This window comes from Microtus pennsylvanicus, chromosome 6 (assembly GCF_037038515.1).
Source record: "Microtus pennsylvanicus isolate mMicPen1 chromosome 6, mMicPen1.hap1, whole genome shotgun sequence".
In the NCBI taxonomy this organism is placed as follows: domain Eukaryota; kingdom Metazoa; phylum Chordata; class Mammalia; order Rodentia; family Cricetidae; genus Microtus; species Microtus pennsylvanicus.
In genome coordinates this window covers 111,876,097-112,020,275 of record NC_134584.1, presented here as the reverse complement: position 1 = coordinate 112,020,275, position 144,179 = coordinate 111,876,097, and the positions used below count along the sequence as shown (strand labels likewise).

Sequence of the window (144,179 nt, the reverse complement as noted above, 5' to 3'; positions counted from 1 at the left end):
GAAAACATCCCCTCGCTATATAATAATCAAAACAAGCCAAAAATCCTTTTGGTGAAGATGAATGTGGGGTGCCCGTTTGTGAGGGTGTGGCTTCACCTGGGTATACACATGGATGTGTATGGGTGTGGGTACAGTATCCCTGTGTAAAGGTGTGGTTTCATGGGGGTGCCCGTCCATATGTGGGCAATCTTGAACATCCTTCATCAGGAGTCACCCACTTGTTTTCTGAGACAGGGTCTCTCACTGACCTAGAATTCGCCAATTAGGCAGCACCAGGTGTCTATCTGCTCCCACCTCCCCAGTGCCGGGATTACAGGCGCATGACACTGACTTCTTTAGCTGGGTTCTGGGCTTGAACTCAGGCCCTTTCCAAACTGAGCTGTCTCCTTAGTCTAACAGTCTCAGCGTTAACTCTCTCCCCACGTTGTTATTGTTGCTGCTGTTGTTGTTGTTGCTGCTGCTTTGCGGATAAGACCGTTAGCAAGGTCTAAAGCTATCACGGCATCGTGTCACGTCACCATAGTTTGTGTGACCTGGACACTTAGAAGGGAAAATAAGGTGAGTGGTGCCCTCTTATCAGCTTCTACCTGGCGCCTTGTTCAGAGTTTTAGTAAGTCCATCACGAAATGAAAATTTCCATGAACCTGTGCTCCATTAAAGAGAGAGAGAGAGAGAGAGAGAGAGAGAGAGAGAGAGAGAGAGAGAGAGAGAGAGAGAGAGAGACCAGGACCAGGTGCGGTGACAAGGCAGGGCAATAGTGCAAGCACAGCAAGTGTGTGTAAACTCACAATGAGTAAGCAAAACTGGCCAAAGCAACCTGTCAGCCGACCAAAAGCACAGTAACTAATGGCACACACTCCTAGCCAATCACAACACACCGGCAGCAACCGCCAGTTTCAAAAGGACTAAACAAAAACATTCCTGCAGAGGCTTAATTTTCCTAACCCCCCCCCTCCGCCCGCACACACACAAAACCTACCCTTTCACAATAAAGAACTCTACATTCGAACTTTTGGAGTCTTCTCACCTCCTGCCCCAGGGAAATGGGGATCGCACAGCAGGCAGCAGCAACAAATCTACAACACGGTGGCACACATTTAAAAATAAATAAATATATTTATTTATTTTACATCCTGGCCCACAGTTTTCCTTTCCTCCTCTCCTCCTAGTCCCTCCCCCACACACCTCCTCTGTTCCCATCTGCCAATCCACTCCTCCACTGTTTCTGTTCTGGAAGGGGCAGGTCTCCCAGGAGTATCAACAAAACATGGTAGATTAAGTTGCAGGAAGACTTAAGCACCTCCCTGTGTATTAAGGCTGGGCAAGGCAACCCAGTATGTAAAGTAGGGTCCCGAAGACCTAATAAATATATAAATAAGTCAGAGACAGTCTCTGTTCCTGCTGTTAGGAGTCCCACAAGAAGACTAAGCTACACAACTGTAACATATATGCAGGGTGCCTAGGTCAGTCCCATGAAAGCTCCCTGGTTGTTGGTTCAGTCCCTGTGAGCCCCTATGAGCTGTAGGCTTTCTTGTGGTGTCCTTGACCCTCTGGCTCCTACAATCCTTTCTCCCCTTTCTTCTACACGATTCTCTGAACTTTGCCTAATGTTTGGCTGTGGGTCGGCATCTGTTTCCATCAGTTGCTGAATGATGCCTCTCTGATGACAACTGGGCTAGGCACCAATCTGGTCACAGGAGATAACTAGTTCAGGCTACAAATACACTATTTAATCCCAGTACCCAGGAAGCAGAAGCAAACCAAGCTCTGTAAATTCGATGCCGGTACGGTCTACATAACAAGAACTAGGCTAGTTAGCACTATATAGTAAGATTCTGTCTAGAAAAAAAAAAAAAGTCAAAATCATCACACTTGTAGGTCTGGGATTAAATCAAGAGTGTTTTCAAGAAATGGTGGTAACTCTCTAGCGGAACCAGGAGCTTTGTTATGTTTGCCTGGTTTGCCTTGCTCCTACTGCCCTGTGCCAGTCTTGATACCAGCCTCACGAATCCAATGCAACTCAGTAGTGTGCCCACCAACAGAGGGAAAGCCAGAGCTCTGCCAAGGCTCGCCCAGCCTGAGAGGTCTCATTGCCTGATGGGTCTGGTAGCTTTCCTGGATGATTCTGCTCACAAAGCTGCCTTTAAGTTTGCCACTAACGAGACTTTTCCAAGGAGACAGAGAAAGGGACACATGTTTGGGAACAACTGGGGGCAGTTGTTTGACATCATGGGTGACCAAAGTACAAGGTGACAGTTGAGGAAAACAGTTACTTAATCATAAAATTTGAAAGGAGATGTTAGGGGGTTGAAGTGCAGGCCCAACAGGTAAGACTCACACTGCTCTTGCAGAGGACTTAATGCAGATAAATCCCCGCCTTCCATGTTGGGTAGTCCAAAACCACCTGTAACTCCAGGTCCAGGGGATTTGATGTCTCTGCCTTCCTGGGCACCTGCACTCACAAGCACATACCCACACACAACTTAACAACAATAAAAATAAATGACTTTTTTAACCAAAAAAAAAAAGCAAACAAGCTAGGTACTGCCAAGACCAAACAGTATTGAAAAGATCTAACATACTCCTGTACATCTAGAAGGCCATATATAAAGACCTCTGGAACGCTTCACATGCCCAGAAAGACCCAGAAATATTCTAGATCTTCAACTCTGTTTAAAGCAGAGGCTTTACACACATGGGTCATGCAGGCTAGCAAATGTTTACAAAATGTCAACCAAGTATGTGAAGCTTTAAGACAGTTCCTGATCAGCAGGAAGTGAGCTTCTTCCTAGCAGATTCAACCTCCATGTAAAGCTCAAAAGAGTCCTCCTTCTGGTGGAGATGGGAGTCCTGGACAGTGGAGCAAATCCACATGCAAAGATAAAGAAGCCTGATAAAGCCATTAACTAGTGATGCTTTAAATCCATCTGTGAATCTGCCACTGGACTTCTGCACCTCACAGTTGAGACAAAGTTATTTTTAAAAGAAATTCAAATGGACATTCTCCTTCATTTCTTTTAAAAGTTCGTTTACAATGCTTGATATAGGCACGTGGCATATTTTTGTTTGTTACAATAAAAGCTAAGAAACAAGCTATAGAAATAAATGTAGCTTTTATTTCCATTTTGAGACATGGTGTCATATAGGTCCAACTTGACTGTAACTCATATACAGTCAAGGCTAGCCTTGAACTCACTGTACAGCCAAGGCTATCCTTGAGCTCAATATACAGTCAAAACTAGCCATGAACTCACTATACAAACAAGGCTAGCCTTGAACTCACACACAGTCAAGGCCAGCCTTGAACTCACTGTACAGGTAAGGCTAACCTTGAACTCACCTACAGCCAAGGCAAGTCTTGAACTCCTAACCCTCCTGGTGCTACTTCCCAAATGGCAGGATTTTAGACCTGCGCCACTGTGCTCAGAAATGCTCCTAACTTTTGTGTATATTGCATAATGTGTTTAGCAAAATCATACATATATGCACACGCATCTATATTTAAATGGATACAAGTTTGTGTATATATGTGTTTTTAAGGATCAGATAAAATTGATGAGATGATTTTTAAATCATTGATTTTCTTTCTAATTTCCATCTGATGGCAATCAATGAATTTTCATTTTACAAAAATACACTGCGGTGCTGAAACATCTGGTACTTGAGAGCTTTCCCGTAGGAGGGGATGTGCGAGGATGCGGTCCTGTAGGGCTAGTTCATCACTTGACACTTCGGAGATAAGAAGATGAGCTCTATATAAAGCAATAGTAGAGCCTTATGTAATATTTAATTTGTACTTTGTACCTCTTCCCGGGCTTTACAAGTATCATGAGGTTTTGCTCTTTTCTCCATAGAAGGATGTGTTGCCTGTGTCACTGTTTCAGGACACATATGTCACACGCTGGTGGCCAGATACCCCATCTGCTAAAGCTCTGTCTCCATGGACTGAATCACCTTCCTTACAGACACACTAGTGGCGAGACAGTAGAATTATTACTCTGAAATTTTTATATTTGAGCTGAGGGTGAAGCCAAACAAATCATTTAAACCAGACATAGTGCCACAGGTCTTTAATCCAGCACTCAGGGGCTAGAGGCAGGTTGACCTCGTGAGTTAGACGCCAACCTGGTCTACATAGAAAGCTCTGGCCAACCAGGGATACATAAGAAGGCTTTGCCTCAAAAAGAAAATGACTTAGGTGTCACTGAGAAGCAAGACATTTTGTGTGAGAGGAAAACACAAAAGAGAGAGAGAAGTGGGGAGAAGAGAAGAGAGGAGAGAGAGGGAGAGAGGGAGGGAAGGAGGGAGAGAAAGGGAGGGATGGAGGAGGAGAGAGAAAGAGAGAGGGGAGAGAGGGAGAGACGCATAAGGTTAAATGATAACCACAGTATTAAGTTTGCATCAGAATGATCTGTGCTACTTGACTACATATTTTGTCTCTCATAATACATTTCCTAGTTCTTATGCTGTACTGAAAATTGGATAAAAACTATCACCAATGTAGCATCACTCAAGTCTGCAAACTGCATACACTGCCAAGGCCAGCAATAATTACAATTCTTAAAAAATATATCGCATAATAGGCAAAAATCATATATATGTGGATCTATATTTAAATAAGAATTTGTATATATGTTTTAAATATCATAAGTTGAAGAGATTCAGGTTGTGGAATGTTCCAGAAAAACAAGGTCTTCATAGGGAATTGGTTAATTTTAGGGTTCAAGGAGATGGCTCAGAGGGTAAAGGTGTTTGCTGCTCCAAGCCTGACGACCAGAGTTCAATCTTCCACATGTGGAAGAGAAGAACTGACTCTTGCAAGTTGTTCTCTGACCGCCACATACACCCTGTGGTGCAGGTACGCCCCCTCCCAGACCCCCCCCCCCACAATGTAAAAACTTTAAAAAAATAAAAAAAGAAATGGATAATTTCAGGTAGAAAACAGGAAATAGACAAAACGTGCCTGGAATATCATTTACTAGAAACATGAATGCTATTAACATATACTAGAATTATCTCAAAAAGACACATAAGCCAATGGGAAGTGAGATCCAGAAGTCAATATAGAGACAAGCGTCAATGCATATAATAACTGTATTTACACACTCATTTCCTGGCCTCCATGATTGCTGATGAGAAATCAACTCTAACTCCTACCAGTGGGATCATCCTCCTTTCAATTCTCTTTAAAATATTCTTTTAATGTTTGGTTAACAATAGCTTAATTCTGATAAAAAAAATAGTTGTGTAAGGTGTGGGGGTGGGGTGTGTGCATGCATTTGTAGTTTTATTTAGTCCAGGATTTTCTGTGTGTCTTACATTAGTGATTTTAGCATTTTTTTCAACCATTTTTTAAAATCCTCTACCATTATTTCTCCAATACATTTCTTCCCCCTTTGTTCCATTTTTTTTCTTGAACTCAAATTGCATATATTTTAGTTCGCTTGATGTATAAGGCTAACGCTCTCGAATGTTCCCAGCCTCTGTTCCCTTTGCGTTTCAGTGTGAGAACTTTCTGTTGATCTCTGTTAAAATTCACGTTCTTTCCTCAGTCGTGTATCAACTGATAAAAGCGTTAAAAGAATTCTTCATCCCAGCCCCGGTATGGTCATTTTTTTTTTCATTTGCACCTTTGGATCTTACCACATCTCTGTTTTTCTACTAGAACCTCCAACCCGACTGTATATGTTAAACATCCTTTTTTCCCTCATCCCTTAGCACTGATCACTTTAAAATCCCCTGTAATGATCCTAATGTCATGCTCATATGTGAGAAGTCTGGTTCTGTTGGGTGCACTGCTTCTTAAGAGCTGGTTAATATTCCTTACCCCTTTTGATGTCCTATAATTTGTCATTAAATTGGAAGACTAACCAATATTGTAGCAATAATGGGAAGTGTTTCTTCTGTCTGGATATCTGTGTGAAGGAACAGGAGAATCTTGTGCAAAGTTAAATTATGTTTGGTTTTTGTTGCTGCCTTCGGAAACCAAAAGATAGCTACCAATCCGAATAGAGAAAGTCATATGAGCAGGATATGCAGCTTGATAGTAGAAAGATTGTGCACACGGCTGTCGGTTCAATCAGCAGCATCAGAAGAAGCCAAGATGTCTTGGTGTATAACGAATCTCATTATCAAGTCTGGAGCTCTGGGTTCAATCCCTTGAACTCACATGGCTGAAGGAGACTTTCAAGTTGTCCTCTGACTGCCACGTGTGCACTATGGCACACATTTATACATACATATACACACATGATGATGATGATAGATAGATAGATAGATAGATAGATAGATAGATAGATAGATAGATAGATAGAAACATTTTAAGATGGGGGAACTCATATTTAGAGCCTGGAGCATCTTAATATTTAAAAAGCATCCCCATATAGTTAGAACCTAATAATAAATTTGAGTCTAGAGAGAAGTACAAGATCAGGCCTGAGTACCCTGTAAGCCATTGTGAAAATGTGAATTTCATTTTGCATGCAACAGATAGAATGGTTTATAACAAATTAGTTTGTAATTATATTTGGATTTTAGATTATTCGGCCTATAGTCTGCACTGCAAGTCCAAAGACAGGCTGAATGAAGAAGCATCTCCAATTAGCATTACCCCTGACATGAGGACTCGAGAAACAAAATGGATCAAATGTCAAGGCAGGGTTCTGTGCTGAAATACATTTTTCTCCTTGTCAGTGGAAAAGAGAACAGAGAGAAGTAGATACACTTTTAAGATACTTAGGAGTTAGAAAATAAAACCAAAGGTAATATATGATTGAATGCCAGGGCTGAAGTATAAAAGAAGAGCAGGTAGATCATGATATCTAGTTTTCTGTCTTGAAAAGATTGGTGGATGATATTTGCATAGCGCGGATGGAAGATTTGTGAGGAAGCCAAGACGCAGCAGGCAAAGAGCACAGTTCCTATTTTAGACACTATTCAGACTCTCTGTGGAACGTCACACTGAGATGACAAGTAAATTTGGCTTGAAACTCAAGAGCTCAGTGCTAAGACAGTGATTTGGGAACCGTGAACATGGAGATGCTCGTTACATCCCTGAAAATAATCAAATTGCTTAAGAAATAACATCAAAGGGAAACAAAGGGGTAAAACTCATCATGGAAATCTAAAAAACATGTGGAAAAGCTATACAAAGACAATTGCATCTTTTGAGAATCAGCCGAGGCACTTCAAGAACACCTAAGGTGAAACTACACAGTAAACAGAAATCTAAAACTATTGCACTGAGAAACTCATAGTCCCGGGACCAGTGTTGTCACTCAAGCTAGAAGATAACAGAACATCACTCAGTGGTGCTCAGTACTAAAGAATTTACTGGTGAGGAAGGAAAGAAAGATTTGGAGTCAGAAAGAAAGGAAGGTAGATGGCTATTAGAGAGATACCATGGAATAAAGATGTAGAACCAGTAGCCTTCCTATTAAAAAATAAATAAAAATGGGGTGGATAGAAGAATGATAGGAGTAAATGGGAAGTAAGTTCAAGAAGGTGGGGGGAGAGTTAAAGGGGGAAATTGATGATAAAATCACACGACTAATATAAAATTGCCCTCATTGTTGTGATTTAAAAAAAAAAACCTGATGAATGCAAGGTACGGAAAGAAGGAAGCGTTTAAGAAGCAACAGAGCAAATCCTGGTGAGGAAGACCAGACAACAGGACTAAGACACAGCTGGAAACATTGTGTCAGCAGTCGGGATATAAAGAGTAACAAATAGTGCGGGGCTATGAAAACTCAAATGTTCACTTGCTCCAGCAAAGTTCTGCTTCTTATAGGTTCCACGACCTTCCAACACGGCACCACCACCTGGGCACCACATGTTCAAAATCAAGTCTACTGGGGATTGTAAGAGGGACTAGAAGAGATGGGTTCTGAGCATCTCTGGGTAAAGGATTTAACTGTGAGATGAAAAACGGATAGCTTGTATGGTAGCACATATCTCTAATCCCAGGTCCTTGGAGGCCTGAGGCATGAGCATCAGTAGTTCAAGGCCAACTCCATCAACTTAGAAAGACCCAGCCTCAAAATACATTTTTTTTCAAAGGGGCTAAGGATATAGTTCAGTATATAGCACTTGCCTGACATGCATGAGGCCCTGAGTTTAATCCCAGTACAGAAGGAAGGAGGAAGGGACAGAGGGAAGAGCAGAGGGATGGAGGGAGAAAAGAAAGGAGGGAAGGAAGGAAAGAAGGAAGGAAGGAAGGAAGGAAGGAAGGAAGGAAGGAAGGAAGGAAGGAAGGAGCGAGCATAAAAGGTTACAGAGGGTGGACTCCTTTCCCGTTGGTATCAGAGGTGGACCATTGCTGAGCGTGAGATGGTGGTGGTGGAGTATTGAGGAGGTGGGACTTAAGTAGCTTCTATGAACAAAGGAGAGGAACCTAAATACATACCACACTGACGTACAGTTCTTTGCCTCTGATAAAAATGAAGATTATTAATTATATCTATTAATGTTCAATACTTTTAATATTTTTAAATATTTTTTAAAAGATTTATTTATTATGTGTAGAGTCTTCATGTATGCCTACAGGCCAGAAGAAGGCACTGGATCTCATGACAGATGATTGTGAGTCACTATATGGTTGCTGGGAATGGAACTCAGGACCTCTGGAAAAGCAGTCAGTGTTCTTAACCTCTGAGCTATTTCTCCAGTCCTTTAACATGTATTTTTAAATTAAGTGTATGTGTGTGTGTGTCTGTGCAGGTATGTACATGTGAGTTCAGGTACCGTCGGGACCAGAAGAACGTGTCAGGTCCCCCTGAAACTTGCCTTACAGATAGTTGTGAGAAGCATGTTAAAAAATTGATTAATGGCGGCATAAACTTGCTGCAACCCTGGAGTCAGGGCAGTGTGCATGGCTCTCAGAGGCAGTTAACATGCCTCTGCCATGTTGGACTGGGAGAAGCCAACAGGCAGAGCCATGGAGTTGGTTCTAGCCATGCCTGCTTAGCATTTAAGGGAAAAAAGTGCTCCTGGTCAGAAAATAATTACAGTTATGCAATAAAGACAGATTCAGATGAAAAAGAATTCTATATGGGGCACGGTGTTGGACAAATGTATGTAGGCTTGGGAGAGAAAGGAAATAGTTATAAAAAGAAGTAATTGGTTTAAAAATGTAAAGTTTTTAAGGAGACAGAGTACAGACACTCATAGATTAAAGGATTAAAGAAAAATAAGCCACGTAAACATGGAAAAAACACAGAGTCTGGATTGTGTATATTATTGTGTTTTCTTTAAATTTTTTTTACTGTAAATGAGCTACGTACAGAGAGACATTTCATTGTACAGGCTACTAAGCTAAAGAAACATATATATTTTAAAGGTATCTTGATTTCAAAATTTGGGTCTAAGGATTTGTTGCTTTGAAAAAGAAGTTCTGCTTTTGTTTCCACAGAGGATAAAAAGCTATGGATTCCTTGCTGGCTAATATGGTTTAATCAAACAAGACCCCTTGAAACAATGGCCCAGATAGTCAAACATCTATGAAAGCTTCAGGACTGCTGGCTGAGATTGACCTACCACATATAATACCCCATAAAAACCTAACAGTGACCCCAATCAGCAGGAAATAGTCTAGAGAACAACACCCAAATTCACTAAATGATTGTTTACATTTAAAGGGAGATATGCTATAGAGATGAATACTTTACACTTGTATGGATCTTGGTTCATTAATAAAAATTTAAGGTCAATTTTGTTATATGTATATTTCTGTTCTTGATTAACATATTGTGTTTGTGAAACTCATTTAAAATGTAATACATAAGTAAATACAGTTTAATTGATAATCACTATAATAGTCAAGCTTGTAGTCATGTTAGTTAGGTTTTCTAGATACAAAGAGATATATTTCAGGTAGATAGGTAATCTTCCAAACCTTTCAAAGACCTACAGAATATGGCATTTAAAATGTTTTAAGAACTTAGATTTTTCTTGACAGTGAGACATGTCTGCTTTTGACAGTACCAATTACTTCAGAGACGATGGTGGATATTGAAAGAAACACGTTATGAAATTTGCCTTCAATGTGACAAGGCTAACAATTTTGGCAAGAAACTGATCTTGCCTGAACTGCTTTATGGTATGTTATATAAACTGGACATGCAGGACCCACAGAAAAGTGACTGCTAAACTTTCAAAAAAAAAAACAGATATGGTCCTTCAGGGTTCCTGCTTCACAAAAGAAATTGCCAGACATTCAGCAGGTCACAGAAGAAAGCAACTAATGGACATTGCCATTACAAAGCAGAACATATCTTCAAAGTTCTTTCTTCACGGAAAAGTCTGACAGATACTATGGGCCTATAGGCTGAAGATGGATGCCCCAACATTAAAGAAGAACTTTGGGTGAGTATCCAGGCAGTAAGATGTCTCTGTCAATTCTAGAGTTTTGGAAGTTGCTTACAATGAACTTCCTGATTAGTTAGGTAATATTATATCCTTTTGGAGTCTTTGAAGAGCAGAAAATAGTTATAGTTTTCCATAGTTATGATAAAAGATAAATTAAACATAAAACTTTAGACTTACAAAAATAAAATATATGATGGAGTATTTTCCTTAATTTTCTAAATGTAAAAGAACTAAATAATGTAACTGTAATTCTTGCTTGATAATTGTTTTGTTGTATGCAATCTTGTTATATTAAATTTAAAATCTTCCTTCTTATTTAGACAGAAAAAGGGAGGTGATGTTGGATTCCCCTCTGTAAGCTGTGAATATGCCTTATTAGCACTGGTTAATAAAGAAGCTTCTTTGGCCTGTGGCAGGGCAGACTAGAACTAGGTGGAAAAACTAAACTGAATTCTGGGAGAAAGAAGGTTGAGTCAAGGAGATGCCATGTAGCTGCCAAAGGAGACAGACACTGGAACTTTACTGGTAAACCATGAGCCTCGTGGTAATACATAGAATAACAGAAATGGGTTAATTTAAGATTAACCCATTTAGTTAATAAGAAACCTAAGCTAATAGGCCAAGCAGTGTTGCAATTAGTATAGTTTCTATGTGATTATTTTGGGTCTGGGTGGCCAGGAAATGAACAAGCAGCCTCTGTCTACATCCAGTGTAAGTCCTAGGAACCAAACCCAGGTCCTTTGCAAGAGCAGGAAGCACTCTGAGACTGCAGAGCCATCTCTTCAGCATCCATTACTCTTGAAGCATCAGGACAATCCATGTAAAGGCTTGAATAAGATGGAAAACTAGATTAAGACAACAATTGGAATTTTTCCAGGAAAATATGATGAAGGGCAGATGAATCAAGAAGTTGACATTGGCTTAGAACTGAAGTTGAACTAAGATGAGCACCATGGAACTGAGTGTAAGAGAAAAGAAAGGGAAAACTAGGGTTGTGATAGAAATAAGAACAGTCCCAGATGTATAGAATCCCTTGAGATAGATTCTGCTATCCATGAATATAAAATTATATTCACTTTGAATGTTAACTTCTTGAGCAGCTCCTTGGAGCCTCCAACTCTGTTATCCAATCAGGTCTTAAATAAGCACCACCATTCTCAAGTGCCTGTGTGTGTAGCTCAATGACAAAGCATTTGTCTAAACACATATGAAGTCCTAGGTTAAATCTCCACCAGTTCAAAAGCAATCCTCTAGATTAGACATGCAGGAATGCAACTCATAAACTCTCATTAAGACCCCTCTTCTGGAAAAACAGAGAAATTCATGATGGTTTTACAAAGATGCTAAGCAACCAAATTTCTTTTCCCAAGGCAGAATCGGGATGAGAGACAAAAACAGCTTAAAATATTATAAAGCCTTCCACAGAATTTAAGGCCAAGCTACATGGGTGTTAGTGGTGTAAAGTAGGAATAACATCTACAGCTTATCATAGCCCCATTATAAATTGCTTCTTGAACTATCAAACACTTCAGTTTAGTTTTATTTTTCATTTAATCACCGTATGTGTGTGTGTGTGTGTGTGTGTGTGTGTGTATGTGTGTGTGTGTGTGTGTGTATGTGTGTGTGTGTGTGTGTTTACAGGCTCTTCTTGCCTCTTACATCTCCTAAATAATAAATAACACTTTGAATCGTCTCCATCCTACTGCAGAGGGAAACAAGGCTTTGTAATTAAAACGTAGTGTTACAATTCAGGTAATTCTATCTTTCATATTCAAGGTTTAAGTTACACAGTCAGGGGCTCCATAGAACAAAGCTTCTCTGTCTATAAGTATGGAAGAATAAAAATCACAAATATAATGCAAAATTCAAACACATAGTTTAACTTAGCCTGCAATAACAAGTGAACTAAAATTGTATACCCTGTGTGTGTATATATATATGTGTGTGTCAGAGGGCTTGTAGGCGGGCATGCACGTGTGTGTGTGTGTGTGTGTGTGTGTGTGTGTGTGTGTGTGTGTAGAGACCATAGGTCAGTACTAGAAGGTCTTCCTCACATTGCTCTCTACCTTATTTCTTGAGACAGGGTTTCACACTAAACCTGGGACTCACTGCTTGGCTAGGCTGGTCAGCAGGGCCCAGGGATCCTCTTGTCTCTGCCTCTCCAGAATTGCAGGAATGGAGCCATCACAAGCTGGCTCTTTACATGGGTGCTTAGAATCTAAACCTGGGTCCTCATGCCCATTACCAAATGAATCATTTCCCCAGCCCCAGTTTGTCCTAGGCTGAGTTTTTTTCATAAGAATTTTTTTTTGAAGTTATATCAATTCCTGTCTTCCCTTTTCTCCATCCAATCCTTCTCATACACCCCCCCCCCCTTGCTCTATTTCAAATTCCTGGTCTCTTTTTCTTTCATTGTTGTTATATATATATATATATATATATATATATATATATATATATATATCCTAAAAATGTAAATACAAATCTGTTCAATCCAAATAATATTGCCTGCATGTATGTAATCTCACTAATTGGAGGGCTTTTCCCCAGGAAAGACCATTTCTCCAGCTCTCAACATTCCTCGGTTGCCTATAGTTCTTTGTGTAGGGTTGAGGACCCTCAAAAGTCCCCCCCTTGCATGTCCATTGGTGCCCCAACCCAGCTGATACATCTACAACACAATTTCTACAACTAAAGCTCAGAGATCATTGCTGAAGGAGGGGCAGAAAGATTGTAGGAGCCAAAGAAACAGGAAGTCTGCTCTGAGATTATCTCCTAGAAATATTAGAGAGACTACACCCATGAAATCTCATCAGCATGGATGCCTAAACAAGGTTGTTTCAGTCTCTTGCTTCAGAGAAAGGAAAAACCAAACATACAAATCATTTTCTATTGTACCTATGCCTTGCTGTTTTAAAATTAAGAATGGTAAGTGGACTTTCCTCTGTTTAAGGAAAAAATGGGTTCTAGCTTGAGACACAGGAGTTTGAGTACACTATTCTTTTTAAGACTCGTAGTATTATGACCATCACTGAAGAAATGACAACATATTACTCAGACTCTAGAAAGCAATGGAAGTAGACCACACCTTAGCCACAAAGCGTGGATGCTCCTAGACGCGTTCTGTCTCGCACATGTCAGCATGATTAAAGCTTGCTTTGGGAATGCGCAAGGCCAGGGGAAAGAGCTGTATACATGCGCAGGCCTCAGGACCTTGTGCTAGCGTGAGAAACATTGGTGGCAGTGATACATTTGAAAACGTAAGTATGAAATAGAAGAAACACATATTTCAAACTAAAAGCTTTAAGTAATAATATTTGATGCTGGTTGTTTCCGTCAAAATCTGTGTGGTCCACATCCCTGGGTTTTTAACCTAGAGACTTCCTAAATCCATTTCAAAACTAGGAGCTACCAGCATCGGCTCCAAGCATTTTCCAGGAGCATCCATATTGAGATGCTGGCTTTCCTAGTCAAGAGCTAATGCTTTCATATGCCCTTGTTAAGGTTTCCATGACAAAGCTGAAGGCCCCTTAATGCATTTCCATGCCTAATCTAGTTGCAAAATGAATTTTCTCCTAGCCTTGTGAAATAGATCTCGCACAGTTCAGCAAAACCATCTGTGACGGCAACAGTCTGAACATTTAAACTACCCATGATGCTTAGGGTGATGGCAACAGTTGGAGCATTTGAACTGCCTGTGATGCTTAGGGTGACGGCAACAGTCTGAACATTTAAACCACCTTACGTAATGCTTAGAAAAAGCTGTCTTTAAAGACTGTTCTCATTTTTGTTTCTATCTAGAACAACAGACATCACAGGGAAGCTACTTTGTGGCCAGAAAAACAAGCACACACATTGACTTTGTTAGGTGAACTCTTCCTGGATGTGTTAGGCTACACACTGCCTTCCAGAACCACATCATAAAACCCCTCTTGCATTGCTGAAGATAGAACTGCAGCTGGCAAGATAGCTCAGCAGGTCCTTGCAGTGCAAGCTGACAACTTGACTTCCATCACTAGAACCCTCATAAACGCGAAAGGAGAAATGACAACTCAAAGTGTTTCTCTGACTTCCACACTCATGCTATGAAACATGCACCCCCACCACACACACATACATCTCTCTCTCACTCACACATACCACACATCACATGCACACACCACACACCACACACACACATCACATATACACACATCTCACACACATATATCACAATACACATCACATATATACATAACTCACATACACTGCATACACATCACACATACATACATCTCACAAACATCACACACATCATACACACATACATCACACACATGCAACATATACACATATCACACATATACATCACACCTGTACATCATACACATGCAACACATATACATATCACACACGTATCACACATATACATCACACATACACACATCACACACACCACACACATATCACATATACACACATCTCACACAGACCACACATGTACATCACACACATCACATACTCACATCACACACATATTACACATGTACATCACACACATCACACATACACACACCACACATACATCACACATATAAATATATCTCACACACATAATATACACACAAATCTCACATTCATCATCCATATACACATCTCACACACATCACACATGTACATCATACACATGCAACACATACACACATCACACACCCATATCACACACACACACAAGTTTTTGTTGTTTGATTTTTTTTAAGTTTTTAAGGTAGAAATGAATGTGGCCACATACCTGCAATCCCTTATTGAGGGCTGAGACAGGAAGATCATCAATGTTGAGACCATGCTAGGTTGTCTAATGGGTTCCAGACCTACCTGGACTACAGAGTGAGACCCTGTCTCAAAGAAAGTGCGAGAAAGTGGTGAAAAATAAAAACTCATTGCCAGACCTTAGGATTATAAAGAAAGGTGTCACATATAAGCTTGAGTGCTAACAGTGATGGAGGTATAGTCATTGCAAAATAGAGGTTCACAAAACAAATACCCTCATAAAAATGAAACAAGCAAGAAACCTGCTATCAATAAATACAATCCTCAGAAGGAACACACACAACATTCTCTTACGAATTATTTATTCTTTTCATCATATGTACAATAATTAATTCTGATTGGCAACTTGATTTGAGAAGAACCTAGGAGATTACAAAGCACAACTCTGGGTGTTGTGGGAGGGCTCCTAGCTAGAAGGAAGACCTGCCTATACATGGATGACAGATAGCATGGGCTGCATTCTCTCTCTCTCTCTCTCTCCCTCCCTCCCTCCCTCCCTCTGTCTCTCCGTCCCTCTTTCTGTCTCTGTATCTCCCTCCCCTTCTGTCTCTCCCTCCCCCTCTCTGTCTCTGTCTCTCCCTCCCCTTCTGTCTCTCCCTCCCTCCCACTCTCTGTCTCTGTCTCTCCCTCCCACTCTCTGTCTCTGTCTCTCCCTCTCTGTCTCTGTCTCTCCCTCCCTCCCCCTTTCTGTCTCTGTCTCTCCTTCCCTCTCTCCCTGACTCTGTCTCTCCCTCCCTCCCCCTCTGTCTCTGTCTCTCTCCCCCTCCCCCTGTCTCTCCCTCCCCCCTCTGTCTCTCCCTCCCCCTCTCTGTCTCTGTCTCTCCCTCCCCCTATCTGTCTCTGTCTCTCCCTCCCTCCCTGTCTCGGTCTCTCTGCTTTCTTTTCCTCTAAAACTGTGCCAAGCACTCTGTTTTCTCCAAGAGTCCATATTTTGAGTATATTTATCCCTTTCACAACATATTCTTTTTATTTCCTTATTCGCTTATTTTTATTACTGCCATCATTCTCTCAGTATATGATCCCGTGCTTTTCATTAAATAGTTGCTATCTTTACTGGGGGCAGGGGCTTCTTTTAATTGCAATAATTTTTCTCTGAATAAAACAATAACTATGTCACATAGGCTTTTCTATAAGCTAATCTTTTGGCCTGTTCCTACCTAGATAATTTATGATACTTTAAATTTCTACTTTAAGTGAAGTTGTTTTTAAATTACAAGTAGCTGAGATTTTGCAGTAATTATATTGATTCCTATTTTTATTGGCTACAATTAGAAATGTGATCTGCAGTCTCTAAACTTTAATGCATTATGATCTTACTCAGTTTTTTTTTATAATTACACGTGCCTATGAAGCAAAAAAATATTGCTTGCTCATTGTGCATAGACTGTAATGTTTTTAAGTACATATTGCTCTGAGCTTTTAGTTGCTTAATTTAAATGTAAAGTAGACTGGGTTTTATTGAATTTATTATTAATAGTTTCTTAATAAGTTACATTAAAATCTTCTCCTAAGGGGAGCGATTTGGGAAGAGGGAGTAATGAACAAGAGTGGAGGGGGGACATTGAAAGGGAAGTAGGGGGTGATTATGACCAATGTATATTGTACATATTAGGGGGAATGCCAGAAGTAACCCACTGTTTTGTATAATTATTATCTGCTGGCTCCAGGGTTGAGAGTGCTTGCTGCTCTTCCAGAAGACTCAAGCTTGATTCCTTGCACCCATGCTAAACAGCTCACGACCCCTCAGGGGATCTGACACCCTCTTCCGGCTTCTGAGGGCACCCATATCTACACATAAACATACAGAGAGACACATGTAATTGGTTGGGTTTACCCTTTACTCTGTGGGGGCCTGCCATCCAGCTCCCAAGTAAGCACACAGAGACTTGTTCTTATTTATGAATGCCCGGCCTTAGTGTGCCTTATTTCTAGCCAGTTTTTCTTAAATTATCCCGTCTATCTTTTGCCTCTGGGCTTGTACCTTTCTCAATTCTGCATACCTCTCTTTCCTTCTTACTCCGTGGGTGGCTGTGTGGCTGGATGGTTGACCGCTGGTGTCCTCTCCTCCTTTTCTCGTTCCTCGCTCCTCTCTCATTTTTTTTCTCCTGTTATTCTTTCTGCCTGGCAGCCCCACCTATCCCTCCTGCTTAGCTATTGGCTGTTCTACCCTTTATTAGACCAATCAAGTGTTTTAAACAGGCAAAGTAACACAGCTTTACAGAGTTAAACAAATGTAACATAAAAGAAAGCAACACATCTTGGTATTATTAAACAAATATTCCACAGCACAAACCAATGAAACACATCTCTATACCAATATTCCACAATAGACACACACACATTAATACATGTATATACATACATACATACATACATACATACACCCACTACTATCATTTTACTTGATCCAAAACATTTATACTTTTTTGAAATTTTAATATGCTTGGTACATTTAAACCCAAATAATTTTGTTTATTTGTTTGATTGGTTGGTTTTGGTTTTGGAGACAGGGTTCTCTGTAGCTTTGAAGCCTGTCCTGGAAATCACTCTGTAAACCAGGATGGCCTTGAACTCACAGAGATCTGCCTCCCAAGTGCTGGGATTAATGGTGTGCGCCACCACTGCCGAACTTGTTTTGTTTTTTGAGACAAAGTCTCACCTTGTATTCCTGACTGGCCTTGAAATTATGATAATCTTCCTGCCTCAGCCTAGTCCCCATGTGCTGAGATTACTGACATAGACCTCCACTCCCAACTTAAACATCCTGTTTTGAATATTCTAGTAATTGTTCTTAATTGTGCATCTTGCATCTTGACCCAAAGATGTAGGTGGAATTTTCTGTCCTGCCAGTTGCTTCCCAAATAACCGAACAAAGACTTAATATTAATTACAAATGCTCAGCCAATAGCTTAGGCTTGTTTTTATCTAGCTCTTATAAATTAAATTAACCCTTTTCTGTTCATCTATGTGCTACCCCAAGGCTTGCTTACCTCACCTATGAACTTTCCATGTTACTTCTTCCATGTCTGGCTCACGACTCTCAAATGCCACCCTTCTTCTTCCCATCATCCTTCTAGTCTGGCTCTCCCTCCCAGTCTCTCCCTGCCCAGCTATAAGCCAGTCATCTCTTTATTAACCAATGAGAGTAATACATATTTACATTGTACAAAGACTGTTCCACAGCACAGAGTCTCTGATATGTTATGGAACTTTATTCTACATTGTTTATATATTGTGATAATTAATATCCCTTGTATTTATTCTTTTAGATGTTATTACTTTTAATTATATGTATGTGTGTATGCATGTATGTGTGTATATGCACATGTCAGTATGTGCACTAGCGTCCAGGCACCTGGGGAAACCAGAAGCCTTGGGTCGTCTGGAGTTATTTGGTTATGAGTCAACTAACATGAGTTCTCTACAAACTCAGTTCCTCTACAAGAATAACACATGCTCTTAACGTCCGAGCCATCTGTCCATTCTTGGACTTTTAATTCTTATGCAGTATTTTAAACTCATTATTAGCATTTGTTGTGGTACTAACGTTTCGCTCTTCCTAGCAAGTCCAGTATTCTTCATATTCTTTCCCACCTCCACCACACCTACCTGCTTTAGAAAAGTAACCATACCTATTAGCATTATTGCTGGTTGCACACCAATTCCTAATACTTATGAAAGGATCTATGTACAAATCGAGATCAAACATCCGTGCTGCCACCCGGAACTATCTGCTACTTCATAACTGTAATTTTGCTACTGCTATGGGTTGTAAATATCTGATACGCAGGATATCTGATATGTGGACCCCCGATGAAAGGGGTCATGACCCACAAGTTGAGAACCACTGCCCTAGACTGTTTCTCTCAAGCCTCACACTCACTTCTTTTGGGTTTTTTTTTCTGAGATGGTTTAAAAACCTTAGTTCAAGACGCTTAGTTTTGTCTCCAAGTACATAGCTTCTTATTTCAAGTAACCTTAAGATATAGTTTGGATTGTTCGTTTCAATGGTAGTAGTGGTACGGGTGCATTGTGTGGTGTATGGCACACATGTGCCTGCTCTATCACTCTCCACCTTGTAGACAGGGCCTCTCGCCCAATCTAAAGCTATGCTGGCAGCCAGAAAGCCCCAGTGATCTTCCTGTCTGCACAGAAGTGGAGTTACAGGTGTGTATACTACCATGCCTGGTTTTTCACAAAGGTGCTAATATCCAAGTTCCAGCCTTCACGCTTGTTCACCTGTAAGGCCATTTCCCGGGATGAAATATATATTTAAATATTTTCATTTCATATGTATTGAATGCCTGTGTGTGTGCATGTGGGTGCGTGCGTGTGTGTGTGTGTGTGTGTGTGTGTGTGTGTGTACACTGCGTGCATGTCTGATGCCTACAGAGGCAAGTAAGGATGTCAGATGCCCTGGGATGACAGTAATAAACAGATGTAATTTGTCATGTATGCGCTGGAAACAGAACCCTCTGCAAGAGCAGTAACTGCTCCTATTGGCTGAACCACCTCTCTAGCCCCATAAGATACATTCTTATTATATATAACAAATACCCGCGTGTTTGCATGCTCCTCAGTCATCATTGCGTTCTACCCCAATGAGCCTATTGTAAGTTGAAGTATTGTTAGTCAGTCAGGTGTGGTGGTATAGACTGTAATCCCAGCTCCTAGAAGGTAGAGGCAAGAGGATCACAGGTTGAAGGTCAGCTTGGGCCACAGAGTGAGGCCATGTCTCAACCCACCAAAAAGAAACAAAAAAGATTATAAGTCAAAAATGCATCTACTCCAGCTTGCGTCCTGAACATCAGCGCATAGCAAAACAGTCGGATGTAGCGTCCCTTCTGTTACCTTGCTGAGCACACAGCTGACTCCAGCTGCAGCTCACTGCCTCTGCCCAGCAGAGAGACAGAGCATGGTCCTGCGTATCACAAGCCAGGGTAATGTCAAATTTTAAAGCACAGTTTCTACTGAATACTTGCCACTTTGTATCATTATAAGGTGGACAATCATAAATCAAACTATTGTAAGTCAGGGGCCTTCGGTCTAGATATAGATATTATAGATACAGATATCAATGATATAAATAGGTAGTGATAATGTAGGCAGAACTGATATTGACTAGAGATACACAACTCTCTCCAACTCATATTATGCTTGTTATTTAAATGAATCCCCTCTTTTTATATAATCTAGATAACTAACGTATGACATATTGGTGTACCAACTCTTTAGCAACTGAAACTTGTGTTCTCCAAAGTAATGTCTTTTCCCTTGGAGAATGATGGTCCATTTGCTATATGCAGGATTCTTAGAGTTCTGTCCTTATCTTAAGTAGCCCATGATGTACTGTCCTTATATCTTCCACTTTAATTCCTGTGCTGTTCTGGCGTCATGGAGCCTTTTTAAGTCTTAGATTTAAGCCTCTCTTCCCCTCAAGGAAAGGCCCATGATTTATTTCCTTATTATCTCTCTCCTCCATTGTTCTATCCCCTTTTCTTTAGTCGTCCCGGTCCAGGATCTTTGTTTATGATTTCCATTTCACCTGTCTGTGTTTTTAAGCAACTTTCTGCTCCATTTTCAGAAGCAGTCAGCGAGCTTGGCAAGATGGCTCAGCGGTTAAGAGATGCTCACATGGAGGACTGGAGTTCAGTTCCCTGGACTCACACTGGGCAGCTCACAACCTCCCGTTACTCCAGCTCCCAGGAAGCTCGCACCCTCCTCTGGCCTCTGTGGGCACACCTGTGTGTATACTCACACACACATAGATAAAAATAAAAGTAAAATCTTTTTTCCTAAAGGAAAAAAAAAAGTCATTGAGGTTCTCATTTTTTGTCATTCTTTAGTGAATTATCATCTTAAATTTTTTTTTCCAAGAGTAGATGTTTGGCTATTGTTTCATTTTTGCCGAGAGGGTTTTGTTTTGAGTTAGTGCTGCGTTATCTCTTTATTGGTTTTCCTCGAAATTAATCACCACTTTTAGTGACTCGTGTGGGTAGTCTGGGGCATAATAAATGAGTAATTTGCAACTCCAGCCTTACATTAGAGTCTCATGTGCAGACTCTAAGATATACTGTGCTTGGGCCACATCCCCAGCTCTTCTGATTTAATTGGCCTGTGCAGCATCCAGGCAGAGGTATTTTTAGAAGTTCTAATATTCATCTGATGACTGAGGTCTGCAGTCTTACAAGAATGACAGTGACCCCTGCATGCTCCTGGCTCTATTTTCCTACCTCACCCACGGGGACTGTAAGTAGCTCTGAGCTACTGTCATAAGCCAGGCAGCTCCTGCGATCGCTCAGCAGGGAGCAAGCTGCCAAACTGCAGTCAGCTTTGTGCTGTGGGAACTAGGAAAGCTCCATGGGGTTGGTGGGGAAGGGTTGTCTCTCTCCAGACAGTGGGAAATGGATTAACTGACATAAGCAGTTGCCATCTGGCTCTGGGAAGATTTAAACAAGGAAGCTCGTTCCAAGGGCCAGAACCACTGCCTCAAAGGAGAAAGTGGAAGCATAAGAAAAGCACCCATGTCAATATCATGCCTGCACACACACACACACACACTTGCATACACACATAAAAACATACATAAACATAAATACATATATATTCTATTTCCTGTTATATACTTCCCCTCGTGGCATTGAAGGATTAAATCATAGATCCCCTTCAGCTCTCTTCTGAGATGTGGTCACAGCAGAGAGGCCTAGGTCATCATACCAGGTGACTGAGTCCCATATACCTGCTCTTTCAGAGCTGAGGAATTTTTATCACCAGGGACACACCCTCCAGGATCAATCCACATGTTCAATGAGAATCTTGAGTGCAGGAGGACCCCGCAGAGGACTCATATGTGCTGTCGGCACATCCCTTCCAGAATCCCACACTGTGGATGCGACTGTGCATGTCACATGACATGCATAGTGTTCTTCCCGAATGCAAAGAGAATGTCATCCTCAGCTGAATAGTGAGTTCCAGGCCAGCCTAGGCTACAAGAGATCCCATCTCAAAACAAAGCCTAAAATATAGCAGTTTTTGATTTTCATTGACAAGTTAAAAAGTACGTGATGTGATCTTTTAAAATGTGTGTGTAGATGTGGAATTGCTAAACCAAGCTATTCAGCATATGTATTATATATGTATTCATATACCATTTTATTGGTATTGTGAGCACCCTTAAGTCTCCTCTTAGCAATTACCAATAAATCTTTGTCAATGAGCTATGAGTCACTCCTGCCCTAAATCCCAGAATCCGAGGACAGCTTCTGATTTCAAAGTGATATAGCAGCTCTTCAGAATCCCTGATTGCAAATCATTTATGATTTGGAATCAATATTGATGCTTTGTTTATTCAGATTCTCCTTGATTATTGCAAACTTTTCCACTTTTATATTGGCAGTGCCCACTCTGTGAGACTATGCAGAGAATCTCACAGCCATGCTTGAATTCAATGGTCATTGTTGCTTGGAATATGTGCTCAGCAAATATTCATCGTTTTTTTTTTAGATATTTATATTTTCCTGAAGTTTGTGAGTGGGTTCAGTAAACAAAGTACTTGCCTCATGGGCATAAGAACTGGAGTTCAGTTCTCTGATCCTACATAAAAGCCAGGTAGGCATCATGGCTACCTGTGTAGGAAGAGAGGAAACAGGGATCTCTTGGGCAAACTGGCTAGCTAACGTAGCAGGAATTGGCAAGTTTTAGGCTCAGCCAGGGACCCTGCCCAATGAATAAAGCAGAGAGTGCTTGAGGAATATGTCCAATGTCAACTTGAGCTTCCACACACAGAAACACACACATGCACTAGCAAACCCACACATACCCCACACAAATAAGCATTCTGAGGCGCACACCACATATACGCACGTACACCCGCAAATAGTACTGTATTTTCCCTCATTCACCTTCTCTTAGTGGAACTGGAGATTGGTCAATACAGTTTATAGCCCAAGGGGGGAAAAATTCTAACTCTTTTCTTACATGAATCAAATTCCTGTCTCTTTCAAACAGACCTGAGCATCTCTCTCTCACTGGTGGTAATAAGGGACAATTAGCGGTAACTGTACGGAGTCATTTTATTGTTGAAGAGTATGCCCCTGTACGCTCTTCGCAGCTCCTTCTTCATATACTCTGTAGGAGTACAGTTTGGTTATTTAAGAAAAGAATTATACTTCGCATTCCCTTGCCAATTATATTTGCAGCGTTTCCAGATTACCCAGACATTAGAAAAGAGTGAATGGCAGATTAATCCCCAGCGCACACATGCCACACGCGAACTACACTGTAGCGATTTTACAGAATGTCAACGGCATCGAGGTTGAGTATAATTAGGTAATTCACAACGCTGACTCTTGGTCTAAAAGCTAATAAAATACTCCGAACACGCCCTTGTACTCACATCCTCCTGAGCTAAGCAATATGAGATTTAAAAATATTAAAAACAAAAATATATTTCATGGAGTGTTTTTACTGGTTTTCTGTCTGTTAACATCTCAGTTGAAATCTTAAACGGAACCAAATGGCTGACTTGATTTGTTGACATTTAAAACGTCTCTGGCTCTTTGTGATAATTATGGGAAATACTAATGGCATTTAAATTTTATTTAGTTATTGGGCTTCTTTAGAGCTAGGTCCAGGATCCAGGGTGCTTTATGAAGAGTTTGATAAGCCCCATTATTCAGAAAGCAAGAATCAAAAGAATTCATTTAGCTGTGCATATCTTTGTAGCGACGCTTGTGCCTGCACTTGGGAGAAAGAGGTCAGACTTCCCTAAGTGTAATCTAGCTGTCCCTTAAAGGCCCTGACACCAGCGACAGCCATGTTGGGGGATTAGCATTTCAACCTGTGAATTTAGCAGGAACATAATCTCATCCACAAAAGGGCCGAGCATGAAAGGATAAATGGTAGATTCAGGCACAAACTCGAACTACAGCTGCTACCTACGGAGGACGGTGGATCACCAATTTAAGATGGACTCCTCCGGGTTCATCTGTGGATGGGTAACTTTCAGGCACTCTCAGACGCTGCCTCTCTGGGTAATTTGTGTTGATTTAAAAAAAAAATGTCAGGCAGTGGTGGTACATGCCTTTAATCCCAGCACCAGGGCTGTAGAAGTAGGCGGATCTCTGTGAGTTCGAGGCCAACATGGTCTACAGAGTGAGTTCCAGAACAGCCAGGGCTACACAGAAAAATCCTGTCTTAAAAAAAAAAAATCTTATTTTGAAGAAGAGATACGTACTATGCAGTGGCTCTCAACCTGTGGGTGGTGACCCCTTTGGCAAACCTCTATCTCCAAAAATATTTACATTATAATTCATACAGTAGCAAAATCAGAGCTATGAAGTAGCGACAAGAATAACTTTATGGTTGGGGGCGGGGTCACCACATGAGGAACTGTATTAAAGGGCTGCCGCATTAGGAAGGTTGAGCACCCTGGACGGCAGTGTAAAGGCCAGCAAGGAGCCAGGTGGCCAGGTGCAGCCAGTCGAGAGTATGCCTGGGTTCCTTTGTTGCACCTCTGGGTGAGTCCTGAGGGCACTGAGGGTTTTGAGCACTCGGAAACACCCAACACACAGGAGGAATGGCAAGGAGCCAAGAGAACAGCAGGAAGAAGAGCTGTGAACTCTGAGCACATGCATTTAAAGGTCCCCAGAAATTTCAATTAGCCATAGAGGAAAAAAAGCCGAAATGAGAGGAACTTGACCTAATTGCTGGACACATCACTCTTCTAAGACAAATGATTGATTGCTTCAACAAGTTCTGGTGATTACAGCAGATATATTTACATATGACATTTACCCAGAAAGGAGAGGGTTAGTACGCTAACAAAATCTGGAAGAAAAAAAAAACTACTGAATACCTCCGCAAAAGACTGTATCTCATCCTTCCTAAGCCTGTCTAAACATGAAGCTAGATTCTGTGATAATAAATACAACTCTGACCCCTCTTTAAAAGTGCCCTTTCCGTTCAAGCTTTAATCTAGCCTGGCCGCTGCCTACAGTGACAGTTGTGAGTGTTTGGAGCTACAGCACTGCCATAGCCCATATATCATCGTGTTCTAAGACTGGAAATGGACCCAAACCCAAACGTGACTTCTTTGTTCATGTGCGTTCCACAGCCATTGTTCTAACCGATTATTGGAATTGCAGAGACCGAGAGTATCATAGGTAGAGAGTCTGACGCAGGTGTCGCCAGCCTACAGAGAAGGCCGGGAGGGTCTACACTCTTTCCCGGAAGCTGTTCTGTGGAGTCCCTACCCCTGCTCAAGTGGATTAGTAGTGGAATTTTGATCCTTGAACTGGGGCATTGAGCTCCCTCGTTTCCAGCTCTGGAGGTCACCAATACTCCTTGGCTGGCCACCTCCTTCCTCCATCTTTAAGGAATGACAAGTCTTTCTTACACTTGAATCTCTCTCCTCTTACTAGCTTGTCAGCTATGTGATCCAGATAGAAAAATGTTTCCCACTGCACTTTCTTGCATGCATGCATGCATGTATAGATGTGTGATGTGTTTTCCCACTGCACTTTCTTTCATGCATGCATGCATGTATAGGTGTGTGATGTGCTTACACATATGTGTGTGGGCGTGGGCGTTTGCAAGTACACATGCACCCCGTGTATTTGTGGAGGACAGAGAACAACCTGGGGTGTCATTTCTCAAGAGCTGTCCACTTGCTAATCTCTGGGACCAGGCTTGTGGGTTAGAACAGGCTGGCTGACTAGCAGCCCCGGAAGTCCCTCTCTCTCTACTTCCCCAGCTCTGGGACAATAAACGTACACCACCACAGATGGCTTTTATAAAATGCACTCTAGAAATCAAACTTGGGTCCTGTGTGCTTTCCCAGGAAGCACTTCACAGACTGAGTTATCTCCTAAACTAGGTTATTCATTTCGAAGGAGAGGCGTGACCAGACTGGGTCAAGCTGCTTGTCCCTAATGGAAGTTCCAAAGCTTCTTTTGACATGAAAGGTGGAGCATTCACAGGTTCTGGGGTCTAACCTGGATCTGTAAGGTCATTTCCTGCCTCCCATGCCATTCCAAGACCTCAGTGTCTGTGGAGTAGACATGTTCTAGCTCTCGACTTTCCTTCCCCCCAAGTACGTACTAAAAATTAGCATGGAATACAAAAGCACTGCTTCCCCTGCACTGGCCTTTTAGCCTCTCTCATTCAGGGGATATTTGAGTGGTGTAACTGACACTCTGTTCTTCAAAGATCAACTACACCCCGCCTACTGCAGATCCTCCACAGGGACCAATTCTGCTCCCTTTTCCATCCCATACTTCAGATCCCAGAGTTCAGCTTCTCCTGGACCATTCGTTTAACCAGAAAATCAAAGTTAAAAAAAAACACAGTAATAACTCTTGGTGTTGATTACTTCGAGGAAAAGTACTTCAAAACATCTTTGATTAGAGCATATATACATATATGCATAAAATATATGCATAATACATCCACACGAGGGCTGTTGAGATGGCTCAGCAGGCAAAGGGGCTTGCTGCCAAATGTGATGACCAGAGTTTGGTCGCCAGGACCCATGTGGTAGGAGAGAACTGGCTCCTGCAAGCTGTCCTCCAGCCCCTGCACTCACACAGTGACATGTATGTGCAGGCACACACACATATGTGTGTGTGTGTGTGTGTGTGTGATTTAAATTTTAAATGTTTAAAACCTGCTTTAACGGATAGAATGAATCTACGAATATGAAAAGCGTAGGGAGAACAAAAAGGCCCTCTTTAAAGCTAGAGAGACATTATTTAGCCAATTTAATCATTTGTCTTCTACCACCTGAACTGCTATTAAAACCCTAGGTCACGCTTGGACACCACAGTCAGGAGGAAAGCTAATGGGCACCCCTTCTTACGTCTGAAATCTTTGTAGGGACAAATGCAAATGAACGAGGCCATTCAGTTAAAGAAAATGGGTCCAGCATGTAACCGTTTACGGCGGAGCAATCTGCATATGGCGAAGGGCATGTAAAGGGGGCAAGTGCCTCATCTCCATGATTGCAACCTCATTTTCCCAGTGCTTGAGGCTTCGCCCGCATCTGCTCCATATGGAGCTATTTAACCTGCCACCTTGGAAACTGTTTAAAAGAAGACGTTCCCACGGCTGGCTGAGGGTGCCCTCCTGTCACCGCCGCGCCTGTTCCTTCCCTTCTGGATTTTGTTTCCTCCCTGGTGCTTTTTATTTAGCATATTATGTTTAAGGTCATTTATTTGTTTATAAATAAAAATATTCCCGTGGCATCTGTGCCTAAATTTGATGCCCGAACCGACAAAGGAAAGCAATCTCTCCTCCCATCCAGCTCCCGCCCCACCCTGCACTTTGCTCTTTGACACTGCGCCGGCGCCATGGGTCCTCCAATCAGGAATATAATGACGATGACACACTAGAGCCAAAATAGGAGCGATGACACTTATTTTGAAGGAATGATTATTTTTAAAAGGTTTTATTTTAATCATTTTCTTTGTGAGGATGAGGGCAGAATGTTTGTTTGATTTTTTTTTTTTTTTTTTTTTTGGTCTACATTTCTTCTGTTGCTTGGTTCAGTTTTCTATCCCCTCAGGTGAATTAAACCTAACAACAGCTGACAACAGTACAGTCACTAGAAAGTGACTCAAGCCATCTCACATCTGCAATACTGAGACTTCGGAAGTCCAGGAGGATTATTGTGAGTTCTGGGCCTGCTTGCGTTACAGTGTGAGACACTATCTGAATAATAGTAATAATATAATCCAGAGACCTGGAGATGGTTCAAATGTAAAATGCTTGCTATGTAGGCATGAGTACCTGAGTCTGGATCTCTAGAATCCATGCAAAGCCAGGCATGGTGGCATGTTATGATTCCTGTACTGGGAAGTTAGAGGCAGGATGATCCAGGGCCTGCTGGCCACCCAGTCTAGCCACATCAGCAAGCTCCAGGTTCAGGGGAAGACTCCACCAGCAAAGGCAAAGTTGAGGGTGTATTTACTTACTGAGAGTATAGGTGAGGAGCTACCTGCAGGAGCATGGGTGACCCCAAAGTTCTCATTCTGGAAAGCCTTCACCTAGTGTGAATGATGGTATTGACACAGTCAAGTAGATGGTGCTTCTTTGCAATTAGCCTTTGTGTCTAGTAGCTCCCAAGACCCCACAGTATGCAATCAGATTAGAATTGCATATAAATAGATGCGATGAACAACTGGGATCTCAGGCGATAATCCATTCACACACACTCACACACACATACTCTCTTTCTCTCTCTCTCTCTCTCTCTCTCTCTCTCTCTCTCTCTCTCTCTCTCTCACACACACACACACACACACACACACACACACACACACCTTCTATGAGACAATGTCAATAGTCAAGAGGTCTGATTCTAATAGACTGTTGCATGCAGGTACAGCCCATATGACAAAGATAGTGGCTGTTTTGCTTGAAGGATTGAGTTCTACAACAACCCATGATATTGATCTCTGGCCTGTGCACCATGTTCCAGAAACAACATGCATGTAGCACATCATACACACACAATAATAATAATAATAATAGTAGGAGTAGAAGTAGTAATAGCAATAATATTCCATGTGTTCTTTTCTCAGCCATACAGAGTCATAATCCTACTGGAACAGTTCCTGTGGGAGTATGAAATCACCTCTGACAAAGACAAAGAATTAAAGTTCATTTGCAATGTTCGACATCAAATAGAAGCCATAAACCAAAAAAGTAAAAACCTCCAAACCAACCTCTAAACCTGTTCTGGAGCCCAGGAGCCATAACCTTCTCTTCCAGAAGCACCAGAGGCACCAGAGGCTCTAGCCTAAGTGAATCCTAAAAGCTTTCAGATGCTCCCCCATTTATCCACATAATAAACCTTCTCTAGCAGAGGGAAATAAGCTTCCCTCCAGCTAGAATGTTCCACAATTTCAGAATTTTAATGTAAAAAAATTTTTAAATTGCACCTACAATTGGGAATATAAATTTTTAAATTATAATTAAAAAACATAATGGCCAGCCCTCTGGCGATCTAAAACCTGCCTGGAATTTGGGACTTACTGAGTGGATCCTCACCTCATCCAGGAACAGGTTGGCTTTTTCTGTTTCAGATGGTGTCTGGAAGTCTACTCCACACCTGCATTTCAAGAACAAAGGGCATGGCTGATGAGGCAAGTGTTATTTCAGCCTATCACTCAGCCCACAGATGAAAGCGAGGCCTGCGAGCTCCTTCCCAGATAGCCTCTGGAATGAATATTTAACTGGCTTCCACCATCATTTGCTGAACACCCAACCATGAAGCCGCGATGTGCTGGCTGGTACCACCACAAAGCGAAATTAGACCGCGGTCCTCCGCTTAAGAATAACCTGACCATGATCATTAGAACACATTATTAAAATACCACTTGCAATAAAACTCACTATGTATCGTGCTAGCACGAGAAATGTAAGGCTCAGGCAAACTTTATTTGGCTACAATGCCCGCATTTCCAGAGAGAAAGTTCCTGTGTGCTGACATCGTGCAGCGAGAGAAGATAAAAATTAACAGCCTCTGAAGAGCCGACATGGAAACGGGACCCAAGCTTTTGTGCTAGATAAAGACATCAATTTGTCCACTCTCCGTACGTATGGTAAAGAATCATGATGGAATGTAAAAGGAAATAAAAGTTAATGGTTTTAGAATGAAGCTGCATGATGCAAGTGCTCTATTGGGGATAAACAGAAGAGGAGCCGGTGAGAGGGTTCGGTGAGATGAAGGTCAGTCTCCAGTCCATTCGGCGGAATCAATACAGTGCCTTGGACTCGCAATAGGTCTCATAAGTCACAGATTGACTAGGCCATGTATCAACTTCCACCCTGCATTGCCTTTAATGCGTCTCATCAACAGACTTTGCTGGAAAAAAATCTGTGATCAGAATCGCAATTGAGTGGGACCCTGCCCACCCATAGCCTCACAGGGAAGGGGTGTGGGTGACTAGCAGAGTGGAGGGCTCATCACTTTCAGAAGACCATATGTCAATCCCAGAATTGAAACTGCCACCAGAGGCTTCCTATGAACATCCATTTCAATGATGAGCATTGTCTCGATAAAAATCACCGTCGCATGCATCAGAAAGGCCCAGAGATTCCTTCTGGCTTGGCTTAGCTCATGGACAAACGCTCAAAGAAGCAGAGGGGAAAGTAATCGGTACTAAGAAATGTCATCCAAGTGATCTTCCAGACACCTTAAGCATTATAGTCAAAAAGCCCTGTCTTCCTGGATCTGTCCATCCAGGGCAGACACACAATGCAGAAGTAAGTTAGTATGTCTGGTGCTGCTTGAGGGAGAACCATGAGTCCCAGTAAGCAAGACAAAGCAGAGTGGACACACCAGGGTTACCTTTGAAAAAAGGGTGTGCATCAGGCTTCCTGCACCAGAAAGGGTTCGCTTACTCTTTGAGCAACAGTCAAAAGACAACACTCAGAGTAGATATCTTGAAAACCCGTTCCAGATCCCTGCTTCCATTGGACAACTGACAGAATGAACCAGAAAATTTAAACTCTCACTCTGATAGTAAGATAACCCTTTGTAGTGTGCACTATATCTGTAAATTATTGTGTGTTATTTGGGCCCACTGAGAAGATGGTTATGAAAGCAAATCTGACCCGAATCTATTTCAGACCCAAGCCTGTTTGTCTCAGAGTGTCCTCCAAGGGCCTTTGTCTGGAGATGGCCTGCCTCTACCCCTCAACTCTGTAGAAAGAGAATAAAGAGATGAGCAAAACAGTCCCAGGAAAAAAGCTATGTCCTTGAGAACAGCTGGAAGGTAAACCATTTCCAATCTATATAGATATCATTTATTTCATGATATGAGTACCGACAATGAAAAAAAGAAGCCAAAAATGCAGCCATGGGAAGCTCATCCTTGGAGGAAAATCTCAATTGCGAACTCCAGCTGATTGCCTCCCTTCCCCAGCTGGTTTCTGTTGGATGCTGCGAGTGTCTGGTTTCCTGGTGTTACCATTCTGACATCGTTTGTTCTTTTGCTTGGAAGCTTCACCCCAGGGGATGCTGTGCTCTACCCGGGACACGCTCCACTGTAAACTCCAGCCAGCTGCCTCAGCTTCTCCACTTGGTTTCTGCTGAATGTTTGTAAGACCCTGATTCAATGATGTTTTGCAATCCACCCATCTATCACTTGGTATCTTTTATTTTACTCTGGCTTGCTATGGTACTTAATAAACTCGCTCATTCAATACCAAAAGCACAACTGTCCTAGATCATTCCCCAGACCATACAGAATATCTTTGATTCTGTCACCTTAGATACATTAACTACTTCCATCCCCATGCCCCTCATGAGACATGCTTGATAACATCTGTGTTTTTCACAGTAGAAGACCACAACAGCAAAGTTCCTACTGTGAAGAGTGAATGAAGTTAGGATTTGAATCCAGATAGCCTAGCTCTGTGTTCTAAACTACAAATGCACAGCCCCTTCCAACAAAGTTCTGCAAGCTCTGATCACCAGTGGATGCTGGTGGCCAACCACGGTCCTGCCTTGATAGCCTAGCTGGTGGCCAACCATGGCCCTACCTTGATAGGCTACCTGATATCTCCATTTACATAGCAGATGGACCAAATGAAATTAATGCATTCAGAATTAATTGTAAAGCGTCCTTCGACGCACCCTGCCTTCCTCTTGTTTTCCACCTCAGCACACCTGCACTTCATGCAGGCTTCCAGAACTATCTTTATAAATAGCTCTGCGCTCACAAAGTTTCTCAAGTTCCCAAAGTGAAGCTTTGATCTATCTGTCGGCTTCACATCTGTGATAGTTCCTCTTCCTGCTGCTGTGATAAAATAACCCTGATAAAAACAACTCAAGCAGACAGTTTGCCCTTGAACCTGTGGTTCAAGGTTACAGTTCAGTGTGTCAGAAAAGTCACAGCGGCAGAAGCTGGAGGTGGCTGGTCACCGTGTAAGGAAAAGGTCTTGGCCAAGGAAAACAGAATGGCAGACATCAGTGTTCAACTCACTTCCTCCCTCGGATGCCTGGGAAATGGTCCCACCCACAGTGAATTAACCTAACCAAGCTAATCTCTCATAGGGACTCCCAAAGTGACAACTGAGAATAAACGTCACAATATCCTTCATCTGATCTCTTGGCAATTTCTCCACAGAATTGCCCAAATCCAGCACCTTCCATAGTATCTATATCCCAGCAACCACTGGGGCTGTGTCAGGACCTGAATCCTTCTAGCTCATCCCCCTCCTTTCTCTTTCTCTCAATTTTCCCTGTAGCCAATCAGACTGATCTTTTTTAAAATGCAAAGCGAATCATCTTATGCTGGAACCAAACCAATAGGATAGCTTTGCTATTGGTCAAGGATCTTCGACAAACATAACTGCCAGATTAGAGAAACAAAGATCTACTTCAAGAAACTGGCTCATAGCATGATGGAGGCAGGCACCTTCAAATCTGTAGAACAGACCAAAGGCTGCCAATGTCAGCAACTATTATTCCAAAGACTGGAAACTAAGGCAAGATTTCCGAGCTACAGTCTCCAAGCATTCCTGTTTCTGGGACCCCTCTCTGTTCTCTAAAGGCCTTCGACTGAGTGGATGCGGTTCATGTACATTAAAGAAGAGAGAGAGTCTGCTTTACTCCAAGTCTGTTGACTTCAACACAAGTGATACCTGAAAAACTCATCCACAGCACCAAGACTGCATCTGACCCAACACCCAGCACCAGACACCAGCCAAATTTATGTGTGATTAACTCCCATGGCTTCCCCTTACCTTGAGCACGAAGCCTGTGGCCAGCAGGCTCCTCTCCTATCCTCTGTTCTCACATCCTGTGTTCTCTGGAAACCCTGTAGACAGGCTCCTCTAATCGGCCACCACAAATAAGGCTTGTTTTGCTTTCCTTTTCCCTGAATGGCTCCAGACCTCCACATGGCTGCCTTTTTTGTTTTATTTAGATCTTGGTTCCAATGTCCCCTTCTCAGAGAAGCCTTGCCTTTCCAACTTATTCCAAACAGATCAGCAACCCATGTCGTTCTGGCTGTCTCTCTGTCTCCCTTCATATGGCTCATGCAAAGATGTTATTCTTTGTGTATTGTACACACACATGCTCTCTCTCATCACACACATACACATGCATGCTCGTGCGCACATACACACACACACACACACACACACACACACACACACAGAGTGCTGAGGGAGGTCAGAACTTGCTTTTCTGCTTTGTGTTTTGAGACAATCTCATGTACCCAGAGGTTGACCTTGCTCTTTCTATACAGCTGAGGGAGTCCTTGAACTCTCGATCCTCCCATCTCTACCTCCCAAGCTCTGGGATTACAGGCACTCACCACCACTCCTGGCTCTTCACCTCTAGATTTATTTTTTACCTCACGGAATCAGGTCACTTTATTATAGGTGCTGAGTGAAGAAGGCCTTCAGAAGGACCTAATGAGAGCTTCCTTTTTAGTCCTCTGGTAGTAAAGAATTGTAGAAACAGTAACAAATGTTAGAATCACTTTCAAATACTAGTGACATAAATAAAACTGCTACCCGTTGGCTGCAGTTTATAATGTATGGAACATAGATGTTTGCTTTCTGTTTTGTTTTGGCTGTGACTCTCTCTAATCTTTTCTGTCTGTGATTTTTATTTAATTTGAGACTACAACTCTGAATGGTCTCTGCCTCCTAGGACATTGTAGTCAAGCTAACCCATTTAATGAACATACACTACGCTCATTAACCCTTCCAAAAACCTTATAAGCTCCTCTCCACAGGACCTTAATTTCTGACTAACTGTTCTGTGGATCCACATGGCTTCAGCATTCGGCCGGCCCTTTGTCTGGAGAGTGTGAACCAGTGTGGCCTCTTATACACTGGGAGAGGTTTAGGAAAATTGGTAAAGTCAAAAATTAAAAATGTTTATCGTGACTAATAGTGTTGTTTTCAAGTAAATTGTTAATCATTCATTTTATAAGAGTGATCTAGAAGAATCTTGAATGTTCTTCAGTCCTAGTCTTCAAATTAGGTAACCAAGAAAAAGAATTAATGCTGTCAGATTCTGCACTGAATCAAAGAAATGTCTCAATGAATTCAAGGAAAACTAACGCAGATTTATAGATGTATAGTTGATGCTTCTGTGTTTGTCTGGGAGGACAATTGCTGGTAATTTTATACAGTATATGTCTTTTTTTTCCTTACAGAAAAGAGTTTCTGAAATCTCCATATCTACTGATGGTCATACTAGGCCTTTGCAGAGGCAAAAATCCAACTCAGGATCATCTGGCTCCAAACCCATTGTCCGTGTGACCTGGCCTCACATGGGTAGCATCTCCCCAAGGAATTCAACATAGTTCTACATGTGTGCCATACAATTCCCAATTGCTGGCTGTCAGGGACACTTTGTCAAGGGTTCCTTTGCCAATCCACGCTGGAAGAATGGCCAGCACCCAATGATGTTCTCAGACTATCTCTGGGCTTTGCCATGAGAGAGATGCTGCAATCTCTGGGCAAGAAACTGTTCCACTTCTCAGGCATCAGCCAGCACAGACGCCTGCTTCCTCTGTGAGTAGAACTTGGAGGCTCAGTGTTGACTGGAGAGCCGATGATGCTCAAAGAAGCACCAGGACCTCCGCCCTTCTGCTCTTCTGAAATGATATGAACGCAATTCATTAGTTCTCTCTGTAATTAAAGTCTTAAAGACAAATCAGGGAAATGGGTGTGTCACTCCTAAAGTAGGCATTTCATTGAGACAAAAAGTGATATCTGGAGAGAGAACCCTATCCAGAATTGTTCCACCAGCATGCACCCACCACGAAATACTTCCCCTCCAAGCTTTGCTTTGCTTGGTCAGGCTGTGATTGGACAGGGCTTCTAAACAGCCCCTTCCCACTCACTAGGCTAAACTCAGGCACAACCTTCTTTTTCTCTCAGACATTACTTTACCTTATTCATCTCATCTCAGTTAGACGAAATGATATTCTATTTAAATAAACTTCCTTCTGCACCTAAGAAACAATTAAATCACCTTGCATTCTCTTTGGCAACCCCCTTTTGGTGCCTCCTAACAGTTCCCAACTTCAGATGCAGCCCGGTGTTGTGCTGATTTTTACTTCCCTCAGCGTTCCTCATTTTTTTTTTTTGAACAGCGGGTACCAAAATAACAAGGCAATGTGAAACTTACAGAAACAATGTGCTTATACAGTTGGCTGCTTTATCTAGAACATAGTGCTCTTCAATTGAAAATCAGGTGTCTGGGCATCCGCCACGAAGTACATGGCTAATGTAATATCAACCTAGTTTTGCACATAGGTAGAAGGCTCTAAAATTACTTTAGTTAGATCCAAACTCTTCTATATGAATGCATTTTGCTTCATCTCTGTCTCAGTTAGGGTTACCTTTGCTGTGAATTAGCACCACAAGCCACAGCAACTTGAGAAGGAAAGGATTTATTTGGCTTGCATATCCCAAGTCACAGTCCACTGAGAAAACTAAGGAGAACTTCTGCCAAAGCAGGAACTCAAACTGGGTTGCAATCTGGAGGCAGAAGCTGATGCAGAGGCCAGGGGCAAGCACTGCTTACTGGTTCGCTCCCCGCGGCTTGTCTTCTTATAGAACTCAAGACCACCAGGCCAGAGCTGGGCCCTCCCCCATCAAACACTAATTAGGAAAATAGTGACTTCCCATGGGAAACCTTACTAACCCTCTCTGAGGAGTAGGGGAGGTAGAAGGAGCGGGAGGAGGGAAGGAAGTGGGAACTGGGATTGGTATGTAAAATGAGAAAAGATTGTTTTTTAAAAACTAATATTTTTAAAAAGAAAATGTCTTACAGGCCTGCCTATATCCCAATCTTACGGAGGCATTTTCTCAATTGAGATCCCCTCTTCTTTTTTCATGTATTTTTTATTTATCATATATACAGTGTTCTGTCTGCATGTATGCCTGTAGGCCAGAAGAGGTAGACTTCATTACAGATGGTTGTAAGCCACCATGTGGGTGCTGGGAATTGAACTCAGGACCTTTGGAAGAGCAGGCAATGCTCTTAACCGCTGAGCCATCTCTCCAGCCCAGAGATCCCTTCTTCTAAGATGACTCTAGTTTGTGTCACGTTAGCATAAGACTAGCTGTCACAATCTACGTTGTAACTAAAAGAGCCTTCAATTAAAATTACTGTTTATTTATTAAAAACACACAAAATAAAAACCTCATCACAACATTAAGAATTCTTTCCAAAATAAAGTTTTAAAAAGGAAGAATTCTTTCATAGCCAGGTGGAGGTGGTGCATGCCTTTAATCCCAGCAGTCACTAGGCAGAAGCAGGCTGATTTCTGTGAGTTTAAGATTTTGTCTATCTACATAGTGAATTCCAGAACAGCCAGGGCAGCACAGGAGAAACACTGCCAAAAAGGAAAAAAAAAAAAAGAATTCTTCCATGTAACAGCCTGGTATGGCAAAATACATCTGCAATCTCAACACTCAGAAACAGGGAGATCGTGAGTTCAAGGCCAGCTGGGGTCACACATCAAGATCTTGAGAGATGACTCAGTGGTTAGGAACACCAGATGCTCTTCCAGAAGACCCAGGTTCAATTCCCAGCACCCACATGGCAGTTCACAGTCATCAGTAATTTCAGGTTCAGAGGATCTGACTCCCTCTTCTAGCGTCCATGAACACCAGGCACACATTTGGTGCACAGACTTACATGCAGGCCAAACACCCAGGTGCATAAAAATTATTTATTTGTTTATTACTTATTTGTTTAAAAAGATCTGGTCTCAGAAAGATAAAGACTCATTTGATTAAAACACACTAAAACTCTTGAGTCTTTGGAAGTCCAAGTAGATAGACACTATAAAATATAATTCTTCTTTGAACAAATAAAAAGCATTTCAAGCACAGCCCCTTTCCTTGTGATATTTGCTTTGTGATTGTTTTATGAGAGCCCTCTCTCAGATTTAGTCTATTTTAATTAAAGTTAGAAAAGCAGAGAGGCTTTTGTTTAAAGTCATGTGTGTCAGCCCGAAGAGCAATCAGGGTTCCCTGCCCTGTGGGAAGTCCAAGGACCACCCACCTCCTTCCAGGTCTAGTAAGGTGAGCATCCAAACTGCCTAGGCTCCCACAAAGCCTCTTCAGACTGACGAGGGAGGGGGACTTGATTGGGGGAGGAGGAGGGAAATAGGAGGCGGTGGCAGGGAGGAGGCAGAAATCTTTAATAAATAAATGAATATGTTCACATGTATAGGCCCCCATACATATACATGTGCAAATAAAATCCTAGAAAAGAAAAAAGAAAAAAAAGTCATGTTTGTGACCTGGAGAAACCTCCCATTTGATCATATTGAAAAACGTGTTTGAACTTCTCTTGAATCTGAGATATTGGCTGTTGCCCGCTACCCACCCAGGGTCAATGGTAAGAAAACTGATAAGGTAAAATTGGCTTCCTGAGTCTATAGTTCCTGTATGGTGGATTCAACCAACCCCGATGGCAAATACCTTGGAAACCTACAATGATCGCATCTGTAGTGAGCATGCCCAGACTTCTATTATTCACTAAACAGTACAGTCGAACAGCTATGTGCATAGCCTTGACATTGATTTAGGTGCCACGCGTAGTCTAGAAGTGATTGAATGTATACAAAAGGGGGTGTGTATGAGTTATACACAAATACTGTGCAGTTTAACACCACACATGTGGAACTGAGCCCCAGCAGACATACAACACGGACTGCAGTTATGTTTTACCATATCTGACATTTCTAGATCTTTCCCTGCGGCAACATTAGCCCACTCCACATGGGAATGGGTTTGTATGTTCAAGTGAAAAGGCAATTAAAAAGAGAATCAGGTCCTGAGTTCAAAGTCAACCAGTGTTTTCACAATGAGTTGATTTGTCTTAAAACTATTTCCAATTGTGTGTGTGTGTGTGTGTGTGTGTGTGTGTGTGTGTGTGTTCTATGTCCAGGTGTGTGTACATACATGCACACAGACGAAAACCTCAAATGTTAAATGTTATTTCTTGGACACTGCCTACTTTTCTAGTTTTTGGGACAGGTTCTCTCACTGGCCCAGAACTGGCCATGTGGGCTGGGCTGGCTGGCCATCTAGCTCCTGAGGTCTGCCTATCTCTGCCTCCCCAGCACTGGGATTCCAAACAAATTGACACCATACCCAGCTTTTTATTTTTTTTTTATTTTGTGAGAACTCTGGAGATGTGGAGGTCCTCATGTTTGCAAAGCAAAGAGTTCACTCTCCGCAGACACTGAGAACTTATTTGTGCTGGGTCTGGAAAGATGTCTCAGAAGCCAAAAGCTCCTGGTAGGCATCCAGAGGATCCAAATTAGATTCTTAGTATGCATCTCACAACCATGAGTAGCTCCGGCTCAAAGGAATCCTGCTTCCTCTCCTCGCCTCTGAGGGTACCTGCTCTCTCGTGCACGTAACCACACAGAGACAAGCGTATATACATATCTACACACCATTAAAAATAAAGTCACAATTAGGGGCTAAAGAAGTTGCTCAGAGGTGAAGAGCACTTGCTGTTCTTGCAGAGGACCCAGGTTCAGTTCCCAGCACCCACATCTACAATTAATTGCCTGTAACTCCACTTTCCAGGAGATCCAGTGACTTCTCCAGATCTTCACAGGCTCCAGGCACACACAAAGGACACATATGCACATGCAGGCAAAATACTCATCCACATTATTTTTTTAAATTAACCTTTTAAAAAGTAACAAAATAAATCTTTTTTTAAAAAAAAAAAAAGCTAATTGTTGTCGTAGCCTATACCTTTAATCCCCAGTACTGCAGAAGCAGACAGGTGGATCTCTGTGAATTAGAGGCTACCCTGATCTACATGGCGAGACGCTATCCCAAAAAAGTAAAAAGCTTATTTCTGCATTGTGAGCGTCTTGTTGGCTGTGATAACCTCTAAGAGATTCTTGGTGTGAACTGGGCCTTGGGCAGCACCCCACGACAAAGAGAGAAAACTGCTGCACAACACACGCAGCAGATTCAGTATGTTCGGTCTCCCCGGTGGGGCACATGCGCAGTAGGAAACATGCGAGGAAGCACAGAAGAGAGCATTTCTCATGCTTGGTGAGTTTATCATGGTTTGGGGAACCAAGGAACCCCTCTTGTATTGAAACGACAGGGCCCAAGCTGCTCTCCCATTCCTTTGGAGGGAGACTTTGAGTCCAATCGTAGGACTTCAGCAGGGTCTCTAAGGATTGATGGAGCCTGTTAGAGATGGACGAGGGGGCCTACTCTGGACAATCTCTAGTCCATTTCCCTTAGCAGTGTTGATATTTAGAATCACCTAACGGAGCTTGTATGGAGACTGTGAGCTTGATGTGGAGCCCGGGGAATCAATATCTCTTCCAAATAGGAATTTGAATAGGAAACTAAAACCCAAATCTGTTCTCTCTTACATCCCTTCAACTGTGCCTCTCTCCTTCCTCTTGTTTTGCTTCTTCCTGCTTCTCTGCTACCTCCCCCTCTTCCTCTCCTTCAGATAAATAGAGAAATAAAGTGTGGTTAAAACGCTAACTGCCAAATTATCTTCCAGGTGAAGGTTCTGAGTGTGATGACCAGAAACCCTCTGCGCCATCTTTATTAAGCATTATGCGAATAACATGTCAAAGGCGTGTGTGTGTGTGTGTGTGTGTGTGTGTGTGTGTGTGTGTGTGCGTGCGCGCGCGCGCGCGCGCGCGCGCGGGGGGGGGGTGTTTGGGGTGGAGTGGTGGCTCGCTGTTAAGACAGTCTCCTACTTTTCCAGAATTTGGGTCCCGGCAGTAACATAACAGCTCACAACTGCCTCTAATGACAGTTTCCGGGGATCGGACGCCCTCTTCTGGCCTCCAAGAGCACCTACATGCACATGGTATGCATTCACACAAAAACAAAAAAATAAAAGTAATTTCTTAATGCCTGGTAATTCTGTTTATGTTGATGCCAGGCACAGGCCTTGTTTTTGTTTTTAGCATGAACACCTTATTCTGAACCAAAGTTTAGGGTGTGTTTTAGGCCATCGTACACCTAGGAAGTTTGAAATATGAGTAAGGACACCCCACATTGTCCCAGTGGTGACCCTATAATTAACTCTTCTCTTTGCAAACATGCTCAGCGTGTGTGTGTGTGTGTGTGTGTGTGTGTGTGTGTGTGTGTGTGTGTGTGTGTTTCTGAGAGGCGTGAAGAGAATTCTCAAGGGTTCTCTCGTCTTTAACTTCTGCATAATTCTCCCATCAATTGTTTGGTTTTAAACAACATTTCTTCAAACACATTTTATACATGTTTATGACCTTATACCTGGATTTTAAGGCTCCAAGATTTGAATTTATAAACAGGGTGGTGTCTGGGATTTTTTTTTTATTTGCTTTGTCTCTACAGAAAGGAACACATGCAGGTTGTTATTTGGGGGAAATGTTCCGCTGTCATTTATTTTATCACTTGCTTATTTTGGGCTCTGTCATATTTCTCCCACATCACTGAGTCTAATTGCTAATTATCCTTCCCTTAAATTTCTTAGGATTAATTTAAAACAAAGTTGATATCTCATTCGCCTTGACTTGGTGCACTTTATTTTGTATAGCAAACATTTATTCCATTGGTAAATATTATATGCAATATAAATCAACTTGTCATTATAAACTGGGACAATGCACAAGTCCATTGTCTTAAGAAGATTGCCTGGGATTATTTATTATTCAGTCTTTTGTGAAAGGGTGTTATTCGTATCTCTCAAAGTCATCAGCAGTGAGATTTTAAGATATTCTTAAATATCCTGGATTTTTTGGTACCCATTTCTACCTCTCATCTTAAAATAAAAATATCTTGCTTTTAATCTAGAAATAATCTTAATCAATTCCTCCAATTAAAAGGCCGTTTCACCAAATTACTTTGTCTTGTACACTCTAATTTATTTCAATTTTTTCATCTGTTATTAAAAGTAATTTAATGCAAGCACAAGGAAATGTAAGTTGTTTTATCCAATTATTTCATGATCAATAGCACCAGCAGGGTAGACATAGCACAGGAGTTGGTCACTTTAATAAGTGAAACAATCCATTGAATTATAATATACCAAAGCCAACAAGTGAAAGATGTATTGAAAACGGACAAAAATAGGAAAAACAAGAAAAATACAAAAATAAGAGCAACAGAATAAGGTTGTTCTTCGATGAGTTCCCACTAGTGAGCATGCCCACGTGAACACCATATATAGAGAGAGCAGTGCCAGCCCTCCCCACTCCCAGTCAGGTGCTGCCGACTCCTACCTACCCTGACTACAATAAGCATTTTCTTGACTCCTAAAATTACATGTTGGCTCATCTGTTGCTGATTTTGTTTAATGTATGGTCTTACCTGGAAAGGTGAAATCTTAAGGCAATTTGATTTTGAGCCACTTAGGAGACTGGTGAACACCTCGGGCTGTATCTGTAAGGATGGTTGTGGGGAGGATTAATTCGCAGGGAAAGACGCACTCTGAATGCAGGTTGTATGGCACTGCAAGCTTGGAGCTCACACAATATAAAAAAGAAAGCCAGCCCAATACTAGCATTGCCCTTCTCTCTGCTTCCAGCCTCTAGGAAAGCTCAGCCCATCTCCACCATACACTCCCATGACCACAGCATGCCGGCCAAGCACTGGGGCTGACCCTGGGGCCCTTTCTCTTGTTTCCATCAGGAATGTTGGCCATGGTGATCAAACAGTGACTAAAACACCTTTACTTTGCTGTCATTTTGTTTTGTTTCATCTGGTGATCGAACCCAGTACCTTGAGCATGTTAGGTAAACGCTCTACCACTGAGCTGTAGCCTGACTCCCTTCCTCTGGCTTCTTTTACCCACCATTATCTTTGGTACGTCAGTTCCTATTGTTGGCTACAATAGTTTACTCATCCTCGTTATTTCAGAATATGAGTATGTTTTTAAATTTTTAACATTTATTTATGCTGTATGTGTGGGTATGATGTGTGGGTATGTATGTAGATATATGTGCCGCAGGACACATGTGGAAGTCAGATTCTAACTTGCAGGAGCTGGTTCTCTTCTACCACCATATGAATCCCAGAGAGCCAACTGAGGGCATCAAGCTTGGTGGCAAGAATCTTCACCTGCTGAAACATCTTGAGAGCCCTTGGGTGACTTCTCTTGGAAAATATTAAAATTCCCACTGCTCTGAGCACTCGGTGGATTATATACCTAACAATGAAACTGTTAGGCTAGAGAGTGTGCACACACACCACATAGTCTCCAAAATGGTCATACCCATTTATGCTCCTACACACATGTGTTAGTGACTTTTCATTTGCTGTGGTAAAGCACCAGGACCAAGGCAACATACAGAATAGCAGTTCTCAATACGCAGGTCATGACCCCTTTGGGGTCACATATAAGATATCCTGCATATCAGATATTTACAATTCATAACAGTAGCAAAATTATAGTTATGAAGTAGCAACAACATTAATTCTATGTCTGGGATCACCACAACATGAGGAGCTGTATTAAAGGGTAGAAGCATTAGGAAGGCTGAGAACCACTGATAGGGAAGAAGGAGTTTATTTTGGCTTATGGTTGCAGGGTGTTAAAGTCCATAAAGGACTCAGGGAGGCAGAGGCAGGCAGATCTCTGTGAGTTCAAGGCCAACCTGGGCTATGCTACAGAGTGAGTTCCAGAGATATCCAGAGAAACCCTGTCTCATAAAGGAGGGGGGAACCTACTATAGCTTAAATCACATATTAACCCTCACACACTGATAGTGGGAGACTTCAGTGCCCCATTCTCACCAAGTGACAGGTCATCCAGTCAGAAACTAAACAGAGAAACGCTGGAGCTAACAGACGTTACAGACTAAATAGACCAAAAAGATATTCACATTCCACCCAAACACACGCACAATACCTTCTTCTCAGCACCTCGTGAAACTTTCTCCAAAACTGTCCGCATATTCATATACAAAGCAAGTCTCCACATATTTAAGAAAATTGAAATAATTCCCTGCATCCAATCAGGGCTCCATGGATGGAAGCTGGCTATCAACAACCACAGCAACAATAGAAAGCTTACAAACTCATGGGAATTGGACAGATCTCTACTGAATGAAAAAAATGGGTCAAGATAGAAATAAGGAAAGAAGTGAAAGACCTCCTAGAATTCAATGAAAATGGGTACACACATACCCAAATTTATAGGGCACAAATGAAAGCAGTGCAAAAAGGGAAGTTCATAACACTAAGTGTTTACATAAAAAGATTGGAGAGCTCATACTAGCAATTTATCAACACATGTGAAAGCTCTAAAACAGGGGTCCTCAACCTTCCCAACCCTGTAACCCTTTAATCCAGTTCCTCATGCTGTGGTGACCCCAACCATAAAATTATTTTCATTGCCACTCCAAAACAGTAATTTTGCTACTGTTATGAATCATAATGTAAATATCTGTGTTTTCCAATGGTCTTAAGTGACCCCTGTGAAAGGGTCCTTCAAGCCCCAAGGGTCACAACTGATTGCTTGAGAAACATTACTCTAAAACAAAAGGAAATAAGTATACCCAGGAGGCATAAAAGGCAAGAAATGATAAAACTGAATGCTGACATCCATAAAATAAGAACAAATAGAACAATACAAATAATCATTGAAACAAAGAGCTGGTTCTTGGAGAAACTCAACAAGATAGACAAACCCTTATACAAACTAACTGCAAGACAGAAGAGAATACCCAAATTAATAAAATCAAAAACAAAAGGCAGACATAATAACAGGCACCGAGGAGAATCATAAGGACATACTTTAAAAACTTCTATTCGACAAAATTGGAAAATCTAAAAGAAATGGATAATTTTTAATAGGTACCACTTACCAAAGTTGAATCGAAACCAGATAAACAATTTAAATAGACTTATAACCCCTAGTGAAATAGATCCACTCATTAAAAGTCTTCCAACCAAATAAAAAGCCCAGGGACAGACAGTTTTAGGACAGAATTCTACCAGACTTTCAAAGAAGAGTTAATACCAGTAGTCCTTAAATTATTCCACAAAATAGAAACAGAAGGAACATTGTCAAATTCATTTTATGAAGCCACAATTACCCTGATACCCAAACCACATAAAAACTCAACAAAAAGAGAATTACAAAACAATTTCCCTTATGGACATAGATGGAAAAATACTCAATAAAATAGAATACATACAAACCAATTCCAAGAACACATCAAAAAGATCATCCATCATGACCAAGTAGGCTTCATCCTAGAGATGCAAGGATGGCTCAATATATAAAAATCAATCAGTTGCAATCAGCCACATAAATAAACTGAAAGAAAAAAATCCCATATGATCATCTCATGTGATGCAGAAAAGACCCTTGACAAAATTCAACACCCCTTCATGATAAATGTCTTAGAGAGATCAGGGGTACAAGGGAAAGACCTAAACACAATAAAGGAAATTTACAGAAGCCTACTACATCAAATTAAATGGAGAGAAACTCAAAGCAATTCCTCTAAAATCAGTAATAAGACAAGGCTGCCCACTCTCTTCCTTATCTATTCTATACTACTTGAAGTTTTAGTTAGAGCAATAAGACAACTGAAGGAGACCAAGGGAATACAATATGAAAAGAAGTCAACATATCATTATTTGCAGAAGATATGAAACTATATCTATTCAATATAGTTCTTGAAGTTTTAGCTAGAGCAATAAGATAATTAAAGGAGATCAAGGGGATGCAATATGAAAGGAAAAGATCAACGTATCTTTATTTGGAGATAGCCCATTGAATCAACTAAGTAGGGTGCATACGGGCTCACGGAGAACAAAGTGGCCAGTACAGGCCCTGTATGGGAAGGCTTTTTTTGCCTTTGCTTTGTCATAGTGGGTTTTTGTCTCTTAGAGGTCTGCTCTTTTCTTATGGGAGGCAGAAGTTGAGTAGATCCAGAGGGAAGGAGGAAGTGTGGGGGGATAACTAGGAGGAGTGGAGGGAGAGGAAACTGGGTCAGGATGTATTGAATGAGAGAAGAATCTATTTTCAATAATAAGAATTGTTATTAATAAATTCCACAAAAAGAACAGAATTCTTCAATATAGTACCTCTCCTCAGTACTCAGATTGTTTTTCAAATCACATTGCACTGGACTGGGTTAATCCCAACATACAATAAATACTTACATGCCCCAAAGTTTCCAACTAGGAAGGCAAAGAAGCTCAGATATCAACACCCAGCATGAACAGTGATGTGGGTGAATACAGAATTGCTGGAATCAAATTTCCCCAGCTTTCAACTTGTCGCTATTTTTCTAAAGGACTAAATATGTTCCAGATAGTTGGGAACCTGTTGTTAGACAATGCACCTGAATTATTAATACTCACAAAGAGAAAGCCATGGGAAGAAAGAGAGAGGCTAGCATACTCTTGGCTGTGGGGAAGGTATTTGCAAACGGCTAAGCTCCACAAAAGCAAAGGAATAGAACGCGTGAACCATAAATCCTTAAATGTGTGGCTCTCATCCACTACCTTCATGGCAGGAGTTATGTTTTACATAACAAATGATTTCTCCATTCATCTTACTATAGCAGTTTGCATGGCAAAGACTGCACAAAGAAGAATGGATGCCTTCTGCTCCCCTGACTCCTCATCCCCACTGGTACACACCCACATGGAAAATGAGCCTTCCATTTGTGTTTCTCAAATACCAGGCAATTTGCATGCATTCTTAAAAAAATGTATGGTTATTATTTTTAATTACGTGTAGGTGTATGTATATATATCTACATGTCAGTATGTGCACATAAGTGCATGTATCTAATGAGGGTATGTGCACCTGAGTATGTGTATCTACATAATAGTATGTCACATGAGTGTATGTGCACATGAGGGTATGTGCATCTGAGTATGTGTATCTATATAATAGCATATGCACACGAGGGTATGTGCACATGAGTGTATTATCTACATGTGGAAATGTGCACATGAGTGCAATCGCTTGCAGCTGCAGAAGCTAGAGGCATCAGATTCCCTGTTGCAGCCTGATATGGGTTCTGGAAACAGAACTTGGGTCCTCTACAGAAGCAGCATGCACTCTTAAATGCTGAGCCATCTCTCCAGAACTGAATGTGCTTTTGAATGATCTGTTGCTCTGAACATTTTTGGTCCAAGGAAAGTTCCTTACTTCCTTCACCCTTGCTCACTACACAGAAAAAAAGAAAATGAATAAAAGCCAGAGCTCAGAAATTTCTAAGCCAGAAAAATTCTTCCCTGGCCACAAGTACATTACCATCAAATCATCGCCCAGCACGGCTGATGCATGCATGGGAGCATCAAGTCATGCACCCACCATGCCTCTGTCTGCTTTTTCTCTAAACCTTACACTGACCCAAAGAAGTTCTTATCTTTCCCACTTAGGAGCACACATAGTGACACTGGAAATGGGAGTGTCTTTCTGAGCTAGGCAGCCAGGGCGTAGTTTCCCCAATTAATAAGCATCCTTCTCTAAGTCTCCTGGCTACGAAGACACAAGAGTCGCTAGGACTGGAGTGCAGGTCTCCAATCTTCTGTAAGACACTCCTGAAATTCAGTTGAGGCCAGCAGAAGAGGCACTGGAGTATCTAGACAGGACTGGACTAAACATTTGAAGTACTTGACTCTCCACAGCCTTTTGGATTTAGGAGGAATCCAAGCTCCACAGAGAGACACTTGACGTGGGAGACAGAGCTACGCTCGGTAAACAGGCAATGGGTAGCATCCACCCTTGCTGCGAGGGGAAACAAAAAATACTTGCTAGGAGAAGAGTCTTAGATTTGGTAAGGGATCTACAATGATGTCTGACCCACCAGCAATCTGGCCTTGTAGCATCTCTATCTCGCTTGTCGACTACAATAGACACCTGATTACTAGATCCAGATCCCTCCGGTGACAACTGAGCACCCTCACTAGCATTCAGGGCGGTCCTCTTGAGAGTCTCTTCAAACAACATTGGGTTACCTTCCACCTGCTGTCACATAAAATGTGCTCTTTCTGCACGACACTTAACTCGTTTCTCCCCCCCCCCCCCCCCCCCGTGGTCCAACTGAAGCCTTGTTTCATTTAGGAAGCAACTGTCTACATAACAAATATTTGCTTTGCTATAATTCCTTCCCCTTCTGCACTGCCTCAGATTTGTTCAGATGTTATCTCAAAATGGCCTCTGCTGCCTAAGAGTACCTTATCTCCCTACAGGGATTTAAAAAAAAAAATCTCAAAATGTACTAAATGCAGGATTCTTACTGGTAGTTCAAAAAGCAGAAGGCTGCTGGGGTCAATGAATCCCTGACCCCAAACTCTTGAGATGAACTGTTCTCTGGCCAGCACTGTAAACACCTGGCTTCAGTGAGAATACATTTCTCCTTGTCCCAGGAATCTACACTAAGAAGCAGCCCTCTGAGGTGGTGATGGGGAAGAAGCATTTGAAAGGGGAGGGCCTATGGCTGAACTTCACCTCCCAGATATCCCACACACTGGTTGGTGGTCTCTAGAAAGTCTTTTCTAAGATGTAATCACTTTCCCATATATGCTGCAACAAATCACCTCCAAACTTGGCAACTTAACAGAAATTTGTTCTCCAGTGGTTCTACGGTTCAAAAACAAAATCAAGGTATCGCAGGGCAACACTGCATCCAGTCTGCATGAGGGTCCACTCCTTACCTTTTCCCAGCTTTGGATGGCTGATGATAGATTTCGGTTTATAGCTGCATCACTCTAATCTCTGTCTCCATGGTAACCTGCTTGTTCCTCCTTTCTCTGTCAAATCTCTCTTAGGTATCTTTTGTAAGGAACCTTGTCATTGGGTTTAAAGGCCACCCACGCAGTCTAGGCTGGTCACTATCTAATGGACCTTCACTCAGTTACATCTGCAAAGATCTTCCTTCCAAATAGTCATATTCACAAGATTCTACAATTAAGATCTGAACCTTTTTGCAGGCCACCAGTCAACCTGCGAAGCAGGGATTTCCTAGAGCTAAGGTGAATTCAATTCCCATAAATGCTGCAACAAATCACCCCCAAACTTGGTAACTTAATAGAAGTTTATTCTCCAATGATTCTACCGTTCAAACATTCAAAAGCACAGTATCATAATTCCCTGAACCTTTTCTCTGAAATGGTGGTTACAAGGCAAGCCCATCACAGACCTGAAGAATGGCAAACTATAAAGCCACCTGCTGCTCCTACATTATTGCCTAAAGTGTGTAGCAGGAGTACAGATAAGTGGTTTGGGGGAAAGAAATAAACTAAGCCTGCCCTCCAAGATATTTAGCACAATAGGAAAAGTCAACATGTGCACAGTATAGGAGAGCTGACTAGCAATGAGAGAAGTGTTTTGCTGGCAAGAACAGAGCTGAAGACCATTCGTTCCCTTCCCTTCTGTTTCTTTCTCTCACTTCCTTATTAACCTGTATTCAAACATCTGATATGTACCATAACTAGCCTATTATCTCATGTTTATACTCACCTCTTTTATGAACAGTAAAAGGACTAGATACCTTTGCTCACTGTGACCTTATTGGAGTTTCATGAGTTCCAAATTAAAAATACAGATTGTATAAAATACTTGATAAATAGTAAAAAAAGACTCTAAAAAGAAATCAAAAGGTATAGGAATGATAGTATTGTATCAAGTTCATTTTCTTTAATAATGTGAGTCTGTGGGTAATCCCCTGTAAAGAGATTACATTGGTTGGGTATGGTGGTGGACATCTGTAATCCCAGCAATGAGGAAAGAGGATCACGAGTTCAAGGCAGCCTCAGCTACATAGCAAAACAAAACAAAAGGGGATCTGGGAGGTAGCCCAGGTTAGGTAGTGCCTTCCTGACTTTCATGAAGACCTGCCCTTGATCCCCAGCAGTGACATGAATAAAGAGGACACACACGTAGATACATATGTATATACACATCATAAATAGGTACAAACTATTTTATAAAATGTATAACATGTGCCCTTTATAGATCTCCAGTTATCTTTGTTGCATGTGAGACTGGCCATAATCTACCACAAACAATTTTAACGATTTTGCTTCTGCTTCATGGGAGCCTTCACATCTCCATTTCTCTGTCTCTCTCCATGAGTCTTTGCCTTTATCTGGGCAGAGATAACATTAAATCACTTTCCCATAAAGGCTTAACTTCTGCCGGCAGCTCAGGGTCAGCAGTCAGGGATAAGATGGGAAAACGTACTGATTAATAGGGCTTTAAAGACCGGTTCAGGGGCTGGAGAGATGGCTCAGCGGTTAAGAGTACTTGTTGCCCTTGCAGAGGACCTGGGTTCAGGCCCCAGAACCCTTATGCTGGCTCACACCCATCTGTAATTCTGGTTCCAGAAGATCCAGAGCCTTCTTCTGAACCAGGTATGTATGTGCTACACATACATACATGCAAGCAAAACATACGTACGTACTTACATACATACATAGTACTTGTTCAGGTTCAGATGTCTTAAAAGAAAGGCAAATATCTACAGTGGCTCCTCATCTTCAAAGCTTCACTTTCAATCACTGCTTCTCATCAAATTATACTGCTCTGCCACTTCCCAATAACAAAGGTCCGTTTTCTTTAGTTTTAGGATGTTTTTGCCTTGGGTTCAATTTGTTATTTGGTTGGAGCTCTTTGGATACCTGACAGACAACCCAAAAACACAGTGAACTTATTATGAATGCGTAGCTGCAGAAAGAAAACAAGGAAATGAGGAAAGAGACGATCTCCTTAAGGGATCCGAGTGAACACATGGTGTATACATTGTGTCTGAGTGAGCAGATGGTAGGAGGCTCACAGGAGAAAGCCTCCTTAAACGCACAGGGCTACTTCAATAGGAAAGGCTTCATCGAACGTCAGTGCAGAATTCTCTATAAAGGATGTCTATCCTTCAAGAATTCATCTTTCTAATCCTCAAGGCTTAAAGTTATAAGTTATAGAAGAAAATCTCATTTAGCAAAATGGGAAATAGAACGTCTATTAATGCAATAATTGCCTACCTGGTGCCCTACACGCAGAGAGGACTCCCTACGTGGAAAACATCCTAGGATGGTAGAGAGCTTTATGGCTAGTACTTACTCTCTTAGGTTAAGCGACACCGTACTGCCAGGAAATCGAGTTATTGATTAGCAAGGGGTCACATGCAGTTTCACAGACCTGAGAGTTCGGGGCTGAGGGCTATAAACTGATCATCTAACAATTTTTCAGTCAAAGAAATGCCTGACTGTATAGGTCCAAAGTATGTGTCCTTTCAAAGAGGTCAGCAGCGTGGCCTCATCACCCCCTGTGCCTCCATGGCACTCTACTCAGAAAGAACATTGGGGGAAATTCACCATCAATGGCAAAACAGTCATTCGAATCCATGAAACTGAAAATACATGCGTACTGACTTGTACCTTTGAACTTTCTGTCCATTATTTTCCTAATTCCCTATTGAACTCCTCCTTTTAGCTTCTCCTCCTTTAGATGAGGCCTAGTGTGCAGCCCAGAGTGACCTTGAACTCGTAATATAAACTGGGCTGAACTCAAGCTTGAAACAATCCTCCTGCCTCTCCCCTCCCTCCCTCCCCACCTCGTCAGGAGTGCTGAGCTTACAGGTGCTCACCACCTGTAAGCTATGTTGATTCTTCTGAAGGCAGAGGCTCAAGAGTGCAAAAGAAAACTCTTGTCTTCAGCAGAACCATCCTTACCTCAGTAGCCTCAAGTCTGCAAAATTATTTCCACATGCTAGCTAATTTGCATACAAAATACCTCCGAAGAATACTCATCAACTTCTTTGTCCTTGAACCAAATTAAGAAAAGTTCCAAGAAGATCTGGAAGGTAGGAAAAGGAGCCAATGATAGTAAAAAAAAAAAAAAAACAATGTAAGGATTTTAACAAGTGACAGCTGACAACTGGCCAAGCCTTTCAGAGAGCCCTTCTACAAACTGCTAGCTTCAGACACAACGGCAAATGGATTGTCTGGCAGAGACACCCTGGCTTATGAACTTACCAGAGACATTTGTCTCCTGTGGCCTTTCATTCATTTTGAAAACCTCCCCCAAAGGTATGAGCAATCATACCACAAGGACACATGCTCAACCATGTTCATAGCAGCTTTGTTTGTCATAGCCAGAACCTGGAAACAACCTAAAGGCCCCTCAACCAAAGAATGGATAAGGAAAATGTGGTACATTTACATAATGGAGTACTACACAGCAGAAAAAAACAATGACATCTTGAAATTTGTGGGCAAATGGATGGATCTAGAAAACATCATATTGAGTGAAGTAACCCAGACCTAGAAAGACAAATATAATATATACTTAAGTGCTTTTTAAATATAATGCAAAGAAAAACCAGCCTACAATTCACAATCCCAGAGAACCTAGACAACAAAGAGGATCCTAGGAGAGACACACATGGATCTAATCTACATGGGAAGTAGAAAAAGACAAGATCTCCTGAGTAAACTGGGAGCATGGGGACCATAGGAGAATGTAGAAGGAGAGGAGAGAAGAAGCAAGGGGAGCAGAGAAAAATTTAAGCTCAATAAAAGCAATTTAAAAAAAAAAGAAAGCCTCCAATGGCCTGCTGTAATTCGCACCCAGTTCCTCAGACTACCTAGAGTGATCTCCGTTCTCCTGACCAGATCCTGACTAATCCAATAAAGAACAACAACAAAAAAAAAATGATTCTCAGATTGATTGCTTTGACACTTACAATGAAAAGGTATATTTGATTTCAACCAAACACTTAGGTTTATAAGTAACTTTTCTACTGAATCAGATAATAATGGTCTTTTCCAACCAGTCTTCATCTTCTGAAACAACCTAGAATCGGGGTTCTATGACTTGATTAACCAGCATCCGTTTGACCATGGAGGAACTTTGTACTCCATGCAGACTGTTGCTGGATGTTAACCATGGTCCCCTAGATAATTTAATATCATCTCCAATTTACGGTTGAGGACGCCACAGCTGAGGTACGTAGGATGATTCACCCTGGGTAACGAAGCCAGGAATGAGAAAGATTTGAAATCAAAGCCAATCCCATCCAAACTTTTTCTGCTTCCCTAATTGGCTTTTCACCATGGTTGGTAAGCCTCGATAGCTTTTGGTGATCGATACACCGTAATCAACATTGCGCATTGTTCTGTGGCTACAACAACATTTTTAAATCTTTCTCCCAGATGTCATGGCAACCCTCCAAGCCAGTTCCTGGTAAGCATGCATGTGGCATACGAGATGCATGAACACCATTCAGAGCCGTCTCAAAGGAAGGGGCTCTTCAGAGTCCCAAAGTCTCTAATAAAGGTCCTGATTGAGGGAAGTGGATTTACAACAACCACCTCGAAAACACTGTTCTTCAGATAGCATATCACCAAGAGATATGCACCCTGGATTCTCCTGGATCTTCTAGAATGCACAAGTAACGACATCCTTCTTCTGAGGACCACTGCTTCCTTCACTCTGTCTGGAAATTTTGAGGCTTTTACAAAGAACACGCACCCTTTCTCCTTGGGAACAATGCAACAGCAGAGCTCTCTCTCTTTGGCAGGCAGCCTACTCAAAATATGCCCATTGGACTTCACAGCGAGAGGCTTGGCATCACCTAGAGGCAGAAGATTGTAGTCCTAGCAATCTTCCCTGCCAGTTCTTCCGCATGACAAGGCACATGTGCATGCAAATGAGCCGATCCTTCTCTGGCAGAGTAAACCGCACCTGGAAGTCAGTTTGCAGGGGTGCCAGACAGAGGAGATGTGACTGTGAGGTACCTGGGAGGCTGCCACAAAGCAGGCTGGGAAAATCCCCACCTGGGATGCCTGAGATAACATTTAGTCATCTCCTGAGATAATTGGACTCGGAAAGGGATCTACGCTAATAATAGAATCAAGTCAGAAGGTTATCAACCTGTTGAAAGGTTAGGAGTATTTGCCTATTGACTCAAGTGTTCCTCAAGATGGAGAGTCGTCAAAGTTCAAATAAATTAATGAAACGCAAGTCGACAAGCAGACTGTGTGTATCCTGTTAAGTAGTTTTAGAAAATCTTTAGCGTAAGGTCATCTCTTCAAATAATAGAACATGCAGAATTTTTATGAAGAGTCAGAAAAAAAAATCTCAGTAAAAAATGAAGAAACATATCTCCATCACTGAGCCACCACAATAATGATGCTATTGTAGAATGGATTTAAAGCAAGAAAATACTTCTTCTAGGCGTTTTTTAGTCTATGATCCAACCCATTTTTCAAACACCCTTCTTCTTTAACTACCATGAATTTTCTAATGACAATATTGACTTTTAAACATGTCCGCCTGTGTGTTAACTGAGAGTCGGGTATGCCACCCTTTTAAACATGTCTGCATGCTAACTGGGAGTGGGGTATGCCACCACTTCTAAGATATTAGTCACTTGCTGTAGCTCCAATTCCAAGGGATCCGACACCTTCTTCTGACCTACTCAGGCCCAAGAAACATTTTTGGTACACATACAATACATGCAGGCAAAACACACATAATATTAAGTAAATATTTTTTTTAAAAATGATGGAGACTGACTGAGGATGATGCCCAGAGTCAACCTCTGCCCTCTAAATGCTCACACACACGAACACATGTGCACACACATGAACACATGTACACACTTGGGGGATGAGAAAGAGAAAAAACTAACAGAATACAAGTCTGTAACTTTGAGTAGCCTCCAAGGCTAGCACACAAAAGACGATGTAATGTCCACCCTGTCCTCTCGAGATGCTCACTCCAGGGAAGCCAGCCTTTGCATCACATTGACTAACCTGAAACCATCATCCTGGAGAAAGTGAGTAAAGATTTTCTACCCCACAGCCTTGTTAGCCACCATTTACAGTTCTTAGTCATGTTTGTAAGCTGTCTCGGACACTCTCCCCACCAGGTTCAAGATGAGGGCAGCCACAACCAGCATCCACTGCAACCCTATGAGAGTCTTCAAACAAGGCCTACCTGGTTGGGCCCGCTTCAAGTTCCTGAAGCATAAAAGCACAGACAAGTCAAATGGTGGTTGCTTTATGCTACTAATTTCTGGGGTGATTTAGTATGCAGCCAAAGGCTCCGAAGCAATCTATGAAAAGCAATTTTGATCCCAAATTTCCAAGTAATAATCGCTAATGCCTTTCACTTTACAATTGATAATTTTCAAAGTACAAGCGTATAAATGTTCTCATTTTATTTTTTACAGATATCACGTGAAAAGGTATAATTAACAAAAGAACCCCTGAGATGGAGACGAACGTTTAATATCGCAAACAGAACTCGGATTGCTGTCGTCTTACCACACAATAGATGTTGACTCTGCCGCCTCTCAGATGTGGCAAAACGTTTTAAGTAGCTAAGAATTTTATCTTTTCAAAAGCACTAGACTATAATGGAAACTACAGCATTCATCCTTCGTTTGTTGTTTCCAGATTGGCCATCTCCTCATACATTTCTATGTTCTTATGCATTTTAAAAATATATAATAAAGCAATTGGTAGAGTGGCTATATGGCAACCAATTCTTGTTTTCCTTTTTATCTGTAACCAGGAATATGATTTCCCTGTAATTTGCCTTCAGTATTGCAAGAAGTAGGCCAGGTTTCAGAAACTGAAATAAAGCTGAATGTTAACCAAGTGTGGAAACAGATAATTTCCTAAGCCCTCTCTCGACTTCACATCTTAAAACACACACACTGGGAACTGATTGGTTGGGGTCCTCAAAATTTAGAATTTGCTTAATCCTAAAAGTGCTTACTAAATCTGGCGTGCTGTCTGGGTGATTCTGAGTTCCCTGTATCAATTTCTACAATGGATCAGTCAACAAAAGCACAATGACTTTTTTCATCTAAGAGCGCTGATGTGCTGCAGAGAAGCATAAAATGTGCTTCCAGTCTTAGCGAGGCCCACGGTCTCCGGATGGGGCTGTGCAGAGGGAAATTTGCATATGTAGGAGCGGCACAATGGTAGGAATAAATTTCCCGGTGTACCTGAGTGTTGGAGAGCTGAAGAGGGAAATGCTTTGTAAGTTACAAAACACTGAGCAAATTTAATATAAATGAATGCATAAATTAAAACAGAATGCTTTCATCTTTTAGTGGTGAGGAGGGGTAGAGACATGGCTCAGGGGTTAGGAGAACATACTGCTTTTGCAAAGGGCTGGGATTCAGCTTCCAGCACCAGCATGGGGCAACTCACAATGTCCCATAACTCCAGCTCTGGGAAATCCAATGCTCTCTTCTGGGCTCTGAGGGCACTGCAATTGCATAGATAGATAGATAGATAGATAGATAGATAGATAGATAGATAGATAGATAGATAGATAGATAGATAGATAGATAGATAGATTAGATAGATAGATAGATAGATAGATAGATAGATAGATAGATAGATAGATAGATAGACAGACAGATAGACAGACAGAGATAGATATGATGATAGATAGATAATAGATAGATAGATAGATAGATAGATAGATAGATAGATAGATAGATAGATAGATAGATAGATGATAGATGGATAGATAGATAGATAGATAGATAGATAGATAGATAGAGACATGTACACAACCCAATGCGAATTTTAAATTTAAAAAATGGTGGTTAACAAGTTCCATATTGCTTCTGCATCATTTGTAGAAAATGTTAAGTTGTATCTTCCTGGTTGATTTCTACCATGAAGATGTTAAACTGTTCCTTACAGGCTTGACAAAAAGAAAAAGCCTGTCACTGGCTACCAATCTCTTCCAATTATGCACAGCACAGAAAAGAAACAAATGCTTTCCGAGAGTTTTAATCAAATAGATATTAGTGAGAATTAGAAAGGATTCACCATGAAGTATGAGTCACCAAAACTGAATATCAAACTGAGGTTCATTTGCATAGATGATACATAATTAAAACAAAAAGGGCAATCAGGGTTTGGTGGTGTACATTTAAATAGTCTCACAACTTGGGAGACTGAGGTAGGAGGGTAGTATGTTTGAAGTAGCCTGGGCTACCTAGTCAGTTCCAAACCTGTATGTGATACAGGGCAAACCCCTGCCTCGAATAAAAGGAAGAAAGGGAAGAAAGAGAGAGAGATGTGGGAAGAAAAAAAGGAGTGAGAAAACAAAGGGGAGAAAAATGATGATATTTATAAACCACTTTTAAAAATATTTTAGAAACATCCTAGATTCTATGAGAATAAATATTTACATACTCTTAATCTTTCTGGTTCTTCTTCTCTACCATCAGGTGACATGCTATCTTCCAAAGAAATAAAATAAAGAACCAGGTAAAGTTCTGAGTGTCCCAGATACTAGATTGGGTGTTACCATAAAGATATTTCTAAGAAATACGAGACATGAGAAATACCAAAAACAAAACACTTAGTTCAATTGAATATGTAAAAAAAAAAAAGAAACCAGTACCAAATTTTGTTCTTTTTCGAACAATTTAAAAACCACCAGGATACAATAGAAACATCCTGTCTCAAAAAGCAAGGACAACAACAGCAAAAGCAATGTGGATGGTACCTAAAAAAATGACAACTAAGGTTGTCCTCTAGTTTCTTACACACAGAGACAAGCACACATGTGCCCTCACACCCGCACACACACGCACACACACGTACTGACATGAAAATATACCCACATATGTGCACACCAGAGAGAAAGAGGGAGGAAGGGTGGAAGAGACGAATGAAGGGAGGGAACAGAGCTAAGCTGATTGGGAGAGTTCTCAGTCTTATCTTAACATGATTGATTCGTGTGTGTGTGTGTGTGAGTGTGTGTGTGTGTGCATGTGTGTGTAGCACATGTGTAAATGTCAGAAGATAACATTCAGAAATTGAGAAGTCAGTTCTCTCTTCTCTATCTGTGTGTATGCATGTGTGTGTACATGTATGCACACGTATATGTGTGTGTCCCAAAGTTTGAACTCAGGTCATCAGGATCAGCCACAAAGCACCCTTACTCACCAAACCATCTTGCTAGATAGCACTTGAATCTTTAGGCGGCATAACGCTTTGTCATTTTGTGCTCAGTAGACATCCAGTAATGTGTATCTTCCAATTGTCATACACAATAATAGCTCAAGATATCGTCGAGTATCCCTGGAGACACTGGCCATTACACAGGAGGGAAGGGATGACCCTTGGCTGAGAACCACTCCCCTGAGAGTCACCAGACGACAGCTTCCAGCTCCAAGTTCCTAGCAGGGTATCAAGAGTGCAAGAGAGATTCCCCCCATCCTCCCTTCCCATCCAACCTTTGTAATTACAGATGTCACTTTCTTCTCTGTATCCAACTGTAAAACTTGACCAGCTGTTCACCTCAATAGCATTCCAAAACTATCTCAAAAACACCATCAAACACTGTAAAACAGATGACAAGGTGTCCTGAACTATTGACATAGTTAAGAAACCTGACGACTAGGGCTTCTCTGCCGTTACCCCGGGGTTGACAGGAACGGTTTGGACTTCTCCCCACATGAAAGCACTCATCAGTGGCTATCAAATATAACCTCTTACTGTGGCAGGAAATCAAAACTGCAATAAATTTCAAAAGAGAAGAATGAGGAGGGGGAGGAGGCATAAAGGGTGAGGGAAAAATCTCCAGTGAGAACAGACTGGGTGCAGAGAAAGGAAAGAAGCTGAAGGAGCTGTGGCAGCCCTGACAGCTTCAGAGGGGATGACCTTGGCCTGGCAGAATACTTCAAAACGGGTGCAAACGCATCAAGAGGCTCCAGGGGCTTAAAAGGCTTCCCTCCTCCATCAAAACGGTTTCCAAGTCAAGTTGAGACCATGACAAAGAAAATCTTTGTCTTTAATTCTGGCTACAGAGAAATTTCATTTAGAATCTGCTAAATAGCTCATGAAATTAAAATTCACACCTGAACTAAAAGTCTTCATCTTCTTTCATTCCTATTAAAATTCTAGTGGATGGGGAGTGGGAGAGACGGTTCAGCAGTTATGAGTGAGTACCACTTATGCAGAAGATCTGAGTTCAAGCTCTGGCACTCACGTCCATGAGGTAGGTTACTACTGCCTCTGTCTTCTGTGGAGACCTGTACTCATCTGCAAATATCAGTGTGACAAAAACACATAATTAAAAATAATAGAGGAGAGCTGGGCGGTGGTGGCGCACGCCTTTAATCCCAGCACTTGGAAGGCAGAGGCAGGCAGATCGCTGTGAGTTCAAGGCCAGCCTGGTCTACAAGAGCTAGTTCCAGGACAGGCCCCAAAGTTGCAGAGAACCCCTGTCATCATCATCATCGTTGTCATCATCATCATCATCATAATAATAATAGATCTGAAAAGATGGCTTGGCATTTAAGAGCACTGGCTGCTCTTCCAGAGGACCTGGATTTGATTCCCAGAACCTACATGGCTGCTCACAACATTCTGAAACTCCAGTTACAGAAGGATCCAATGTTCTCTTCTGCTTCCATGACCTCCTGGCACACGTGATGCATAGGCATACATGCAGGAAAACACACACACAAAAATAATGATTTTTTCCATTTTTAAAGAGTATATATTTTTTTTCTCTACTGTATAGTCCACAGGAGGTTTTGGAGGATAGATTTCATGCAGCCTTATATGATTGGCATCAAATTTACTGTAGCTGATGAGAAGCTTGAACTTCTGTCCTCCTGCCTCCCCTTCACAGTGCCAGTCAGGATTACAGATATGTATTATTCTGCATTAGAAATCTCATAAACTTCAGGGGATATTTTCAGTGAACATAAGAATAAATAATTGTGAGACTGGGGTGATAGATAGTTCAGTCAGTAATGAGCTTGCTGCGCAAGCCTGAGGACCTGGGTTCGATTTCAAGAACCCACATAAAAGGCCGGATTCATCGGTACATCCTTATAATCTCCTGTCAACATTAAGTATAATATTAAGCATGATTTAACCATAGTTAATTAAGCTCTGTACTAGCTAGTTTCTTGTCAATGACACAAGTTAGAATTATTTGGGCTGAAGGAGTATCACTGGGGAAAACATTGCTATATGATGCGTTTGTAGGTAAGCCTGTGGTGTATTTCTTGATTGATGATTAATGTGGGAGAGGTTATCACATTGTGGATGATTCCAGCCCTGGGATAGTCGTCTTAAGTTCTTTTTTAAAAGGGAAGCTGAACAAGCCAGCAAGCAGCATTGCTTCATGGCCTCTGCATCAGCTACTGTCCCTTAGGTTTCTCCCCTGTTTTGAGCTCCTGCCCTGACTTCCTTAAGTGGTGTACTGTGGTGCAGAGGTGTGAGCAAAGTAAACCTTTCCTCTCCAAGTTGCTTTTGGTCATTTTATTGCAAAAGAAACTCTAACACTGAGAGATGGAGACAAGTGGATCCTAGGAGCTCGCCAGATCCCTAGAGCTCTCTAGTGTGCTGGTCTAGCCAAATGGGAAACTCCAGATTTAGTGAGAAACCTTGCTAGGTGAGGAGTGACAGAGGAAGATGCCTGACATCAGCCTATGCCTCTACATGCACACACGCACGTGTGCGCGCGCACACACACACACACACATACACATGCAGGTACCCATGAATACACAAACACACACACACACTAATTAGTTAATTAAATTCAAATATTGAGTGTCAAATTCTGTCCTTTGTGGCAGCAGAAGTGGAACTGAAGATCACACTATGTTAAGTGAAAAGGACCAGACACAGCGAGGCAAGGACTGCCTGGTATCACATACATGTGGCCCATGAAAAGCTGATTCAGGGCCTGGATGTGATTCAGGTAGAAAACTTGTCTAGCATCCACAAGGCCCTGGATGTAACCCATAGCACCCCCTAATACATACACATACACACACACAAATTGATATTATAGAAGGTATGCTCCTCAGGGTATTCTGGAGAAACAGAATTTACAGAATGAATGGAGAGGTGGAGATTTATTAGCACGGCTAACAGGCTGTGGGCCAGCTCATCCAACAATGACTGTCTACAAACAGAAGGTCCAAGAATTCAGTAGTTGTTCCGTCCATGAGGCTGAATGTCTCGGCTAGTTCTCAGAATAAGTTAGAACCCCCAAAGAAGTATGTTCTAATGCCAGTGAAGAAATGGGCTTGCCAGGGAGAGCAAGAACACGCAGGCAAGGAGAACAAGCTTCCTTCTTCCATGTCCTTTCTATAGGCCGCCAGCAGAAGGCATGACCCAGATTAAAGATGTATCTTCCCACCTCAAAAGATCTCGGTTAAAAGTATAACTTTCTGCCTCAAAGGGTACAGATTAAAATTGGGTCTTTTCGCTTCAAATGATTTAATAAAGAAAAAAATCACTCCCAGGTGTGCCAGACACCTGGTTTTACTTAATTCCAGATATAGTTAAGATGACAGCCAAGAGTAGGCAACTCAGGTACACCCTTGTCAACTTGACACACAATCACATATCTTTATATCATGTCAATTTCCAAGTGAAAACAATAACCAGGTCATAATTATGCCTAAGATGATGTAAGTATCCCACGTGCAATCACAAATACATTATCTATTTAACCAGGTCAAAATTACATCTCACATGGTAGTTTGAATATTTGATATTTTGGCAAAGAATTTGGCTCCTTTCTACCCATGTCCCAAAAAAATCTACCTGTCATAGGTCCTGCTTTGGTCCAGTATTTTCTCACTATGCTTCCTTTCCTCCCTTTGGAACGGTACTGTATATTCCATGCCATTGTATGTTGGAAGTATGTGATCTGATTTTTGATTTTGATGTTTCAGGGGTTACAGTAAAGAACTTGCCTTGAGTCTCTGAAGAGTCTTTGGATTTTAAAGCAGTCTTGAGACTGGCAGACTATGAAAACTTGTGAAGTTGGACTAAATGCATCCTGTGTTATACCGTGGCTATAAGCCTGCTGGGGCCAGGGAGTGGAAAGTGGTGGTTTGGATAAGATGAGCCCCATAGACCATATATCTGAATGCTTGGTCATCAGGAATTGGGACTGCTGGGAAGGATTAGGAGGATTAGGAGGTGTGGCCTTGTGGAGGAAGTGTGTCACTGGGGGCAGGCTTGGAAGCTCTCGCTCTTGCTCTCTCTCTCTCTTTCTCTCTCGTTCATGAATGCACTTCTAAATCAGGGTATAATTCTCAACGATTTCTCCAGCACTGGATCTGCCTTTGTGTTGCTGTGCTTCCCCTAATGATGACAATGGACTAACCTCTGAAACTATAAGCAAGCCCCCAAATAAAGCTTTGTTTAGTAACAATTGCCTTGGTCACGGTGTCTCTTCACAGCAATAGAACAGTGACTAAGACAGAAAGGGAGACATCAAAAATAATATAAGCCTGGAGACAAGTGTCAGTGGTTAAGAGTAAAGAGAACCCAAGTTCAGTTCCCAGCACCCAGATGACAGTTCACAACCTTATGTAACTCTAAAACCACGGTGATCTGACACCCTCTTCTGACTTTCACAGGCACTGCACAAGTATGGTACACCCATATATTTAAAATCAAATTTAAATTTAAAAACTCTTAATCATATACAATCCCATTACTTTGTATACTTTTCATGTTTTTGTAAATCAGCTATTAAGTAAATTTAACTTAAACAATAAATAAATAATACCCAAGAACCTGGAATAGGCCCATCTATTAGTATAGCTACCTAAATGCTTTCTTGGAAAATGTTTACAGATGGTTAATATAATCTCTGATCTCTACTCAGATCCAAAAATCCTACGAAGCCCCTTTATATCTCAAAATGATTAGATATTATTAATCTCAGCTTGTTAGTGAGAAACTTGACATTGAATTTGTTTTATAGCTTACTCAAGGTATAATTGATATCAAATGAGGTATTTCATATCCATAATTATGGTCTGAGTTTAAATGTCTTACATGCATGCTAAAACAGGCCTTTAAAAGGCCTTGGGGCCATTTCAAATCTCAGTATTGATGGACATGATCTTTGATTTGTTACTCCTCGCTGTATGTTCTTAGAAAGACGCTAGAATCAAAGTGCACACAACACACTACGACATAGACATGCCATACCCAGGACAACCGGCAAGGTCCCTTCAAGTTATGTGCTGTCTGCTGCAGGGCACACATCACACAAACAATGGCAGGTGCCTCTGTGTGAAGTCAGAGGACATGAGCTTCATGAAGAATGTCACTAAAAACATCTTCTGCATTCCCAGACCCACGGACAGCGGTTGTCACTGATGGAAAACTGCCATCCCAGGCACTGAAGGACACTGCAACTGTTCCTCCAACACGAATAATGCTGTGGAATCTGCAGCTGGGTAGAGCCATCCCCACACAGGTAAATCCTTCACCCGCCTACTTAGTGGACTTGTGTCCTTTGCACACCCGTATTGAGAGCTCACTGTCCATCACTCTCATAAAACTAGTAATGGGGTGGTTTGGTGATTCAGAAATGCCAGCTGCACATCCAACGTTCTTCTGCTCTCTGCTTAATAGTTAAAGGAATTTTATAATCCAAACCTAATAAATCACCCAACTGATCCCTGCCAACCTTCCTAATTGGAAAATAATAAATGCTTTCAAGTTATTAAGGGAGTTCTGTTTCTGGTGAATGACGCAAAAGGCCATTGCTTCTCACGGTTGCGATAAGAAGAAGCCACTTTCCTACTAAGCTATACAATAGCCACAGATGCAAAGAAGCCTAAATGAGCTAAATTCCAGACACAGAGGAGCAAGGAGCCACAGATACTTTCACACCTTAGAGCAGACACCAAAGCTATCTGCAGTGGGATAGAAGAGGATGCTTGTCATCTGTGGAAGGAGAGGATGTGAGGAAAGATCGGTCAGGTTTCAACAACAGCAGAGGCCAGCCAAAGAAAGCAGAATCTAGGCTGGTGAGAGGCCTCAGCAGGTAAAGGCACTACCTCCAAGCCTAATGACCTAACTTCAAACCTCAAGACCCACATGGTAGAAAGAGGAAACCAACGCCCACAGGTTGTTCTCTGACCTCCACAAGTGCACTGTGGCATGCGCATGCCCATAAACGAGCACAAATGCACACACATGCGTGCACACACACACATGCACACACACAATATAAATAAAATGCTATGAAATAACAAGAAAATTACAGTTATCTCAGCCAATGTATTGCCACTTCAGGATTTTTCCCCCTGAAATACAGATGGATACAGGGCTGGAAGGCAGAGGCAGTTTCAGCCATTTCGGCGGCTCAGATCTCAGGGTTCTGCTAGAGCTGAATTTATAACCGAGTCCTAACAGCTGTGCTACAAATCAAATCCCTCCGAGCCCGAATCCTGAGAGGAGGTTGACTTGTCCTTTGGTCACAGCAGCAGCTGTGAGGAAAACTGAGAGTTAGGCCGCAGGACCGACGGCGGGCTCCTAAATCAAGTCAACGTACAGCATCCGAGGAAGCAGAGCTACAGTCCAGCCCTGAACCCACCTGACAAAGAATCAAAAAGAATGTATCACGTGCCACCCCCACTGGCCCTCTGCCTGAAGAGCGTTCTCTCGGTCGCTGAGGAAAATGGTAAGAAGAAAGAAATGCAGCACATTCTATTCTCCGTTGCTCTTTGAAACTCCATGCGTGACACACAACAAACACATGTAAGGTGCATAAAGAAGCAAGAATATTGATCTGCAGCCCAAAGGTAGTCCTACTCTTGATATGTGTATTGAAATTTGCTGACAAAATTTTCAAAACGGCTACTATAAACCCATGAACATTTTAGAGATTGTGGGTTAAATGGACAAGACGATGGTGGGTACTGTGAGAAATTTAAGGATGAGCAAAAGGGCTCAGCAGGTAAAAGTACTTGCCACCAAGCCTGACGACCTGAGTTCAGTCCCCAGTATCCACACAGTAGAGAGAACTGACTCCTTAAACTTGTCCTCTGACCTCCACACACACACCAAGGCATGTGCACACCCATATACACACATAATAATAATATGTAAAAATAAATGTAATATTAATTTTTTATTTAAAACTGCATTTAAATAATTTGCCTGATTAATCAAATATTGCAGAACTTGTTTTAGAACAGCCAGGTCCTTGCCCTGGTGCAGCATCACCTCCCTCACAATGTCCTGGATGTTCTAAAACAAGTTCTAAAAAATTCTTCTGTTGCTAAGAAGAATCTGAACTTGAATTCAAGAATGGAGACCCAGACATCATTTCCAATGAGAGTGAGCTCCAAGAATTTAGAGGCCATGATTGCCTCTACCCCAGCAGGAGAACGAATGAACAAGGTCACCAGAATGATTCTGTGGGTCAAATGCTTGCCCTGCTCACCCGACTACCTGAGTTCAGTCTCCAGAACACGCATGATGGCTGGAGAGACTGACTCCGCAGCTGTCATCAGACTCACACAGGGGCACACGCATGCCGTCCTTGTCATTGTTCTCCTGCTGTGAAGGGACACCATGACCAAGGCAGCTCTTAGAAAAGAAAGCATTTAATTGGGGGCTTGCTTACAGTTTCAGAGCGCTAGTCCATTATGAACGCACACGGTGCTGGAGCAGGAGAGCTACAACCCCATCAGCAGACAGAGAAGAAGCCACAGGACCTGGCACGGGCTTTTGAAGCCTCAAAGCCCATCCACAGTGACACTTCATCCACACCTACTCCAGGAGAACCACTCCCCGTAAGCCTTCACAAACAGTGCCACTTTCTAGGGATTAATCATTCAAATATATGAGCCTACAGGGGACATCTTAATCAAACCACCACACATGTACACACAAAAATAGATAGATGATAGATGATAGATAGATAGATAGATAGATAGATAGATAGATAGATAGATAGATAGATAGATAGATAGATGATAGATAGATTAAAACTCTTAATTAAGTTAATGGATAAACAAACCTTACTGCATTAATACAATGTATTTAAATGTATCGATCTTTAAAAAGAGGACTGTCTATACACACATGATATGTTTTTAAACACTGTGTTTAATATAAGAGACCGGACTAACAGGAGTAAAAACTAAACCAATCCATTTATGCAGTTCAAGATCAGTCGGAACTAATTTAGAGCTGCCTCTGGGGTGGTACAGATTAAAGGGGGGCACCCAAAAACTGTAGAGATTAAATTTTCTTTCTCATTATTTGCATGTTGGTTTTCTAGGTCCAAACTCACTCACCTGTACACTTATGATCTTCGAATTTTCTGTACCTGAATTAGGCCAAAACTGAGTCAACCAAAACACCCACAAAATTACCCGAGTGCAGGCCCCTTCGTGGTGCTGGACTGACATTGATTTGTACAAGCCAGCTGTAAAAAATATAATTAGGACATTTGGGAAATCTCTACTGGGTTCAGGTAGGCGATAAAAACATATTGATCTGTAAATACCAAAGATAGTCAAGTGGAGAATATGCACCATATAAAGTGTATGTATAGTGTGATCTTGTGTCATTAAAGATATAATATTACGTACATTTGTAGAAAAATGTAAATGAGTATATTCTGGTATTACTGTGGTATTCTCCACATCATGAGAATGTCATGCTTTTATTTTATATTTTTGCTTATATTTATTTTCTGGTCTCACTCTTTGCACAAGGACCATTCCTATTAAAAAAGTTTATATGAGTAGCTCGAATATTGTTTGAGAAAACAGCATGAAATTTTTTTCCTAAAATCTATTTTAGTTACTTTTCTCATTTCTGCAACCAAACACATTATCAAGAAGAACCTTAGGGGAGGAAGGATTTATTCTGGCCTACAGCTCAAGAAAATACCATCTACTGTGGCAAGAGACGGATGGTGGCGGGAGCCTGAGGCGGCTGATCACGTGGCATCCACAGGCATGAAGCACAGTGAGGACCGAGTTATAAAACTGGCAGGCTCCCAGTGACTCACCCGCTCCAGCAACACCACACTTCCTAAAGTCCCCACAATCTCCAAATCAAGCACCATTAGCTGGGCACTAGGTGTTCAACCCCCTCCACCCAACCCGAGCCCACAGCACTGTAGCACCTCTTCCCACAAGGGTGCAAACCTTTGCAAGCTCAAGTTGAACTGAAACGTTGTGTACCGCGTTTGATGGCACACTAAGGGGATCTCTGGTGATCCCTCAGTAAGGCTGGTGTTGTGGCCCAGCAGGTAAAGGTGCTGGCCATACAGGCCTGGTAACTTGAGTTCCACTGCCCAGGACCAATGGAAAGATACACACAGGTACACACACACACACACATACACACACACACAGCGCACATGCGTATAACAAGAATAGATGCTAAATTAGAAAAGAAAAAGAAACTTGCTAAATATTGATCCCTGAGCTTGCACTTGGTTCTTGAGAGCATTTTCTAAGAGAGGTACCACAGTGGAGTCAGGAGGTCTGAGAGGAGTTGGAGGGGTAAATATTGATCAAAATACATTGTATGCAATCCTCAAAGAATAAAATCTTATACTGAGAAAGAAAAAGAAAGGCGCTGTAGCCGTACCCATTTGCAGATGAAATAACTGAGGCTCTCTCTACAGTCACCACGCCAACCAAAGGCAGGATCCCACTTCCTCTTCACTCTGATTATACAACCACGCCTGTGTCTGCGCCAGCATGCAGTCTCATTCATTCCTGGAACACTTATGAGACGGAAGATGCCCCCGGAGTGAGCAACTCACCAGCCATCCATTTGTGGAACCGGGATATAAGAGCAGGTGTGGCTACTATCGCCCAACAAATGCCCGTGCTTCCTCCAGCTTTGTCAGCAGGATGCTGTCTCTTCATACAAAGGCCTTGCAGAAACTAAAACTTCATGCTTCCCCTACAGAGCTTCTAAAATGCCCAGATAAGAAAACTGATATTTATGAAGGGTTATTTGAAGGAAATGAGCCCATCTATTTCTTTATAATCTAGAGCTAAAGCCCCGATCATCAGAACATTGCAAGTTCGGAACATATTATCTTGGCCTACTGCAAAATTGCTTTCCCCCGAGTTCAGCATTCTGTCCTCTGTGCTTATTGAGGGATAAGTCAAGGAGACATTGCAAGAATCCCACAAATGTGTTTGTAACAGAGAAGTCACCAGAGAACGTTTCCATTTCGCCTCCTACTGTCCTATAGGTAAGTCAATGCTCCAATGAAAACTAGGGCATTATTATTATTATTGTTGTTGTTGCTGCTGTTGTTGTTGCTGTTTTCTCACTTTTCATCAGTTGTTTGAGGATTGCATATAACATATTTTAATCATATTCACCCCAGCTCCTCCCAGATCCATGCCCACCTCCCTACCCTCCCAAATTTGTGTATTGTTTTAATCCTTCAATCCAGTGGTTCTCAACCTGCCAAATGCTGTGACCCTTTAATACAGTTCTTCATGTCGTGGTGACCCCCAACCATAAATTATTTTCCTTGATACTTCATAACTGTAATTTTGCTACTGTCAAGAACTGTAATGCAAATATCTGTGTTTTCTGGTGGTCTTGAGTGACCCCTGTGAGCCCCAAAACTTCGAGACCCACAAGTTGAGAACTGCTGTTCTATGTGGCTCGACAGTATCTATTAGGTGTGAGGTGTGCATCGATTTCCTGAACCGTGAACACACAGAAGAGCCTGGGACTAGAGAAATGTCGGCTCCCCTGCTAGTCTCATGAGGGAGGAGATGAAAGCCAACGAAGTCACAGCTGAGAAACTGAGCTCTGGTTCTGTGACGGACAGTTCCTGGAGGAGGGCCAGTTTCGGAAGGGTGGTCAGAGAAGTCTTGTGGAAGAAATGATTGCCACTTTTAAGAAGACTTCCTTGCTACAATTTGGGTGATGGTTTTGTTGTTACTGTTCTTGTTGTTGCTGCTGCTGTTGGTTGCTTGTTGAGTTGTTTTGTTTTGTTGTTTTACAAATTCTTGACAGTGCAGAAGTTTCCACATGTTGAATATAGGAATGGAAAGGAGCTTGTGTTGAGTGCAGACCATAATAAGTCCTAGAGGAGACCCACAGGTTGAGAACCACTGCTTTAACGCATCAAGTACAGGTCATGCTGCTCTTCTAGTCTTGGGCGTGGGATCTTCCGGTGGAGTGAGTTCAGGGGCATCCTGGAAGAAAACAGGCTCTCCCTCTCGCAGCAGCTCCTCAGCTGGGGGTGGGACTTCACCCCACCTCCCTTCTCCATACTGCAGTTTTGTCCGGCTTGAACTCACAGATCTGGCTCATGCTGCCACAAACGCCGTGAATTCATATGTGTAACTGCCCTGCTGTGTCCAGAACACACGCTTCCCTTATCACCTGCCACCTCTGGGTCTTTTTTATTTATTTATTTAATTTATTTATTTATTAAGTATACAACATTCTGCCTCCATGTATGCCCGCACGCCAGAGGAGGGCCTCTGGGTCTTAACAGTATTTCCACCCCCTCTTGCACAATGATCTCTGAGCTTGGGAAGAGGATTGTGATACAGATGTCCCATTTAAGGCTAAGCACTCTACACCTTAACCAGTTACGAGTCTCTGCCATGTTAAACACCTTCTGCTACAAAAAGAAACTTAGCTGACGAGGGGTGGCTTTCTTTTAAAAATTAGGTTCCGGCTAAAGTTGTGTGTCTTTCGGGATTTCCTTAGCACTTGTTTTATTACTTTGAAAATATGGGAGTAATGTTTACCTCTCTCCATCCACAGTTCTCAGCATTGCCAATAACTGCGTTTGTATTGAATCTTCCTAAGACAACACTAAGAACTTACTTCTAACATTCCAGTTTGACACGTGAGGAAACTGAGGCTGGGCAATTACCCTAATTTGCCCAAAGTCTTACAGGCTGCTTTCCCCTTTGCTTTACAATATTCTCTTTGTTTTCTTTCTCACTGTGCCTGCCAGGTGGTTCACAGGCAGACTTCTTACCCGTCCTAACAGCTCTGCGGGACACCTTCACCTGTAAATACGCATGCTGTTTTCCTTTGTAGTTCTGAGTCTGCATTACATTCTGAAAGATCCTTTTTGTTCCGATATGGGTGGGCATCGGTTGGTGAAGAATAAAATAAGAATGCAGCCAAAGTTTGAGAGCTAGACAAAATTACCGGTATGCGTTCACTTCCCACGTTCTTTGTAACACGAAACCAAGAACCAACACACAACTCCATATTTCATTAAAAGTTTGATAGATTCCAAAAAATACATCCCATTTTTGAAACAAAGATACGAATGAAATTGATTTAAACGAGAGATTGTTTAGACGGAGGGAAGAGAGCGATAATATTTTATTTACTCTGATGAACAAATCCAATGGGTTCAGAGCGGAAGAAAGGAAATAAACGTATGTACGCTCAGGAGCTTGTCATTGTACTGCCCGGAGCTTATCTTTTTGAAGTGATTTTTCTCCTATAAACACCAGAAAAGCAATAAACTTAACAAAGCCCGTGAAGGCATTCAGGAGCCCAACCACAAAAGCCCCTTGCTAGAGAGCACGCTCACACTGAGCAATGCCTGCCCTTCCTTGGCTTTGTTGCAGGGCACGCGGCCTCAACAACAACAAACTTTTATGTGTAATCATTCACAGCCAATTCCAATTTACTACTGAGGTGAGAGTTTATGTTGACAACTAAACCCGAGCTACTTCACGCCGCAGAAATATTTTTCAACTTTGACTCTATCACATTCCTGTGTCAGAAAAGGGACAAGATCCGTCTCCATGGGTGACAGATGGTCTCTGTGGAAATAAACACCATTGCACTTGGATACAGCTTCTTCCCTTCTTTTCTTTTTATTTATTTGTTTGTCTGTTGAGGCAAGGTTTTCCTATACAGCTCTGGCTGCCCAGAAACTCTCTATGTAGACCAGGCTGACCACCACTCACAGAGATCTGCCTGCCTCTGCCTCCCGAGTCAAGGCGCATGCCACTCGTGGGAACACTGACCCCTCTGTCCTGTTTGGAGAGCTCTGGATGTTGGAAAGCGAAGTCCCCAATCCCAGCTTCCACATTTCCCTGAAGCTACCCGAGTGGCTTAAAGAGCTGATGATTCTCTCTGCCTGAAGCACTTGCCACACTCACAGAAGGAGAAGAGGGTTTCAACAATGACAACAAAAAACTAAACCAGAATCCCTGTTTTCCAACTCATGTGACATGAATGTCAGTTGAGAAAATATCCTGAACTGTTGCTATCCATCATAATAGCACTGGAAATGGAAATAGCACTAATTTTTGGGAATTCTTCTAAGCAAGAAAGAGCTCAGAGGATAACAGTCTGGGAATAAGTGGACAAAGGCAGCTACACTCGCTAGAAAAATTTTAAATTCATGATCCTCTTAACTGGGTATACAAATGTCAGACTAGTTAAAGCTTTACTCGCAGGCCCCCAGATACACACCTGATAGAGTCATGTTGACCACTAGTGCATACATATTTTCCTAATCGATAGTCTTCCTTTTCACCATTCGCAACGTATTTCTAAATGTGTAAGATCACAAATGAAATCTAAATAAATCTTATAATTTTTCTATTAAAATATGTTTTAAGATTTATCTTCTTTTATGTGTGTGCCTGTTGATAAGTATGTGTACCATGTGTGTGCAATACCCAAAGAGGCCAAGAGAGGGCATTAGATCCACTAGAACTAGAGTTACAGGCCATGGTGAGCTGCCAATGTGAATGTTGGGCATTGAACCTCAGTCCTTGAATGAGTGGCAAGTGGAGCCATCTCTCCAGTTCCCAAAAGATGGTTTCTATGGTGCTTTCCTTCATTTGCTTCCTAACATTTTTTTCTCTCATAATCAATACTACAACCATTTTTAATATAAAACTAGTATTTCTCATTTTTATTATTAAATATGTACTCAGAAAATCATCTCTTTCATTATACAACTTTCTGATATGCCAATCCTCTTAAACAAAGGTAACCACCAGACATACAGGTTTCTTATGCTCAAAGTAACCGGTGCACAGGGCAGCGCCTGAAGTCCTGGAAAGGTCCTGTAGACCCTCTCTTTAGCACAGCCATGCTCAGTGATTTCAATAGCACAGTACGTTCTGATTGGCTGGGACCATTCTTTCCATATTCAGCTTGCCCTTACAGAGTTCCTAAAATAACGACAAACTCTGGCCCTATTTGTGTTTTCAAAAACATTCTAGAAAGTAAAAATAAAATCCCAAGAGATGGTTTAGCAGTTAAGGACACTGGCTGCTCTTCCAGAGGACCCCGATTCAATTCCCAGCATCCACATGAAGGCTCACAACTGTCTGTAACTCCAGCTCCATGAAATCCAACACCCTCTTCTGGACTCCTCAAGTACTGTACACATGTGGACAAGACATCCATACACATAAATAGTAAAATTTATAAAACATTAAAACTAAAAAGTGTCCACTCATCCTATTTCTTTATACTCCAAGATTTCTAGTCAGTTGCCTTCAAGGGAGCCCTGAGTTTCCACTAAAGAATACAAGGGAAACAAGGCATGGTTGCAAATGGCTGTAATCCCAGCACTGGGAGGCTGAGGCAGAATTGCTAGTTCAACACTAGTCTGGGCTGCATAGCTAAATCCTCCTGTTTCTAAAGACAGGATCAGGAAAACGGCTCAGTGAGTAAGAGCACTTGCTGTATATAACATGAAGACCTGAGTTCAAATCCCCAGTGGCCACATAAAGCCAAGTATATTTCTTGTGGGTGTAACCCCAGAGTTTGAGACAGACAGGTCAATCCCAGCCAGATGAAACAGCAAGCTTTCAGTTCAGTAAGACACCATGTCTCAAGGTGGAGAAATGACAAAGCAGGACACCTGACATCGTCCTCTGGCCTCTGATCACATGCATACATGCCTGCCCACACACATACACATATGCCACAGACACACACCTATGCCATACACAATACACAATTTTTTTTAAGAAGGGAATGGTTTTTGTTGTGAGCTATGCCCATGAAATAAATGGCTCCATTTTAACTTTGTGTTTTTACCTTGGTTGATTTTTTTATTATTATTTTATTTTGGGAAGAGAATAGCACATGTGTGCGGCAGTGCATATATGGAAATCAAGAGAAAAATTCTCCTGTGGGTCCCAAAAATTGAAGTCAAGTTGTCAGGTTGGTAATTGTTGACGAGGGTTTCTGTCCCACCTGGTCCCACAGTCATTCAGTCCCAAATAAACACACAGAGGCTTACATTAATTATAAACTGATTGGCCTATTAGCTCAGACTTCTTATTAACTCTTATAACTTACATTAGCCCATAATTCTTATCTGTGTTAGCCACGTGGCTTGGTAACTTTTTTTTGGCGAGGCAGTCACATCTTGCTTGCTCTGTTTCTGGCTTCCTCTGTGTCTGGGTGATGACTGCAGACTGACTGTCTCCTTTTCCCCAAATTCTCATTGCCCCACCTCAACTTCCTGCCTGGCTACTGGCCAATCAGAGCTTATTTAAAATACAAGTGACAGGGTACAGACCATTGTCCCACAGCAGGTAATAAGTACCTTTAATTACTGAGCCATCTCACCCGCCCCATTTCATTGGTATTTGGTCGAAGTGTGAGAAGGGGATCTCTTGACCTTCATGACATCAGAGGGTCAGGCATGATGTCATAGAATCAGGCATGATGTCACAGGGTCAGCCTTTTGTTCTTCCTTGAACCCCAGCTGTACTAACTCTGTCTTACCAGTGCTATCATCCAAGTCACAGATCAATCTCTTTTTGTGTATAAATTCCCTTTTACTTTTTATTTTATTTTTAAATATGAGATTGGGTGTTCCCCTGCATGGATGTCTGTGTACCTTGTACACCTGCATAGTGCTCACCAAGGCTAGAAGAGAGCAAGTATCTTGGGACTGAAGTTACAGATGGTTGTGAGCCACCATGCAGGTGCTGGGAATTGAACCCAGGGCCTCTGGAAGAGTAGCCAGTGCTCTGAAGTGCTAAGCTGTCTCTCCACTACCTCCCACCTCACTTTGACTTCTAACCCCATCCTAGAGAGAATGATGGGCCATGCCGTAAGTTCTCATACCAAATATGCATTTCAAACATGTTGGGTAGAGTCTTGCAAACTATGATTTCTGGGGGCTTTTTTATATACAGTTGTCATAAGTTTTCTCTTTCTCCTTCAGCTCAGGACGGATGGCCTTCAGACCAAGTTTGAATGATCCTCCCTGTCTATGTTACTTGAATATAGCACCAAAATGTTTTTTAGAGGAACACATTATTCTTACCTCAAAAGAAACATTGAGAACTACAGCATATAAGTCACTGTGGTAAACAGACTCTGTGTTAACATTTAGGATAAAAGGAATGTGTAACAGGTTGTAGTTTAAAATTAAAAATATATATATTAAGGAATATCCACACAGAACATTCATATAACCAACACCTCCAACCTTGCTCATGGACACTTGCAGTGTGATGCGATATGCTAGCTCTCAGAAATGAGACCGTGAAATGATAGTGCTGGATGCATCCCTGTCGATGTCATAGATGCAGGTGAGGAAAAGAGAAAGGAAGTATGTGGTCCTGAAAAGTCTAAGCCTAGCGAAAGAAGGAAAAGGTGGAGGAGTGTCAGGGTGGATTTGCGTAAATAACAGTATTTCTGTGGAGAATGAGAACTATTCAACCAGGAGACTGAATGCATTTCACATGTGATGCCAGCCTGCTGCTGCTTCTCCAAGGGAGGTTTTGGCCATAAGTGAATAATGCGGGATATACTAAAATACATTGTCTCTCCCAGTTCCTCTTGGCCAGCACTTCTGTGTGGTGGTAGTAATGAGCCAAGTGGAGTGCTGTTCACTCTATAGGAGACTTTCCTACATCAGCCTGGGTGGCTACACCTTGCACAAAGCCTCTCTCCCCACTCCTTCAAACCTCTGTCCCGGGCTCAGCCCACCTCAAAGGAAAAAAATCTACTGTATCAGATGAACAGTTGCTCAATTCGGAAAAGATTCATCTAGTGTGTGTAAACCCTTGAGTTCAGTCCCCAGGACTGTGTTAATCGTACAATGGCATACACCCAGAAATCCAGCAGTCAGGAGGAGGAGGCAGGAGGTTCAGAAATTCAAGACCAGTCTCTACTATGTAACAAATTTAAGATCAGTCCAGGACACATGAGACCCCATCTGTGGTTGGTAGAGAGAAAGAGAGATTGGAGGGGGTTAAAAATAAATTATACTAAAATAAGTTGAATACAAGAAACAAGCCTCACTCCAGATAGAAAAATCTGAAATATTTATATGCACACGTGTGTACACAACCATGTGTGCATATGGGTATGTATGTTCAACAGGCATGTGTTGAAGACAGACTACAACATCCAGTATCAATTCTTGCAGAACTACTTTATTTCTGATTTTTCTGCTGAGTAAGTAAAGACAAGAGAATCAAATAAAAGAATTATATCCTTGAATCGATCATTGTGCTCCAACAGGGGAAAAAATTACTGAGATTTGGGTCAGTCTGGTCTACAAGAGACTTTGTTTTGGTTAGCTTATTTGTTGTTTTGTTTTGTTTTTACTCAAATCTTCTTTGAGAATTTGGCATGATGATTCACTATTCACAGACTTAATTCTCTCACTGCCTCTTAAAATGGAAAACAAAGCACCCTAATGAGATGAATGGGTGCTTCACAGGTGAGAAAAGGCCTGGGCCGTTGATCTTTCTCAATCTGACTGATGGATTTCACACCGTGATTTCCAGTTCTGCCCGTTTTTCAGCAAACAATATGATTTTGTTCTTCTTTTATTTTTTTCTACATTTATTTACTCTGTTTGTGTGTGTCCATGTGTGTGTGTGTGCATGTGTATGCGTGTGCGTGTGTGTGTGTGTGCTCACCCACAAATATGTAACACAGCACATATATGAAGGTCAGAGGAAAGCTTGGAGGATTTCATCTCTCTTCTCCCACTCTACAGACCCTGGGGATCAAATCCAAATCCTCAGTATTGGTGTCAATCATCCTTGCCCACTGAACTATCTCACCAGCTCAATACTTCACCATGCGTATACACCATATTTTTCATGCATTTGTCTGATCCTGTAACTTGGCTATTGTGGAGATTAGCAAAATAAACACTGTGTGGACATCTCTGCTGTGTCTAACCTTGGATTCCTTTGGGTCCATGCTGAGCAGTGAGTTGTAGAGCTGGATCCTACAACACTTCTATTTTTAGCTTTTTTAGGCCCCTTTTATATTGGTTTCTGTGGTGTCTGTACTAGTTTGCGTTCCGGCCAATACTGTATAAGAGTTCCTTTTTCTCCCTCATCCTCTCCAGCATCTATTGTTTGTTCTTGATGACCGCCATGTAGGCTCAGTTGAGATGGAATCTCTACTGTTCTGATTTGCATTTTTCTGGTGGTTAAAGGTGCTGAACTTTTTCATGTGTTTGTTGGCTATTTGCGCTTCTTTCTAGAAGCTTCTATGTGGTTCATCCACCCAGCCAACTGAGTCCTTGAGGATGCTCATAGTCAGTCTCTTCCAGAACGTGGTGCTGTCGGTTTGGTATTTTCTCCAATGCAGAAGCCAAGTCAGGATTGGTGGCGCTGCCATTTGCTGAAGCAGATTCCTGTGTCACGTGGAGAGACGCGGAAGACAGGGACTGCTTCAGAATGTGACCTGGGGCCACTGCTGTGAAAACAGAGACAAAAGGAAGAGCCTGTCCCACAGCACAGCTTTGCAAGAGCCAAGTAGAACTATGACCAGAAGCTGCTTGTTATAGGAGTAATCCTGTGCTGGGGAAAATGTGGAATGACACCAGCTTCATCTCCACGCTCAGTCATGGTTGAGAAGCAGCCTGAAGACGTGTGGTCCGGCACGAGCGCGATGAGGAGTCACGGCAGCTGGTGCTGTCAGTCAAGCGTGCTCTTAGCAGCGGGTGCTTCCAGAGTCCCTCTATCATCGCAGAAGACATATGTGAAAGTGTCATGGGGACTCTGCATCAAATGCTGTCCTTTGCTGTGGCATCTCAAACATGACAGGAGACTAATGAAAATTTTGTACAACTTATTAGCTGAGCCCCTGCTTTCTTAAATGGACTGTGTGGAACATAATTTAGCATTTGAGAGCTTCTTCAGTGCCCGTTTGTAGGATTAATTACGAGACCCAGGGTTTCCGTGATGATGCCCTCCAGGACTTTGTCATGGGTGTCCGCTCTTCTGTCAAATAATGTAAATCTGATAAAACTGTTGGGAACATTTTAGTCATCTTGTCTTGTGACCCCCTCATGCTATCGGATGACCACCCATCACTGATTTCTGCCATTAGGTTCTCCTCCCTCTACGAAACACACCTGTTTATAAAAAGTCATTATTGGCTCAACAAGAGGAAAGATCGGTATGAATGAATGACAACTGTATGGCCACACAGCTACTGCCATAATGATTCACTGATACCCCCCCACACACACACACCCCAACTAAAAGATTAGAATAAATTCCTAGACAACATGTTAATTTATCTTTAAATATTTCAGCAAGCATTTTCTTCAAACTGACATCATGACTGAAAAGAACCATTTTGTGGAATATTATTTTAACTGGGCAAAGATGTGTGACATTTGCTTATGTTGCAGGATATTACTTTAACTTGTAAAGGTGTGTTGCTTTTGTCTATGCTGCACTTGTGTAATTATGTAAAGATGTGCTGTATTTGTTTCACCTTGCCTGCCTAAGGTACTTTATTGGTCCAATAAAAAAACTGAATGGCCAATAACTAGGCAGGAGAAAGGATAGGCATGGCTCACAGGCAAAGAGAATGAATAAGAGTAGAAATCTAGGCTTGAGAGGAAGAAGGAGAAGGAGGAGAAAAGAATGAAGGAGACACCCAGGTAAGAAGCCAGGCAGACACCAGCAAGACAGTGCTCCCACGTTGAGCCCACACTAGCTCAGAATTGATCATAATAAAGGGTTCTTTATTTAGGGGTAGACTCACAGATCACAGTCCTCTGCACAAATGGGGAACTGGAACCAAATCCTAGCAAGGCACTTCCAGAGTCCCTCTATCATCGCAGAAGACATATGTAAAAGTGTCATGGGGACTCTGCATCAAATACTGTCCTTTGCTGTGGCATCTCAAACATGACAGGAGACTAATGAAAATTTTGTACAACTTATTAGCTGAGCCCCTGCTTTCTTAAATGAACTGTGCGGAACATAATTTAGCATTTGAGAGCTTCTTCGGTGCTCACACTAGCTCAGAATTGAGTATAATAAAGGGTTCTTTATTTAGGGGTAGACTCACAGATCACAGTCCTCTGCACAAATGGGGAACTGGAACCAAATCCAGCAGCCGAGAGAGAGACAGAGACACAGAGAGATACAGAGACAGAGATACAGAGAGAGAGAGCACATACACAGGTAAGCTTTATGGCTATATTTATAAGAAACTGTGCCCAGCTGCTCTGGTATCTTAAAGGCTATTGGCTGAAGGCGTTCCCACAACAAGACAGTTATAGAGAAGCAGTGAAAACAAGATATGCAAAAGTAAGAAAGGTAATAAACCCCAGGGCAAAAGGTAGATAAAGCAAACAGGTTAATTTAAGTTAAAAGAGCTAGCCAGAAATGTGCCTAAGTGAGGCCATGCTTTCAAAACTAATAATAAGTTTCTGTGTCGTGATTTGGAAGCTGGTTGGTGGCCTAAAAGAAAAAAAGCCTGGTACAAAACTACAGCAATATCATCAAGTATTTGTAATCATTTACTATCATATATCCAGTCAATATTCCCTTTGGTCCAGTGGGTATGTAAACTGTACATTTGCTTTCTCATCAAGGAGTTAGTTGGAGAGTCTTTAGCTGCAAGCCTGTTGTGAAGCACTCTCCTCCTGGATTAAAACCTTCTGCCTTGGAATGAAATTCACAAAACGCAGGATATTGGAAAGGAAGTGAAACAATGCAGGGCTCTAAATAGAGGTGAAGGATCTACCCTGCAGGGAAGTCCCTTAAGCTCAGGGAGTGAACAGTTCAAAGGCTTAGGAAGTCCCTGACACTGACCAGATTCATTAAGCCCCTCCCTTGCTCTCAAAGCGTAGAGAAGCAGTAAGGACTGATGAAAGACACTCTCAGACAAGCCCAGCTGTCTGCAATAAACAGAGAGCAGAAGAGATCAGAGGAACAGAGCTACCTGGAAAGGACCCTTTCAAAACCACTGAGGAGAACACTCGAGTAGCTGTCACCCATGCTGGGTCTTCCCTATGATCCAGCTCTCTGAATTTTGAGTGCATCCCAGAAAATGAAATCAACATTTCATAGAGACATCTTCATATCCACATTTACTACAACAATGAGCAAAGTAAAACAGATAAGGAACCAATGCCCATCAAGAGATAAATAGAAAAGATATGTGTTATTTGTACATAACAGAGCACTATTTGTCCATCAAAAAGAACATTGCCCCACAATTTTCTGTAAAATAAATGGGGTTGGAGGACATTGTGCTAAGTGAAAAAAGTCAGACAAGAAAGACATATAGTGCATGTTTCATCTATATGTGGATGTTTTATTTTTGAAAGATCAGTCAGAATGTAGAATAGCAAGTGCTAGCCTGGGGGAGTATTGTCAGAGGAGTGGAGAGAAAGTCTAAATAATGGGTACAAAAACACAGCTAGAGGGACAGTAAGATGGCTCAGCCAGGAAACAAGCTAGTTGTGAAGCCTGACACCTAAGTTTGATCCCCAGGACCCATGTGGTGGAAAAGGGAGCCGACTCCAGCAAGCTGACCCCTGACCTCCACACACATGCCATCATACATGTATATTTACACACATACACACTAAATCAAAATAAATAAAACACAGCTAGATAGGAGTAATAAGTTCTAGTGCTATATAGCAAAATAAGGTGAGCACATTTTCTAATAACCTGTTATATATTATGAATAGCTAGAATAAAAAAAATTCTCAAATGCTCCAAAAATGAAATCACATAAAAAGTGTTCATTGACCTCCTCTCTCTTCCTATCTCATCCAGCTTACATCCAGATCCCCCCACCCTCTGTTTCTCTCCCCCCTCCCTTCCCTGGTGGCAGAGCGCCTAGTGCTCAGCCTGCTTGGGCGCTGGGTCCTAACCCCAAGCATAGGGTAAAGGGGAGCTCGGGGGCTTCTTTGTCCCCATAGCCCGCCTGCAGCAAGCAGGGTGGGCCCTTTGTCTGCGAGCAAACCAAGCAGCACGGAGTTTCGATCAGGGCACCTAGTGAGACATCATTGTGGTGAGTGAGTGCTGTGGCACCCGGGAACAGCCCGCCTACACTTCCTGATCAACCTACAGGGCTACACTGCCCGGTACCTCCTCTCTCTTCCTATCCCATCCAGCTTACATCCAGATCCCCCCACCCTCTGTTTCTCTCCCCCCTCCCTTCCCTGGTGGCAGAGCGCCTAGTGCTCAGCCTGCTTGGGCGCTGGGTCCTAACCCCAAGCGTAGGGTAAAGGGGAGCTCGGGGGCTTCTTTGTCCCCATAGCCCGCCTGCAGCAAGCAGGGTGGGCCCTTTGTCTGCGAGCGAACCAAGCAGCACGGAGTTTCGATCAGGGCACCTAGTGAGACATCATTGTGGTGAGTGAGTGCTGTGGCACCCTGGAACAGCCCGCCTACACTTCCTGATCAACCTACAGGGCTACACTGCCCGGTACCTCCTCTCTCTTCCTATCCCATCCAGCTTACATCCAGATCCCCCCACCCTCTGTTTCTCTCCCCCCTCCCTTCCCTGGTGGCAGAGCGCCTAGTGCTCAGCCTGCTTGGGCGCTGGGTCCTAACCCCAAGCGTAGGGTAAAGGGGAGCTCGGGGGCTTCTTTGTCCCCATAGCCCGCCTGCAGCAAGCAGGGTGGGCCCTTTGTCTGCGAGCGAACCAAGCAGCACGGAGTTTCGATCAGGGCACCTAGTGAGACATCATTGTGGTGAGTGAGTGCTGTGGCACCCGGGAACAGCCCGCCTACACTTCCTGATCAACCTACAGGGCTACACTGCCCGGTACCTCCTCTCTCTTCCTATCCCATCCAGCTTACATCCAGATCCCCCCACCCTCTGTTTCTCTCCCCCCTCCCTTCCCTGGTGGCAGAGCGCCTAGTGCTCAGCCTGCTTGGGCGCTGGGTCCTAACCCCAAGCGTAGGGTAAAGGGGAGCTCGGGGGCTTCTTTGTCCCCATAGCCCGCCTGCAGCAAGCAGGGTGGGCCCTTTGTCTGCGAGTGAACCAAGCAGCACGGAGTTTCGATCAGGGCACCTAGTGAGACATCATTGTGGTGAGTGAGTGCTGTGGCACCCGGGAACAGCCCGCCTACACTTCCTGATCAACCTACAGGGCTACACTGCCCGGTTCCTCCTCTCTCTTCCTATCCCATCCAGCTTACATCCAGATCCCCCTACCCTCTGTCTCCCTCCATCCCTCCCTTCTTGGGGCAGAGTGCCTCCCTGTTCAGCCTGCCTGGGCGCTGGGACTGAACCCGAAGGTGAGTGCAAAGGGGAAGGTGGTAGCTCCTTTGTCTCCATAACCTGCCTGCAGCAAGCAGGGTGGGCCTTTGTTTGCAAGCTAACCAAGCAGCAAGGAGATCGGAACTGGACTCCAGGAGAAACATCACGGGGGAGTGACATCACTTGGAAGGTACATCAGTTGGCAAGAAGACCTGATCCTGTAAAAGAAGATCCATAGGAGAATATTGGAAGGAAGAGATGGGGAGACGCCAATGCAAGAATTCACCCAACAATCTGAAAAACAACACGAAACCACCAGAAGCCAGCGACCTCACAACAGGAGGACATGAACACCTTAATCATGAAGAAGGAGAAAAAACTGACTTCATGACAGTGATTGACACCCTTAAACAGCATATAAAAAACGCCCTTATAGAAATGGATGAGAAGTATAACAGAAAGTTCGAGGAATTGAGTAAATCAGTGAATGATACCCTAGGAAAGCAAGGAAAAACAATCAAGCAGATAATGGAAACAGTTCATGATTTGAAAAATGAAATGGAGGCAAAGAAGAAAACACAAACAGAGGGCCGGCTGGACATGGAAAATCTAGGTAAACGAATAGAGACTACAGAAACAAGCATAACCAGCAGAATACAAGAGATAGAAGAAAGAATCTCAGAGTCTGAGGATAACATAGAGAAAATAAACGCACTGATCAAAGAAAACAGCAAGTCCAACAAACTCTCATCACAAAACATTCATGAAATATGGGACACAATAAAAAGACCAAACCTAAGAATTATTGGAGTAGAAGAAGGAGAAGAAGTGCAGCTCAACGGTCCAGAAAATATACTTAACAAAATTATAGAAGAAAACTTTCCCAACCTGAAGAAGGATGTACCTATGAAGGTTCAAGAGGCATACAGAACCCCAAATAGGCTGGATCAAAAAAAAACATCCCCTCGCCATATAATAATCAAAACACAAAATATACAGAATAAAGAAAGAATATTAAGAGCCGCAAAGGAAAAAGGCCAACTTACTTATAAAGGTAAACCTATTAGACTTACACCTGACTTCTCTATGGAAACCATGAAAGCCAGAAGGTCCTGGATAGATGTACTGCAAAAACTAAGAGACCATGGATGCAAGCCCAGACTACTATATCCAGCCAAGCTTTCGTTCACCATAAATGGAGAAAACAAAATTTTCCAGGATAAAAACAAATTTAAGCAATACGTAGCCACAAATCCAGCCTTACAGAAAATAATAGAAGGAAAATCACTAACCAAGGAGTCCAACAGAGACCTCAATAACTCAGACATCTAGAGACCCTTCACCAGCGCAACTCAAAGAAGGGAAACACACAAACCCTACTACTTAAAAAGTGACCGGAGTTAACAACCACTGGTCATTAATATCACTTAATGTCAATGGACTCAACTCACCTATAAAAAGGCACAGGCTAAGAGACTGGATACGAAAACAGGATCCAACATTCTGCTGTCTACAAGAAACACACCTCAACCACAAAGACAGGCACCTACTCAGAGTAAAGGGCTGGGAAAAGGCTTATCAAGCAAATGGACCTAAGAAACAAGCAGGTGTGGCCATACTAATTTCTAACAAAGTTGACTTCAAACTTAAATCAATCAAAAGAGATGGAGAGGGACATTTTATACTCATAACAGGAAAAATTCATCAGGAAGAAATCTCAATCCTGAATATCTATGCCCCTAATATAAAAGCACCCACGTATGTAAAAGAAACATTGCTAAAATTCAAGGCAGCCATCAAACCGCACACACTAATAGTAGGAGACTTCAACACTCCTCTTTCACCAATGGACAGGTCAATCAGACAGAAACCTAACAGAGAAATTAGAGAATTAATGGAGGTAATGAAGCAAATGGACTTAACAGACATCTATAGAACATTCCACCCAAATAGGAAAGAATATACCTTTTTCTCTGCAGCTCATGGTACCTTCTCGAAAATTGACCACATACTTGGTAACAAAGCTAACTTACACAGCTACAAAAAAATATTACTAACCACCTGTGTCTTATCAGACCACCATGGATTAAAGTTAGAATTCAACAACAATGCTACCCCCAGAAAGCCTACAAACTCATGGAAACTGAACAGTCAACTACTGAACCATACCTGGATTAAGGAGGAAATAAAGAAAGAAATTAAAGTCTTCCTTGAATTCAATGAAAATAAAGAAACAACATACTCGAACTTATGGGACACTATGAAAGCAGTCCTGAGAGGAAAGTTCATAGCACTAAGTGCCCACTTAAAGAAAACAGAGAAAGCACATATTGGAGACTTAACAGCCCACCTGAAAGCTCTAGAAAAAAAAGAAGCAGACTCACCTAGGAGGAGTAGAAGACTGGAAATAATCAAACTGAGGGCTGAAATCAACAAAATAGAAACACAAAAAACAATCCAAAGAATCAATGAATCAAGAAGCTGGTTCCTGGAAAAAATCAACAAGATTGACAAACCCCTATCCAAACTAATCAAACGGCAGAGAGAAAATTTGCAAATTAATAAGATCAGAAATGAAAGGGGGGTCATAACCACAAACACAGAGGAAATTCAGAGAGTCATTAGATCTTACTACAAAAGCTTGTATGCCACTAAACTGGAAAATGTAAAAGAAATGGACACTTTCTTAGATAAATACGATTTACCAAAATTAAATCAGGACCAGGTGAACAAGCTAAACAGACCTGTCAGTCGCGAAGAACTAGAAGCTGTTATCAAAAACCTCCCTACCAAAAAAAGCCCAGGGCCAGATGGTTTCAATGCGGAATTCTACCAGAACTTCCAAGAAGACCTAATACCTATACTCCTCAATGTATTCCACAATATAGAAACAGAAGGGTCATTACCAAATTCCTTTTATGAAGCTACAGTTACTCTGATACCAAAACCACACAAAGACTCAACCAGGAAAGAGAATTACAGGCCGATCTCACTCATGAATATCGACGCAAAAATCCTCAACAAAATACTGGCAAACCGAATCCAAGAACACATCCGAAAAATTATCCATTATGATCAAGTAGGCTTCATTCCTGAGATGCAGGGCTGGTTCAACATACGAAAATCTATCAATGTAATCCATCATATAAATAAACTGAAAGAAAAAAACCATATGATCATTTCATTAGATGCTGAAAAAGCATTTGACAAAATTCAACATCCATTTATGTTAAAAGTCTTGGAGAGATTAGGGATACAAGGGTCATACCTAAATATAATAAAAGCTATATACAGCAAGCCGACAGCTAACATCAAATTAAATGGAGAGAAACTCAAAGCCATCCCGCTTAACTCAGGAACACGACAAGGCTGCCCACTTTCGCCATACCTCTTCAATATAGTGCTGGAAGTTCTAGCAATAGCAATAAGACAGCATAATGGGATCAAGGGGATTCGAATTGGAAATGAAGAAGTTAAACTTTCGTTATTCGCAGATGATATGATAGTGTACATAAGCGACCCCCAAAATTCCACCAAAGAACTTTTACAGCTGATAAACAGCTTTAGTAATGTGGCAGGATACAAGATCAACTCCAAAAAATCAGTCGCCCTCCTATACTCAAAGGATATGGAAGCAGAGAGGGAAATCAGAGAAGCTTCTCCATTCACGATAGCCACAAACAGCATAAAATATCTTGGGGTAAATCTAACCAAGGAAGTGAAAGATCTATTTGACAAGAACTTTAAGGCATTGAAGAAAGAAATTGAAGAGGATACCAAAAAATGGATGGACATCCCTTGCTCTTGGATTGGGAGGATCAACATAGTAAAAATGGCAATTCTACCAAAGGCAATTTATAGATTCAATGCAATCCCCATCAAGATCCCATCAAAATTCTTCACAGATCTGGAGAGGACAATAATCAACTTTATATGGAAAAACAAAAAACCCAGGATAGCCAAAACAATCCTATACAATAAAGGATCTTCTGGAGGCATTACCATCCCTGACTTCAAACTCTATTACAGAGCTACAGTAATGAAAACAGGGTGGTACTGGCATAAAAACAGAGAAGTCGACCAATGGAATCGTATAGAAGACCCGGACTTTATCCCACAAACCTATGAACACCTCATTTTCGATAAAGGAGCTAAAAGTTTACATTGGAAGAAAGAAAGCATCTTCAACAAATGGTGCTGGCACAACTGGATGTCAACCTGTAGAAGAATGAAAATAGACCCATATCTATCACCGTGCACAAAACTCAAGTCCAAATGGATTAAAGACCTCAATATCAGCCCGAAAACACTGAATCTGATAGAAGAGAAAGTGGGCAATACCCTACAACAGATGGGCACAGGTGATCGCTTCTTAGGTATAACCCCAGAAGCACAGACATTAAGGGCAACATTGAATAAATGGGACCTACTAAAACTGAGAAGCTTCTGTAAAGCAAAGGACACTGTCACTAAGACACAAAGGCAACCTACTGACTGGGAGAAGATCTTCACCAACCCCACAACAGACAAAGGTCTGATCTCCAAAATATATAGAGAACTCAAGAAACTAGACTTTAAAAGGCTAATTAACCCAATTAAAAAATGGGGCGCTGAACTGAACAGAGAATTCTCAACAGAAGAAGTTCAAATGGCCAAAAGACACTTAAGGTCATGCTCAACCTCCTTAGCGATCAGGGAAATGCAAATCAAAACAACTTTGAGATATCATCTTACACCTGTAAGATTGGCTAAAGTCAAAAACACCAAGGATAGCCTTTGCTGGAGAGGCTGTGGAGGAAGGGGTACCCTCATCCATTGCTGGTGGGAATGCAATCTTGTGCAACCACTGTGGAAGTCAGTGTTTCGGTTTCTCCGGAAATTCGGGATCAACCTACCCCTGGACCCAGCAATACCACTCTTGGGAATTTACCCAAGAGATGCTCTATCACATGTCAAAAGCATTTGTTCAACTATGTTCATAGCAGTATTATTTGTAATAGCCAGAACCTGGAAACAACCTAGATGCCCTTCAATGGAAGAATGGATGAAGAAAGTATGGAATATATACACACTAGAGTACTACGCTGCGGTAAAAAACAATGACTTCTCGAATTTTGCATGCAAATGGATGGAAATAGAAAACACTATCCTGAGTGAGGTATCCCAGGCCCAAAAAGACGAACATGGGATGTACTCACTCATAATTGGTTTCTAGCCATAAATAGGGTTCACGGAGTCTACAATAGGCGAATCTAAAGAAGCTAAGTAAGAAGGTGAACCCAAGGAAAAACATATAGTTATCCTCTTGGATAAGGGAAGTAGACAAAATTGCCGGGGGGGAAAGTGGGATCTTGGGGGTGGGGTGGGATGGGGGTTAGGGGAGATGGGGAGAGAAAAGGTAGAAGGGTAGGAGGGTGGACTTGGGGAAACAGGAGGATCGGGATAAAGGAAGGTTGGATAGGGGAGCACGGAACCACAATTCTTAGTTAAGGGACCCAATTTAGGGTGGGCAGGAGACTTGACCCTAGAGGGGCTCCCAGGTGCCCAAGCTGAGGTCCCCAGTTAGTTCCCTGGGCAGCTGAGGATAGGGAACCTGAAATGACCCTACCCTAGAGCAATACTGACGAATATATTGCATATCATCCTAGAACTTGCATCTGGCAATGGATGGAGATAGAGACAGAGACCCACACTGGAGCACTAGACTGAGCTCCCAAGGTCCCAATGAGGAGCAGAAGGAGTGAGAACATGAGCAAAGATGTCGGGACCACGAGGAGTGCACCCACCCACTGAGACAGTGGAGATGATCTACTGGGAGCTCACCAAGGCCAGCTGGACTGTTACCAGAAAAAGCATGGGATAAAACTGGACTCTCGGAACATGGCGAACAATGAGGGCTGATGAGACGCCAAGGACAATGGCATGCGGTTTTGATCCTACGCAATGTGCTGGCTTGGTGGGAGCCTAGCCAGTCTGGATGTTCACCTTCCTAGATATGGATGGAGGGGGGAGGAACTAGGACGTACCACAGGGCAGGGAACCCTGACAGCTCTTTGGACTGGAAAGGGAGGGGGAGAGGAGTGGGGGGAAGGGGAGAGGGGTGGGAGGAGGGGGAGAAGAGTGGGAGGAGGGGGAGAAGAGTGGGAGGAGGGGGAGGGAAATGGGAGGCTGGTGGGAGGAGGTGGAAATTTGTTTTTTTTCTTTTCTTTATCCTACTTTTATCAATAAAAAAAAATCAAAAAATAAAAAAAAAAAAAAAAAAAAAAAAAGTGTTCATTTCTCTGACCTGATCAGTACATATACGTATATATTTTGAAATATCATCCTGTAGTTCATACATATATAAAATGATCACATCAATCAAAACCATTTTCAATGTTTAAGAAGGTAGAAATGTTCATGACTCTGATTTAATCATTATGTACTGTATCCAGGTACAAAGTGATCAGAGTTAACTGATTACCTCAGTCAGCAAGAACAAAACTGAAAGTAGTGATGCGGAGATTTGCAGGCAGAATTAGATGGTGTTTAGAAATAATGTGGATGCAGAATGGAGACCTTAGATGATCGTGGAAAATGGGAAGAGGCGTGCATGATGACTTCTGGGTTTCAGGAGAATAGCCCTGTCTTCTACTAAGCTGCCAAGAAATAACATGCATAAATGAAGAAAATGAACTATTCTCCAGTGAAGCTCAAAGGGGAGAGAAGATGGAGGAGAGAAAGGGGGCAGAGGAAGCTATAGACAGATGGGGGGCATTTGTTACAGACAGACAAGAGCCATGGTTGAATGCTAGGAGCCTGTAGAGAAAACAAAATCACATGCAGAGCACTGAAGTGTGGGTCTAGAGAGCCCCCTCAAACTGGGTTAAAAACTTTCTAATTCCTGAAGCCTTTCAAAGGTGGGACCTAGTGGGAGGTTTCCGTTCCCTGGCAACAGGCTCCTGACAGAGACTGTGGGACCCTGGACTCTGGTACTCATTTACATCCCAAGCATGAAATGAATGGTTTTGTTATGTGTTGCCACCAGCTACATCATCACAGACCCAAAGCAATGTACCAGAACCTCCAAGACAGTAAGCCAAATGAAACCTTTCTTCTCTATAAGTTGATCCTATTTGCTACAGTGGCAGAATGGCAATTGAGGTTGACCTCTGGCCTAAACATACACCAAACATGCACATACCCACAGACACACAAGAAAATGGTGGACCTCATATATTATTCATAAATATTTCAGTCTATTTACTTTTGTTGGAACAGGGTCTATCACTGGCCTGGAGCTCACCAAGGAGGCCCTGGATGGTCAATGAGTACCAGAGCCCCACCAGTGTCCACTTCCCCATAACTGGGGTTATCAGCATGCATTACCATCCTGGCTCTTTCACGTGGATTCTGGAAATAGAACTAGGGTCCATACTTGCATGGCAACCACTTCGCCAGCTGGACTATTTCTCTAGACCCTGACATTTTCTTTTGAAAGTCAGTGGAACAGGATTGGACATCAGTTGAATCTGGGTAATAGAAAATAAAAACTCATAATCTATTGTCTCTACTTTTGTGTGAGTTGATGTTTTCAACAACTAAATAGTTTTTAAGTGTTTTAAAGAAAATAATTCTCTAACAAATGTGCGCATTCATAGATTATATGTGGCTTCCACCTGAGGTAGAAAAGACTCTAAATGTATGAATTCCAATTATGCTATTATTACCACCAAATCTTGGGGATTATTTTTTATAAAAGGCTAAAAATTCAGAGGTTAGTGAGATGGCTCAACAAATAAAACCATGTTCCAAACAAGCTTAATGGCCTGAGTTTGATTCCCAGAACCCATATAAAATGTCTGATACACACATCTATAATCCCAGCACTCCAACAAGACAGAAAACAAGGACTAGAGAATCACTCAGAGGTCCACAGGCCAGTGTAGTAGGAGGCCACGTGTTCGTTCCCAGCTACCCAGACTCGAAATAACCATACAGAAACTGTTTTAATTAAACCACTACTTGGTCTATTAGCTCTAGCTTCTTACTGGCTAACCCTTGCATCTTAATTTAACCCATTTCCATTATTTTATATTTTACCACAAGGCTCATGGCTTACCAGCAAGGTTCCAGCTGGCCGCTTGCATCTTTCTCCTCTGGCAGCTCTGTGACATTTCTTTGACTCCTCCTACTTTATCTTTTCCAGCCTGTCTACACTCTGTTAAGCCATTGGCTGAAAGCAGCTTCTTTATTCATTAACTAATAAGAGCAACACATATACAGGACTTCTCACACCAGGCCAGCTGTGGAGAGTTGAATGAGAAATGTCTCTCATAGGCTCAGATATTTGAACACTTGGTTTCCAGTTGGGGGTACTGTTCAAGAAAGTGGTACCGCCTTGCTGGAGGAAGTATGAGTCTAGAGGCATATTCCAAGAGTTCATAGCTTTGTTCTACTTCCAGTTTTTGCAGTTGAAGCTGTGATCTCTCAGCTTCCCACCACTATACCTTCTCTGTCATCATAGACTCTCCCTCTGGAACCATAAACTGAAATAAATTCTTCCTTCTGTATGTCGCCTCTTAATGGTGTTCTAACATCATGGTGTTCTACCACAGGGACAGCCAGCAACTGAGAGCCAGCAGGCCAGAAATGGGCAATTCAGCAAAAACAAGAGAACTCGGGGTTGAAAGCCAGAGCCAACTCGTCAAGGTTGCCCTCTGACCTCCACAAATATGTCACAGTGCACACACTCACCACATATTAATAAAAAAAAATTTCTAAAGACTGGAAGTTCATTGCTGAACAACATAATAGAATTGAGGAAGTAATTTTTATCATCCAAGAATTTCAGTAGTTTAATTTGCTAAAGATTTATTTTATTTTACTAAGAAGTCTTATCACCAAAAGTTACTAAAACATTTTAATTAAGATTTTTCAGCTTCTCTTTCAGGATATGTATATGTGCTCTCTCTCTCTCTCTCTCTCTCTCTCTCTCTCTCTCTCTCTCTCTCACACACACACACACACACACACACAAGCACACACATGTTTCACTTTATGATTTAACACTTTTCTAGATTTCACCCTAAGAGATCCCCCCTGGTCATGCTTACAAATCAGTATCAAAATTTAAACGAATGTACATTGTTAGGGAAACCAGTAAGAACAGGTTACCTAACTTCTAAAACTTCTACAATGACTAAACCCCTTGTGCAGCCAGAAGCAGAGATCTCTGCAGGCCACCATCATCTAAAACAAATCTTAAAAGATGAGGCTAGGGCCATGAGTGGGCAGTGAACCATGCAGAACTCGCTTGGAGAGGCACCAGTTTGAAAGAGCATTGTCAGACTGATGGAGCGTTTGTCTCAGTAAATGTTCTTCTTCATCCCAGAGCTGCTGGAGCATGAGAAGGCAAACACAGGCAGAGATCCGGAAGTCTCTACTGAGTACTTATAACACATGGGCTGGAAAACTCTCGAGCCACCTGGTCTTTGTGAGAAACACGGGCTGAAGAGAAGGGGCTAAAATGAGCGAGAGGCCTCTACTTCCAGTCGTGCTGGGCTGGCAAATTGAGCCTCTCATCAAGAAAAATCTGGATTAAGGACAGGGAATGTAAGGCTGCTAGGGTTCAAGGACTCACACAGTTTGTGGTGTGACGCCCGGAAATGATGTCAGCTGCTGGGGCCGGGTTCCACTCAAGCATGTGGTAATCCATAAACTACAGGTAATAGGGATGGTGTGTGTGCACCTGCACTAGGGATCCAGGACCTCCACATGCTAGACGTACATCCTTCCAGTGAGCTACAACTCAAGCCCCAAAGGATTTCTTTCTTAATATCTGAAATAAAAGGGAAATGTGTGCCAATTTGTTTAATGAGGCCAGGCTAACTTTCCTATTAAAACTTGAAATGGATCTTGCAAGAAAAGTGAACTATGAACTAATACTCATCAAGAATATAATCACAAAACTGATTTCAATGTAATTTTAACTTTTATTTTAAAAAAGAGATAATATGTTGCGACCAAATGGAATTATTTATGTTAAGATTCAAGGTTGGCTGTGTGTCGGGGGATGGAAAACTAATCAATACTTAAAAAAGAAACTAGATAATAATAATAATAATAACCTTTGTGTAAGTTCCAGAAAAGCACCAGAAACTCACTGTAAAAACTTCCAGCACAGTTGAAACAGGAGAGTGTTACTTTGATTTGATGCTGAGGTTCTACAAAATATCAATTTAAAAAACATGATGGTGAGGAAACGAGAACTTGATATCCAAGGGACCCACACTGCTGCTTCTGTTTCTCGCTGTAATTTAGGTCCCCGCATGAGCATTAAGTAAGGAAACTACCAAAGTAGAAGACTGAAAAGCACAAACCTCTGAGCATCAGACGGAGCATTCCATGAGACAGATCCAAATATAACCCACAGAAACACTCCTAAAATTAAGGTAACCAAGTGAGATTTCTCAGGCTAGTCAATATAAAAAGCGTGTACTGTTATTTATCAGAAAGAAATACAAATGAACTTTTGCGTGGGTACTTGTGCATGGTGTATGTGTTTGTTTGCACATCTGTGGAAACTTGTGTGGTGTATGTGTACACCTGTGTGTGCTCGCCCGTGGATGCCCCAGGTTGACTGTTTTCCCCCATCACTCACCACCTTAGATACTGAAGCAGGGTCTCCCTTGATCCTGGAGCTTGATGGCCTGTAGTCTAGCCAGCCTGCTCCAGAAATCCCCTGCCCCAACTTCTCAGATACAGGTGGAATGCCACGCCCACTTGGCACTTACCTGGAAGCTGGGACTCTGAGCATTCATCCGTTCTCTGGCTCACCCAGCATGGACTTTACCCACTGAGCCATCTTCCAACCCCACAGAAATTAGTTTTTGTGATCCTACTCACAAAAACATAAAGAACATGTAGGTATTGAATATTCTCTGCTATTAGCTAAGTTGAATATGTTCAATTCTTCACAAAACACCGAATACATCATTGAGAGAAAATTCTAGAAATGCAAACAACCAATATTCGTGTCTATGAATTTCAAAGCAAAATATCGTGGAGATAATATTTCCCTTGAAACCAATACAAGTACTTAGTAAAATCTGAATTAAAATCTTCGCCTGAATTCTTTTATTGTGGGAGCTGAGATGCTGATAGTAGACTGCTTAGGTGAGTACAGAATTCCACAAATACCCAAGATGATTTTGCAAATGAACCCGACCGGAGACTTCACACAACTAGGTATTGAAATGTTTATTCTAAAAGCATCGTAATTAAGATAATGTGGCATGGCCCAAGGATGGAAAATGAGTCCAGCTCAGAAGAGAGTCCTGAAGCAGAGCTTCAGTGAGAGGCACATGTGGATTTTAACAAAGGTGATGCTTCAGGGATGAGCAAGAAAGAGTGGGCATTTCAATAAAAGGTGCCACGTCCCTTTGGGTTTCAGTGTGGGGAAAAAAAGTGACGTGTGACCTTTCCATGCACAATACACAAAGAGTGTTCAGAGATTTTGAAGATCCAAATAGCAAAGGTAAAAATAATAAAACTTTTATGATAAAAACCTGGGAGAAAATATTCATGACTTCGGGGAAGCAGTCACAAATGATCTGTATGCAGAACAGTTCTATCTGAATGTGCACTCAACCGCTATAAAATGGACAACGCAATAACAATGCATTTTACCTAAAACAAATATCCAAATGTTTAAAAATGCAAAAATTAATAGATGTTGAACCTCATCAATTGTCACGAACAGACAAAGGGGCTAGAGTGCTCTTGCAAAGGATCTGAGCTGGGTCCCGGGACACACATGGCCACTCACAGCTGCCTGTAACCCCAGTTCTAGAAGATCCAATGAGCTTTTCTAGCATCTATGGGCATCAGGCACACACAGGGTACACATACATGCATGCAGACAAACATACATATGAAATAAAAGGGAATGAATCTTTTTTAAATGACACACAAAAATTAAAATGATAATATATCACTGAACAGAGAGACTAGAATGGCAAGAAGAATAAAAACAATAAATAATGACAACCCTAACCTATTCCCATGCTGGAGAGCAAGTGGAAGCATCCCATGCTGCTGGAGGGACTAGTGATTAGTTCAAATACACGGGGCAATTCCTTGACAGTATCAGATAAACTAAATTCATCATATGTATTATTGTCCCAAAGAAATAAGTAATATGATAAGTTTTGGGAGTTGTGTTTCTCACTATAAAGGAAATGAGAAACATGAGGTTGGAGAGATGGCTCCGTGGTTAAGAGCACTTGTTGCTCTTGCAGAGGACCTGGGTTTAGTTCCAGCACCCACATCAGGCAGCTCACAGATGCTAATAACTCTAGCTCTGAAGGATCTCATGCCCTCTCCTGGCCTCCAAGGACACCTGCACATACATGTCAACACACACACACAAACAAATAAATGAATAAAAAAATGAAATAATTTCAATTAAAATATACAGAACAGACAGCACTGGAAGAACAACATCTGAGGTTGGAGATGTGTGAGTGTGTGTGTGTGTGTGTGTGTGTGTGTGTGTGTGTGTGTGTGTGTGCACCTACATGCATATTCGTACACATATGCACACAAAAGAAATACACATTGGGTTGAATCTGAACTGAGGAGTCTACACTAAGTAAAATATGGACCTTAACTATAGTAAGGCAATGCTAGTTCACTAATTATGACAAATGTTACATTTTAATGTAATAGAAGAAACAGGAGGTCGAATAAATACTAGCTTCTTGATTTTATGTAGTCCTAAAGCTTTTTAAAAAGAGTTTATTATAAAAGAATTATTTGTAGTTGGCATATAAGTACTTGAGTTAAACAACCAACAGCAAAGTAACCCCACCACTGTCTTCCTGAGGGGTCTAGTCTTATTTGCGTGTGTGTGTGTGTGTGTGTGTGTGTGTGTGTGTGTGTGTGTGTGCATCTGAGATAAGGTCTCATGTAGCCCAGGCTGGCCCTGTTCTCATGATCCTCCTGCCTTGCCTTTTCCCCCTCCTAAGTGCTGGGATCATAGGCTCACACCACCACACGGGAGTCTGGGGCTTTCCTTTCCCATGTAGTGTGAAGACTGAGAAAGGTGGCTGAGGCTTATGCTGCTCACTGCTCAGCCGTGCCACAAACAGCCCCCTTCTCCCCATCTATAGGGCCCCCATCTTACACACTGTGTTCACACTCCTGCTTAGAATTTAGCTGTCGCCACTCCAGGCACACATCTGTGTTCTAAAGAAAGAAGAGAAAACAGGGAGGAGAGAAAAGTCTTGCTCCTTTCTTTTAAAAGCTTTTTGCTCTTGGATATGTGTCGCACGGGCTAGAGTACCTGCGAGGAATTTAGGGGGATGAGTTGTGTGCTGAAGTTAGTAGCAATTTTCACAGGACACACACACACACACACACACACACACAAATGAAGGACTGGAGACCTGTTAAAGACAGGGTACAGGGGCTGGGCATGTCGCTCAGTTGACTGAGCCTGTTCAGCATACACAAGGCTTGCACTGCAGCCCCCAGACTGGGAGCTGAGTCTCACCAATTAGACTAAAGTTGGAACTCTACATACGATGCCTCTGTGCGAATGCTTCCAGATTCCTAGCACTAAAGTGAACCTGTGCAAAACCAAACTCAGTGTGTAGTCCCAAATATACATCTATACCATCGACCCTGCCCGAGAGTTCAGGGGTCATTGTGGAAGAATGGGCAGAAAGAGTGTCGAGATCAGAGGCTGCAGATGTCTCCAATGAAACAGTGCTCTCCAGACACAACAGGGCAGTGAACTGTGACATATGAATCACAGTGATTGTGACATACAAACTCATGGTAATTGTGACGTGCCCACTCACAGTGAGCGTGACATGTGAACTCACAGTGATTGTGACATGTGAACTCAGTGATTGTGACAGTTCACACATGACCTGCACAAACGCAAGCCAGACAAAATTCCAGAGTGGACAGCAGGGTGGGGATAATGAGGTCCCACCCTTAAGTGAGGAACTGTGGACTTCTGGTAGCTGTAGGGAGAGTCGGTTTTCTTTAAGAGTATGACCTTAAAGTAGACTGTCACTAGGACAGGCCTCACACCCAAGAGTATTTGGGCAGCACAAGTTGGACTCGGTGGGCAGTTTTTTTTAGATTTATATTTATTTATTATGTATACAACATTCTGCCTCGATGTATGCTTGAACACCAGAGGAGGGTGCCAGATCTCAGTACAGATGGTTGTGAGCCACCATGTGGTTGCTGGGAATTGAACTCAGGACCTCTGGAAGAGCAGCCAGTGTGCTCTTAACCTCTGAGCCACCTCTCCAGCCCCCTCGGTGGGTAGTTTTTAAAAGAGAAGAACATGAAGCTAGCTGTGTATGGAGGTAGGGGTGGATCTGGAGGAAACTGAAGGAGAAGGGTGAATATAACCAAAAAACTTATATGAAATTCGCAGAGGCTTAATAAAAATAACTTTAAAACAAAACCTGAGGAGATGGGCGATGGTGGCGCACGCCTTTAATCCCAGCACTCGGGAGGCAGAGGCAGGCGGATCTCTGTGAGTTCGAGACCAGCCTGGTCTACAGAGCTAGTTCCAGGACAGGCTCCAAAGCCACAGAGAAACCCTGCCTCGAAAAAAAAAAAAACCTGAGGGCTGGAAAGCTGCCTTAGTCTGTAAAATGTTTGTCGTGCAAACACAAAGACCTCAGCTCAGTCTCCTAGATCTCACCCAAGAGCCAGGCAGTGGTCCTCACATACAATCCCAGTGCAGGAGAGACACAGACAGTGGACCCTGGGGGATGGCAGCCGGTCAGTCTAGCTGAATTGGTAGGCTCGAGGTTCAGTGAAAGACAATGTGTTGAGATAAAGAAGACATACATGCATATACACACGTGTGCACACATGCATGCACACACACATGCACATATGCACATATACACACATGCACACACAAGCACACACATATACACACAAACACACATGCACACACACACATAATATACACATGCACACACACGTAATACACACATGTACACACACATACACATATGTTCACACACATGCACGCATACACAGTCAGAGCATATAGACTTACAAAGCATGTTTCCAACAAAGGACACACAACTAGAATCAGCATAGAACTATTGCAGCTCAATAGCACAAAGACAATTAAGGCTTCTTCAAAACTGGAAACATTTTCTCAGCGAGAAGACACTGTTGAAAGAATGAAAAAACAGTTGCAGAAAACTAAAAAAAATATCTGCAAATACCACTTCCAGATTATATAAACAACTCTCGAGCCTCAACAATAACAAGACAAGCAGCATGATTTTTTTTAGTGAGCCCAAACACTGGCATACTACTTCGCCAAAAAAAATGTATACGCTCACAAAAACATACGCTGACCGTTATTACTATTCATTAAGGAAATGCAAAGTCTGTGATTTTTTACAAGATGCTATGAAGCACTCAACAAGATGACTAAATCCTTTTCATCTTTATCCTCTCTGGTAAGGACGTAAGCGGTGAAGCCACACTGGAAAATATCTGAGCAATGTTTCCAAAACCTAAACTACATTATCATATCCGTGTTTTTCTACTCTTAGGGATTTACCCTAGAGAAATGAAAGACAGTTCAGAAAGTCAAGGGCTTGCCTGGCAAGCAGGAAGAACAAGTTCAATCCTCTGTATATATGTCATACAGCCAGGTGTGTCCCCCTCGCCAGCTGCAGCCCCCAGGAAAGCAGGCCCTGCTCCTGGGACCCTACTGACAGGGGTACGGGTGAACTGCCCTGAGGTGGGGGATCTGGCCCCACCCCTCAGTGGCCGTATGGTGGTGTGGGCTGTGGAGAGGGTCCCATCCCCACTCATTGACACCTGGGACAGGTGGGAGAGATGGCCTGAGGTTCTACGAGCAGGTGGTCTGTCCTTGCACCTTACCAGCTGTAGCCCCCAGGAGAGTGGCCCCTGCACCTGGGCAACACAGGAGAGCTGGCCCTGACACTCCAGATATGGGAGAGCCAACCCTGAGCGTGTGGAAGCAAAATTGGCCCCGCCCCTTGCTCATTGCCAGGGGGCAATGCTGGAGAGCTCACCCTGACGGTGAGGATGGGGGAGAACTGGCGGACTGACCAGCCCTGCCACTACCCAGGCCCAGAACCAGAGTTAGGAATTGGCCCACCCCATCGATGAACTGCCGGAACACCTGAAGGGGCCGGTCCTACACACCCAGAGCTGCAGTATCTCCATGACACAGGGGAGTCCCAGTGAGGACCAACATGTTTGTAGGAGACCAATCATTTGTTCCCGGCCACCCAAACTCAAAATAACCTCATTAAAACTGTATTAATTAAAACGCTGCTTTGTCTATTAGCTCTAGCTTCTTATTGGCTAGCTTTAAATCTTATTTTAACCCATTTCCATTATTTTATGTTTTACCACGAGGGTCGTGGCCTACAGGCAAGGTTCCAGTTCACTACTGTTTCCCCTCTGGTAGCTACATGGTGTCTCTCTGACTCCGCCTTCTTTCTCCCAGCATTCGGTTTAGTTATCACCTCTTAACAGCATACAGAGGGAAATCCTACATCAAGGACCCAGCATTGATTGTGTAGCAGAAACCAGAGGCCTTGAATCAGACCAATGACTCTTTGCAATGAACATTCACAAGTAAAGACATATGGGCTAAAGGGTCTACAACGTGACTCACTGTGTCACATTGCAGCTTCCATGGTGAGGTTTTGTTGTTGTTGTTGTTGTTATTTAAAATTTTTTCTCTTAAATTTTATTCTTTTGAGGGGCAGTGTTGCAAGGGCAGAGAATGGGTAAGACGGGACAGGGAAACGCATGACATGAAAGACACAAAGAATAAATAAAGTTTAAAGAAAGACAGGGATGGTGGCACACATTTGATGTTCCAGCGCTAGAGAGGCAGAGGCAGGAGGGCCCTGCGGCCCACTGAGTCATCCTAGCCTTTTGGTGAGCTTTGGGCCAATAAGAGACTCAGTCTCAAAAACCAATGTGAACGTCTCCTAAATGACACCTAAGATTGATGTCTGGGCGGTACACCAATACACGTGCATACACGCACGCACACACACACACACACACACACACACACACACAAACAACTTGATGCTCAAAAAACTTATCTGTCCTAGTCCCAAATGTCCAGCAGCAGCATGCCCCCGATAAACAATCTCTGAAGCCAACCCCCGCCCAGTGGGTGGCAACACCTGTAAGTATTGTGCTGTCGCTCTCTTAAGTAGACAGGGTCTGGAGTGCACCCAGTTTCCTGGGTAACTGGATCCTGGAAGCCTCTCTAAGTGCTGGAGATTGGACCACAGGCAGCAGGAGAGCCAAGTCTCTGGGTGGACTTTTCCCAGCAGCCTGGCTGATTGGCAGCAGCTGGACAAGGTTCCTCATTAACATCTGTCTGAGAACAGAGTAGTAACATCACCATGTGGTGGTATCGGGAACTTTGTTCTGAATTCTGTATTGAAAAAGCAGCCGCCCTGCTGGGCAGAGAGCTCAGTTGGTGAAGCACTTGCTTTGTAAGCATGAATGTCTGGGTTTAATCTCTAGAACCCCCATGTTCTTCTGAGGATGCAGAAATAGATTCCTGGGGCTCGCTGGCCAGTCTACTGGCCTCTTCACACATGTACACACACATGTGCACATGCCCACACAAAAAACAATTAAAGGGAAAGAAGAAAAGAAAGAAACAAAAGCCCCCTGGATTTCAGTATTGCAATGGCTTCAAAGACAACCAACAGTGACTGATGAAAGAAGGAGAGGCCAGCCTAATGCCTCCGTGTTATTTCACCCTTACTCAGAGCCCCCGGACAATAAAACCCCATCGTTGGGCACTAACAGTACCAACTAGGTCCTGTGTGAAGGCTAAAGCTACCCATGTTATCGGGAATTCTCTGGTCACAAATCAGACCTAGGAGAGCATCCTGCATTTTTGATAGCAGGTGAGCTGGCTCACCCCTCACTGAGCAAGACAAGTACCTCAGAGTAGCAACAAAACCCCACAAACTGAAGTACACAGTGAAGAGGCAACACAAGAAGAAAAATAGCTGGTCCCAGCCCAGTCTGCTCCAAGCAGGTAACTTCCCCCCACTCTCTTCAGCAAAAGAACAGCCTGTTAATTGACCTCTGGTTTCTCCACAGTCTCTCTTGGCCCAAATTCTAACCTGTGGGTCCTGGAGAAAAAAATCATCACAACAGAAACTTGCTAGGTAAATGGAGAGTCCATAAACCAGGACCCTTCCAGAATTCTGATTCTGGGGGTTCTAACATCTGTTTCTATGAAAGGAGCCCAGAAGGCCTCTCCCATGGAGCTGGTACATACCCCAAATCACCTGAGAGACTACACAGATCCAGCAGTTTCCATAGACCTCACTTCCAGTCATGTGACTTACTGTGCTCATGGCCAGTGGCCACCACGGTGTTGGCTATCCCAGCAACACACTGTCTTGACTCTGACATGGCTATGATGTGAAGAGTGTGTCTGTGTCCGTGTGTGTGTGTGTGTGTGGTGATGGGGATGGAACTCATGGTCTATCATATGCTAGGTGAATGGTACACCACTAAACTATATATCCCAACTTCTCTACAACATTGTATTTTAAACTTTATAAGAAAGCTTGTAAGCGAAGGTTTAATTGGAGATGTAATTGATTTTTGAGCAACATTAATTACTGCAAAGCTTGTTCTTGTGAAAGAGCCCATTTTGTACTGTGTTTAAATTAGACTTGAAGACAATAGCAACAGTGAAGTCTGGGGGACCCTCTTGACCTGTTTTCATATCAGTTACTCTAGACAAAAACTTTGATCGCTGTTCATTAGGTGTTCGTGCTAGACCAAAACTCAGGCTTCTTGACCAGGATCAATTTGAGCACTTAAGAATCACGTGCAGGCTATTAAAAAAAATTGCCTGAAATTTGCAGACAGATGCATGGAACTAGAAAAATTCTCCCTGAGTGAGGTAAGGGAGACAAACATGATAGATTCCTAGCCCAATTGTCATCGAAGAGGCTTCACCCAGCAACTGATGGAAACAGATGTAGAGACCCACAGCCAAACATCGGGCAAGGCACAATCCCTGCTGCAGAGAGGGAGAAAAGATTGTAGGAGCCAGAGGGGTCAAGGACATCATAAGAAAATCCACAGAATCAGCTGGGCTCATAGGCGCTCATAGAGCCTGAACCAACAACCAGAGAGCCTGCATAGGACTGACCTAGGCTCTCTGCATTTATGGGACAGTTGTGTAGCTTGGTCTTCTTGTTGTACTCATAATGGTGAGAGCAGAGAAGGGCTGTTTCTGACTCTTTTGCTGACTTTGGGGATCCTATTCATACTGAGTTGGGTTGCCTTGCCCAGCCGTAACACATGGGAAGGTACTTAGTCTTACTACAACTTGATATGCCATCCTTGGTTGATAACCATGGGAGAACTTCCCTCTCTGAACAGAAACAAAGGAGGAATGGGTGGAGGGCAGAGAGAAGATGGGAGGAGGGACCAGGAGGAGAAGAGGGATGGGAAACTGCAGACGGGATGTAAAATAAATAAATGTAGCATTAGAAAAGCATGTGCCCACTGACTAGTTTGGACAAGCCTGAGCTTGCTTCTCTCTCCTCTATCATCTATGATCTACCTATCTAATATCTATCTATCTATCTTTATCTATTTATCTTTATCTATCTATGTCTCTCTGTGTCTCTCTCTCTATCTCTGTGTCTCTCTGCATTTGTGTCTGTGCTTGCATATATGTCAAAGGAAACCTCTCTCTCTCTCTTTCTCTCTCTCTCTCTCTCTCTCTCTCTCTCTCTCTGTGTGTGTGTGTGTGTGTGTGTGTGTGTGTGTGTGTGTGTCTGTCTGTCTGTCTGTCTGCAAGTGCCATTGTGCACATGAGGAGGTCGGCGAACTACTTCCAGGAGCCAGTTCTCTTCTTCCTCCATTGTGGACTTGAGGATCAGACTCAGGCTGTCCAGTTTGGCTGCAAGCAACTTTACCTACTGAGCCACCTTACCAACACAAGCTTCATAGTTTGTTTGTTTTTCTTTTTTTTTTGAGTTTTTTTTAATTGAAAAAAAGGAAAAAAGAGTTTCCGCCTCCTCCCAGCCTCCCATTTCCCTCCCCCTCCTCCCACCTTTATCCCCCTCCCTCCACTCCTCTCCCCCTCCCTCTACAGTCCAAAGAGCAGTCAGGGTTCCCTGACCTGTGGAAAGTCCAAGGTCCTCCCCCCTCTGTCCATATCTAGGAAGGTGAACATCCAAACTGGCTAGGCTCCCACAAAGCCAGAACATTAAGTAGGATCAAAACCCCGTGCCATCATCCTTGGCTTCTCATCAGCCCTCATTGTTCGCCATGTTCAGAGAGTCCAGTTTTAACCCATGCTTTTTCAGTCACAGTCCAGCTGGCCTTGGTGAACTCCCAATAGATCAGCTCCACTGTCTCAGTGGGTGGGTGCACCCCTCGTGGTCCTGACTTCCTTGCTCATGTTCTCCCTCCTTCTGATCCTCATTGGGACCTTGGGAGCTCAGTCCAGTGCTCCAGTGTGGGTCTCTGTCTCTATCTCCATCCATCACCAGATGAAGGTTCTATGATGATATGCAAGATATTCGTCAGTATTGTTATAGGATAGGGTCATTTCAGGTTCCCTATCCTCACCTGCCCAGGGAACTAACTGGGGGACATCGTCTTGGGCTCCTGGGAGCCAACTATGTTCATAGCAGTATTATTTGTAATAGCCAGAACCTAGAAACAACCTAGATGCCCTTCAATGGAAGAATGGATGAAGAAAGTGTGGAATATATACACATTAGAGTACTACGCTGCGGTAAAATCAATGACTTCTCGAATTTTGCTTGCAAATGGGTGGAAATAGAAAACACTATACTGAGTGAGGTAAGACCCAAAAAGATGAACATGGGATGTACTCACTCATAATTGGTTTCTAGCCATAAATAAGGGTCACGGAGTCTACAATTGGTGAACCTAAAGAAGCTAAGTAAGAAGATGAACCCAAGGAAAAACATATAGTTATCCTCTTGGCTATGGGAAGTAGACAAAATTGCAGGGGATAAAATTGGGATCTTGGGGGTGGGGAGGGATGAGGGTAAGGGGAGAGGGGGAGAGAAAAGGGAGAAGGGGAGGATAGGGGGAACTTGAGGAAAAAGGATGATTGGGATAAAGGAAGGATGGATAGGGGAGCACGGAAGCACAATTTTTAGTTAAGGGAGCCACTTTAGGGTTGGCAAGAGACTTGAAGCTTCATAGTTTTATGCAACACTTCTTACCAAGAGAAGAAAATAAAGAAATTTCCCTTTGTTTTTCTTCATTTGATGGGTGTCTACTGTTTTGAACACTGATTCAAATACCTGCTGTCTTTATCTGGAACCGTGCTTTTTGTCTACATGAAGTGCTGACCTTCTCATAGACTCCTGAGAATCTGGAATTATTAGGGGAAAGGTCATGGACTTATGTCTCCCAATATATCTCATGTACTGAAAAAGCATCTCCACTTTCTTTCTTAAACGTGAGCTGAGAGGAAGACTATAGTTAGTCTATGGAAAGCTGTAACATGCAACACAAGTGTGGACCCCAGCATAGTCACCCTAAGCAGGAAAAAGCAGGAATGAAGGGCTGCATGTGATAGGAATGTGCTTTTGTGACAAACATGGGTAAGTCCATAGGAACTAGAAGATAGTAGTGGGAGCAGCAGGAGGAAGGGGTCGAGCTTTCAGTCTATGAGGGAGACTAACTAACATTACTGGGTTCTATTTGGGATAGTGAGAATGTTGTAGAACTTGGAAGTCCTATGGCTAAGCAACACTGCAATACTAATTAACTAAATGATGCTGACTTACTTAGAAATGGTTCAAGTGACAAATGTTCTGATGTATGTGTCTAAACCCATTTCTAAAAGAATAAGTGTTTTGTGGTTGCGTTAAATGACAATTTAGAAAATCCAAACAAATCTAGAGTGATGGCAAATGGATCCGTTTTGACAAGGCTGCACTATGAAGTCTGTGGAACACAATAGGACACTGGAATTTCGGGTGGGAGGAGATGGTCACTGGTTTCATTGTGACAATGGGTTCATTGAATGTGCCTTGCCGCAGCTCATCAGACTTTACACTTCACCTGTGTGACTTTCGTCTTTTGCAAATGAAAACAAATGAGCAGTGTGGGGCTGGTGAGATGGCTCAGGGTGCAAAGACACTTGGCACACAGGCCTGAGGACCTGAGTTTGGTACCCAGGACACACAGTGAGAGGATAGAACTGACTCCCGAAAGAAGTCCTTAGACCTTCATAGGCGCTCCGTGGTGTACATGCACCTGCGCTCTCATACACAGTAACAGAAACTAGAATAACTTTTAAAGGAGTATTATGGCATTGAGAACAGTCCAAGTGAAGCTCTTGTCCTAAGAAGCAGACTGTGATGAAGGAATTAAAAATGTATTTTGGAACCCACCAGTCTGATATCCAAAGGGGCTGTACCAGCTTGCATTCCCACCAGCAATGCAGGAGTGTTCCCTTTACCCCACATCCTCTCCAGCATAAGTTGTCATCAGTGTTTTTGATTTGGGCCATTCTTACAGGTGTAAGGTGGAATCTCAGAGTTGCTTTTATTTGCATTTCTCTAGTGGCTAAAGATGTTGAGCAGCCCCTTTGGATACCAGTATGGCAATGCCTCAGAAAAAGTAGGAAACAACCTTCCTCAAGACCCAGCAATACCATTTTTGGGTATATACCCAAAGGATACTCAATCATACCACAAAGACATGTGCTCAGTTATGTTCATAGCAGCATTGTTTGTCATAGTCAGATCGTGGGAACAACCTAAATGCCCCTCAACCAAAGAATGGATAAGGAAAATATGGTATATTTACACAATGGAGTACTACACAGCAGAAAAACATAATGAAATCTTGAAATTTGCAGGCAAATGGATGGATCTAGAAAACATCATATTGAGTGAGGTAACCCAGACCCAGAAAGACAAATACAATATGTTCATTCATAAGTGGTTTTTAAACACAAAGCAAAGAAAATCAGCCTACAAATCACAATCCCAGGGAACCTAAACAACAATGAGAACCCTAAGAGATACACATGGATCTAATCTACATGGGAAGTAGAAAAAGACAGGATCTCCTGAGTAAATTGGAAGCATGGGGACTATAGGAGAGGGTTAAAGGGATGGGAAGGGAGCAAAAAAAAAATACGTAGCTCAATAAAATAAATTTTAAAAAGAAACTTAAAAAAAACTCACCAGTCTCTGTCTCCAAGAACGTTCCACTGGTCCAAGCCACCATCATCTCAATTCACACCATTGCAAGACTATAGCAGTTTTCCCTACTTCCGTCTTTGCCCGTCTTCCCCATCCCCTGCCCCACCTTCTGGTATTTTAGAGATGTCAAAAAGATCCCTCTAAAGCTCAAATCCAATCGTTGCACTGTCTTGTTCCAAATCCCCAAATAGCTTCTTGTCTCATTCCAAATAAAAGCAAAGTCCACACCATGGCCTGTAAGGTCTTGTGTAACCTGGCGCATCTCCTTATTTCTCAATATTACTGCTTCCATTTTATCCCATTGGCTTCTGGGTTGATTCTAGAAACTGTTACATAGCCTCCTTCCTTAGTTTTTACTCCATCAGCTTCTCAGGGAAGCTGTCCTCGTTTGCTTTCTGTTCCTGAGATAAACACCGCTGGAAGGATAAGTTCTGTTTACACTTGAAGATCACAGTCCATCACTCAAGTCAGGGCAGGAGCTGAAGCAGAAATCAGACAGGAGAGCGGCTTGCTGGCTTACTATCAACTTGCTCGGCTAGTTTTCTTACGTAGCTCAGGCCTACCTGCCTAGGGATAGCACTGCCCACAGTGGGCTGAGCCCCTCATGATAGTCATCAAGACGGTTTCTCACTGATGTGACCACAAACCACAATAGAGGCAATTCTTCAACAGAGGTTTCCTCTCCCCAGGTGACTCTAGGTTTTGTTAGTTCGATTGTTTGGGTTTTTGTTTTTGTTATTACTGTTTGGGGGTGTTTTTGTTTTTTTAAAGATTTATTTATTTATTACGTATATAGTGTTCTGGCTGCATATGTGCCTGCCTGCAAGAAAAGAGTACCAGATCTCATTACAGATGGTTGTGAGCCACCATGTGGTTACGGGGAGCTGAACTAAGGACCTCTAGAAGAGCAGCCAGTGCTCCTAATCTTTAAACCATCTTTCCAGCCTGACTCCCAGTTTTGTGAAGTTGACAATAACAAATAAGCAGGACACTGTCCATGACTGTCCTTGCTCTGCTTCCAGGCTTTCATGCACACATGTAGAACTCTCAGCTCCCTCTCCAGCACCGTGTCTGCCTCCATGCTTCCCACCCACCTACGGAAATGGACTAAACTGCTGAACTATAAGCCAGCCCCAATTAAATGTTTTTCTTTCTAAAAGCTGCCATAACCAGAAGCCAGGCCGGACCCAGGGATTCAATGTAAGACACCACCCATCACTGGCTAACACTCCTTAAAGCCTACCCAACTGAACCTCCTTTCCTGGACCCCATATTCCGGCCCACAACTCCAACAGCTTTACAGGAGACCAAGTAGATCATAAGGACCCCAGGTAAGACCGGTGTAGGCTGGTGTAGCTATGCTACTATTTAACAATATAGACTTTAAACCAAAGTTAACCAAGAGTGATAGAGAAGGGCATTTCAAACTCATCAAAGGAAAAAATCCACCAAGAAGAAAATTCTTAAAATCTATACCTCAAACACAAGAGCACCCACATTTGTAAAAGAAACATTACTAGGGCTGGAGAGATGGCTCAGAGGTTAAGAGCACTGACTGCTCTTCCAGAGGTCCTGAGTTCAATTCCCAGCAACCACATGGTGGCTCACTGCCACCTGTAATGAGATCTGGTGCCCTCTTCTGGCCAGAAAGGATACAGACACACAGAACACTGTATACATAATAAATAAATCTTTAAAAAAAAAAAAAAGAAACATTACTAAAGCTTGAATCACAAATCAAACCCCACACTTTAATTGTGGGGGACTTCAATAACCAAATCTCACCAGTTGACAGTTCATCTGTACAAAATCTAAACAGAGAAATAATGGAGCTAACAGATACCTACAGTACAATGTACCCAAACACAAAAGAATATACCTTCTTCTCAGTACCTCACAGAACATTCTCCAAAATTGGCCATACACTCTGTCACAAAGAAAATCTCAACAAATACAAGAAGAGTGAAATGACCCCATGCACCAAGGAATAATGTTGAATTTTAACAAAAACAGAAATAACAGAAAGCCTACAAACTCATAGAACAACTCACTACTGAATCAACACTGGGAAGGAAGAAATGAAGAAAGAAGTTAAAGACATTAAAGACATCCTAGGATTCAATAAAAATGAATTCACAACATACTCTAAATTTATGGGACACAAAGAAAACAGTGCTAAGAGGAAAGTTCACAGCACTAAATGCCTACAGAAAGAAACTAGAGATGCCATACTAGTAAACCAAAAGCACACCTGAAAGCTCTAGAACAAAAAGAAGCAAACACACCCAAGAGGAGTAGAAGGTAAGAAATAATCAAAATTGGCTAAAATCAATATAATGGAAACAAAAAGGATAATACAAAGAATGAAACGAAGAGTTGGTTCTTTGAGAAAATCAACAAGATAACAAACCCTTATCCAAACTAACTAAAAGACAGCGAGAGAATATTCAAATATAAAAAATCAGAAATTAAAAGGATATACCAACAGACACGGAGGAAATCCAAAGAATTATTAGGTTATATTTCAAAAACTATACTCCACAAAAATAGAAAATCTAAAAGAAATTGACAATTTTCTTGAGAGATAACAGTTATCAAAGTTAAATCTCAATCAGATAATCAATTTTAAAAGACCTATAACTGCTAAGGAAATAGAAGCTAAAGTCTCCTAACCTTAAAAAAAAAAATAAAAGCCCAGGACCAGATGACTTCAGCTAGGAATTCTACTGAATCTTCTAAGGAGAGCTAATACCAATACTACTCAAATTATTCCACAAAATATAAACAGAAGGAAGATTGTCAAATTCATTTTACAAACCCACAGTCACCCTGATGCTCAAACCACATAAAGAAAGAGGATTACAGACCAATTTCCCTCATGAACTCTGATCCAAAAACACTCAATAAAATCTAAATTGAATCCAAAACTGCATCAAAAAGATGGTCCTACCTGATCATGGGGGATCATGATCATCCCTTCATCCCAGAGATGCAAGGATGGTTCAACATATGAAAATCTGTCAATGTAATTCATCATATAAACAAACCACATGATCATTTCATTAGATACTTGTTTTAGTTAGGGTTTCTGTTGCTGTGAAGAGGCACCATGACCACAGAAATCTCTTTAAAGGAAAAGTATTTGATTGGAATAGCTTACATTTTCAGCAGTTTAGTCCATTAGCCATGATGCAGACATGGTGCTGGAGAAAGAACTGAGAGTAGAGAAGATGCAACATCTTGATAGCAGCCACAGGAAGTGGTCAGAGACACTGGGTGTGGCTTGAGCATATGTGAGACATCAATGTCCGCCTCCAGCATGACAAACTTCCTCCAACAAAGCCATGTCTGCTCCAACTAAGCCACACCTCCCACTAATGATATTCCCTGTGAGCTTATGATGACCAATACATTCAAACCAACAACATTAAAAAAAAAAAGCTTTAACAAAATCCAACACCCCTTCATGATAAAAAGATCAGGGATACAAGGGACATTCCTAATCATAATAAACTCAATATACAGCAAGCCAATAGCCACCATCAAATTAGAGAGAAACTCAAAGCAATTCCACTAAAATCTGGGACAAGAAAAGGTATCCACTCTCTTCAAATCTATTCATTATAGTACTTGAAGTTCTAGCCACAGCAATGAGACAACTACAGGAGAACAAGGGGATGCAAACTGGAAAGGAAAAGTCAAAGTATTGCTATTTGCAGATGATATGATAGTATTCAAAAGCAACCCCAAAAATTCTACCAGTGAACTCCTACAGTTGGGGGTTCCTGTGAAAGAGGGTAAGGAAGGATCATGGGAGCCAGAGAGGCCAAGAAAACCCACAGAATCAACTAACCTTGGTTCATAGGGGCTCACAGAGACTGAACCGCCAACCAGAGAACTTGCATGGGACAGACCTAGGCCCTCTGTATATATGAGACAGTTGTATAGCTTGGTCTTCTTGTGAAACTCCTAATGGGGAGCAAGGACTATCTCTGACTCTCTTACCCACTTTTGGGACCCTTTCCTCCTACTGGGTTGCCTCGTCCATCCTTAATAGGAGAGGAGGAGCCTAGTCTCACTATGACCTGATAGGCCATGGCTGCCTGATATACATGGGAGACTACACTTTCTAAAGAGGAAGGAGGAGTGGGTGGGGGAAGGAAAAGAAGGGAGGTTGTGGGAAGGGCTGGAAGGAGAGGAGGGAGGAAAGGGAAACTGTGATCCCACTGGGAAAAAATTAATTATTTGTATGATTGATTGATTAAACACTAAGACATGCCCTTAAAACCATCGTTAACACATTATAATTTTCTCTAGTGGCTTTGCCTTGCCTTTCTCCACCAGATCAAGCAATTGTTTTTAATCCCATGTTGGTCTCTATTGAAACTTCACATCCCAGAAGAATGTTCAACCTATGCATACTGAAAGATAAAAATAACTTATCAATAAAAGGGAAAAAAAATGAATGAAAGATACCTAGTGAGGTGAGTTGAAACACTGGTACAAGAGGCAGGTGACCACAGTGTAGAGGATTAGTGAAGAGATTTAGAGCAAGGACAAATCATGTGCTGGTTGTTGTTAGCTGTCAGCTCGATAGAATCTAGAGTCACCTGGGAGATGGGGTGCTGGGAGTGCAGTTAGGTTAAGTGATGTGGGAGGAGTCATGTTAGGTGTGGGCAGGGCCACTTCCTGAACTAAAGAAGCAGACTCTAGCATCTGTCACTCTGATTTTTGACTCCAGGTGTCATGTGACTAGCCGCCTCAAGTTTCTGCAGCTAAGACTTCTCTGCACTAAGGGACGGTTCCTGGAACCCTGAGCCAAGCAACCCACCCTTCCTTTGAGTGGCTTATGGCTAAGCATTTCCTCACAGCAACAGGAAGAGCAAGGTTTTGAGTAAAGAATGATACACTCTGGCTTTTGTTCTTTATTTATTCTTTGAGAGCAGGCACATAGGTAGAGCACAAAGGACACGTGAAGAAATCTGTTCTCCTCTTTCACCATGTGGGTCCCAGGGCTTAAACTAAGGTTGTCAGGCTTGGTAGCAAGTGCCTCTGCCCGTCAAGCCATCTTTCCCGTGCACATTCTAGCTTCTATAGTTATAGCAAAGGAACTGAAGGAAGGAATCAAAAAGGAGGCAATACCCTGGCTCCGGACATGACGCTAGTTGCGAAGGCACAATCAAGAAGGATATTGTCAAAAGGATGTGATGTCACTGGGACCATTGAGACACAATGCTTTAGGGCTGAAGGCAGTTCCTCTAAGGACAAAGTGGGTGCCAAATGCTGCCTGACCATGGCAGTGGAGGCGTAGACCAAAGAGGGCCCATTGCATTCAGTGACATGGAAGTCACAGCTAACCTTAGCAGTCACGGAGAAGCATTAAGGCCACCCACAGAAGACAAGGATCTCAGGAAACCGACCCCCAAACACATGCGAAATCAATAATGTGGATAACTTAGCTTTGAGAAGAGATAGTACTGGTTTTTAAATCATGAGTATATTGATCTCACACGGAGGTAAAAGGAAAAGAGCTGGCACAGCAAGATCCGCACCCTTCCGATGTCACCTTACAAACAAGCCTTGGTACAACCGGACTCGATCTAGGCAAAAATGCCCTTGAAGATGGGGGAATAGGTTGGCCTTCCCTAAGTAACTCGTTCTTCTCTTTAACCCTGGCTTTCCTAACTAATGCCCTCAAATCCCAGGAAAATCCCACACACTGCAGGCTATTTTAGAGCCGTAATCTCTTCTCGATGCTGTAGCCAACCATCTCTTCAAACAAGGCTCGAGTTTCATTGTGCATTGAACATAAGAGTCAAAATAGGTGTCGAAAGGGGGGAATTGTATTTGGCTGTATTTCTCCACCGCTGATTCTGAAAGCCCACCTAAACCAGCATTTATTGCGTCCTTGTGGTGTTGCCTGGCACCGCCTGTCATTTGCTAATTGCTGTGGCTCCGATATTCTTCTTGTAAACTTTCTGTACCTGACTCCTTGTCACGCCTGAAGGTTATGCACAGGTGCACTATCTTAAACAACCATCAAATCGTCTCTGCAGAGTTCTGATGTAACAAAAATTACAGTATTCCTGAACACGGAAGCAGCAATCCATAACAAACAATAACTATCGTCTCCACGAAGGTGTTCAGTGAAGCCCTGCTTTTTCTTTACCGCACATGTTTTAGGCTATAGTGTTACTTCCAGATTTTTCTATGTAAGGAATTTCAACAAATTAGTTGATCTCCCAATTAGAAGGCTCAATCACGTGAAAAGAAAATATTCTCAGTACTTAATTTGATCAAATAAGAATGCCATGCCATATCTGTAACAGGCCCCAGACCTTAGCACAGCTGACACCATGATAGAAGCCCATTAAGGCCTTGGAACCCAGCATGTAGGTAGCCATGACTGCCAAAATGAGAACCAAGAACAAAGGCTAAGTCAGCAGTGCCAGGACACACCTGGGAAAGTCCCTAAATATGCTAACCTTGCCTTCTGGCTTCTGTCGTTCCATTTCTTGCTAACTGCTCCCGTTAACTGAAGGGTGTCAACCCAAGATGCGGTTTTTCGGCTTAAAAAGCCAAGAATGGCTAAGCTCAGGGCTGCATGATTTGGGTGAGCTCCCCACGCAGCCACTGGCTGACTATAAAGACTTTCTATTTGGCTTTTACGAGTCCATGCAGTCTCTGAAGGAGTTACCTCACAACACATCCTCTTTCTATTCTCTTCACTGTTGTACCTGGCACATAGGAGAGATCTGGTTTAAACCTTGTGGACTGGCTGACGAGATGGCTCAGTGGGTAAAGGCACTTATTGGCTGCACGAACCTGTAAACCTGAGTTTGATCCCAGAACCCCACAGTGGAAGGAGAGAACTGACTCCCAAAGTTACCCTCTACCCTACACACACAGACCATAGCATGCCTGTGCTCGCGCTCTCTCTCTCTCTCTCTCTCTCTCTCTCTCTCTCTCTCTCTCTCTCTCTCTCTCTCTCTTAAAATAATCGAGTGAATAAGTACTTGAAGGCATTTCATAAGCTTCCGACTGAGTGTGTGATGCTCTAAATGTGTCCAACCTTGTGGCTTTGAGACACAGTATTGTCATCTACAAGGTTTGTACACAGAGTTATTTTAAGAAATCACCTACAAAAAAAGTCTCACAATATTTTAAGTAAGTTTAAGATTTTCTGTGGGTCGAAAATGGATGGAGCTAGAAAACATTATTTTGAGTGAGGTAACCCAGACACAGAAAGACAATTATCACAAGTACTCACTCATAGGTGGTTTTTAAACACAAAGCAAAGAAAGCCAGCCTACAAACCACAATCCCAGAGAACTTAGACAACAATGAGGACACTAAGAGAGACTTGCATAAATCTAATCTACATGGGAAGTAGAAAGTAGAAAAAGACAAGATCTCCTGAGTAAATTGGGAGCATGGGGACATTGGGGGAGGGGAGAGGCACGGAGAAGAGCAGAGAAAAATGTAGAGCTCAATAAATATCAATAAAAAATGAGATAAGAAAAAAAAGATTTTCTGTGGGTCACGTTTATAGCCTCCTGGTACACTCAGGCCAGAGACTAGACATACCTGGCAGTAAAAAGAGAATATTTGTGGAAGGAAATGGTTAATTGGGATTTTCGCTTAAAGACATGTGATTTGTTTAAATTAACAGTATGCTATAGGATCTCTAAGGTGATGGGGATAGAGTCCACACAGCACGTTGTTCAGTAGGGCATCTGTTAGGTACATGTGACCTCTGAGGTCTTTGTGAAGGGCAACACCTGAGAAATTGCCCTTACCATTTTACTGCAACTTATATTGAACTCAAGTAGTCGCATGAGGCTACTATAGTGAATGATTCATTTAAATAAGTAGACACAGGTCTGGTTTGGGGGAAATAGACTGGCCTTTTTACAACTAGAAGACTTTTTCTGATAGGACCATAAAATGTCAAAAGTAAGCATACAAATACACACACACACACACACACACACACACACACACATATATATATATATACATAGCAAGAGAGAGATGAGAGATGAGAGAGAGAGAGAGAGAGAGAGATGACAAGGGAGGGGAGGAAGATATGACAAGGAAATTACACCCAAAGTATATTGCATATGTGTATTAAAGTGTACTTACAAAGCCAGTACTATGTGTAATGGGTATATACTAATGAAAATTACGAATATGCACAATGAGAATCAAAACTAACCCAGACACCACTCTGGCATATTTGTATCAGAGAATGCATTGTGCAAGGGACTGAGACAGGAATAGGGTCTAATCCTGAAGAAATGCGGCTTTGAGGGCCATCCACTCCTCACAGGTGACTGTTGGTCCCTCTGCCTCTGGGTTTTCACGTGGCATTTCTGAAGCTCCAGGCTGAGGGTTGTGAATCCCAGGTGTCCATCCCCTATGGTGTCTGGTACAGAGGAAACACTCACTCAAGTGCGGGTAAGCACCCATGGAAAGGTGTCAATGGTACTCGCTTCCTGAAGGGTAAATGAACTTCTGCAGCACAAATATTACACACCCAGAAAGATCCATGGTCAATCTTACAATTTACCCCATTTTGGCACAGACAAGACTACCTAAAATCCACTGTCCCAACATCCCCATCTGGTTTGCATTCTTTTTCATCCAAGGCATTGCTATGTGGAATTTGAAGACAGCGGCACTTGCCTACAATCCTAGCACTTCTGCTGGGGCAAGAGGACTGTGAGTTCCAGACCAACCTGGGCCATGTGGTGAGACCCTGTCTAAAGTACACACATATGGTATCACTAGGGGGCACCACCAAAGCCCTCTTCTTCATCAACTCTCCACAACTGTGTTCATTTGGGTTGTTTTGGAATAGTTTGTATTATTATTACTAATTTTCCTTCTTAGTATAGCCAACATCAATGTATCCTACAATATGCTCTTTAAGATTTATTTTTATTTATATGAGTGTGGGTATGGGTGTCTGCAGAGACCAGAAGAGGGTGTTGGATCCCTTGGAATCACAGACAGTTGTAGGATGCCTGATATATGTACTGCTATTCAATATCAGATATAATAATATTGAAATACAAATGTACTATCATAACATTAAATCAATTAAATTATATTTAGGAAAAACTATTAAAATATCAAAGCTGGCACTGGAGATATGGTTCATCAGTTAAGAGCATTTGACTGCTCTTGCAGAGGACCAGGATTCAGTTCCCAGAACCCACATGGTGGCTCACAACCGTCTGTAACTCCGGTCCCAGAGGATCTGACACTCTCTCCTGGCCTCCAGAAGCGCTGTGTACACATCATACACAGACACGCCTGCAGGCGAAACACCCACACATAATAATCTTCATAACAAAAACAAAATACATGAAACCTTCCAGTCCTCAGTAAAAAGGAAAGCCCGTGGTTCAAGAAATAGTTTCGGATGAGCTATATACAATGTTGAGACTACATAATGAACTTAAAGCCTCATTAACATCCCATGTATTGCCAAGAATGCCAGAACAGTAATAAACCTTTCCAGGATCAGGAACCCTGTGTTCCTGCTGAGCTGACCCCAACCTGCCCCCACCCAAGTTGTCCTGCAGGTTGGACCAGAATGAGAATTCTTGCATTAAACATTGTTCAAACTAATTTGAAATGTAATTGCATAGTCACATCAATATAATCAAGGAAATGTGTTTTTTACAAGGTATAATCATTTTGTAATTACTAATTAAGAACTCTCCACAGTTTATGAGAAAATTCTACCTTAGAATTGTTTGGTGATGTACAGTGTGTGAATTAACCCAATTGCTTTCTGGGCGTCCTTGGGTGACAGAAATATAAATAATTCATTGTGAAGCTGTAAGCTTCCCATGCCCTCAGCTAACCTGGTTTTCCAGGACCAGAGCAGCAAGTGAGCAACCCTGTATTAATGGGAAATGAAGGGGCCATTGCGATGTGTATTTACAGTGTCTTTCTCGCCCTCTCATTCCCTGGTGGATAGTCTCATGTCTAACTGTCTGACCTGCTGCCAGGGGCCTCTCATATGGGACATATGTGCATACTGCAGATGCCCTTGTGGTAATTGTCTGACCTGCACCCAGTTCAGGCGACTCCACCATCTCCAGTGGAAGGCGCCTAATCTTGCACTCTTCCCCACCATCCAGATAAGACCCACCTAGGACAGCCCCTAGTTCATTAAATGGAAGGTTCTAAGGCAATACACCTCCGAGTAATTTTTACTTAAAGATCCTGAGCAAGGAAAACCAATATATCAGAAGAACCTGCCTCTGTTCCTGGTCAGAGGAAACAAGAATCACGAACCAGAGGGAGATGGGGCGAGATAGAGGATGAAAGAGAGGCTGGTATTAGATACGGAGGTTGGGTGGGGGTCTCTAAACCCAGCGGCAGGGGCTTGAATAGATTTTTCACAAGAGGCTACCTGAAAGCTCCGGGCTTATGCTGCTAGCAAGAGAGAGAGGCTTCTGAATGCACGTCTCAGGCCACTAGCTTGACTACCTGAGTAAAATACAACTGGAACTAGCATCAAGGTGGCCGAGCCCCACCCACCTCCCGTGTAAGAAAGAGCTCACACACGTAGGGGCTGCCGAGATGAGTTAACTCGTAAACTCGCCCTTTCTCTACACCCTGACCTAATTAGCATTCTGACAACCAAGCCCACCTCTCCATGCTTCGCACCTTCTCTTCCCCATGTTGGGTTTATCTAATCCGAGTTCCAGAGGAGAGGGGTATCGATTCCAGGAGCGTGGAGCAGCGGCTTGCTTTAATTGCCCGCGAAGAAAAGGCCAAGCTTTGTAGATTACTCTTTTTCAAACATGGTCCATCTATATACCGTGGAGTTTAAAGTCCTCCTTAAGACTCCTCAAGTATACAGCTGAAACAGTTGCCTGTGTTTATCCACAGGCACGGGCAAGCTGGAAGAGGCCCTGCACTCTGTCACCCGTCCCTGGACCTGTCCCTCACGCCAGCTGGGTTGGGTTGGGGTTTGCTTTGATTGTATTCTTTGCTTGTTGGATTGTTCACAGTGCAGGGCCCTAACCTCAGGACCTTACACAACCTACACAAGCTGCCACCCTTAAACTATGGAAGCCCAGGTTCCTCACTTCCCTGGGATGGCTAATCTTGTGTCAACTTGATTTGACTTACAATTACCATGGAAACACACCTCTGGGTATTTCCAGGGAAGCAAACGTAGAACAGGAAAACAACCCACTCTGAAGATGGGTGGAACCATCCCACAGGATGGAGTCCCAGACTGGACAGAAAGGACAAAGTGAGCAGAACATCAGCACTCATCTCTCTGTTTCCTGGCTGTGAACACAATGTGGCCAGCTGCCTCAGATTCCTGCTAGGCTTTCCCCACCTTCATCGGTAATAACCCCTCAAACTATAAGTCAACAAAAACACTTTTCTCCCTTAAATTGCTTTGGTCAGGTGTTTTGTTACATCAGTGAGAAAAGTAACTAATATACTAAGCAAGACAACATGTTACTCAAAGTCAGAAGGGCAAACAAGTTAAAATAGCACAAGACTGACCTATAAAGTAAATCACACAGAATTAAATGTTTAGGGTACTTTTCAGGCAGAATTATGTATACAGTGACATAATCTCTTCCTCTAAAGGAACTAGAATACTAAGTGGAAATTATAAATACTCATTGACATCTTTCTCTTTTAAGATTTTTCTAAAGTATATGTACTTCCAAGTATGGGTATACACACATGAGTGCAGGTACCCACAGAGGCCAGAAGAGGGCGTCATATCTCCTAAAGCTGGAGGTCCAGGCAGTAGTGAGGTATCTGACATGGATGTGGGGAACTGAACCTGGGTCCTCTGCAAGAGCAGTATGTGACCTTAACCTCTGAGCATCTCTCCTGCCCCTCATTGCCATCTTTATGTGTACAAGATCTAGTTCCAGATGCAGACAGTCATTACATCTCTTGCCTCCACCTCTGAAAGTCTCATAATTCACGGAGAGTAAGTTCAAACTTGATATGCTGCCTCACCCAACATCTGTTATGGCATAAATCTTACATCTACCCTGTTGAAAGGAATTTTCTATATTTGCATAGCCCCTATGAAAAGAAATTTTTGTGCCAAAAAATTATTTTGAAGCATATTTTCACATATGCAAATCAATTAAAAGTATGCTGTCCTATATTTAAATACAGCTTAAGCTGCCATGTATAGACTATACTGTGAGGCTGATATGTTCTTGTACCCATTAATTCAATAAGCCTTTAACTATATAAGCATAAAATTATATATAAGCTAGAACTCGCAACTAGCATCTTAGTCATTTTCTGTTTATCACATTTTTGTGTTCTTTTTTACTCTTTTGAATTAATTAAGCTATCTTATTATTCCATCACTTCATTTATATGTTGGGGGCACCCAGGCACCACAGCGCACCTGTGGTAATCAGAGGACAGCCTTCGAGAATCAGCATGCTCCCTTCACCTTGCTCAAACAGGACCGCTCTTGTTTCAGATGCTAAGCTGCGTGCTTGGGGCTAGCTGGCCCAGAAACTGGCCGATCTTCTTGTCTCTGTCTTCCATCTTGCTCTAAGACGTGCTGGGAATACAGATGCAGACCAATACATCTGACTTTTTCACGTGCGCGGCAGACATCAAACTCAGGTCATCGGGCTTGCGCAGCCACACTCTCCCTGGCTGAGCCGTCTCCCCAGCACTGTTCCGTTCTTCTGTGTCTATCTGTCTCAGTATTCCGTGGCTATGTCCAAATTATTGCTGGACTTCAGCATCCCTACTCTCCTCAGTTCCACACAAATCTGCGCTTTCCCGATGATACTTTAGAATTCTTTACATCTTTTCCTCAGTTTCCATTGTTTTCATCCTGCCAGCTTCTTGTTCTGTGCTGTCAATAAACATCTATATTTCCCCGCAGATTTCCCCTGCCTCCGTTAGCTCCTCTCTTCCTGGGATGCTTCTGCCTGAGCTCACATCCCTTCTGCTTGCGGAATTTCTGTTATTGGTTATTTTATTTATTTAAACTTCTGACAACGGATACTTTCAGTCTTTGCCTAGAAATTTCTTTATCGTGCCTTTTTTATTTAAATGAGACTTTCTCTAGAATAAATTGATTCTAGACTTTTAGTTACTTTCATTTCCTACTTAAAAAGTATCACCGCTCTCTTTTGGGAGTCCATCGCATCTGTTGCTACATTGTCTGTGATTTGTGTTACTGTCCCTCTGAAAGTACCGATTCATCTACGGCTTTGGGCTGTGACTCTTTCGCTATAGTTGCATACACACTGAAGCAGGCTGCCTCACAGAACCCGGAGCTCACCATTTCAGACTGTCCCAAGAATTCTCTATCTGCAGCTCTTGCATGCTGGGAATTACAGAAGGATCACTGTCCCCACCAGTTTTTATATGACTCTGGGGATCTGAACTCCAGTCCATACACTTGCACAACAACTAATTTACCTACTAAGCCATCTCCCAAGCCACTTCTCCCACAAATGTTTAAGTTTTTAAGATTTATTTTATTCATGTACTGTATCTGTATAAGTATATGTAACACATGTGTGGGTACCTGTGGAAGCTGAAGAGAGATAAGACTTTATTTTTAGATAAGGTCTCACTATGTAACCTTGGCTGGCCTAGAACTTACTGTGTAGACCAGTCTGGCCTTGAACTCATGGAGATCTATCTGCCTCTGCCTTCAAAATATACTGGGCTGAATTCTTAATTATGTATTAGACATCATTTATATATAGACCACTCATGGCCCATATGATATTATCCACACTGGAACTAGATTCCCATTTCTTGATAAGGCCAGCACTTGGATTAAACCAATTGTCAATAGATCTAGGCTGTGGCTGGCTAAGGCTCTTTACCTCTGTTTGGTTCACGTGGGTTGCTAAGGCATGGATTTCCAAGCTTTGCACCTACAGCCTGAGGTTTCTCTGTCCTCGGTCCTGAAAAGCCCTAGCTGAGATCCGTCTCATCTCCCGAATTTCAGTCTCTGACCACCCCCAATCACAATGGTTTCCGACTCTTTCTTCCTGGAAAGGCCCCCACATTATTTTATCTCAGGTGGGCCTTCAATCCCTCAGGCGCCTCTGGATTGCAGGGCATTTTACCTCCTTCTCAAGACATCTTGACTTAAATTTGCTGGCCTATATTAAGACCAGTCCAATATTCTACTTCTGTGGTTATTCCTTCCATGCATGGCCAAGAAAGTTGGTCACTGTTGTCCCCAAGACTGTCTACCTTTGCAGGTTAGTAGTTCACTCCCGAAATAGGCAAATGCCTTCCTCCAAGTGACAATAATACACACCTCTCCTTCCTAGAATTTAGTTCATCCAATCTTTGTGAAATCCATAGTTCCCTGGTAGCTTTCACCTTTTTTTTAAAACTCTTGTTCATAATCTTTTTCTATTGCTTAAGAATTTTATACAAGTGGAAGGTGGTGGTGGTGCATGTCTTTAATCCCATCTCTCGGGAAGCAGAGGCAGGTGGATCTCTGCGAGTTTGAGGCCAGCCTGTTCTACAGAGCAAGTTCCAGGACAGGCACCAAAGCCACAGAGAAACCCTGTCTGGAAAAAAAAAAGAATTTCATACAGGTATATGCTATGTTTTGATCAAAACTATGCCCCAATCTTTTCCTTTCAATGCCTCCACTATGCCCCCTTCACCACCACAGGGTCTTCTGTAACCCATGTTGGTTTCATTACTATGTAGCCAAAGATGACATTGAACTTCTGGTCTTTCCACCTCTACCTCCCCGTTGCCAGAATTACAAGCATGCACCCCATGGCCTGTGCTGGAGATCAAACCCAGGGACTCATGCATGCTTGGTAAGCATGCTACAAACTGAGCTACACCCCAGCCCTTGTTAAGTGTTTTTATTACACAGAGGCTGCAGTCATTTACTATGGCTCATTACATGACCCCTGGAAATAAAGGTCATATTGGCTTCTTCTCAGTTCTGTCCAGTATATTTTATATGTGCCCTTTAAGTCAGTTTTTAAATTAAAACTTGGAGTTTATTTACACTTTGGAGTCCAATTTAATAATGAATGGTATATTTAACCTTGAATCCTTGTTGATGATGTTTTATTCAGTTTTTATTATTATTATTATTTCAGTTTATTCTCTATGGCATAGAATTGATAGCAATATTATTTGATTTTGTTCTTTTAACATAGAACAAGGCCACTCCTGGGATCACGTGAAAAATTCTTTTCATCATTGCCTTAAGCAAATATTAATCAGAAAAGTATGTTAAGATTGTGGTGCTATTTCTCCCAAAATTAAAATGGAATTAAATAAGTCATTTATGCATTGTTAAAAATGACGGAGCAAGCCAAATGGTGGTGGTGCACATCTTTAATCCCAGCACTTGGGAGGCAGAGACAAGCAGATTTCTGTGAGTTCGAAGCCAGCCTGATCTAGAGAGCGAGTTCCAGGACAGGCTCCAAAAGAAAGAAACCCTGTCTGGGGGTGGGGGGAATGATGGGACCAAGGAGATGGGTATTGGGTAAAGGTAATTGCAACCAAGGTAACAACCTGAATTTAATTCCCAGTACCCACTTGGCAGAAGGAGTCAATTAATTCTTGTTTCCTGCAAGTTGTCCTCTGCCTTCCACATGCTGCCATGACATGCTCATCATACACACACACATGCACTATAAACACAATAAATAAGTGTGATTTATATATATAGATATGTGTGTATATATATACATACATACATACATATGGTAATAGCCTCTTGCCTCTGATAAAGAAATGTAAAAACGGAGTGATAAATTGGCAGAGTATAGAATTAAGTAGCAGAAAAGATTAAAAATTAATTAACCCAAATTTCAAGGACTGTCCTTTTTAGAGGGCTGATTAACACTTCTACTTGACTCAGCAACTCTCTCCTTCGAGAACAATGACCCACTCAGAGCCATATATGACTAATGCATGCTAATAAAAATCACTTAAAATGATTCTGCCCCTGGAGTATGGGTTAGCAGCAGCTTTGGGCCATTGAACTGTTTATTCCCCCAATTCCAGGTATGATCCACAAAAGAGAAGAGACAAGCACATGAGTGAGCTCTACGATGATAAGAGATGAGCAAAAGCCTGCTAAGACCCCCCAAGCTGGGTCTGCAGCCTGTCATCCTGGCTACTGAGGATGCGGAGGCTGTGGAATTGGCAGTCAAAGTCTACACAGGCTACAGTGAGTTCAAGGCCAGCTTGGACAACTTCGGGAAACCCTGAAAGAAGTCAGAAGTACTGGCAAAGCTAGAAGGATGACTTAGCAGGTCAAAGCCCTTGCTGTCCAAGCCTGATGCCCTGAGCTGAATCCCATGGAAAGATGGATGCACTGCTGTGAATCTGTAACCCCAGAACTCAAGAGGAGAGGTGCAGGAGGGAGAATGGTGTAGAAACTCACAATAGGAAAGGCAGCAGAACCAGCAAGAGAGACCCTGCCTCAAAAACAGATGGAAGGAGAAAACTCATTCTGTGAGAGCCAAAGTTACACTGTAAATTTTTAATTACTATGCCTAAGATACACAAGAAACAAAAATGCCTCTGGTCTGCAAGCCCCTTGCCCAAGGACAGACAGTTTCTGAAATGCTGGAGGCTGGTATTTATGGGAGATAATAAGCCACCTGTTTTCACTCCCCTAAACAAGTTTGTTTTGCACCAAATGTGCCTGATCTGTGTTTGCAGGCCCTTTAAATGTAGAAAATGCATCCTTATACACTTGTCCCTGATTGGATGTAGGCTGGAGGTACGTCAGGATGTATGCTTGTCTCTGACTGAACCTTATGGGAAATGCAATGAATTATAGATTTTCCTTCTTAAGCCTTTGCCTTACTTGATTCTGAGACATTCCCTGGGAACCTGGGTATGGACCTAGCCAGAACCCATCTACCTGGCCAGTGTTTAATTAAAGCTTGGTTCAAATTTGCCTTTAAACTGTGGTAGTGGTCTTATTCTCCATCAGTGGGATTAATGACTCCTCTCTTAAAAGGTGCTGACTTCCACATGCACCATGTGGCCCACACAATCCCACACTGACACACATACATCATTCAGGCATGCACACACACTAATAACAATCCTAAATTAAAATTTAAAAGTAGTACTGACACTATAGCTCCATGGTAGGGCACTTGCCTAACACATACAAGATCTGAATATTAGATTAGATTCCAGTACTGAAAATACGACAACAAAAAAGACTATTCATGATGCTAGGGTTAGGGCTGGGACTGTAGCTTACTGGCAGAGCCCCTGCCTAGAACCCACAATACCCTTGAGAAGAAAAGTTGGGGAGTCAGAGAGGAAGCTATAGCTCCATGGTAGAGTGCTCATCCATTTATCCACAGGGCTCTGAGTCCAAACTCCCACACAGATGGAAAAGAAGATACTAAAGCAATATATACCAACGGAGGACAATTAAACAGTGAGAATCTCCTCTCTTTAGGGCCATGAATGCATCTGAGAAATTCCCAGATGAATCCATATGAGATGCTTGACAGGCATCTACGCAGGAAACGCAAATACTTGAAGACATGCAGGTGGCCCAGGGCACTGTTTGAACAGCTCTCCTCGGTTCAACTATTTGTTTAATGAGATAGAATAAATTTCAGGTTATGATTTTCTTAAGCTAATCTTCTTCACCTTGCGTCATCTAGGAAATGGATTGTGGAAACTCTACACGGGCAGATCCGATAACAGGGGTGTTCGTTCTGGCCTCGTCGGTAGCTGACAGTATGGCTGTCGAAGTATGGGTTCTCTGTAGTCTGTATTCACTTGTCTGTAAAATGGAAATCATGTACACATTCCCCACTTACTGTGGGAGATGCAAAGGAGAGCGTTATCTATGAAACGTGGAAACCATAATTTGCTACCCATAAAAATCAAGTTAGTGTAAGAGAGATTAGTTTCCACCGGGCTGTAGACCTCCAGAGTAATTCTTAATATCATTATAACTGGTAGTCATTTTTTTTCCTAATCAAAACTACAAATACTTAAGTAAGAATATATAAGTGAGAATTAAATCAAACAGGACACTGGGATTTTTCAGTGGGTTAGACACTCCAACAAATTCCTCATTATGGTGAATAAAATGAGGCCTCAGAACAATTCATTGGTGAAATTCTGACCTCTGGTTTGATAGTATTAAAGGTGGGGACTCTTGGAAGTAATTCATGAGATGGAGACCCTCGTTAATGGGATTAACACACTGACGAATGGGACCCTAGAGAGCTCTCTCACCCTTTTCCTACCATGTGCAGAGACAGTAAGAAGGTCAACAATCTGCAACCCTAAAATGGGTCCTCCATAGAGCCCACAATCTGGCCCCCTGGTGTCGGGACTTCAAGCCACCTGGTCTGAGATAAGCAAACTTAGGAAAAGCTTGTCAACCCAGGCTCTGCTTGGCTTGTGCTAGGGACACACCCTTCTCCCTACATTACACTTGATAACCTAGGACTCAGTCCTGCATGGATCTATATGTATACCCCACTTCAAACAGCAAAGTAAGTTTCTCCTCCCTGAGGAACCACTTGGTGATGCCCCTTTTGGGGTCAGTTTCCAGTCTAACACTCTAGAGGACATCCAGGAATAAGAGAGAGGGGGTCAATTAGACCTGAACTGGTTCAGGGTACATGTGCATTGAGGCAAAGTGTGGCCTCTGAATGAATATTTAAAGGAACGCCCCTATTTACCATGCTATGCCTGTGTGTAATAGAGCATGCATATGAGCAAAGTCATGCTGATGAGAAAGAACGTGTCAGAAAGCAAAGTGTGGTGATCTGAATGAAAATGGCACCCATAGGCTCATAAGCTCATATTTGCATGTTCCGTCCCGAGTTTGGAAAGGATTAGGAGTTGTGGCTTTGTTGGAGGAGGTGTGCCACTAGAGTGGACTTTGAGGTTTCAGAAACCCACACCAAGCCTTAGAAACTGAACTTTATTTGAGATGAGTGTGTGTAACTTCCTCCTGAAAGGACTCAACCTTAATGCTCAACCGTTTAGCACAGTCTCCTTTCTCTCTTCCCCTCCTCCTGAGCAGGGGAGGAGCCTGGATGAGCGGTGACAGGAAGAACACAGCAAAGCATTTAGTAAACTACCGCGCTTCTTATCTGATACCATTTGCAGGGGAGTGGGCAAGGTCTCACTCTAGGCCAGGCTAATCTTGGAACTCACTCTGTAGCCCAGGTTGACCTCAAACCCACAGTAATCCTCCTGTTTCGACCTGAGACTACAGGCGTGTGCCACCACGTCCAGCTAGTACCTGATTCCTTTCGGAGGCAGTTCTTGTCTGGCCATATTATAGCTTGATCAGAATGCATTAAAAAATAGAATGTTAACTGTACACGCTTATTACTAGATGGATCCGACAACGTACTTCAGGAGACATCCACGCGGAAAAGAATTTTTATCTGCAGGCAGGAATGAAAGAGACTAGAGAAAGTCTAAAAAGTCTAGGATTTGCAAAGTCAGACAGGCGAGAGCATTTCATCCCCGGCTAGCGGAAGATTAAAGGAAGGAGCCTTTCTTCTCCTCATTCCTGTCATGGTCTGTTTTCTCTCACACTGGGCAAACGGTGACATTTGTCACACCTTTCAGCCAGAGCCTGGATCACCCACATTCCAGTCCCCCCACTCCGCCCTCCCCTTCGCTGTTCCCTCCCCTCCACACAGTCCACACACATTGCTGTTCAGACCTCTGAATGCCATGGGCCTCCGAGCTTTGTCTAAGGACATTTTTAAAATTTATATATACCCTCCCTCCTTGGAGAGTGCCCGACTCTAATGCTATGTATGTGCTGATAAATCCCTAACTTCTGGTCAGAATTCTAGCTATGCAGGCTTGGTGGTAAGAGCTTGTAGTCCCAGCTACTCAGAGTCTGAGGCAAAACCATCATTAGTCTGTAATATAGAGAGCAGTAAAGGAAACCCAATCTCAAAAGGAAAGAAAAAGCTACCGTTTTCTACTTGGACTGAAAATGGGCATCTCAACCCTCTGCACAAAATAAAGAATTGGAGGCATATGCCTCTCCCATAGCTGCTCTTCTGAGCGCTTCCTGATGTCAGAAAATGGAAATCCCATCTTTCCAGTTTCAACGCTATTATCATAGTGTCCCATTTGTACCTTCTCCATACCCAACCTATTGGTGACTCCCTTCTCTGTTTTCTGAACCTATGGAGAATCTGAGCCCTTCTCGATAGCTTTCTGGTATGAATATTACACCTCCAACTCCTTTCCCTACTTTCTCCCAAGCTGGTCACTTAGAAGCTATTCAAAAATTAGCGACCAGTGTTTCATTTCAAACAAGGCTAACCCATGTCACTTTCTCAGACTCAGTTTAGCTAGAGCTGGGGAGGTGACTCAGGGGTTAAAATACTTGCTGTTCTTGCAGAGGATCCAAGTTCAGTTCCCAACACCCATATCTGGTAGCTCACAGCTGCCTGCAACTCTTAACTCCAGAGAATCTGACACCCTCTCCTGGCCTTACAGGCACCTGCACTCATGTCTGCATACCACAAACACAGATGCATACACATAGTTTTAAAAGTAATAGTAAATTTTTTTAAAAAATTAAAAACAGACAGTGAGTTTGCCTTCTCATGACCAGATGATAACTTTTATTTCTGCTTAGTCTCTACAGAGAACACAGCAAAATACATGTCACCTAAGGAAGTGAGAACATCTCTTAGCAGACATCAAATTTGCTGGCATCTACATTTGAATGCCCAGCTCTCAGAACAGTGAAATGAAGCCTCTGGGTCTCGGTGAGAGGCTGTCACAGTATCCAGGGTACCAGAGAGCTAGATCTCAGACAAAGATCCATGGTTCCTAGCTTCAAGATCAATGTTGATGGGACAGTGGCCTCACTGATCCCATGGTCTGCCTGGAGCTAATAGTGAAGGCTTGAGTAAAATAATTATGGGGGTAGTAAAATAATTGTTATAAAAAATAATTTACAGGATGAATCCCAAGGTTGCACAGTGTTTGTGGGCTAAAAAACAAGACTTAGCATCTGCCCTGGAAACTGGGACCCTGGGTTCTTTGCACTCCATTCAAAGCAGTTCACCTTACACGTGCATATATGTGTGTATGCAGATATACATACGCGGATTTACGTGTGTGTGTGTGTGTGTGTGTGTGTGTGTGTGTGTGTGTGTGTGTTTCTCTTTAAATACCTACAGAGCCAGTGAGATGGCTCAGTGAGCAACGTCTGCTACCAAGCCTGACAACCTGAGCTTGGACCATACAGAAGAAGGAGAGAACCAAATCCTCTAAGCTGTCTTCAGATCTCCACATAAGTGCCATAGTACAGATGCACTCACTCCCAAACACTGATGATAGATAGATGATAGATAGATAGATAGATAGATAGATAGATAGATAGATAGATAGGGATAGGTATAACGCAAAATTTTAATGTTTAGATATCTTAAGAATCAACTTTACTGTGTGACCCCAGGACAACAGACATGATACCTCTCTCAGGTATTTGGCTTCTTTATAAATCCAGTATAGAGACTAGAATCAATAATACCTAAAAATACCTAATTTCCCTTCCAGGACCAAAGCATGAATTATCTGTTTTATATTCAGGCGATGTCTTCAGAGTTCAATACAGAGATAGACATTTGCACCCTTAAGCAAGTATCCCTCTCCAGAGCAGCTTACACATGCCAGGCTGCCAGAAGGCTTGCTCTGGGCTCAGCAAATCAGCTGCTAACAACCCTGCTCTTCCCACGCTGTTTTCTCCTGACACTCAAAAAAATTACTCTTCGAAGTTTTTCAAGACTTCCCTGCACCCATCTTTTAAGATGTCTTGCAAATTGGCCTGCACTAGTTTTAAGATTAGATTTTTTTTTTCCATTTCGGAATTCATGTTTCAGTTTAACGAAAACCAAATCCTCTTACAAAGTATGTGTCGACAACCCAAATACCATCATGGCTGAATGGAACCAACTCAGATAAGCCAGTATCAGCTCCCAGAGCTTAGAAAAAAGGCCCCAGCATCTCTTAGATGATATGCTCTGATGGACGGGTGCTTAACATTACTTGGAAGATCTCTGCCTTAAGTCTTACCGTTGCTAATAAATTCCCTCATGATAAAACAGGATACAGGATCCGGTACCAAAGGGGACATTTTAGTCACTTCTCCTCTTGCTGATCATAACACTATCTTCTTCTAAATAGACAGTTTGGTGGACATTTTAGTTTGGTGCATTCGGGGGATCAGCAAATCCAAACTAAAATGCATTTTCTCACTAGGCGGGAGTCTACCTGGAGACCACTAGGAATCCTTTATCGCTAGCCACCGGAGTAGATCCAGCAATCCATCCAGGGACACTTCCTGTCCTGTGTATAAAGTTCCCTCTAAATGCTGGCCGGGTACACTGTTCTCCAAGAACAGAACAGAGCTGGAATCAGTGACCTAGAAAGGCAGATCCGTGGCGAGAAGGCTGCAAGAAGCAATCCTCACTTGCACCCTGTCGCTGTTATGGTACAATGTGCCCGATATTCTCAGCACCTACCAAGAGAATGGCATGTGTATGCCATTTATCCCAATTCTGGGCTCAATTAGGATAATTATAAATCAGTACCCCTAGTGTGAATTGAGTACATGTTGTTCAAAATGACACTCATTTGGGGGAACGATTATATTCATTTTATAACCACCCGGTCCACAAAACATCCTCCTTTTCCTTCGTTTAGGAAACAGCCAGCAAACTCCCTCTCTGGTTAAACAATTAGAAGCGTTCTCCTCTAAATCTCTGTCTTGGTGTTTCTAACTTTAAAGGCTTAAATGTTTTCCTTCCTGGGCACTCATCCTTGCTGCCATCTGCCTCCTTGTGTATAGGGTCACGGCGGCTCACCTTTTAAACGCTCTCTATAGAGATGCCACCCGTCAAGACCTTCCGATCTAGCTGGTAAACAGGTTGAGAAATCCATTCGCTGTGAGGGAGTAAAATCCATGTCGTTCTCGGTGCTCCTTCGCCATCTTTCATCCCTCGCTCTGCATTTCAAACCTGAACCCGGCTGGTGCACTCCTCAGGAGGAAATCGAAGGGCAGGTTACTACTGTATCCATTGCCTTCCTGGGTCTCTGGACTTTTGACTAAATGTAGCCCTGTGGAGAAGAGAAATGGATCGGTGGTTAAGAACACTTGCTGCTCTATCCGGAGGACTGGAGTTCAGGTCCCAGCACCTATAGCTCTAGCTCCAAGGAATCTGATGCCTTATCCTTTTTTTAAATTTATTTATTAAAATTTTCCACCTCCTCCCCACCTCCCATTTCCCTCCCACTCCCCCCACTCCCCGTTCCCCTCCCTCTCCAGTCCTAAGAGCAGTCAGGGTTCCCTGCCCCGTGAGAAGTCCAAGGACCTCCCCCTTCCATCCAGATCTAGGAAGGTGACCATCCAAACAAACCAGGCTCCCACAAAGCCAGTCCATGCAGTAGAATCAAAACCCAGTGCCATTGTCCTTGTCTTCTCAGTCAGCCCTCATAGTCAGCCACATTCAGAGAGTCCAGTTTTGATCACATGCTCCATCAGTCCCAGTCCAGCTGGCCTTGGTGAGCTCCCATTAGATCAGTCCCACCGTCTCAGTGGGTAGACACACCCCTCACAGTCTGACTTCCTTGCTCATGTTCTCCCTCCTTCTCATTTGGACCTTGGGAGCTCAGTCCAGTGCTCCAGTGTGGGTCTCTGTCTCTATCTCCATCCATCGCCGGATGAAGGTTCCGTCTGGATGGAACTCCCTGCCTTATTCTTTTAAAACATACATCTGTCTATACATGCTATACATCTGTCTATACATTGCACAAGAGCAAACATGTGTGCACACACACACATACACACAAATAAAAATAAAATTTGTTTATGTACTCCTGAAAGGAACCCTCCCCCACAGCATTTCTGCTTGACTTTTTTCATTTCATAAGAAGGGCATCTGAAGAAATACCCCTACCGTGGGCTTTGTCTGTGGCTTCAGTATGCCACAGTCCCAGCATAAAATCAAGCAACCCTTGGACTTGAACACTGAACTTCCCTCCACTGGTAACATGATTGCCCTGGTGGAATACATCCTGAAGTTCTTGGAGTGCAGGCGAAATGAAACCCACATCTCTGTATGGGCCAGATTCTGTCAAAAGTGCAGCACACTTTCACACGTGGCCAAACTGAGGAAAGCGTTCTCTCAGCTCCGTGGATGTCATCCATGGTCTAAGAAAAGTGATCGGCCAACCCAGTCACGCATTGCATCAGCACACAGCCCTCACTTCCGAGGCTGCCATGCTAGACTATTGGCTTCATACTAGGAAGTCACTTTACACATATCCGAGTGTGTCCAAATTATTTCTGGTTTCTTACTGTACTGGGTGGCTTTGTGTGTCAACTCGGCACAAGCTAGAATCATTACACAAGCTACAACCATCAGAGGAAGGAGCCTCAGTTGAGAAAATGTCTCCTTGAGATCCGGATGGAAGGCATTTCCTTATTTAGTGATCAATAGGGGAGGGCCCAGCCCATAGTGGGTACTACCATCCTGGGCTATTGGTCCTGGGTTCTATAAGAAGGTGGACTGAGCAAGCCGTGGGAAGCAAGCCAGTAAACAGCTCCCCTCCATGGCCTCTGCATCAACTCCTGCCTCCGGGATCCTGTCCTGTTTGGGTTCCTGTCCTGACTTCCTTCAGTGATGAACAGCAAGGCTGAAGTGTAAGCCAAATAAACCTTTTCCTCCTCAACTTGCTCTTTGGTCATGGTGTTTCATCACAGCAATAGGAACCCTAACTAAGACACTTTCCTAGGATTTCTTGACCATTTTTCAATGCAAAGAAATGGGAAAAGGACAGAGTATGGAGAGAATGAAGGAAGAAATAATCAAATGAGAGCACAAAGGTGTCTCTTGGTTGGCATCTATGGTGTTTCTGCTTCTCCTTTTCTCCAAAGAATGCTCAGTTTCTTTACTCACTGGCCATGTGTATATGTGCATGCATGTTTGCACATGCATAGTCACATATGTGCGTGCGTGTGTTTGCATATACACACATGCATAAATTACATCATTATACTTTGGAGATTGTTAGGTCTGGTTAATTTTGGCATGTGACTTTTTTATATGTAACATCTTTATAGTAAAGTTTAAGATGCAAAATTAAATAAAAGACAATAATAAATTATATTTTTAGTTTCTACTATATTCCTCTCCTGGCCTTGAGTGACAGCCACATTCTTGCCCTCTGTCCTGCTACCCTTTTCACAGTGCTTACTTCAGTCATCACCTACTCCACTGTTTCCAGACCAGAGGATGCCAAACAGCTTGTGGTTCAAGGAGAACATCATGCAAACACAGTAGCATAGGAGGATATAAACATGGGAGCGAGGGAAAGATGACTATGAGCATAGTTCTTGGGCCAACGAGATAGCTCCGTGTCTAAAAGTATTTGATGCATGAGTCTAATGGCCTGAATTTCATTCTTGGTGCCCATGAAAACCCTAAATTGATGACTCACTCCTGTAATCGTAACATCCCTACAGTGAGATGGAGGTGGAGACTGAATTCACCTCAGAGTTCATGGTTCAACTAACCTGTATGAAGAGAGGCCCTGCCTCAACAAGGTAAAAGAAGAAAATTGACTCCCAAAAGCTGTCCTCTGACCTCTACACACACAGTGTGACATTCACAGGCCTGCATTCACTTCCATAAACATAATGCACATACCCACACACCCACAAATTGTTGTTGTTGTTGTTATTTTATTATAAAACAATTATTTTTAAAAGAAAGAAAATAGCTTTTATAGGCTGAGCATCTACTAGCCTAGAATTGAGGAGGCTGAGGAAGGAGAATCATGAGTTCAAGGGCACCCAGAGCTATGTGGAGTGAACTTACATTGGAGTAGAAAGGTTTCCATAAAAATTTTATTATGTAGGGGTGGCACTCACTAACCTTTCTGTGCTCAAATTATTCTAGGAGAAAGTACTAGTTAAAGGTCACGGTGTCGCCTGTTTGGACTAGTGGTAACTAATCAGAGATTTGTCATATGGGGCAAGCACTGGGATCTCAACAACCATAGTCTAGGAGCTAGATTGAGAATTCCTATTTCTAGAATTCTATCCCAGTCAATTAAAGATTGTGCCTTACAAGAGTCAAGCCAAGAGGGAAAACCTACTTCTGTTCTGCATGTGTCAAAACAAGATTCAGAGTCCTGGAGCAATAAGAAAAAGATAAAGTGTTCTGCCAACCAGGTGAGAAAACTTCAGACATTTTCATTCTCCAACAAATCTGGGAGGCTGTTTGCTTCAAATGTAAAGAAAGGACTATAGAGTAAATTGTTGATTTTACAGCACAGATTAACTACTCCATAAGAACAATAACACATAAACTTCCAAATGCCTGGTGTCCCCCCCACCACGTAATAACCTCACTTAAAGTTGCTGTCTTTGAGTTTTTAATTTTTTTCTTAGAGACAAAACATGTGAACTCAACAAATAAATAGCCAAATTAAGATGAATTGGATGTGTTTGGAATGTTGAGAATCTATTTACATTTTAATAAGATATTTCCTCAGTGTAGGTCTGAGATAAATCTCCCTAGAGAAGAGACTGGGACAGAGAATTAAGAAGAAAGACATGCCCTTGACGATTTGGAGGAAAGGAAAGATAAGCAGAGGGGTGGTTAATGGAAACAGATGTGGATGTAATCCCTTCAGGAAGAAAGAAGCTGTACAAATACAACATGAGAGGAGGGGAAATGGCTTTAGATGAGGATAATGGGGAAACTTGGATGCTTTGAGAACTCCTGCTAAGGCGTGTGTGACTCATAAGTCAGAGCCCAGCCATGGGTGTGTCATGGAGGTAGCTTAAAGACAGGCGAGATGTTATGCACAATATGTTTCTTGTGAGAAAGATTAACAGGAATTTCTAAAAGTGGCAACAGAAGGCTGAAAAAGAACAATGTGTGGGCCTAAAGTTTATAAAGAACATCAAGAACAATGAACTACAGTCTATAGTAAAAGATAGTTAGTATTTATTTGTGGGGGGCATGCATACCTGTGTGCAGAAACAGAGGCCAGAAGGTGTTGAGAGCCCTCCTCTATGACTCTTCACCTATTCCTTTGAAGTAGGGTCTCTCTCTGAACTCAGGATTCACGTCTCAGCTAGGACAGAAGTCAGCCAGCACCAATAATCCTTGTGGAGCTGAGGTTACAGGCACTGGGAAGACATACAACTTATTATGTGGATTCTTGAATCTGAACTCCAATCCTCTCAGGGTTGTGGAGCAAGATTTCTTAACGACTGAGTCACTGCTCTAACCAATTGTTTTCTAGCCTAGCCTAACCTTAAGGAAACCCTGTTAGCCAATGTTGGGCATTGAAACATCTCAACAGATGTCATGGACGTCTAGTAACTACATTTTTGTAATGACTACTTGTATTTCTGCCAAGCTTTGCACGGCTTGCGGGAATATGAATATAGTAGCCCTACAGCTACTATTCCATGATTCATACCATGATGGCTGATTAATGATTACATGACAAGGAGAAATATGGATATGGTTCTCGTTTACACTGAGTAAGAACAGCAACCCCTCATACTTCAGGAGTACCCTTTCTACCTCTAAGGAAATGATCCACTATACTTGCAAGGGTGTTTTCTTTTGCTGGTTTGGGAAGGGAGACAATGTTGTTTGGTGGTGGTGGTGGCAGTGGTGGTAGTGTGTGTGTGTGTGTGTGTGTGTGTGTGTGTGTGTGTGTGTGCCCATGTGGTTGGCTGGTTCATTGGTTGGTCAGTTATTTTGACAATACTAGGGATTGAACCTAGGGCCTATCATTGAGCTATAGCCCAACCCTGGTTTATATTTTTCTCGGCTTAAAGAATGGACGCTGTGTGGCTCAAGCCCTCCATCTTTCTCTATGAAGGAAAACAGATGAACAGAACTGATAGTTGCTGGGGAAAAGAGAAGCATTGTCTTCAATGGGATAGCCACTAGCAGGTGTTCAAGCTCCCAATAATCCATCACCCAAACTCCTATAAATAATCATTATCAAATTCATTAAGTGAGCCAGTACAATGATTCTACTAGCAATGGTGTTTACTGCCAAGGTCAACAACCTGAGTTCAACCCCCAGGGCACACATGATGAAAAGAGAAAACCAACTCCTGCAAGTTGACCTTTGAACTACACACACACATATACACACACACACACATTGAAAATGAAGCAGTTTGACTTCTCTAAATCCTTGACACATTTGCCCACTAGAACTTAAACAGACTTCTAAAGTTGGTGATGATACAAGAAACCGTGGGCAATGAACCAACTGATGCCAGGAAATCAATTAATCCAAGGATGGAACTCTAGCTCTATGTAAGCTAAGCACGGGTATTCTTAGAGAGTTTTTTTTTTCCTCGCTCTTCCTTAAGAATTCTGTGTTTGCTCTGATCCAAAAGAAAAGAAAGACAGTTAAGCAAGGTATTTCTGTCAACAAACTTTGTCTCTATAGATCTGTTTATACTATGGTCCAAAGCAACAACCTTCAGTGGGCACAACCGCAAGAAGCAGAGTGGCGGAGCTGAACAGCGTAGGGCTCATACTCCATCTGAACCCACCAGCACGCCTGCTTACTGTCTCTTAACGCAAGGATTCTTCACAAGAGAAACCAATCTCAAAGCCAAAAACCCGGATACTTAGTTTACCACACCTAGGATGGAGCATGCGCATAGAGCATGAGGGTGGAGCATGCGCAAGACAAAGAACCCAGCCCCAAGAAGCTAGGCTGGTGAGGACGATATCCACTAACCTAGACAGCCTGAGTTTGTGTTCCAGGGGCCCACAAGCTAGAGAACCAGCTTCTGCAAGTTATACGCACATACACACACACACACACACATTGTCTCTCTCAAAGAAATTTTTAAATATTATTTTAATTCAAGTAATGTCAAGTATGCAGAGATTAACTATTGCTACTAAGAATCCCAGTAGAAGGTTCAGAAAAACTAATTATGTCAAGGGTTTCATAAATCTTGAATTTTTGACTTCATCCTTGCCTTTGAAAACAAAGAAGTTTCAGAACATGCCTTCGGTTGGAAAAAAAACAACAGGTTAACCAATGCTTCCCATTGGAATAAAAAAAACAGGTTAACCAATGCTTCCCACTGGTATAAAAAACAAAGCAGGTTGACAAGTGTTTCGCATTGGTATGTTAAAGGGGAGATTCTCTCTGTCCTTCAGATTTTTTTCTTTCAATATACTAAGTTGTTTTGAACAGATCTTTGCATTTGAAACTGTGATCCCTTGAGGGCTGAACACTCCAAGCCATCAGGCTAAGACAGTGGTTCTCAACCTATGGGTCATGACCCCTTTGGGAGCCAAACAACCCTTTCACAGGGGTCACCTAAGACCATCGGAAAACAAAGATATTTACATTGCAGTTCATAACAGTAACAAAATTACAGTTATGAAGTAGCAACGAAAATAATTTTATGGTTGGAGGGGTCACCACAACATGAGGAACTGTATTAAAGGGTCGAAGCCTTAGGAAGGTTGAGAACCACTGGGCTATGCAAAGGAGGGACACAGAAGATCAGGAAAGCTGCAGCCTGGCTGGTTTACTATCACAGAAAATGAGACTTCTCAGCCTAGACACCTCTGCAGAGAGATTTCCCCCTGCAGTAATGCAACCCAAAGAATTCCAATATTTAATACTTGGCTGTGCCTCTACATCACAGGCACCTTGGGTTACCTCATTCTGGAAGCTGTTTCCTCAACTCCCTCTTCTCCCTTTCCAATCATGGCCTCATTATGAGTCTCATCCCTCAGAACTAGAGCTGCACCTAAGACATACCTGGTTCATATCCAGCTCCCCACCCCACTCAATTGCTTGTGAGGTAGCATGACAGTTTGAACTGTCAACTTGACCCAATCTATAACAACCTGGGAAGAGACTCACAGTGTGGGAGTCTAGGATCAGACTGACCAGCACACACACAGGTCTTTGGGATGTTGTCTTGTTTGTCTCGACTGACATGAGAAGATCTGCCCACTGTGGGCAGCACCATTCCCTGCCATAGTGAGACAGCATTGAGAGTAAACAGGGGGGCTGAGCACAGGCATGAATGCATTAATTCACTATTCCCTGCTCTTGGTTATGGGTGCTGTTGTTTCAGGCCCCTTCTGCATTAGTTTCTCCAAAGTGATAGACCATAATCTAAAATGGTGACCATTTCTCCCGTATATTGCTTTTGTCAGGGTATTTTATCTTAGCAACAGGAAATGAAACCAAGATAGGTATGCTTTCTAGACTGTGATAAAGAACCATGTCCAAAAGCAACTTGGGGAGGAAAGGGTTCATTTGGCTTAGAGGTTACAGTCCACCATCAGAGAAAGCCAAGGCAGGAACTCAAGCAGGACAGGAACCTGGAGACGGAACCAAAGCAGAGGTCATTGGAGTAATGCTGCTTATTAGCTCATTCCCCCTGGGTTGCTCAGTTTCACTCGGCTAAAACCCAGGACCATCCCATTCCTTTAAAAACTATTTTATTTATTATCATTACCATGCATGTGTATGTGTCTGCATCTGTATAATATTCACACATCCCAGAGTCACACGTGAAGGTCAGAGGACAACTTTGTGGAGTTGGTTCTCTCCTTCCAGGTTTATGTGGCTTCTAAGGATAAACTCGGGTCCTCAGACTTGAGCAGCAAGGACCTTTTCCTGAGAGCCAATGCACTGGCCCTCCATTCTGTTCTGTTTCTCAGTCTTTTTTGTGGTTGATCCACATCCAAGCTACATGTCTCTGTTGATTCCGCTAAGAAGTACAAAAGGACATAGCAAGGAGAGCCACTGGTCCATTTTCTGTAGGACCCCTAAAGATATAGGACCTGAAAGATCAAAACAGCAATCTGAGCTGTAATTGCTGGACCACTTTCTTCTGCCAGACAGAGTCCCTGCACCCAGCAAGAGGCATCCTTGATGAATGGTGGCTGGATTGCCACCTGTGAAGACCAGCTCTCAGAGACCTGCGTTTGCCTCCCTGTGAAAAGGTACCAAGATGGGCCCTCTAGATGCTGCGAAGTCTCTAACCCTTCTGAATATCTCCTCCGATCCCATATTTAACAACATACACTACAAACTGCTTTGCCTTCTATACAGACGAGTCAACAAAAAGAAATCCCTTTAGCTTTCATCTCAAACAGAGTCTCCAAAAAAGAAAATCCTGGCAGGAAGCTTTCCAGTTCTCTGAAAATCTATAAGAAATGTGATTTGAATTCATTTGGTACTTCTTTCTGCCACTCTTACGTGTAAGGAGCCATTGATCGTGTTTTGGAAACCAAGGGCCAGTCTCCTTTCAAAGTGTTTGTAGAAGCAGCCTTCTTATGTTTCTGTATCTCATGGAAATACAGACCTGAGACTTGGGCAGATTCGAGTCGGAAGCTCAGGGTCTCACTTTCTTTATAGTACAATCCTGCAAGCTTTCACTTCCTTCCCGAAGGCAGGACTCATGTCTGGCAGACCTCACATTGGCAACTGATGGACACCTTCAAAGAGTTATTTGACAACTTTGACAGGTGGATCATCCCAACCCTTTGGCAGAGGAGGGGAGAGCCAGTCTAGTGGCAGAATGCTGGCTATTTTGAACAGGGGACTTTCTGTTTGATCTCTGCATGTGTCTGCTTGGATCTGAAGAGGAAAAAGTTCACTCTGAGAGGCACAGTAGAACAAAGGTCCCCGGATCATGGCAGACTCCTTTAATTATCAGCTGACTATTTTTTTAAACTGAAATTATAAAGATGTTAGATTAAGAAGATAAACCTCCATAGAGGAAATGCAGTTCTTCCCAGCATCCCTTTATGTCCAGCTGAGACTTGGTTAACTCTGTGGTGTCCAAAAATTGAAGAGGGAAGCTTTTACCCTCTAAGAGTTAGGAATGCTATACAATATTTAAAATTTGTCAGTAGTTGGAGAGATGGCGCAGTGGTTAAGCACACTGACTGCTCTCCCAGAGGACCCAGCTTCAATTCCTAGCATCCACATGGCAGCTCACAACTGTCTGTAACTCCATTTCCAGGGGATCTGTCAGTCTTACACAGAAACACATGTAGGCAAAACACATAAATAAACATAAAACAAAAACAAGTGAACATTTACTTTGACTTAACTTTCGGAACAATGTATTATTATTAACATTTATTTTATTCTAAAATTATGTTTTTGTTTGCCTTCAGGGTTCGAAAGAGGGTGCTGAATTCCCTGGGGCTGGAGTTGCAGGTGGTTGTGAGTTGCCTGATATGGATTCTGGAAAGCAAACCTGTCTCCTTTTGCAAAGCAGTTCATGCCCTTAACCACTGAACCATCTCGCCAGCCCTGTTGCTCTTATTTTATTAAGCTAGTTCTTTGGCAGTTTTAAACACATACATAATATATCCTAGTTACTCTGTCTTAAATTTGGTTTTGATCTGACATGTCATATTCCAAGGTGGATATAGTGTAGGATGGACACCTAAATCCTGTCTCTATGCACCATTATGGGTGAGTTTTTCTTTGAAATTGCTAGTTAGCCTAAGGACCACAACGCCTTACACTGCAGATTATAGAGAGGGTTTTTATTACCCTCATATAAAAAGATGGACAGTCACTGATTGCTCTCCTTTTGAATGCCCCGGGAGCAATGTGGGCATTTATGTGCAAAAGGGAAGAACAGCTCTGAGTGGGAGCCCAATTGTGCATCCCACAGTGCACTTCATGGACATCAATCAGGGGACATCGTGGGGAGTGTTTGTGATAGAATTGTGTGTTAAGTATAGATACACGCCATACTGTTTCTGGTCACTCTTATGTGGCTTCTGATTGGGGTCTTATCCCAGGGCCTCAAATGAAACTGAAGATCACTGGAGTCTGGCAATACTCGTGAAAGTATTTTTAAAAGTGAGTATTCTCAGTATTTGTGAGGTTTAGCTCATCCTTAGATCAGACAATTACCATGCACAAGATGAAAATTGTTCGGTGCGGCTGTCAGGTAAAACTCAATTGCACTGATTTCTTTCTTTTAAAAAGGTGCTTTATTCTTTAAATCAATCCATAAAACCATGAAAACGCATATGTATTTATGGGCCTCCGTGTGATGTTTGGTATATGAATACCTTACGCAATGTTTAAATCAGGCTGAACACACCCTCTCTACTGCTCGTCCTTCACTTATAGGGAAAATAGTCCGAGTCATTTCCCCCAGCTTTCGGAATAAGCAATATATTGTCACTGTCTGCTCTGTCACCGCTCTGTGAAAAAGCACACCAAATTTCCCACTTCTCCATGAATAGAACTCAGTGGCTACTGATGCTCTACCACGCCCCTCCCATTCTTCTCTCCCCCAGCCCTTAGTAACCAGTGCTCTATTCTCAGCTTCCTAGAAATTAGCTAAATAGTTAACTTCCAGGCACCAACCCCCCCTCCTGTGTCTGCACTTGGTGCGCTATTACCCAGTTCACGAGCTTCGGGCAAGGGAGCTCGAGGTTAAAATACACAAACACACAGACAGAGAGACAGTGACACGGGTCATCCTTGAATTCCCCAAGAATGCCCCCTTTATTGTGTTCAGGGGAGATTATATAGCCACGCCCCAGCCAAACCCACCAGAAACCACTCTCCTGCCATCAGGAACTCCTGAAGGTCTCGTGCTCAGAGCAGCTGTAGGCACTCAGATCAGGGGATTACAAGAAATTCAGGATCTGGGGTCTCGCTGCTCCCGACAGTTAACTAATAGTCTCCCATGGGACTAAGATCATGTAGCCTTGCTTCTCTTTTATTTACGTTTGTTTTGAAATGTTATCTTATGCTTGCCAGGCATATGGGTGCACGGGCATATGGAGGCCCGAGGTTGGCCTCAGTGGTCATCCTTGGTCGCTCTCACGTTATTCACTGAAGCAGGGCTTCTTGGTTGAAGCCAGAGCTCTCCTATACAGTTAGTCTAGTTAGCCAGCTTCTTCTTGGGACCCCTTGTCTCTACCTACTGAGCACTGGGATTACAGACAGACCACCACAACCACTGGAGTGTAAGCAGGTGTGGGGATCTGAACTACGATCTTCACCCTTGGGTAGCAAGTGCTTTAGCGGCTAACCCAGCTCCCCATCCCCTATTTTCTTCTTTCTTTTTCAAGACTTATTTCCTTTTATTTTATGTCTTTGAGTGTTTTGCCTGCATGTATGTATTTGTGCTATGTGCACACAGTGTCCACAGGGGCCAGAAGAGAGCGTTGAATCCCGGGGATTATAGCCAATTGTGAGCGGCCGTATGGGTGCTACGAGATGAACTCGGGTCTTCTGCAAGAGCATTACATACTCTTAGTCTCTTCACCTAGACCCCCTAAATCTTTAAAGATTTATTTTCTCCCATGTGTGTAATGTGTATGTTGCGGGGAGAGTCGATACGAGGTCAGAAAGGGTGCTGGATCTCCGATAGCTACTCAGTGTGAGTGTTGGCGACTCAGGTCCTCTGTAAGGGTGGTATTGCTCTTAAACATGGAGTCACCTCACCAGCCCCACCTCCACCCTGAACTCCCTCGTGTTTGAGACAGTGTGTCTCACTCTGTAGCCCTGGCTGACCTAGAATTCACTACGTAGATCAGGCTGGCCTCTAGCTCACAAAGATCCACCTGCCTCTGCCTTGAAAGTTCTGAGATTAAATGCCTGGACCACCACTCTCAGCTCCAACCCTCAAGCTAATTAAAATGGTTTGAAATATAGAGTCTCATAATACAGCCCAGCCTGACTGTGTAGACCCAGTGACCTTGAGTTTACAGTAGACTTTCTGACACTGTTTCCCAAGTGCTGGATGTCAGCTTATGAGGTCATAACTGGTGCAATGTATTTTTCATTTATTATTATTCTTTTTTGAGATAATGTTTCTCTATGTAACAGTCCTGACTCTTCCTGGAACTTAACTTTTGTAGACAAGGCTGGTCTTGAACTCACAGAAATGGACTTGCCTCTTTCTAGTGATTTCTGGCATTAAAGCTGTGTGCCACCACTGCCCTGGCATGTTTGTTTGTTTGTTTATTTGTTTGTTTGTTTCATTTACTTTTTAAAATAGAATCTCATGTATCCCAGACTGACCTGAAACTCTCTATGTAGCTAAGAATGACCTTGAGCTCTTGTTTCTCCTGCCTTTACTCACCCCGAGCCCCAGCTAGAATATGGTATACATCACAATTCTAGTTTGCGTGGTTCTGAGAACTGCACACAGGGCCTTGTACATGGTAGGTGAACACTCTACCAAGTGAGCTGCATCCCCAACCCTGAAGGTCCCCTTGTGGCCATACCCTTGCCACCATCTATCACAAGACTTTTGACAATACCAGTACTAGAATGGTGTGGTAATTTCTTTTGTTTTGAACCTGAATTTCCCCAATGCTTAGTGATGGTGAGCATGATGTTGCCCATTTTCACATCTGAGAAACATCTGTCTAGATCAGTTGCCCACTGAGAATTGGGGGAGGGGATGTATATACTCTGGGTGCCAATCCCTTGTTGGATATATAATTTGCAAATGCTCTTTCTCTATTTCACAGGTTCTCTCTATTCCAGTCACTGTTTCTTTTTGTTCCTTTGCTGGACAGAAGTCTCTTAGCTTAAAATAATCTCATTTGCTTTATTTCCTGTTTGGTGAGGGTTTTAATGTCCTAATTTATTTCCCTTATTTTTTTCTAGTAGTTTCACACCTTACATGAAACCATTGGTCTACCTTGAGGGTTGTTTTTTTTTAATTGGTAGGAGATAGAAGTTTAGTTTGACTCTTTTACGTGTAGACATTCAACTTCTTTCCATGACGTTCTGAAAAGACCATTCTTTCTTTGCATTGTGTTCTCAGTTACTTTTTCAAAAAAAAAAGCCACATGGCTCTGGGGGCCACTGGTTGGCTCAGCATGTAGAGGTGATTTCCACAAAGCCTAACATTCTGAGTTCAGTCCCCCAGACCCAACTGCTAGAAGGAGAAACACAACTCCTGCAAACTGCCCTCTGGTCACGCCTGTACTGTGGCATGCAAGCGACCCCATGAGCACACGAGTGCACGCACACACACATGCAAGTGACCCCATGAGCACATGAGTGCAAGCACACACACACGCAAGTGACCCCATGAGCACATGAGTGCAAGCACACACACATGCAAGTGACCCCATGAGCACACGAGTGCAAGCACACACACACGCAAGTGACCCCATGAGCACACAAGTGCACGCACACACACATGCAAGTGACCCCATGAGCACACGAGTTCACGCACACACACATGCAAGTGACCCCATGAGCACACGAGTGCACGCACACACACACATGCAAGTGACCCCATGAGCACACGAGTGCATGCACACACACATGCAAGTGACCCCATGAGCACACGAGTGCATGCACACACGCATGCAAGTGACCCCATGAGCACACGAGTGCAGGCACACACGCATGCAAGTGACCCCATGAGCACACGAGTGCACGCATACATGCACGCAAGTGACCCCATGAGCACACGAGTGCACGCACACACGCATGCATACACATGTGTACATACACACTTAATTGGCTCTAGCTCCACAGGTTTACTCTCAGGTTCTAAAATTCGTTCTCCTAGCCCTTGTGTCAGCCAATTGCTCAAATGATTTCCTTAAATTGCTCAAGCATGATTATAATTTCATCTTTGGTTTAGGATAAAACTCGTGGTTTCATTATTCCATTCTCTGAGGCTAACATATTTGCTGTACTTAAAAAAAAAACCTGTTCTTTTAGTGGCTATTTTAGAGATTGTAACATATCTCTTCAGCTTATTACCATCTAATATACATTCTTATACCTCTAACGTAGTAATATGGAACATAGAACACTTGATAACATTTATATTACCTGCTATCTTTTGCATTATTTTGGTCATGCATTTAAAAAGTACATTTAGGAGCTGGAGTGGTGGCTTGGCAGTTAAGAGTTCTTGCTGATCTTTTACTACAGCTGATCTTTTGGTTCCCGGCACACAAATCAGATGGCTAACAATCACTTGTAACTCCAATTCTAGGGGACTTGACACCCTTTTCTGGCTTCTGAGGCCACCGGGCATACAAGTTATACACATGCATACACTTAGGCAAAATGCTCATACACATAAAATAAAATTAATAAATCCTTTTTAAGGGAAAAGGTTAACTTATTAATAAAAACATAAATAAGTGCTTGGTAACATGATGCAGTTGAGATGAAAGGTTATTTTATATTAGAAATCCATAGACTACTTCTATCTAGTAGGGATTGGTAAGAAAGTATTTTTAACACAGAGACTATTTAGTCCTTGAAATGAAAATAGTAAAACTATGGGAGTAATTATTATTTTATTTAAGAACTTTTACTACATTTATTTATTTATATAGAGGGTGACCATGTGGAGTTCAGAAGTCAGTCAACTTCTGGAGGTCCGTTCTCTCCTTCCTCCATGTGGGACTTGGGAATCAAACCCAACTCATCAATCTTGGCAACAAATGTCTTGACCTGCTGAGCCATCTGGCCAGTCCATGAATTTTATTTTTAATTAATAGTTATTTAAACTTAAATGTCTGCATGTAACAATCATACTGGATAACATAGCTTAGAGTGGGAAACTTTAAGACAGCAATTAGAGGCTGTGATATTTAAGCCTTTTGAGTCCTGAGTATTTACAGGTATTAGACAAGGCAGAGTGAATGAATGAGAGCTGAAATGGGCTGGCAACAGTGACATTCCTTTTCCTAACGGTGTCATGGCACAGAACCTATAAAATAGCCCATAATTAGCTAATTTTAGACTACCAACCAAGAAACCCAATGCTCTACAAACATCTTAAATTCTTGACAATCTGAAATGATTTCAGTATCTCTCCCAATGTCCCCTTTCCATTACTGACTTATTCTGCTTAGATCATATTAGTGCTAGGCCCTTTATCTGAATCACTGACCCTTGGGACTGACAGGGCCCACCACACAGTGGGTACAATTAGATATAAGCTCTCAATACTTGCACATATGCTCATTATTAGTCTATACTTCTTTAAGACAGGCAGCTCAAAGTCTGCGGTGAATATCTACTATCTGTAACTTTATCGAATATTAATAGCTGTATACACTCATTCTCCCCCTCCCTGCAACGACTTTCACTTTCATACCAACCAGAGAAGTGTGAATCTCTCCTCTCCTGTTGACTTCCTGGTTTAGAAATCTGCTGTGTGTTAAATGTTAACTTTATTGCCAAGAGCGACGAGTCTTCTACTCTTGGAAAAGAAGGAAATTGTATGACATGGATGTATCAGAAGTCTAAGGAAACGCACAGATTTTAAAGTGTTAATGTGGCTCCCAAATCACCTTTACGTGGAAGCCAAAGAAACCTGCCTGTCATCGCACTGACCACGTCTTCAGCATCGGAGAGGCTAGCATTTGCCTGATCGTGTTTTGCTTTGTGCTTGACATATTCGTATAGAAAGGGGCTTTTTTTTTAAGAAAGCTCTTTCCTGAAGTGGTGTTTTGGGTTAGTGGAAGTCTCAGAAACAGTATGAAGCTGTTGGCTTTAGCCTTGTGGTCCTGTGCAGCAAGGGCATTGTTTTGTGTCAGGTTTGCTGAGAGTATTTGTTGAAAATGGGTTCAGAAAGAAACTGAATGTCTGAATTCTTACAAGATTGTGTTCCTCCTGCCCAGTGTGGTGTTTCAGAGTTGGGGGTTGGGGGATGGGGTTACCAGGACAGAGCCATCTGCACCAGTCTGCAGAATGAACCACTTACTTCGGCAGGCTTCGGTTTTGATTCTTGCCCCTTTGCGTCCCTGTCTCCTTTAAAGAAATCTTGCCCATGCAAGTAGTGTCGCCTGGCAACTTCTGCGATTGGTCTGCAGACTGTGCCCTGCTGCTGTGCGGAACATTTTCCCTCGCCTTAGTCACAGGACATGGCTATGTTGTCCAAGTGCCCTTCAGAGTTGCTTAGCAACATGGCACTCACTCAAGTCCCCACTGTGCAGGGGCACCAGGCCGGGAGGGACAAAGGCACAGAGTGCTAGACCACAGAGACGCACTGAAATCAAAGGTCCCTTTCCCCCATGAACATCACTGCGTGCTAAGAGCAACTAATTTCTGAAGAAAGATTAATATGAATTAAGAATGTTGGCTTAAGTATTTCTCTAGGGCAAGAAAGATTTCTTGGCAAAAATCTGGTAAGAGGTCAGGGATGTAGCTTAGTCGGTAGACCGCTGGCCTACCACACGTAAGATCCTGGGTTTGATCCCATGAAAGCAGGTGAGGTGGCGTACATCTGAGATCCCAGCACTTGGGAGGTGGTGGCTAGAAGTTCAGAAATTCAAGAGTATCCTTGGCTGCATAGAGAATTCAAGGGTAGCTTGGGCCTGTGTGAGACCCTTGTCCTAGTCCCCTACCAAAATAAATAAATAAGCTCATAATTTGTGACTACTAAATTGGAAGCTTTTGTCACGGAGTATGTGGTGATCTCCTTTAGAACTTCCACACACTACAACATGTACCAAATAAACACTAGTCACTCTGGTTCCTACTTGTGCTGGCTAGTTTTTGGTTTTTTTTGTTTTGTTTTGTTTTGTTTTTTGTCTACCTGGCACAAGTCATCTGAAAAGAGGGGGAACCTCAATTGAGAAAATGCCTCCCATAGATTGGCCTGTATGCAAGCCTGTGGGGGTGTTTTCTTGATAATGGTTGATGTGGTTTTGGCCCAACTTACTATGGGCAGTGTAACTTCAGAGCAGATGGTCCTGGGTGGTATAAGAAAGCAGGCGGAGCAAGCTGTAGGGAGCAAGCCAGTAAGCAGCACCCGTCCAGGGCTTCTGCATCAGCTCCTGCCTCCAGGTACCTGCCCTGCTGGAGTTGCTGCACCAACTTCCGGTGATTGACTGTGCTATGGGAGTATAAGCTGAAATTAACCCTTTCCTCTCCAAGTTGCCTTTGGTCATGGTGCTTCATCACAGCAATAGAAACCCTGACTAAGACAGTCATGATGTTTTGTCACGGGTATCGAAAGCAAGCTAAAACAAAGCAGGGCAGTCAATGGTGCTACAGAGCGTCAACTCAACACCCACAGTAGGGAGTCCCTCGTAGTTTACAGGTAGGTATTTTTATCTCCATGTATCTCAATGCAACAGGCCTATTACTTACTTAGGAACCAAGACACATTATACGCTATGATTACAAACATATAGAGATGCCTACAGTATGATTATACATTTCCACGTAGATCCCTAGGCTAGAGTTCTTCATTTGATGTATAGCCCTTTCCATATCGACCAGCAAATCCCAGAATTCAGTTCTCTGGTGATGAAGAGAGGCTCTGAAGACGATGACACATACAGGAATGCAGGAGAATGCAGGCTGCATTCACACATACATTCAGTGTTTGAAGCCCATCATTTCTTCTTCAGTAACTGAACACCAGGCGTGTTCTATCAGAGAAGAATGGAGGGCCTTGCTAG

At 42.6% G+C, this 144,179-nt stretch overlaps 1 long non-coding RNA gene across 1 annotated transcript; it reads right to left on the bottom strand.

Annotated features, from left to right (window-relative positions):
- Positions 1-28,767: 28,767 nt before the first annotated feature.
- On the bottom strand, positions 28,768-126,716 carry LOC142852977 (uncharacterized). Its single transcript, XR_012911042.1, has 3 exons — positions 126,567-126,716; positions 29,224-29,284; positions 28,768-28,809 (listed from the first exon to the last, which is right to left on the bottom strand). It is a non-coding gene; the product is annotated as an uncharacterized LOC142852977 (long non-coding RNA).
- Between the last annotated feature and the right edge of the window lie 17,463 nt (positions 126,717-144,179).